The sequence below is a fragment of the Bufo gargarizans genome, chromosome 6, assembly GCF_014858855.1.
Source record: "Bufo gargarizans isolate SCDJY-AF-19 chromosome 6, ASM1485885v1, whole genome shotgun sequence".
In the NCBI taxonomy this organism is placed as follows: Eukaryota; Metazoa; Chordata; class Amphibia; order Anura; family Bufonidae; genus Bufo; species Bufo gargarizans.
Window position 1 is genome coordinate 112,731,469 of NC_058085.1, and position 113,499 is coordinate 112,844,967.

At 46.0% G+C, this 113,499-nt stretch overlaps 1 protein-coding gene across 1 annotated transcript; it reads right to left on the minus strand.

Annotated features, from left to right (window-relative positions):
- Window positions 1-271: 271 nt before the first annotated feature.
- On the minus strand, window positions 272-89,258 carry LOC122941510 (embryonic polyadenylate-binding protein). The gene is made up of 14 exons (XM_044298824.1): window positions 89,066-89,258; window positions 88,726-88,919; window positions 87,161-87,276; window positions 68,612-68,751; window positions 58,264-58,358; window positions 48,915-49,052; window positions 20,053-20,148; window positions 18,523-18,789; window positions 7,635-7,722; window positions 6,719-6,841; window positions 6,273-6,406; window positions 5,450-5,543; window positions 4,614-4,744; window positions 272-400 (listed from the first exon to the last, which is right to left on the minus strand). The coding sequence occupies exons 1-14, from the start codon at window positions 89,256-89,258 to the stop codon at window positions 320-322; spliced, it is 1,890 nt and encodes a 629-aa protein (XP_044154759.1). The 3' UTR covers window positions 272-319.
- Between the last annotated feature and the right edge of the window lie 24,241 nt (window positions 89,259-113,499).

A 113,499-nucleotide genomic window follows, 5' to 3' on the forward strand; every position in this document is an offset into this window, starting at 1 on the left:
TTTTTCTTATTTTCCTTTTCTAAAACCTAGATGTTTCTTAGAGCAAAAAATACTGTATATGAAAACAACACAAATTAAATTTAAAACAGGTTTGCTTTTGAAAGTTTTTGTTTAATGCAGAAAGAAAAGGATGAAACAAGAAAACAAAATAAATAAAGAAATATTAGAATAGTTATCGTTCATTCTCTGGGAATGTCATTGACTTTACATAATACTAAATCTACGCACACAAACAAAATGTGATTCTCCTTCCACTGTGCAGTCACTACAAAGTGCACTGAAGTTACAAGTCCAAACAGCCCTGATAATCCAGAGCATGTCACATGAGGGAAGACTGGCCGCCTTTATTGGTAGATTCCTTTGCATGGTGGGCTTGCAGAACAGCAACTGCTTCTTCAACCTGTAAAACAGTGTATTTTAGCACAGAGGAAAAAATAAAATCATGCTTTACATGAGGTGAAATGGGTCAGGTGCCTGACAATTATGTAAGGCTCAGAATAAAGCAATATTTTAAGTAAAAAAACATCATTAAAAAAATTCAGCCTTAGGCCTCATACACACGACTATCAGTGTTGTGTTCTGCAAATCTCGGATCCGCAAAACACATATAGCGTCCATGTAAATTACGTATTTTCCCATTTTGCACGCCCCTCCTATGTTAAATATGCCTATTTTTGTACTCAAAACGGACAAGAATAGCACATTCTATTTTTATTTATTTTTTTGCAGCCCCATTGATTTGAATGGGTGCAAATTGAATCGGAAAAATACAGTTATGTGACTTATTCTAACTCATACACTGTATAAGTATTTTTGGACAAGACATTATTTTGCAGTATTGCGGATATATGAAGGAATTTTTCAAACAATACCAGCAAAAGAATCTCTTTAGTTTAGCCTTAATTTGATAATAGCATTCAGTAACAAAGAAAGTCTGCTTTATACGCAGTTTTCTAATACAATGGTCCCCAGCCTGTGGCTCTCCAGCTGCAGCAAAAGTACAACCCCCTTGCATGGTACATGCCAGTAAATGCAGTTTTGCAACAATTGGAAACCCGCAGGTTGGATATCACTGCCTTAAAGGGGTTAGCCCATGACTAATCAAAAAACAAAACAAAAAACAAAATCAGACATCATATAGTACACGACAAGCTCTTTCTAACAAAGCTAGAACCAGTCCTGTCCCCCATATGGGTCCAGAGATCTCCCCATTCATTACTATGCTAGATTATTATTATTATTTTTTTAACTCTAACAACATAAGTGAAATAACAGTCATCGAACATTCTTATTACAGAATAGAGTGTATACATTTATACTTCTACTATGCTAGATTTACATCAAGCTGATAGTCAAGGGGTGTCTTTTCAGTTGCAGCTCAGGGGGTGTGTCTCAGCTCTCCCTATCACAGCTCAGGGGGTGTGTCTCAGCTCTCCCTATCACAGCTCAGGGGGTGTGTCTCAGCTCTCCCCATCACAGCTCAGGGGGTGTGTCTCAGCTCTCCCCATCACAGCTCAGGGGGGTGTGTCTCAGCTCTCCCCATCACAGCTCAGGGGGGTGTGTCTCAGCTCTCCCCATCACAGCTCAGGGGTGTTTGTCTCAGCTCTCCCCATCACAGCTCAGGGGGGTGTGTCTCAGCTCTCCCCATCACAGCTCAGGGGGGTGTGTCTCAGCTCTCCCCATCACAGCTCAGGGGGGTGTGTCTCAGCTCTCCCCATCACAGCTCAGGGGGGTGTGTCTCAGCTCTCCCCATCACAGCTCAGGGGGGTGTGTCTCAGCTCTCCCCATCACAGCTCAGGGGGGTGTGTCTCAGCTCTCCCCATCACAGCTCAGGGGGGTGTGTCTCAGCTCTCCCCATCACAGCTCAGGGGGTGTGTCTCAGCTCTCCCCATCACAGCTCAGGGGGGTGTGTCTCAGCTCTCCCCATCACAGCTCAGGGGGGTGTGTCTCAGCTCTCCCCATCACAGCTCAGGGGGGTGTGTCTCAGCTCTCCCCATCACAGCTCAGGGGGGTGTGTCTCAGCTCTCCCCATCACAGCTCAGGGGGGTGTGTCTCAGCTCTCCCCATCACAGCTCAGGGGGGTGTGTCTCAGCTCTCCCCATCACAGCTCAGGGGGGTGTGTCTCAGCTCTCCCCATCACAGCTCAGGGGGGTGTGTCTCAGCTCTCCCCATCACAGCTCAGGGGGGTGTGTCTCAGCTCTCCCCATCACAGCTCAGGGGGGTGTGTCTCAGCTCTCCCCATCACAGCTCAGGGGGTGTGTCTCAGCTCTCCCCATCACAGCTCAGGGGGTGTGTCTCAGCTCTCCCCATCACAGCTCAGGGGGTGTCTCGCAGCTCTCCCCATCACAGCTCAGGGGGCAGCTGAAGGATGAAACTGAGCATGTGCGGCCATCTCAGTGAGCAGGTCAAAGAAATAAGAAAAGAAAAAAACACTGCAGGTGGTGCTATACAGATACATTTTATTCAACAGCTCAGTGGCTATGCAAAATTTTTAATTATATGCTATTACAAAAGTATTTAGATCTAAGATTTGAAAACTGTATAATATTTTTCGTGGGACAACCCCTGTGAACATCAGATTACATGCCACTGCCCTACAATACTGTTTAGGACATTCTGCACTTTACCCATCTTCTGCTTACACCATCATAACTGCATTCATAAGCTGTTCATTCATAGCATACAAGCAAAAGACAGTGGCAAAAAAAAAAAAAAAAAAAAAAAAAAAAAAAAAATCAAATCTGCATGCAGCCACACAGGGATTGTTTTCAAGACGGTAGTATGTTATGACGTTAAATGCTTCCAATGTCTAAAGAGTAGCTTATATCTTGGTATAAAAAAGGCCAGAATCTTAGCTTTCCAACAATACCAGGCTAAATATTCTGGGAACAAAACTTTGGGTGCAGCACGCTTCTGATGTCTGGGAACAGCATGAAAAGTTATACTTACAGAATCAGTAAGTGGGGATGCTGCAAGTGACATCAGGAAGATACAGCACAGCCTGCTACAGGCATCTGTCCTATTGTAGGGCTGCGATCCGCGGCACCTGAGGGGTTAACTGCCGCGGATTGCAGCTACCTCTGAGTGCCGGCTATGTGATTCTGCAGCCAGTACCCGCCTCCTGTATTTGAATTAAGGAGCGAGTTAACTTCATTGGTGGCGCAGTGGCGAGGGAGGGACTGCTTATTTCTCCCCTGTGTTGCTGAGGGAACATTGCGCATGCTGAGATAATATCGGCAAATGGCAAAAGTATCGATTGGGTATCGATAATTCGATACCCAAGGCAACCCTAACCTAATCAGCATCTAATTAGGTGTTGTGAGAGTCAGTCATTTATCTTCAAAGAAATTATTTTTTAACAAAGCTTTACACGTTGGGGAAAAGTTGCATGAAAGCCCATAAGTGTGAGGTTCTGAGTGCTAGGTGCCTACTAGAGATAAATCAATTTGTAAGAATTGCAACATCTCAGAGTTCTGCACCTGCGACGGGGTGTCCCCAAAGCAGAGGACATTCCCCCTGCCTCTTGATTGACATCGCCAAACATCCAGTAGCAGCACAAATGTGGAGGGGCTCTGGAGCAGCAAACACGACACTACACTTTCGGGTAGTGGCGCGCATTCAGTGGCTGCTCCAGTAGTGGAAGTAGAGTCTCTGCGCTTGTGCTTCTACTGGAAGCGGTGGCGCAGGTGTGAGGTTGCCAGGGCTGGCTTAGGCTACTTTCACACTAGCGTTCGATCGGATCCGTTCTGAACGGATCCGATCATATTAATGCAGACGGAGGCTCCGTTCAGTACGGATCCGTCTGCATTAATAACTTAGAAAAAATTCTAAGTGTGAAAGTAGCCTGAGCGGATCCGTTCAGACTTTCAATGTAAAGTCAATGGGGGACGGATCCGCTTGAAGATTGAGCCATATGGTGACATCTTCAAGCGGATCCGTTCCCATTGACTTACATTGTAAGTCTGAACGGATCCGCTCGCCTCCGCACGGCCAGGCGGACAGCTGAACGCTGCAAGCAGCGTTCAGCTGTCCGCCTGTCTGTGCGGAGGCGAGCGGAGGTTGAACGCCGCCAGACTGATGCAGTCTGAGCGGATCCGCTCCATTCAGACTGCATCAGGGCTGGACGGAGGCGTTCGGGTCCGCTCGTGAGCTCCTTCAAACGGAGCTCACGAACGGACCTATGAACGCTAGTGTGAAAGTAGCCTTAGATGTCTGGACCTGTCAATCAAGCGGCAGGGAGAGCATCATCTGCTTAGGGGACACCATGTCGCAGAACTCTGGTTAGACAAAGTGATTTGCTCATCTCTAATGCTTACTTCAAGAAAATACATGGTTATGGGGGTATAATATAATTTTTTTTTTTTTTTACAATTCAGATTTTGTGTTTGTCTGGCAGTGAAGGAAATCCCTTATATTTCTATCTGCCTTATGGCTTTGTCATAACCATATGTTCCCCACCGAGGCAAATTACAATTAAGATAGAAATACATGGTTCTCTGCTGAGCTGCATTAACAGAAGACTTTTACATATGGCTAGTATGACAAGGTAGACGTGCCACTGTGTGAATTCGTAGCCATGCCACTACACAGCAGTCGAGTAACTATTAAAATACCTTTGAGTGAAGGGACTCTGGAGACTCCAGCATGTGTAACAGTTCAGAGTTGTCTATTTCTAACAGCATGCCAGTTATTTTTCCAGCGAGTGAAGCGTGCATACTGTGTATTAGAGGATAAATCCTTTCACCTGTAAATAATACCAGCGTTAATACCGAAATGCAGTAGCAACAACTCGTTTCTTTGAGCCATCCCTAACCAGTAGCTCTATGGTCCATATGCTGGCTTGTCTTGTTCACAAGCATAAATGCTATAAGAAATATTAACGCAAGCAGTTCATCCATCAAGCAGGGCAGTGGAAGATATTAGGAATCTGGCTTCTGAACACAATATGAATGCAGAGCATAGTGTAAATGCTGTTATAAGGTTCCTATACATGTTCACTTTTGAAAGATTATGTATATAACAGTTACTTACAGTACACTTATGTGAAAGGCTGTCATTCACTTATATATGGGTGTGGCTAGACAGCGACATGACTTGCGCCACAAAAAAGTCGCGCAACATTTCATGTAATGTATTTCAATGGACAGTCGCAAAAAACATCAAATATTTTTTTTTCTACTGTCGAATCACAGCATGTAGCCTTACACCATTGAAATACATTATATTAAGCCACATCCTTTTGTGTAGTGCAACATGTCGCCTAAAGCAGTGTTTCCCAACCAGTGTGCCTCCAGCTGTTGCAAAACTACAACTCCCAGCAAGCCCGCACTGCCAAAGGCTGTCCAGGCATGCTGGGAGTTGTAGTTTTGCAACAGCTGGAGGCACACTGGTTGGGAAACACTGGGCTAAAGAATAGGCATGAATCGCTATAAAATACAATGCCAAGTACCTAGCAGTTGTTTTTGCTCTTGTGGTGGGGCAGCTGCTAACATGGAGGCAGTGAGAGGCTCTTGTCCTTGCATTAGCACGGCTGGCTCCATTACCTATAACGAGAGAAAGATACCATTATATTTTATTAGAAAAGGCTGGCAGTTTCCGGACAATAGCCCCATGGAAGGCACTTTTACCATACGTTTAAATCTCTGATGCTTCTATTCGCTATAGCTGGATGCAGAAAAAAAAAGCTCTTTAAGTCCAAGTTTCTTTATAATTGTTAGATTTAAGGCTTTATACATTTTGTTATACTTGAGGTAGTTGTACTCAGCTATAAACTGGAAATTACCCATTTCACATTACACTTTAGTTGTCTATCCCCCCCCCCCCCCTTCCTTATGATACTGCAGCGTTGTCTGCCAGAAGTCCATACTGAGTAGAGGCTCCAAAATGGAGTATGGACCGCATTCTGCTGCTCAACTAACGAACAGGAGCTCTGTCCTCACAGGAAATGAATAATCAATATGAAGAGATTTAGTCTGAAGCAAAAAAAGAATCAAATGTACTTTATGATTAACCTATTAAAGTATTAGTGATGGAACAAAGTGGCGGATATACTAAGGCTGGCGTTACAGTCCATTGCCCAGAATTTATGAAGAGGCACAGGTGGTCAGTGCACTAGAAGTTCAAATTTACCCCCAGCTATAGAATACAATATCAGGAAGTAGCAGAATTGAACCCATCTATTAAACATGAGCTTGTTCTAACTAGTAGTGCCTATCAGCGAAAAGATCTAAAATGAAGGCTGCAAAAGTAAATGGGACACAACACACCTGTACCTGCTGTAGGTGTGCATTGTTCATAGGTGGCTGTGCATTTCGTACGGAGCAAGAATACTTGTACTGTGTCATTGTGCGCATGACTGATGGGTTTATCTGAGCTCGTGCACCAGCCGTCTGAGTGCCTATATTTGCTGAGCAAAAAATAAAGCCAAAATGTTTATTAAGAAAAATATTGTGTAAAAGCAAAACTCATAACTGACATAAAAAAACAGCTTCATCAATGCTAGGGAATCGTCATCAGTAGGTATGAAGAGTAGTGCAAAGCAGTCGTGCATAATGACTAAGTGCAGATGACGCAGCAACAATTTGAGAGATTTGCTTAGGATGTCACCCCAAAGTTTCCCATTTAAACTATGGTGAGGTAGATATCCCAGTTAGGTAGTTGTCCCATCCAGACTATGAACCATTTGGAACTTGGCGAAGAAGGTGAAAAGAAAACTTACCAACTCTTTGAGTCTGAGGACCAACCCTGGGCACCTGTGTTGAAGCTTGCTTCATTGTACTTATGTTAGAAGACATGCGTCTTGGAGGAACTGCCCGCAGTATAGGAACCGTTGGATGGTACTCTGAAGTCACATGGATGATGGACACATTATTAGATAATAGAGAAGATATTAGTAGTCTAAAAATATTTTCCTTTTCTTTATTGACTCTCTAAAGATGCTCTAAATAGATGTGTGTTGTTTGACTTTATCTCGCACTTTGGTGGCATATTGCTATGATAAGCCACCAATGTCAAATCTCAAGAAAAGGGCCCCCAAAGCAAAGGAGAGCGCACCAAGCTCTGCTTTCATTTCGGTTTTGAAAAAAGCTCAGCAACTGCACGCGGCTGTTTCCGGAACTCCCAAAGTAAACGGAGAGCGCATTGCACAAACATGGCCGCCTCGCCTTCACTTCTACCGGAGTTCCCCAAGGTGAAAGAGGGTGCACGGTACAAGCGCAGCCATCCTCCATTTTCTTCTATAGGAGTTCCCAAAATAGTCGAGCCAGCTCTTGGCTATTTTGGCACTCCCATAGAAGAAAATGGAGGATGGCTGCGCTTGTACGGTGCACCCTCATTCACCTTGGGGATCCCCTTCTGAAGACAGGAGTGGGTCCTGCAACTACCGAACATTGGTGGCATATCCCAGCGATATGCCACCAAAGTCCAAGATGGGCCAACCAGTTTAAATGAATGATCAAAAGGAGTTGCTAGTTAAACTGTATTGATGCCATTGCACTAAAACGTTAACTATGTAGACTGGACATATATAATGGATGCTGCATTTTCACATGAGCAGAAGACTGCCCCTCCAAAGCAATCATGTGAATGAATACATAATTATCTAAAAATGTTCCTTCTGCATTGAGTTCACTTACGTGGTGGCCTGGACTGCTGGGATGCCCAGTGAGGTGTCGGGCGTACTGGTGCTACAGGGCTCGGATTATAAAAGGCTCTGTTTGATGGCTTCAAGTGAAACAAAGCAAATATAATCATTCCTAGGATATCACAAGTGGCGGGTCATCCTATAGTATAATATTGTATATAAGAACTGCATTTGTCGCTGCATATCTACTATATACGTGTTACATTTTGCAAAAATGTCTACACCTGTAAGTCACATTTAAATTGACACCTAAAAACCTGAGAGACTGGAGACAAATAGAGTGCTAGGTTACACTATGTAAAGGGGTTGTCAGAGAGTTTAAAGGGAGTCTGTCAGCAGTTTCGACCCACTAAGTGGAAGCTGGAAAGAGCAGTACAAGCATACCTTTTATGGGGATTTTATTATCAGAAGTACTGTGAATATGAACTTTTATTATGAAAGTTCTGCTCCTGCAAGTGCCCCGGAGGCAGAAATTCACTGCGAAGTGTGCTCTGAATTGAGTGGCTTCACAGCCCCTCCCCTCTGAGTGACAACCAACCAGGAGACCACTACAGCTGTCACTCAGATCAAAGGGGAAGGTTTGTGAAGCAGTGAGCTCTGCCTCCTTGGCATCTGCCAGAGCAGTGCCTGGCAGAATACAAGTTTAAATTCACATTATTCCAGATATTAAAAGATCTGCATGTTTGTATTGGTTTTCCCGGGCACTATTTAGTGCCGTCAGCAGTTTAGCAGTTTTGACTATGCTAACAGACTCCCTTTAAAAAGAAAAAGCTGAAAATATATTAAAATAAAAAAAAAAAAGGGTTAATTACCCTTACCAATAATTGGATTTTCCAATAGCCTCCCCCGCGGCACTGACAGGAGGGTGCTCCCCGCCCCCAGCACAGGTAAACTTTAAAAGGGCCTCCTCCCCTTACACTATAATGTGATCTATAAACTGTACAACTCAATTGAAAAACAAACTGAAATCTTTTAGGTAGAGGGAAGAAAAAATATAAAAATAAAATAATATGGTTGCATAAGTGTGCACACCCTTAAACTAATACTTTGTTGAAGCCCCTTTTGATTTGATTACAGCACTCTTTTTGGGTATGAGTCCATCAGCATGGCACATTTTGACTCTGAAAGATTTGCCTACTCTTTGCAAAAACACTCCAAATCTGTCAGATTGTGAGGCCATCTCCTGTGCACAGCCTTCTTCAGATCACCCCACAGATCGGATTCAGGTCTGGGCTCTGGCTGGGCCATTCCAAAACTTTAATCATCTTCTGGTGAAGCCATTCCTTTGTTGATTTGGATATATGCTTTGGGTCGTTGTCATGCTGAAAGATGAAGTTCCTCTTCATGTTCAGCTTTCTAGCAGAAGCTTGAAGGTTTTGTGCCAATATTGACTGGTATTTGGAACTGTTCATAATTCCCTCTAGCTTAACTAAGGCCCCAGTTCCAACTGAAGAAAAACAGCCTCAAAGCATGATGCTGCCACCACCATGCTTCACTGTGGGTATGGTGTTCTTTTGGTGATGTGCAGTTTTGTTTTTGCGCCAAACATATCTTTTGGAATCATGGCCAAAAAGTTCAACCTTGGTTTCATTAGACCATAACACCTTTTCCCACATGCTTTTGGGAGACTTCAGATGTGTTTTTGCAAAATGTAGCCTGGCTTTAGTCTTGCCACTACCCCATAGCCCAGACATATGGGAGAATACAGGAGATTGTTGTCACATGTACCACACAGCCAGTACTTGCCAGATATTCCTGCAGCTCCTTTAATGTTGCTGTAGGCCTCTTGGTAGCCTCCCAGACCAGTTTTCTTCTAGTCTTTTCATCCATTTTGAAGGGACGTCCAGTTCTTGGTAATGTCACTATTGTGCCATATTTTCTCCACTTGATGATGACTGTCTTCACTGTGTTCCATGGTATATCTAATGCCTTGGAAATTCTTTTGTACCCTTCTCCTGACTGATACCTTTTAACAATGAGATCCCTCTGATGCTTTGGAAGCTCTCTGTGGACCATGGGTTCTGCTGTGGGATGCGACTAAGAAAATTTCAGGAAAGACCAACTAGAGCAGCTGAACTTTATTTGGGGTTAATCAGAGGCACTTTAAATGATAGCAGGTGTATGCTGACTCCTATGTAACATGATTTTGAATGTGATTGCCTTATTCTGAACACAGCTACTTCCCCAGTTATGCAACCAAATTATTTTTGTTTTCTTCCCTCCACCTAAAAGATTTCAGTTTGTTTTTCAATTGAGTGGTACAGTTTATAGGTCACATTAAAGGTCTAAAACGTTCTGAAATGATTTATCTTTGTCTCATTTTATTTACATCACAGAAACCTGACATTTTAACCGAGGTGTGTAGACTTTTTAAATCCACTGCGCATATATACACACACACTATATATATAGCTTTATTTTCCCTCTGCAACATTTCAACTGCTCATTGCAGTCTTTATCAAGCATGAGCAGTTGAAACGTTGCAGAGGGAAAATAAAGCCGGTCTTTTCACCTTTTACACTGGAGTGCTGCCTCTTTTTTGGAGAACTACAATTATTGATGACTGCTTTGCCCCGTGGTCTGAGGAATTTGCACCAGGATTCACTATACAGTGCTGCTGCTTTTCTTTGTTGGAGATAGATATAGAGATATAGATAGATATAGATATATATATATATATATATATATATATATATATATATATATATATATATATATATATATATATATATATATATATAGAGATATATATCTCTATATATATGTTCCATGATCACGCAAAAACGCAACCATCGATTTCAATGAAACTTGTTATACATATCCCTTGCTACCTGGAAAGAAATCTTGTGGTGGTCACAGCTCTCTAGGATGTACCATTCCTGAGACCTTGCCAAAAAAAAAAAAAAAAAAATGACCTGCATTAGCCAATACAAGCCTGCAAGTCTTTCTCTTCATATCCCAACTGCCATACACACTGTCACATGTCCCTTATCAGCCAATAGAAGCTCACAGGCCCTTAGTCTCCACATACACAGTTTTACTCCAAGTTTCCATAACAACCCAGCCATTTCTCTTCACTGCTGTAGGTCAACTTTTGGCTTGGGCTACACGACGGCATGTGTCGCACAACTACACTGCTACATGTGTTGTGCGACATTGATGTTGCAATAATGTCATGCAACAATTTTTATAATGATAGTCTATGGTGTTGCACTGCGACATGTGACATGCTGTGACGCGGCGGAAGACCTGTATTTCCCCCACTCTTCTTGCCGTTATGGCCAGAAGGAAGGTGGTCTTTAAGATCAGGAGTTTGAGAGAAATATCTTCAATAGGCTCAAACGGTGAGTCCATCAGTACCGTACGGACTAAGTTCATGTCCCAAGGTGGGATAGTAGAGTGTAATCTGAAGGAATCCCCGATTGCTTCTTTGATGAATGGCCTGATTAGCGGATGGTCTGATAAATTTGTGTCTAGAAAAACTGCGGAGATCTGAACCTTAAGAGTGGACGGCTTAAGCCCCTTGTTCAAACCTGCCTGCAGGAAGTCCAGAATGACAGGGACTTTGCTAGATCCTGTTACTAGAAAACAAAAGGAAAGCCTTTCACGTTCTGAGATAGATCTTGGAGGTTATGATCTTTCGACTCTTTAGCAAGGTGGAGATTACAGGGCCAGAGAGACCTTTCTGCTTCAGATTTTGGCGTTCAATCAAGCCGGCTCCCCATAGAAGTGAATAGGAGCATACCGCGCATGCGTGGCCCCCGCTCCCATTCATTTCTAGGGGCTGATGGAAATAGCAGAGCCAGCACTCGGCTATTTTCTCCGGCCTCATAGAAAATGAATGGAGGGCGGCTGCGCATGCGCAGTGCGCCCTCCTTCACTTGTGGGGCTCCATTCTCGATATAGGTGCGGGTCCCAGATTTCATTTTATTTCCCACCAAGCCAGGGAGTGTTTTACATATGCTGGAATGGGAACCTTCTTGTCCAGAGAGTTTGTTGCCATCCCAAGATGCCAGAAGAAAGGCCTAATTTCTGCAAAATTCTGGTGTGGCATTGTGCCCATCTGACGGCAGGGATTGAGGATGTCAGAATTCCCAGGATTGTCATGATGTTTCTGATAGTAGCGGATCTTAGATTGCAAAACTGATTTACCTTTAGTTTAAGGGATGACTGCTTCTCTTCTGGGAGGAAGGACATCAGTAAGCAAGCTGTTGAAAGGAACCCCTAAAAAGAGACTTTTTGCTGAGCCGGAATGAGGTTGGATTTTATGAGATTTATGATGCATGACAGATCCGCAAAGGTCTTTTGAACAAGGTCTAGATGTACCAGAAGCTGATTTTCTGATTATGCTGCTAATAGGAAGTCGTCTAAGTATGACACAATTAGAACGCCCTGTAGATGAAGATAAGTTATTTCTGGGAGCTGATGACAGGCCAAAGGGGAGCGCTTGAAACAAAGTGACAGAGGCGACCTCTCAAATACTGCTATCCTGAGAAATTTTTGATGATCTTTGAAAATGGGTAAATGGTAGTACGTGCCCTACAAATCTATTGTCAACATGTAAAAATGTTGAGGAAGCAGATTTATTGTTGATTTGATGGTCTCCATCTTGAACTTTTTGTAAGATAGGCACTTGTTCAGACTTCTTAGGTTTATGATGAGCTTGAAAGACCCCCCCTGGATTTCTTATTAGAAAAACTGGAGAATAAAATCCTCGCTGTTGCTGGTTTTCTGGAACTGGTAAGTAGGACCTCTATTTGAATCAAGTTGGTTATCTCTGTCTCTAGGGATGACTGTTCCTCTTTCTTGGTCACAAGTTTGTTGACGATAAAGGGGTCTGATGGTTAAGTACTGAACTCTAACATGAAACCCCTTTGAATGGCAGTTTGTATCCAAGGGGATACCTCTCCAAATTTCTTAATCTTGCTCCCACCTGACCTCTGGCGTCGAGTAGTTTTTGACAAGCTATCAGGATTGAAAAGGAATCCCTTGCTCCTTCCTCTTGAAGATTGCCATCTTCCTGAGTATTCTCTTTTGTTCTGGAGTAGGATTTCTTTGGCTATGAAAGAAGCGTCTCTGATGGAAGTGTCTTGAGTCCGTGGGAAAAAAATCTTACCGGAGGCCTGCTCCAAAACGTCATCCAACACTGACCCAAAAAGCCTATCTCCTTCACATGGATGGAACACAACCGGTTCTTTGAACCCGTATCTCTAAACCAAGAACGGAGCCATACGGCCCTGCGGGTGGCATTAGAAATAGCAGCTGATCTTGCAGACAACCTCACTAGATCTGCCGAGGCGTCTGTTGGATAATTCAAGGCCTGTTTAAACATAGGTTAATGAGGCGAGTATCTCCTCCATTGGGGTTCCTGCTGCAAGATTATCCTCTAGCTGATTGAGCCATACCGATAGGTATCTGGCGGTACAGGTGGATGCAATGCTTAATCTGAGCATAGCTGTATTTACTTCCCAAGCCTTTTTGAGTAAGTTCTCACACTTCTTGTCCATCGGATCCCGAAGTAACCCCATGTCCTTAAATGGGAGGGAGGATTTTTTGGATATCCGTGCCACTGGAGCATCAATCTTTGGAGTTTTATCCCAAAGATTTGAGTCAGTCTGAGAACGGACACTTTCTTTTGAAAGCGTTTGTAATTAGGGTTCTCCTTTCGGGATCCTTCCACTCCCTAGAGATTAAGGCCTTAACATTATAATAGATCAGAATCACACATCTTTTTCTCACTCTCCTAGACCCTGAAACATTTGATCCTGAATGGAGCGACTTTCTTTAGACTCCTCCAGGTGCATAGTAGCTCTTATAGTTTTTAAGAGACTGTCTGTATCTTCCGGAAGAAACAATAGTCTCCCTTGCCCGTCGACAGATGAATCAGAATCTGTGTCGGTAGCAATGTCCCCCTCATCCAAAACTAACCCGAATAACTGGGAACTATGGGATTTTTGAGACAGAGGCTTGCGGTAAAGGGGGAGGTAACCTAGACTCCACTGCAGCATTAACCTCTTCACAAATCATACTCCGCATAGAGTCTAAGGAAGGAAGGAGATTGTTCAGCCACCACTTTTTCAGCACATTTGTGGCAAAGTGATTTCTTGGCTTTAGATATAAATGACTTTTTGCAGATAGCGCATTTTTTGTGACTAGAATCAGACCCAGGTGCCTTGAGGTGGAGGTGTCTCTACCCTACAAAATTAAAATTGAAAAAAATAAGTAGGGGTTCAGAAAAACTTCAGAGGAACAGACACCAGCACCAGGCACCCAAGGTGGATAATAGGCGTAACATCACATACACCAATATCTGTCCAAGTCAGGAGAGGAGGCTTACCAGGCTGATGGTGCTTGCGGCCACATCCAGAGGGTTGCGGGCGGTATCTGGGTCAGTAGGAGCCAACATTGCAGGGAAGGGAACAGCACGTATGGCTGCTCCCTGAATTCAGCTTCCATTTAAAGTTCCTGGCCTTCTGAGAGTCGTCATGAGGTTCATACGTGCGTGATGCCGCAACATAATGTTGTCATGACACCCGCTACCAGAACAAGGCTCCCCAAACCTTCGGGGAGTCTCTGACCACCGGAATGCTGCTGCATGCCTCCAAACGGAGCATACAGGATAAATCCGGGGGCTGCCTTCAACAGGACTTATGCCAAGGGTACAGGGAAGGGAGGCCACGTGTCCCCGGAGCTCCTGCGTACTGCAATGGCCCTCCTACTAGTGGGGGGGAAGAGACCAGGCCGTACGCTTGATGCTACTGCGAACCTGCTCGGGAACACAGGAGGAGCTTCCACGCTATCCGGGACAGAAGCTCTGATTAGGTAATGGGATGAGGCCCTTTTATGTTTACTCTGAATTTAGTGAGTTTTCAGGTATAACAGTATACAAGTAAAGACAAAAGATGTATGATCATTTCAAAGCAGGACCACGAAGGATCCAGGGTGCACAGTTACAGAAAGAAATAATTACCATCTATCCAAGATGTTATAATACTTTGCATACATCCAAAGAAGGAAAAATAGTAAAATAAAATAAAATCAAGGTAACCAAAAATGTCAATGTTTCGCACTCTGTATACTCCACAGTCAGTGTTGAAAATGTAAAAAGGTTACAAACTGTCATCTGACACTTATCTCTTCTCAGTGCAAACCTAAGACAGATTATGCAACATTAAATACAGTCGCCGGAATATAAAACATATAGGTGGGAAAGGAAAGCGGGGGATGGAGAGGGGGGAAAGGGGAGATGCAACCAGTCATGAAAAGGGTAAGTGCCGAGGGAACCAGACTTTATGACAATCCTGTGGAACCATGTGGAGTCATATGAAAACCAAAAGCTCATGACACGTTTCCAAAATCTGGAGAGTCCAGGAAAGCAAGTAAAGGGTAGCAACTATTAGTAAATGCCTCGGACCTTTCCTGCTGGTCTGCTAACAACTTCTCCATACATAATATATATCTTAACTCTCTGGCCCATTCAAGCAGTGTAGGCGGAGAACTGGAACTCCAATGTCTGGGGATTACCATCCGCGCAGCTGACAGGAAATGCCTCAGAACTCCTTTCTTGACTTGGGCAAGGGAGCCAGGAATAAGAGACAATAGAGTTAGCTGGGGGGTGTTAGGGATTGTCCTACCAGAGTATTTAGTGTATATCCGCAAGATTTGGTCCCAAAACGAGTGGATTTTCGGACAGCTCCACCATATATGCAGCAGGGAACCCCCATCACTCTCACATCTCCAGCATCTCTCTGAAAGAGAGGGGAACATCCAATGCAGCTTGGTAGGACAATATTACCACCCAGAAAGGATATTGTAATTATTTTCTTTGACCTGCACCGCCAGTAAGATTCCATGGGAGAACGTACACATCTTCCTCACCTCATCAGTGAATGGAACCTGCAGGTCAGACTCCCATTTGTCAAAAAATGGGGCCCTTTCCCCACTATGGAGATCAAGAAGGACTCCTTAGAGTGTGGACAGGATACCTCTGTTTGTACCTAACCTCAGGTATATTGTGTCAAAATCCATCAGTGAGTCCACCGTCCCTTTACGGAACGTAACTCCAAAAAAGGAGTTTAATTGAGCATATCCCAACCAGGATGTCATGTTAAAGGCTGCATTCTTGCGTAGAGCTTCAAATGAGGAGAGCTTCCCCGCTGACAGAACGTCTCCGATTCTCAACAACTCATTGTGTGTAGTTCTGATGAGAAAGGATGGAGAGACCAGACCCGGAATAAATCCTGGATTCCCATGGAGTGAGGTCATGGGCCCCGGTCTAAAAGTAATCTGAGATTCGGCAACCCAATCCTCCCAAACTGCAAGGGCATGTCTTACCAGGTACAGCAAATCCTCTCTAGGTCTGTAGGTCATAGGTATCCAGGGTGCAGCTTGAAGGGAAAGAGGTGACATAGACTGCTCCAAAGTGACCCACAGTTTCATTGAGCCTTTATGCCTCCAATCTATAAGTCTGGTGAGTACCGCCGCATCATTATATAATTGAATAGAGAAGGCCCTTTTAAAGTTTGAGCTTCCGGTTTGTTTCCTGTCCTAGGGGCGGGGAGCACCCTCCTATCAGTGCCATTGGGGAGACACCGGGAAAAACTGTACTTGCCTCTTAAAAGAAATCTGTCACCTCCCTTAAGCTTTATAAAGTGCAGTACTGCATGAATAGTACTGCTTGCTCTTATTCTGGATTGCAAATTTTTATATGGATACTCCCTCCAGTTGCCCAGCTGTGCCACAGCAATACACTGACAGGATTTCTGAGCTCACACTCAGAAGGTCTTTTCTATACGCACATGGGGAGAAGTCCTGTCAATATATCCTAGCAGTGGACTGTGGCAGGGGGGCATGGAGGGAGAGTATCAACACACAAATTACAATCAAGATATATTTATTGCAGTTAATTGTCCTTTAAATCCTTTGCTGATCCTCTGGAAGCCCACCCTGGTTATTTCCTGCAGTTTTTTCTTTTTTTCTTTATACAACTGATGGACAACCACTTGAACAACTCCAACTGGTACAACAACTAGAATTCAACCTAGCAACCAGTTTCAAATGATTCGTCTTCAACTTAAGGGTTTCTTTACCTCTGGGGCCACCTTTTCTGCAGACCCCCAGCATGACTGGCATACTTACCCTATCCCAGCCGCCGAGTTCCAGCTCCATTGCCCCACCCTTGGGTGCTGCAGGTCTTCCTGCATCAACATCCGGTTTGTACAGGTGATGTAACCACTGCAGCGATGATGTGTCATCCATGCATCAAGTGACCCAGTTATGAGTGACATATCACCAATGTAGCGGCAGACGTCAAACCAAATGTGACTTGCAGTGCCCAAGGTGGAGCGATGGAGCTGGAACCCAGCGGCAATGATCAGGTAAATACAATTCCCACCGTGGGTCCAGTTACCCTGGAGGGTCTACAGAAAATGTCACCAGGGTTGAACAACCCCTTTAAGGTTTAAAAAAAAAAAAAGAATCGCTGTATACAAATATACACATTAGGACTGATTTACTAATAAAACTGAGCCAGAAATCAGGCACACTTGCTAAGAGCCACATTTATTTAAGGGGTTGTCTCACCTCAATAATCAACTTTTAATAAATTCCTTGTAGTCCTTGGATCGTTTCTGCAATGCAGGTCAATTTTCAGTTTTGCCTCTGTCACCCTGTTTTCCTCCTCAATCAGCCTCAAATTGCATGCTCGATTCTAGGGGTTACGGCCACCGCTGTAATGTTATCAGCGTCGGCTGTGCAAGTGCATAGAAACACTGCCGGTCAGCTTTTATGGGAGCGAGCATACATGTTCTTGCGCATGTGCAGTCACTCCCAGCCCCGGCCACCTCGTCTATGATGTTGTACTACAAGCTGCTAGGATCCCTTATGTTGCTAATTGACTATTAGCCTCATGAGCGCGCTCGCAGAAGCAAGGGGCGGGGTTGAATCCTACCTGCCCTGCTCACTGTGCGATCCATCCAATAATTTAGCTCCGCCCACAGCAAACAGGGAATTCAAGGCCGTGAGAGTGGCAAGGAAGCCAAGAACGAGCAAGGTGAGACTACCCCTTTGAGTCTGTTAAACGCTTTTTGCTTGACAAGGGGGCATGGGCACAGTGGAAAAGGCTGTGGCTTAACGAGGGAGCTTCGAGCATTTTGGACTTAATACATTTACCCGCTTCCTGCTGTTCCGTTACCCTAGCTCCTTCAGTGTTCTTCCAGTCCCACCCTGTAAATTCCAGATGGACTGGCCTCAGCGGTGACGCGTTTGGCACTTGTGTCTTTGGCTGCAGCAGCTTACCTGACCTAGTTTATCCAAAAGTCTACAGGACAGGGACCAGAAGACTGCTAAAGGGAGCCGGAACAGTAGCAGGGAGCAGTTGGGTATGGTTTTTTTTCCAATACGTACACAGCAGGCTGCTATTAATAGTCAGAAACGTCAGAAAAACTGGACAACCCCTTTAGGACGCAAGGAAGTGTGCCATAATGGCACCAAAATTTTGGCTCAATGCAAGCCAACCAATTGGTGGAGTAAAGTGTTTCTCAGTCGATCAAATTTACCATACAGCTTGAACTAAGGGGATATATTTTATTATCTCTATTGTGACAATTATTTCATCATTGACCGTCTGTAACCTACTGAACACATAGCTACTCTATGACCTACATGCTGCAACATGCCACCACAGATTAGCCTCCACTAGAGTACAACTAACCAGCAACCCATGCTTAGTTCAGTTCTATATTCATCATTGCTCTACTGAACTGCAGTATGTAATGGGAGCATAAGACTTTACTGGGTGCCCGGGAAACAACGCTGGAGATATCTATGTTAGCTGGAGTTAGGTGCAAGTAGGTGAGAAGGAATAGCAACGAAAAACGTACCTGTGGCATAGCAGGTAGGAAGTAGCTCGCTGGCTGCTGGAATGATCCCAGCATAGGGCCAGGCAGGGCTCTCATTGTTGCTAATCTCTGCATATACTGGTTGGTAAGAATTGCCTTTCTTTCCTCCTTTCGTTGTGCAAGGGCTACGTACAGAGGTTTTGTACTAACTATACGGCCATTCATCTCAGTGACTGCTTTGGTAGCCTCTTCTGGTGAGGAGAAGCACACAAAACCAAAGCCTTTGCTGTGTCCTCCCTCTGTCATGACCTAAAATGGAAAATAGACAGATTCTGTAGAAATCATTCACTGTAACACAAATGAATTACTCACAAAAAAACCCACACTTTTATACATAGTCTAATATATAGTGGAGAAGACATCACGCAGACCATACACTGAGGGGCTGAAGTTGGTTGTATTGCTTGTTTCGTCTTGTCATATAGCCAAATATGGCTGCTTAAAACATCTCCACTAATAGGCATGTGAGAACATAAAAGCTCATTAACTATACAATCATTAATATAAAGCATTTAGTGACAATTGCCCCCACTCATTTAAAAATGCCATATTGTTCGATTTATAAGACTTTTTCCCCCACAAAAACAGTGGGGGGAAATGGCATTGCGTCTTACATAAAGCAAATACTAATGAGTGATTCCAATAAGGCAGTGCTCCCTAGTATGCAGGAGGCAAGTGGAGCTGTGAATAAAGTACTGCTAGCGCTGGCAGTACTCACCATTCCCTGGTCTTCTCTAGGCCTGTGCTGCACTCTCCTGACTGAATATAGTATCCCAACATAGTGCGCAGACTATGACCTGACATTGCGTAACAGGTCCTGAGAAGACCAGGAAGCGTTGAGTGCAACGCAGAGAGGTAAGTGTTTACCGGTCCAAGGCCTGACCCCATGTGTCCGGTCCTGATTTAACTCCTCTAAAACATGGGTGCGTCTTATAAAGCGAGAAATACGGCAGTTCTGATTTGTAGGCTGTGTATTAAAAAAAGAGCTGTGTAATGTACTATTCACACATGCATTTTATGGTTTCATTCAGAGCTTCTGACTTTTGCAGCCCTTATCAATAAATTTATCGATGAAAAGACACGTTTAAGAGATCAGGTAATACCGTGAAGTCTCCATTGTGACTCGAAGTATAACAAAAAAAGGTAACAGGACTGTCTGCTAACATCACATATCCATATGCGATTTTGCATGTATGGATGTACTAAAGAGGTGCATTCCACCATATTCCAGGAGCTCATAATGACCACATGGATGTTGATGATGCTGTGAGAGCATTTCATGTCTCCACGTCTGAAGAGTCCCAGACCATATAAAACCATCTCCCCTCTCACAAAGTAAAACTGTAAGAAGTGCTCGAGTAATGAGAGAATCAAGTGTTGCACTAAACTATAAAGAACATGTTCTGATGAGCAATACTCAAAACAGCTCAGGATTTATTTATTAAAGCTGTATATTGTGCTACTTGTCCGTCTGGTTATTCCCCAGAATCTGAGAATATTACACATGATCACCTTTGCACTGGTAATGGTACCGTATGGAGAAAATTCCTTTCTTAGCCTTTCATCATCGATTCCATCATCCAGGTTTTTTACATATAAATTCACACCCTGTAATAGAATACAATGATGAAGAATATAAACTGCTCAAAAGACACAGACAATAATGATACCGACACGGAAATCAGTTTAACCCCAGCAATATCCTCAATGTATAACAGAACATGACACCGGGCAGACATCACTGTGACTCTGGCCCCAAGGACCACCTTAATATTCTAAAAATCTCTATTGGGATTAAGAAATAAAAGTATCCAAACCATCTGAGCACTTATTAATTTGATGTCATTTAATTCTCATGCATTCTGTTTAGTCCATACCTTATTTAGGACACTGCTGCAATGGACTACGATGGACAATAACCCTTAAAGAGGGGACTGCACTAATGTAAGTAAAGTAATAACGCTTTGTAATAGAGATTCTCTACTAATGTACAGGGAGCTGTCACAACGGCTGCAGGTTCATCCACATGAACAGACATATGGACATGCCCAACTCCATTGAGGTTTACTGAAGACACCAGGACAGACCTGAGCCCGGGCACATGAGGCAGATTCTACATTTATCATGAGGGTAAATATCGGAAGTCAGTTTTGCAGGAGTCTACCTTGGAGGGATTTGCTCCACATTTATCAAATGGCATTTACTGCTTGTTAAAGGTGTTCTGCAGTTCTTTTAAACTGATGACTTATCCACTGTATAGATCATCAGTATCTGAACGACTGTGTTCCGACACCCGGGACCCCTGACGATCAGATGTTTGAGAAGGCAGCAGCGCTCCTTCTCAAACAGCTGATCGGCAGGGGTCCCGGGTGTTGAACCCCCACCGATCAGATGCGGATGATCTATCCAGTGGATACGTCATCAGTTTAAAATTACTGCAGAACACCTTTAACCACTTCAACCCTCCTAGCTGAAACCCCCTTAATGACCAGGCCACTTTTTACACTTCTGCACTACACTACTTTCACCATTTATTGCTCGGTCATGCAACTTACCACCCAAATGAATTTTACCTCCTTTTCTTCTCTCTAATAGAGCTTTCATTTGGTGGTATTTCATTGTTGCTGACATTTTTACTTTTTTTGTTATTAATCAAAATTTAACAAAATTTTGGCAAAAAAATGACATTTTTCACTTTCAGTTGTAATATTTTTTTTTTTAATGACATCTATATATAAATTTTTCCCTAAAGTTATTGTTTTACATGTCTTTGATAAAAAAAAAAAAAAACATGGTTTGGGTAAAAGTTATAGTGTTTACAAACTATAGTACAAAAATGTGAATTTCCGCTTTTTGAAGCAGCTCTCAATTTCTGAGCACCTATCATGTTTCCTGAGGTTCTACAATGCCCAGACAGCAGAAAAAACCCACAAATTACCTCATTTCGGAAAGTAGACACCCTACGGTATTCGCTGATGGGCATAGTGAGTTCATAGAACTTTTTATTTTTTGTCACAAGTTAGCGGAAAGTTATGAATTTTTTTTTTTTTCCTTACAAAGTCTCATATTCCACTAACTTGTGACAAAAAATTAAAACTTCCATGAACTCACTATGCCCATCATGAAGTACCTTGGGGTGTCTTCTTTCCAAAATGGGGTCACTTGTGGGGTAGTTATACTGCCCTGGCATTTTAGGGGCCCAAATGCGTGCAAAGTAGTTTGAAATCAAAATCTGTAAAAAATGGCCGGTAAAATCCGAAAGGTGCTCTTTGGAATGTGGGCCCCTTTGCCCACCTAGGCTGCAAAAAAGTGTCACACATGTGGTATCGCCGTACTCAGAAGAAGTAGGGCAATGTGTTTTGGGGTGTCATTTTACATATACCCATGCTGGGTGAGAGAAATATCTTGGTCAAATGCCAACTTTGTATAAAAAAATGGGAAAAGTTGTCTTTTGCCGAGATATTTCTCTCACCCAGCATGGGTATATGTAAAATGACACCCCAAAATATATTCCCCAACTTCTCCCGAGTACGGCGATACCACATGTGTGACACTTTTTTGCAGCTTAGGTGGGCAAAGGGGCCCACATTCCAAAGAGCACCTTTCGGATTTCACCGGCCATTTTTTTTTTTACAGATTTTGATTTAAAACTACTTTGCACGCATTTGGGCCCCTAAAATGCCAGGGCAGTATAACTACCCCACAAGTGACCCCATTTTGGAAAGAAGACACCCCAAGGTATTTCGTGATGGGCATACTGAGTTCACTTGTGGGGTAGTTATACTGCCCTGGGATTTTAGGGGCCCAAATGCGTGAGAAGTAGTTTGGAATCAAAATCTGTAAAAAAAAATGCCCTGTGAAATCCGAAAGGTGCTCTTTGGAATGTGGGCCCATTTGCCCACCTAGGCTGCAAAAAAAGTGTCACACATCTGGTATCGCCGTACTCAGAAGAAGTAGGGCAATGTGTTTTGGGGTGTCTTTTTAAATATACCCATGCTGGGTGAGAGAAATATCTCAGCAAAAGACAACTTTTCCCATTTTTGTTATACAAAGTTGGCATTTGACCAAGATATTTATCTCACCCAGCATGGGTATATGTAAAATGACACCCCAAAACACATTCCCCAACTTCTCCTGAGTACGCGACACCACGTGTGACACTTTTTTGCAGCCTAGATGCGCAAAGATGCCCAAATTCCTTCTAGGAGGGCATTTTTAGACATTTGGATCCCAGACTACTTCTCATGCTTTAGGGCCCCTAAAAAGCCAGGGCAGTATAAATACCCCACATGTGACCCCATTTTAGAAAAAAGACGCCCCAAGGTATTTAATGAGGGGCATGGCGAGTTCATAGAATTTTTATTTATTTTTTGGCACAAGTTAGCGGAAATTGATTTTTATTTTTTATTTTCACCTAAAGTCTCCCTTTCCGCTAACTTGGGACAAAAATTTAAATCTTTCATGGACTCAATATGCCCCTCACTGAATACCTTGGGGTGTCTTCTTTCTGAAATGGGGTCACATGTGGGGTATTTATACTGCCCTGGCATTTTAGGGGCCCTAAAGCGCGAGAAGATGTCTGGAATATAAATGTCTAAAAAATTTTATGCATTTGGGGAAAAAAAAATAAATTTCCGCTAACTTGTGCCAAAAAAATATGTCTGAATGGAGCCTTACAGGGGGGTGATCAGGGAGTCTATATGGGCTGATCACCCCCCTGTCATTAATCACCCCCCTGTAAGGCTCCAGACGTCCGTATGTGTTTTGCGGATCCGATCCATGGATGCGTGGATCCGCAAAACACATATGGACCTCTGAATGGAGCCTTACAGGGGGGTGATCAATGACATGGGGGTGATCAGCCCATATAGACTCCCTGATCACTTCCCTGTCATTGATCACCCCCCTGTAAGGCTCCATTCAGAGGTCCGTATGTGTTTTGCGGATCCACGCATCCATGGATCGGATCCGCAAAACACATACGGACCTCTGAATAGAGCCTTACAGGGAGGTGATCAATGACAGGGGGTGATCAGGGAGTGTATATGGGGTGATCACCCCCCTGTCATTGATCACACCCCTGTACGGCTCCATTCAGACGTCCGTATGCGTTTTGCGGATCCGTGGATCCGTAAAACACATATGGACATCTGAATGGGGCCTTACAGGGGGGTGATCAGGGAGTCTATATGGAGGGGGGGGGGGGGGGGGGTGTAGTGTAGTGGTGTTTGGTGCTACTTTACTGAGCCATTGGTGTCCTCTGGTGGTCGATCCATGCAAAAGGGACCACCAGAGGACCAGGTAGCAGGTATATTAGATGCAGTTATCAAAACAGCGTCTAATATACCTGTTAGGGGTTAAAAAAAAAAATATCGCATCTACAGCCTGCCAGCGAACGATCGCCGCTGGCAGGCTGTAGATCCTGTCTCTTACCTTGCGATCCTGTGAACGCGCCTTTGTGCGCGCGTTCACAGGAAGTCTCGCCTCTCGCGAGATGACGCACGGATGCGTCCAGGAGGAATGAATCGACCGTCTCCAGGACGCATCCGTGCGTTAGCTGGTCCGGAGGCGGTTAACCCCTTCAGGAACCTGCCATTTTTCATTTTAACACCTTCCCGACCGCAATCTGTATATATACGTGATAGCTGCACATACCCCGTGCAGCTACCACGTGTATAGACGTCAAGCCAGCTCTTTAATCCAAGCACTGCAAAGCGCTTGGATTAAAGCTTCTGCCCCTGCCCTGCTGCTGTCACGGACAGCATACAGTCTAGTAATGCCAGGAAGGGACCAATCAGAGTGGCCCCTTGCCAGCAATCGATCCGATTGGTTAGTCTGTGCAGACTAACCAATCACATCGCGGCAGTGAAAAACATATGTTTAGTTTACTGGTAAACGGCTCTCCAGGAGTCCGGAATGACAGCACCAATACTACCCCCCCATTTGTTCCTTCCGGTACTCTAATTGGTTTGTATATTTATACTGCTACTGTATACAGTGTGAATTAACATTGTTCTCAAAATAAAGATGTGGCAGCCTATCCGGTGTAGTAAGGGGGTGGGGAGGGGCCCTTTGAACTGTCTCTCTCCCTGTCCCTACAGAAGCCAATAAGGACATCCTCCATGGGTGCTTTCATGGAGGACGTCCTGGAAAATGCCTGTTTCAGGCTCTGATCTGTGCTCTGTTGTTTTAGCACAGTTATTTTATTTTTTTCTACGGCGTTCAGATGAGGGGGTGGATCATGTGATATTTTTATAGAGCTGGTTGTTACAGATGTGGCAATACCCAATGTCTTTCTTATTTTTTAAATTTTTTTCACAATTTTATGTTTTATTTGGGGAATTTTATTTTTTTGTCCCACTATGGTACTTCAACTTCTGGGGTCTGATCCCCTCTGCAATGCATTACAATACAACCTGTATTGTAATGCATTGGCTGTCATCTCACAGGGCTGGATCTCACAGGCTTCAGTAGAAGGCAAGCCTCGATGCCTATGGAAGGCATCGGGCTTGCCTACTCTGCCATCGGGTCCCCGCCACTGAAGCGCGGGGACACGATGGAGATGCGGAGGGCACCCCTACCCTCCGCATGCCGCGGTCAGCTTTGACCGTGGCATACAAGGGGTTAATACAGCACAGCAGGGACCCGGCTGTCAGTGACGGCCGGGTGCATGCCACTGATCGGGCGGGCACAGCTCCTGCACTGCCTGATCAGTCTGCCATACATGTACGTCACTGGTCTTTAAGTCACCTCCAGCTGTGAGGTACATGTATGGTAGGGGTCCTTAAGGGGTTAAATAACACATCTTACCTAAATGTTCACACACTTATGGATCAGAGAGTGTGGACCCACTGTGACAACCAACCGGTTTGACTTAGGGCTAACCCTAAGGGTGTTATCCTGGAGCTTCCCCGGTATTCAAACTGTAAGGCAGGGATGTCAAACTCGTGGCCCTTCAGCTGTTGCAAAACTACAACTCCCATCATGCCTGGGCATACTACAGCTATCAGGGAATGATGGGAGTTGTAGTTTTGCAACATCTGGAGGGCCATGAGTTTGACATCCATGCTGTAAGGGGAACCTGTCACGTTGAACATGGTGTCTAAGCTGAAGGAAGCATCTTACAGAGCAGTAGGAGCTGAGCAGACTGACATCGTTTTATGGGAAAAGATTAAGTAAAACTTGTATTTAATTAATTTAAATTCCTGCTCATTGTGGGCTTTAAAGTCAAGGAGGCGGTTCTGTGAATGACCGCTACCTCTGTATACACAGTGATAGAGAGAAGGCTGTCAATCACTGATAGGACCGTCTCTGTGACTTCAAATCCCAGAATGAACAGGAATATAAATGAATAAAATACATGTTATACTGAATCTTTTCCCACAACACTATATATATCAATCTGCTCAGCAGCTCCTGCTCTACAACATGCTGCCTGCAGATTATTTCACATTTTCATGGTGACAGCTTCCCTTTAACCTCTTACAGACACAGGGCGTACAGGTACGCCCTGATGTCCTGGTACTTAAGGACACAGGGCGTACCTGAACGCCCAGTCTATTTCCGATCACCGCCGCGCGGCGGGCGGTGATCAGAACTGGGTACCTCCCTCCCCATCACCCGCTGCTCTGTTGTGGCAGCGGGTGATGGTTACCATGGCAACCGGACACCTTCACAGGCTTGCGGCTTTCCATGGTGCTGATCAGACTTCTGCTAAAGGCAGAAGTCTGATCAGACTAAGTGTAAAGTGAAAATACCTTACAGTACACTATAGTGTACTGTACTGTATTATACAGACATCAGAACCACTGGATCTTCAAGAACCAAGTGGGTCTGGGTAAAAAAAAAAAAAAAAAAAAAAAGTGAAAAAAGTGAAAAACAAACAAAAAAAACAAATTTATCACCGATTAAAAAAAAAAAAAAAAAAAATGCACTACACATTAGGTATCGTCGCGTCCGTAATAACCTGCTCTCTAAAAATATCACATGACCTAACCCCTCAGGTGAATACAGTAAAAAAATAAAAAATTTAAAAAAAAAGCCATTTCTTATCACCTTACATCACAAAAAGTGTAATAGCAAGCGATCAAAACGTCATACGCACCACAAAATAGTGCCAAACAGTCATCTCATCCAGCAAAACCTGCTCTCCGTAATAACCTGCTCTATAAAAATTCCACATGATCTACCCTGTCAGATGAATGTTGTAAAGAACAAAAAATAAAAACTGTGCCAAAACAGCTATTTCTTGTTACCTTGCCTCACAAACAGTGTAATATAGAGCAACCAAAAATCATATGTACCCTAAAATAGTACGAACAAAACTGCCACCCTATCCCGTAGTTTCCAAAATGGGGTCATTTTTTTGGAGTATCTACTCTAGGGGTGCATCAGGGGGGCTTCAAATGGGACATGGTGTCAAACAGTCCAGCAAAATTTGCCTTCCAAAAACCATATGGCATTCCTTTCCTTCTGCGCCCTGCCATGTGTCCGTACAGCAGTTTACGACCACATATGGGGTAAACTACAGAATCAGGGCCATAAATATTGAGTTTGGTTTGGCTGTTAACCCTTGCTTTGTAACTGGAAAAACAGGATTTTTGTATAACTTACCAGTAAAATCTCTTTCTCGCTCTTCCTTGGGGGACACAGGAAACCTTGGGTATAGCTCAACTCCATAGGAGGCGAGACACTAAGTGAAAACTGTTAAGCCCCTCCTCCAGCAGCTATACCCTCAGCCTGGAGAGAGAGACTACCAGTTGCGTGTCCAAGTAGTAAAACAAAGGTAATGACCAACCATGTGAAACCAAACAAGTCAACTACCCGACAGGGGCAACTAAACCGTAACGGTAAACCAGAACAAATGGGTGGGTGCTGTGTCCCCCAAGGAAGAGCGAGAAAGAGATTTTACTGGTAAGTTATACAAAAATCTTGTTTTCTCGCCCATTTCCTTGGGGGACACAGGAAACCTTGGGACGTTCGAGAGCAGTCCAAGAGGGGAGGGACTACAGCCCAAGGCGAAACCACCGGAGGTATCAAGAAACCGCCGCCTGCAAGACCAGGCGGCCCAAAGCAGCATCCGCCGATGCATAGGTGTTCACCCTGTAGAATTTGGTGAAGGTGTGCAAAGAAGACCAGGTGGCCGCCTTACACAGTTGTTCAGCCTAAGCCCGATGCCTCTGAGCCCAAGAGGCACCGACCGCTCTGGTAGAATGAGCGGTAACACCAAAAGGCGTCTCCTTGCCCTTGGCGCGGTAAGCCTCGACAATAGCCATCTTAATGAAGTGGGCAATAGACAAACTGGACGCCGCCAACCCCTTGCGCGGACCTTCCGGAACCACAAAAAGAGTCTGTTCGCCAAAAATGTCCGGTGACCTCCAGGTAAATATTCAGGGCCCTAACAACATCCAGGCGGTGAAGCTCCCGTTCTCGAGGGTGAGAAGCAGACGGACAAAGGGAAGGGAGGACGATGTCCTCATTGAGGTGAAAGGCGGAGACCACCTTCGGGAGGAAGGAAGGAACCGGACGCAGAACAGCCTTATCCTGGCGGAAGACCAAAAGGGGCTCAGTACAAGAAAGTGCCGCCAATTCAGACACCCATCAAAGGAACGTGATTGTCACAAGGAAAATAACCTTGCAGGACAAAAGGCGAAGAGAGACCCTCCGTTACGGCTCGAAGGGGGAGGACTGGAGCGCCGAGACCATGACGTTAAGGTCCCAGGGCGGAATGGGAGAACGATACGGGGGAACAGAGTGAGCGACTCCCTGGATAAAGGTTTTGACAGGTCCGAGAGGGGCCAAAGGACGCTGGAAGAGGATGGAAAGCGCAGAGACCTGACCCTTTAACGAGCTGAGACCCAGACCAGACTGTAAGAAGGACAGGATCGTGGGAAGGGAAAAACGAAGAGGATGAACATCCAGACTTTCGCAAAAACCTAGGTAAGACCGCCAAGTCCGGAAGTAAATCCTGGACGAGGCCGGCTTCCGTGCGCGGATCATGGTACGAACCACATCCGCCGAAAACCCCACCGCGTTAAAACTGTGGTCTCAACAGCCATGCCGTTAAATGTAGCGACCCTAAATGCTGGTGGAAGATCAGCCCTTGAGAGAGAAGGTCTTTTCTTAGAGGCAGCAGCCAAGGAGTGTCTCCAAGGAGCAGTATTAGGTCGGCGTACCAAGGCCGGCGAGGCCAATCCGGGGCTATCAGGATTGTAGGCCCACCCTCTGTCACGATTTTCAGGAGAACCCACGGCAGAAGGGGGAGGGGCGGAAACACATACAGAAGGGAGAATTCCGCCCACGGAAGAACGAGAGCGTTTCCGCCCAGTGGAGGATGTGAGACACTTCCCGCATAGCCGCTGCGAGTGCCCCCCTGATTTATGTACGCCACGGCCTTGGAGTTGTCTGACTGGACACGGACGGGATGGCCCTGAAGCAGGGGAGTCCAGTGCCGAAGCGATAGGAGAATCGCCCTCAGTTCCAGAATGTTTATCGGCAGCTTGGACCTGGACGGACCGGGAAGGAAACACCCACCCCCCAACCCTGCAGACTGGTGTCGGTGGTGACCACCAACCAGGTCATCGGTAGAAAGGATTTTCCATGGAGGGGGGGTCCGTAACCACCAGAGGAGGGAGGTCCGAACATGTGGAGGTAGGGGGAAGGGCCGGTCCAGACTCTCCAGGGACTTGTCCCACGCAGACAGGATCGCCGTCTGGAAGATACAGGAGTGATATTGCGCGAACGGAATCGCTTCAAAGCAGGACACCATCTGTCCCAATACCCGCATGCTGGACTGGAAGGACGGACGGCAGTGGAGAAGAAGGGTCCGTACCGAACGGTGAAGGGTCAGACGCTTTTCCAGTGGGAGACAAACCTCCGCCGCTTCTGTATCCAGCAGCATCCCCAGGAAGATGAGTTGTCTGGAAGGAGTAAGCGAAGACTTGGGGAGGTTGATAATCCAACCGAACCGCTCCAGGGTTTGCAGCGCCTTGAGGAGGGCGCCTTGATGAGCAGATCTTCCAAGTAGGGAAGTAGAAAAACACCCCTGGAGCAGAGCAAGGCCAGAACAGGGGCTAGGATTGGTGAACACCTGAGGAGCCGTCGCCAGGCCGAAGGGGAGGGCGACAAATTGATAGTGGTCGTTCCCCACCGCAAAGCGAAGAAAACGCTGGTGACACCGAGCGATCAGGACGTGAAGGTAAGCATACTGGATGTCAATAGACGACAGAAACTCCCCTTTTTAAAGAGAAGCCACCACGGATCGGAGGGACTCTATCCTGAACCGGCGAAGACTGAGAAACCGGTTTAACCGTTTAAGATCCAATATCAGTCTCACCGAGCCTTCTTTTTTGGGGACCACAAAAAGGTTCGAGTAGTACCCCTTGAATCTGTCCCTTGGAGGAATGGGAGTAATCACTCCCTTGTCCAGAAGGGTGCGAATGGCTTCAGGAAGGCGGGCGCACACTTGGGGTCCCTCGGGGCACGGGAGCGAAAGAAGCGATTCGGCGGGAGGGACGCGAATTCTATTTTGTATCCGGACGACACAATCTCGAGTGCCCAGGCGTCGGAAACGTGTGCCTGCCAGATATCCCTGTAAAGGAGGAGGCGGCCCCCCGGGTGGGTGGGGGCGCACCTTCAGACGGGGGTCTGCTTGGCCGAAAAGGGGCGAACAGGTTGGGACTTACGCCAGGAGGGTTGAGTCCGGAAAAAGGGCTTTTTATGCCTATCCTGGGAGGAGTTAGAGGACTGAGTGGTCGTGGGTCGAGGGCCGGAGGACCTGCGGGAGGACTTAAAACAAGAGAAACCAGGTTGGCCTCGAGTGGTGCTCTCGGTCCTAGGCTGGGGAAGTCGGGTGCTCTTCACCCCCGTGGCTTCAGAAATGAGCTCGATCAAGCGGTTCTCGAATAAGCGGGACCCCGCGAAGGGAAGTCCGGCAAGAGACCGTTTTGAAGCGGCTTCCGCCGTCCAAACCTTCTCTCCTGACCGAGACTGCCAGAGCAGAGGAACGAGCAATGAGGGCACCCGCATCAAGGAAGACCTCACAAATGAATTTCCCTGCCTGAACAACAAGCTGAGCTAAAGAACGGAGGTCCTGAAGGGGGACGTCCGAATCAAGTTCCTGATCCAGTTGGGAAGCCCACTCAGAGACCGCCTTCCCGGCCCAGGCGGAAGCAACGACTGGTCTGAGGGCTGAACTGGAGGCGGCAAATATGGCTTTTGTAAGGGATTCCATGCAACAGTCTTCCGTGGACTGAAGAGAGGAGCCGTCCGCCACAGGAATGGCCGTGCTTTTAGACAAGCGGGCCACGGGAGGGTCGACCTTAGGTGGGTCGACCTACAAGGCAGCCCACAACATGAGACTTTCCACGGCCTGGGACAGGGATCTTGCCCAATCAGGTGGATCCAAGGAAACAGGGGGCGTCACAGCAAGTGGCGGACCCTGTATTGGGGCCTGGCATGCAGAGCATTGTGGGTCTGATTGCCCCCGTGGAAAGGGTGCTTCACAGGCAGTGCAGGCGTGGTACCAGGGCCTAGAGGCCCCAGGGAGGTCAGACATGTTGGTGATGATAGGTTGGCAGAAAAAAAAAATGGGGGGCGGGGGCGTAACTGTCCCGGCTAGGGGCTGGTGTCAGGAGGGGTTAACAGTCCTACCAGACTGAAGACAAGCAGTGCGGCAGGAGCATCAACAGTGGCAGAAGAGATCCACGACGTCAGAAGACAGCAGCGGTGGCGAGGCTCTTGTGAAATGGGAGGCTGGAATAAGAAGGTAGCGGGAAGCGAAGCCCCGGCCCCCACCAAGGCTCCGTTCGTGCGCGCGATTCAAATAGAGAAAGAAGAAGGAGGGGGGAGGGGCGTACTGCGGCGCTGTAATGAAAAAGCCGCGATTCCATAGCCCTTGCGCCTCCCCCCCCAATAAGTATACGTCCGCCGCATGTCCCGATCTGATGTAAGGGGGAGCCTTTTCACCCCCGCATAATAAAGCGATCGCTGTTAAATACCCCCCCTACGCCGGACGTCGCGCTGCCGCCGGCAATTAAAGTGTGCCGGCTGTTGCGGCAAGCCTGCCTGCCTGCGATCCTAGGCAATAAGTATGTGCCGTCTGTATCCAGCAGCCAATTAGCCGGCTGCCTCAGCCTGGATGCCCTGAAGGCACTTAGCCTGTAGAAGGGTGCCTAGAAGGTGTCCCAGGAAAGGGTGGGAGGCCTTGGGGTGAGCAGAAGGCAGAGAGCAGGAGGGGAGGCTGTAACAGCCACTCTCACCATCCTGAAGTCTTCACCCTCTGTCCATTCCAGCAGGGTCGCCCCTTCAGCTACTGGCACCGCAGTGGCAGGAAGCTGGAGAGGGGCTTGATGTGTAGGCGACCCTTACGCTGCCGGGGAGCTGGGCTGCCCTGGTCCTCCTTGTCTTCGCGGATGACCGGCACTGGCGCAGCTCGACCGCAGGAGAAACAGAGTTCCAGGTGTCTCTGTTGTCCCTGTGAATAGTAAAAAATGAAGGAGAAAAAACAGCCCTGCAAAGCAGGGAGTGTCTTGCCTCCTTGGACACCAAGCAAAAACTGGTAGTTTCTCTCTCCAGGCTGAGGGTATAGCTGCTGGAGGGGCTTAACAGTTTTCACTTAGTGTCACGCCTCCTAGGGAGTTGAACTATACCCAAGGTTTCCTGTGTCCCCCAAGGAAATGGGCGAGAGAAATGGATTCAAATGGAAAATCTACCAAAAAAGTGAAATTTTCTCTCTTTTCCATCAATTCTTGTGGAACACCTGAAGGGTTAACAAGGTTTGTAAAATCAGTTTTGAATACTATAAGGGGTGTAGTTTGTAAAATGGGGTCATTTTTGGGTGGTTTCTATTATGTAAGCCTCACAAAGTGACTTCAGACCTGAACTGGTCCTGAAAAAGTGGGTTTTAGAAATCTTCTGAAAAATTTCAAGATTTGCTTCTAAACTTCTAAGCCTTGTAACGTCCCCAAAAAATAAAATGGCATTCCCAAAATGATAAAAACATAAATTAGACATATGGGGAATGTAGATTAATAACTATTTTTGGAGGTATTACTATGTATTTTAGAATTAGAGAAATTGAAATTTGGAAATTGGCTAATTTACAAATTTTTGGGTAAACTTGGAATTTTTTTATAAATAAAAATGTATTTTCTTTTACTCCATTTTACCAGTGTCCTGAAGTACGATATGTGATGAAAAAAACAATTTCAGAATGGCCTGGATAAGTGAAAGTGTTTTAAAGTTATTCACACAAAAGGGACACTGGTAAGATTTGCAAAAAATGGCCTGGTCTTTAAGGTGAAAATGAGCCCGGTCCATAAGGGGTTAAACCCTTCTACACAGATATTTTGACTTTGCCGCGGGAAACAACCAGGCCGCTACCTGATGGCATAGTCTTGGTGTGTTTGGCAGCTGACCTACTGGGGTCAGAGACTTCAGTGAAAGCACTAGGAGCACAGGATGCACAAAATGCACCAAAACCACTGATGTGTGAACAGGCACTTAGACAGGTTTTTGGTAACTTGGAGTAGAGAAACGCGACGAGACGGGGAGAAGCAGTGTGATGGAGACTCAGGCAAGAGAAACAGGCTGGATAATGGGTAGAAACACTGATGAACTAGGTGAACAGAACTTCACACGTAAAACTATAGGTACTGGAACATACGGGTGGAGCAGGTGAACACTGGAGGACTCGCAGGCACACAGGTCGGGGACAATGCAGAGATAATGAAGGTAAGATGCAAGAGAATAGCAGAAGTACCAATAAAGCAAGGTGAAATCTGAACACAGTCCAAGTTCAAGGTAGACCGAGTATATGCGTAGTCCAGGTAGCAGTTCCAAGGTCTGGACAGATGGTAAGGTACAGTACACAGGTAGTCAGACGAGATTACCTTGTCTTGTTATTAGAGATTAGAAAAACATCAAATCTTAGGCACCCTCCCCTTGGAGAGGCTACCTCAAGGGCTATGTACGCCTTTGGGTGCGATATTTTTTTTTTATTATTGCCTTGTACTCTGTTTTAGCTAAAAATCTTTTTTTTATATTGGACTGTATTACAAAAAGGGCAGTCTTTAACGTGGGGCAAAAGGGGCAGCTGCCCCTTGAGCCCCGCTGGCCACTAGTGACCAGGGAGGCGGCGGCAGGGCACAGGGAGAAGAGCGCTTCAATTGTGGAAGCGCTCATCTCCATAGTCATCTGTATCGCCATCCTCAGGACAGCGATACAGATGGGAGTGCTGCAGCGGGGCAGGGGAGGGAGAGGAGTCTCCCTTCCCCATTCCTCTGATAGGATCAGAGGCTGGTTCTGGCGGCATCGCGCCGCCTGAGCCGTACAGCGCGGGACAAAGGTCTGCATCGCTTTGCTGCCAGCCTGATGGAGGTAAGTATAAGTGTATTTTTTTTTTATATGGTACTACTACTGGCACATTATTGGGGGGGCGGGGGCACCCGTTACTGGCACATTATTGGGGGGGCACTTCCTACTGGCACATTATTGGGGGGGCACTTCCTACTGCCACATTATTGGGGGGGCACTTCCTACTGCCACATTATTGGGGGGGCACTTCCTACTGCCACATTATTGGGGGCCTACTGCCACATTATTGGGGGGGCACTTCCTACTGCCACATTATTGGGGGGCACTTCCTACTGCCACATTATTGGGGGGCACTTCCTACTGGCACATTATTGGGGGGCACTTCCTACTGGCACATTATTGGGGGGCACTTCCTACTGGCACATTATTGGGGGGCACTTCCTACTGGCACATTATTGGGGGGCACTTCCTACTGGCACATTATTGGGGGGCACTTCCTACTGGCACATTATTGGGGGGCACTTCCTACTGGCACATTATTGGGGGGCACTTCCTACTGGCACATTATTGGGGGGCACTTCCTACTGGCACATTATTGGGGGGCACTTCCTACTGGCACATTATTGGGGGGCACTTCCTACTGGCACATTATTGGGGGGCACTTCCTACTGGCACATTATTGGGGGGCACTTCCTACTGGCACATTATTGGGGGGCACTTCTTACTGGCACATTATTGGGGGGCACTTCTTACTGGCACATTATTGGGGGGCACTTCTTACTGGCACATTATTGGGGGGCACTTCTTACTGGCACATTATTGGGGGGCACTTCCTACTGGCACATTATTGGGGGGCACTTCCTACTGGCACATTATTGGGGGGCACTTCCTACTGGCACATTATTGGGGGGCACTTCTTACTGGCACATTATTGGGGGGCACTTCTTACTGGCACATTATTGGGGGGCACTTCTTACTGGCACATTATTGGGGGGCACTTCTTACTGGCACATTATTGGGGGGCACTTCTTACTGGCACATTATTGGGGGGCACTTCTTACTGGCACATTATTGGGGGGCACTTCTTACTGGCACATTATTGGGGGGCACTTCTTACTGGCACATTATTGGGGGGCACTTACTGGCACATTATTGGGGGGCACTTACTGGCACATTATTGGGGGGCACTTCCTGGCACATTATTGGGGGGCACTTCCTGGCACATTATTGGGGGGCACTTCTTACTGGCACATTATTGGGGGGCACTTCTTACTGGCACATTATTGGGGGGGCACATCTTACTGGCACATTATTGGGGGGCACATCTTACTGGCACATTATTGGGGGGCACATCTTACTGGCACATTATTGGGGGGCACTATGGGGGCATCTACTGAGGCCACAAAGCAGGGGTATTTTATATGGGGCGGCTCTGTATAGGGCCATTTTTTTTACTGGGTAACATTATGGTGGGTACTATGGGGAAGGGGAGAGAGGAGTACTATGGGCTCATCTATGGAGGGCACTAAGAAGGGGTATTTTATACTTGCAAATTATGGGGGACACTGAGGGCATCTACTGGGGCATTTTATACTGGTACATTATGGGGGCACTAGGAAGAAGGGATCAGAGCACTATTGGGGCATTTACTGGGGACACTATATAGTGGTATTTTATACTGGCACTATGGGGACATTAGCAGGGGGTATTTTTTGCACTGGCACATTATAAGGAGAATTATTACTACTGGGGGCATTATGATGGGCTTTACTACTACTGGGGGTCTATGGGGAACATGATTACTAGTATGAGCATTATTACTTCTGGGGCACAGTGGGGACATGTTGGGGGCACTGTAGGAGCACTATTACTACCATGTGTGCTCTAGCAGAGAATTATTCCTATTGGTGGGACTTTTAGGAGCACTATTACTGTGGGGGCACCTTGGCACAGTATCAGCTTACCACAATTATTTTTGGGGGACGTTATGTTTACACTATTAGTGTCAGGGGCACTATTTGCCGGGTGCAGTTATTTTAGGGCACTATCTACATGATACTACCATTATCAGGGGCTTTATCTGTTTCTGCAGTATAGTATTGGGGGTGGTAGGATGATTTGTCCAGAAGATGGGAGGATGATGGAAAAGTAGTGAACTAAGATTTTGTTTGTCAAACTGCAGAGACGAGAAATGACTGAAAAATGGTGTCTGGTCTGAAAGGAGAAGACAAGGAAAGGGAACATCTACATCAAAGGAGACATCACTGGATGTAAGAGGTATGTGGCTCTGTATTACCCTGTATGTAGGGGTGGATGGAGGGGTTAGTAGTACAGTACTATCTACACATTGTAAAAAAAAACAACAAAAAACTGTAATCTGCAAAATTGTGAAATACTATATATTTGTGTCAGAAGTTGTGCTTTTTTTAATTTTTAGAAGAATGACACAGCCATTTTATTTGATACTTTTGTGCCGATTCTTTTTTCCCCCTCTATATTAAGGGACACTAGAGTCACCAGAAGCACAACAGTAAACGTAGTAGTTCTGGTGTCTATAGCATGTCTCGGCAAGCTTTTTAACCACTACAGGACCGCCGCACGCAGGATTGTGTCCTGGTGGCGGCCCTGTTATTCCTCCTGGACGCGCCAGGCGCGTCCTCTCGCGAGACGCAAGATTTCAGGTAAACTAGTGCATCTACAGCCTGCCAGCGGCGATCATTCGCTGGCAGGCTGTAGATGCGATTTTTTTTTTAACCCCTAAAAGCTATATTAGACGCTGTTTTGATAACAGCGTCTAATATACCTGCTACCTGGTCCTCTGGTGGCCCCTTTTGCTTGGATCGACCACCAGAGGACACAGGCAGCTCTGTAAAGTAGCACCAAACACCACACTACACCCCCCGTCACTTATTAACCCCTGATCACCCAATAATAGACTCCCTGATCACCCCCCAGTCAGGCTCCATTCAGACGTCCGTATGTGTTTTGCGGATCCGCGGATTTGCAAAACACATACGGACGTCTGAATGGAGCCTTACAGGGGGGTGATCAATGACAGGATGGTGATCACCCCATATACACTCCCTGATCACCCCCCTGTAAGGCTCCATTCAGAAATCTGTATGTTATTTTTTTTTTTGTAAATTCCTTATTTAAGATTTTCATTTTTCATTTATCCAAGTCATGACCAGACATGAGACAACTATTAAACATCTCAATAAATGAAGCAAAAATGTTATAGATGACAATCGGCTAGGCAGATGAGTGCAGTGCCTAATGGGGGCACCCCACAATTAAATGTGGAATAATTTGAAGAAACTGAAACGCCAATTGACGTCTTAAGGAGGAGAAAGCCAGAAAAGGAAGGAGAACATTAAAAGGGATGGAAAAGGGGAGGGGAAGGAGGGAGAGGGTAATCGACAGCAAACCTCGCACTCATGCAGGGGATAGAAGCGCTCTACATTCTGCGGAGCCGTAGAAGTCCATCCAATGACTCCAAGTTTTAGTGAACCCCTTTTCGGTGTATCTCATCAGTGAAGAGGTAAGATCTTCCATTCTAGTTACAGAAGGCGTAGACGGTTACCTCCATAAACACGGGATGCAAGCTCTTGCTGTGTTTACCAGGTGCCTTATCACAGATTTGTTATAGGTAGAAAGAGGAATCTCGCACTGATTGAACAGGAAAAAAGCAGGAGTCTTAGGGAGGGTATAAGAGGTGAACTTGGACATAATCAACCACACCGAATCCCAGAAACTCATAAGCTGAGGACAGGACCAGAATGTGTGTAGTATAGTGCCTCTCGCGGAGCCACTATACGCCAATATAAAGGCGAGGTTGGCGGTAAAATGGAGTTAAGTCTACTAGGGACCCTATACCAACGGGACATAAGTTTGAACCCAGCTTCTTGGACACTGCTGGCAATAGATGTTTTGTGAATGCAAGTATATAGTCTCAATCGTCGTTCCGGGGAAAGTGTGATATCTAGGTCAGTTTCCCACTGGGCGATGAAGTTGGGAGGAGGTTGGTCAGGTGGAGTGAGTAGCAAGTTGTACGTTCGGGAGAGTGTACGTCTCGTCACACCAGGTTGGTCACAAAGAGACTCAAAATCCGTCTTGTCCCGGATAAATGTCACCGCCGGAGGGAGTGTGGTCAAGAAATGTTTAAGTTGTCGAGACTGCCAAGGGTTGATGGTAGGAGTTTCAGCCATCTCAGAGATCTGTTGAGGAGTGAGCCACAAATTCGAGGCGATCAAATGATGGGCCCTGAATTTGTTGCAATTCACCAGATTGCAAAAGGGTCCGCGTTCCATCCCTGGGGGTAATTGGGGGTTACCCAGGATAGGGGGATGGGGAGATATCGGGGCAATTTTGAATGGCAGAAAAGACTTTCAGGGAGGGGCCTATGGTCGGGTGTAGGCGCCCCTCCAATGGGATGTGAGCAGCCAACCAAGGAGTAGCAGGTAAAGGAGTTGATAGGAAGGACTGCTCAATTGAGATCCATTGTTTATAGGCCTTGTGGCGACACCAATCTACAATTCTAAGGAGATGGGATGCTCTGTGGTAGGAAAGGAAGTCTGGCAGCCCTAGTCCCTCTTCCAGACGGTTTGCCGGCCAAAATAAAATGGGTCAACATTTTCAGAAGATTGTGAAAGAAGAGTCTGGGGATATGGACCGGGAGGGCTTGAAAGTAGTAAAGGATTTTTGGCAATATGTTCATTTTAAAAATAGAGATGCTACCAAACCATGAAAACGTGTTTTTATGCCACCTGTCTAAGTCTGATTTTATGGTTCGGAGAAGAGGCGGGTAGTTAACCTGGTATAGGTCAGAGAGTGTAGGGGGTCAGGAAAATCCCAAGGTACTTTAAAGATGAACGCGTCCATTTAAAGGGGAAGTTCTCTGATATTGACATGACTGTGGCAGGCGGGAGAGTGATGTTTAAGGCTTCAGATTTCTGATAGTTAATCTTAAAGTTCGAGAGGTGGGCATACACTTTAAGTTCCCATAATAGGTTTGGGAGGGTAACCCTTGGGTTGGTGAGGAAGAACAGCAGATTGTCAGCGTAGGCTGCAACCTTGTGAGAGGTCCCATGAATCTGGAAGCCTAAAATATCGGGGTTCCCCCTTATGTGGCACAGAAGCGGTTCCAGACAGATCACAAATATCAGAGGGGACAGCCCTGTCTCGTACCATTGTGGATGGATAGGGGCGAGGAGAATTGGCCATTCACTTTGACCACTGCCGTGGGGTTGGAGTAAAGATTAGTAATACGTGCCATCATCTTTTCCCCCAATCCCACGTGTCGTAGAGTCTCAAACATGAATCTCCAACTGACCCTATCGAACGTCTTTTCAGCGTCAGTTGATAGGAATAGTGTTGGGATCTTAGAGGCGACAGCTTGGTAGATCATGTTTATTGCTCTTGTAGTGTTGTCACGAGCTTCCCTCAAGGGTAAGAAGCCAGTCTGGTCTAAGTGGATTAATTTTTGGAGATGTGGTAGGAAGCGAGAGGCGAGAATTTTAGAGAACAGCTTTAAGTCCACGTTAATCAGGGAGATAGGACGGTAGCTTTGGCATTGCGAAAGGTCTTTCCCTTCCTTGGGGACAACTGTGATGTGGGCTCTTAGGGTGTCATTGGGGAGAGTACGGGCCATATCAAATGAGTTAAAGGCAGCTAGAAAATGAGTAGACAAGATGTCCCCGAATTGCCTATAGTACGGTAGCGTAAGCCCGTCTGGACCAGGAGCCTTCCCTGATTGGGAATCTTTAATAGCTGCCTGTAACTCAGATAGTAATATGGGCATCTCCAATGCAGAAACCGCTTCTGGGGGGGGAGAGATGGTAAGCCCACAGATTCAAGATAAGACCTCATAGCGGGCATGGATTCAAGGTCAGCGGACTGATAAGAGTCCTCTAAATTATATAGTGTGTGATAGTATGATCTGAATGCTTCTGTTATTTCCCGCGGAAGGGAGGTCTTTGTACCGGAGGGAGTTGACACGTGGGGGACGTAGGAACACAGCCTGGTTTTTCCCAAAGCCCGAGCGAGGGTTCTGCCTTGTTTATTTCCATGTTAATAGTAGTGTCTACGGCATTTAATTAAGGTCGCCTTCGCTTTTGAGATGCAAAGTGAGCGAACCTGATGCCGAAGCTGAGCGAGATCTGCTCCCAGCTGCGAGTTCAGGGTCTGTTTGTGTTGCTGTTCTAACGCATGAATGCGCAACAGAAGGGCAGATATCTTTGGCGCTCTCCTTTTTCAGTCAGGACCCTAACTTTATAAAGGTGCCTCTGATAAAGCATTTATGGGCTTCCCAGACTGTAAGAGGATCACTCTCTGGTGTGATGTTATTCTCAAAATAATCAGTCAGGTCCCTCTGAATTTCAGAGGTAACCTGTAGGTCCTGTAGGAGTGAGTCATTCAACTGCCAGTGCCAGGCTCTGGTTTGGTGGGACGGGAAAAAGATATAGCGATTAGGGCATGGTCAGAGAAGGTTATAGGGTCGATCTCTCCCCTTGTAAGGAGGTCTAGACTAGCATGGCTCAGGAGGAAATAATCCAACCTGGAGTAGGAGTTGTGTGGGTGGGAAAAGAATGTATAGTCTCGGGATGTTGGATATAAGATGCGCCAGGTGTCCGCGAGTTGTTGAGAGAACAGGAGCTCCTTGAGTTTGGATATGGTTGAGTGGGGGAAAGAAACCTGGCCCTTGGAGGAGTCCAAGCGAGGGTCTAGAACAATGTTAACCACCTCCGGACCGCCTAACGCAGATGTGCGGTCCGGAGGTGGCAGCCCTGCGCAGAGTCACGCATATATGCGTCATCTCGCGAGGGCCGGGATTTCCTGTGAACGCGCGCACACAGGCGCGCGCGCTCACAGGAACGGAAGGTAAGCGAGTGGATCTCCAGCCTGCCAGCGGCGATCGCTCGCTGGCAGGCTGGAGATCCGAATTTTTTAACCCCTAACAGGTATATTAGACGCTGTTTTGATAACAGCGTCTAATATACCTCCTACCTGGTCCTCTGGTGGTCCCTTTTGTTAGGATCGACCACCAGAGGACACAGGTAGGTCAGTAAAGTCTCACCAAACACTACACTACACCCCCCCCCCCCCCGTCACTTATTAACCCTTTATGAACCCCTGATCACCCCATATAAACTCCTTGATCACCCCCCTGTCATTGATCACCTCCCTGTCAGGCTCCGTTCAGACGTCCGTATGATTTTTACGGATCCACGGATACATGGATCGGATCCGCAAAACACATGCGGACGTCTGAATGGAGCCTTACAGGGGGGTGATCAATGACAGGCGGGTGATCACCCATATACACTCCCTGATCACCCCCTGTCATTGATCACCCCCCTGTAAGGCTCCATTCAGACGTCCGTATGATTTTTACGGATCCATGGATCGGATCCGCAAAACACATGCGGACGTCTGAATGGAGCCTTACAGGGGGGTGAACAATGACAGGCGGGTGATCACCCATATACACTCCCTGATCACCCCCCTGTCATTGATCACCCCCCTGTAAGGCTCCATTCAGACGTCCGCATGTGTTTTGCGGATCCGATCCATGTATCCATGGATCCGTAAAAATCATACGGACGTCTGAATGGAGCCTTACAGGGGGGATGATCAGTGACAGGGGGGTGATCACCCATATACACTCCCTGATCACCCCCTGTCATTGATCACCCCCCTGTAAGGCTCCATTCAGACGTCCGTATGATTTTTACGGATCCATGGATCGGATCCGCAAAACACATGCGGACGTCTGAATGGAGCCTTACAGGGGGGTGAACAATGACAGGCGGGTGATCACCCATATACACTCCCTGATCACCCCCCTGTCATTGATCACCCCCCTGTAAGGCTCCATTCAGACGTCCGCATGTGTTTTGCGGATCCGATCCATGTATCCATGGATCCGTAAAAATCATACGGACGTCTGAATGGAGCCTTACAGGGGGGATGATCAGTGACAGGGGGGTGATCACCCATATACACTCCCTGATCACCCCCTGTCATTGATCACCCCCCTGTAAGGCTCCATTCAGACGTCCGTATGATTTTTACGGATCCATGGATCGGATCCGCAAAACACATGCGGACGTCTGAATGGAGCCTTACAGGGGGGTGAACAATGACAGGCGGGTGATCACCCATATACACTCCCTGATCACCCCCCTGTCATTGATCACCCCCCTGTAAGGCTCCATTCAGACGTCCGCATGTGTTTTGCGGATCCGATCCATGTATCCATGGATCCGTAAAAATCATACGGACGTCTGAATGGAGCCTTACAGGGGGGATGATCAGTGACAGGGGGGTGATCAGCCTGATCACCCCCTGTCATTGATAACCCCCCTGTAAGGCTCCATTCAGACGTCCGCATGCGTTTTGCGGATCCGATCCATGTATCCGTGAAAAACATACGGACGTCTGAATGGAGCCTTACAGGGGGGTGATCAATGACAGGGGGGTGATCAGGGAGTCTATATGGGTGATCACCTCCCTGTCATTGATCACCCCCCTGTAAGGCTCCATTCAGACGTCCGCATGTGTTTTGCGGATCCGATCCATGGATCCGTAAAAATTATACGGACGTCTGAATGGAGCCTTACCAGGGGGGTGATCAATGACAGGGGGGTGATCCGGGAGTCTATATGGGTGATCACCCCCCTGTCATTGATCACCCCCCTGTAAGGCTCCATTCAGACATTTTTTTGGCACAAGTTAGCGGAAATTTGTTTGTTTTTGTTTTTTCTTACCAAGTCTCATATTCCACTAACTTGTGTCAAAAAATAAAATCTCACATGAACTCACCATACCCCTCACGGAATCCAAATGCGTAAACATTTTTAGACATTTATATTCCAGACTTCTTCTCACGCTTTAGGGCCCCTAAAAAGCCAGGGCAGTATAAATACCCCACATGTGACCCCATTTCGGAAAGAAGACACCCCAAGGTATTCCGTGAGGGGCATATTGAGTCCATGAAAGATTGAAATTTTTGTCCTAAGTTAGCGGAAAGTGAGACTTTGTGAGAAAAAAACAAAAAAAAAAATCAATATCCGCTAACTTATGCAAAAAAAAAATATTTCTAGGAACTCGCCAGGCCCCTCATTGAATACCTTGGGGTGTCTTCTTTCCAAAGTGGGGTCACATGTGGGGTATTTATACTGCTCTGGCTTTTTAGGGGCCCGAAAGTGTGAGAAGAAGTCTGGGATCCAAATGTCAAAAAATGCCCTCCTAAAAGGAATTTGGGCCCCTTTGCGCATCTAGGCTGCAAAAAAGTGTCACACATCTGGTATCGCCGTACTCAGGAGAAGTTGGGCAATGTGTTTTGGGGTGTCATTTTACATATACCCATGCTGGGTGAGAAAAATATCTTGGTCAAATGCCAACTTTGTATAAAAAAATGGGAAAAGTTATCTTTTGCCAAGATATTTCTCTCACCCAGCATGGTTATATGTAAAATGACACCCCAAAACACATTCCCCAACTTCTCCTGAGTACGGCGATACCACATGTGTGACACTTTTTTGCAGCCAAGGTGGGCAAAGGGGCACATATTTTAAAGTGCACCTTTTGGGTTTTGCAGGCCATTTTTTTTTTTTTACAGATTTTGATTGCAAGGTACTTCTTACACATTTGGGCCCCTAAATTGCCAGGGCAGTATAACCGCCACAAGTGACCCCATTTTGGAAAGAAGACACCCCAAGGTATTCCGTGAGGGGCACGGCGAGTTCCTAGAATTTTTTATTTTTTGTCACAAGTTAGCGGAAAATGATGATATGAGACTTTGTAAGAAAAAAATAAAAATAAAAAATCATCATCATTTTCCGCTAACTTGTGACAAAAAATAAAAAGTTCTATGAACTCACTATGCCCATCAGCGAATACCTTAGGATGTCTGGGGTCATTTGTGGGGGTTTTCTACTGTCTGGGCATTGTAGAACCTCAGGAATCATGACAGGTGCTCAGAAAGTCAGAGCTGCTTCAAAAAGCGGAAATTCACATTTTTGTACCATAGTTTGTAAACGCTATAACTTTTACCCAAACCATTTTTTTTTTGCCCAAACATTTTTTTTTTATCAAAGACATGTAGAACTATAAATTTAGCGAAAAATTTATATATGGATGTCGTTTTTTTTGCAAAATTTTACAGCTGAAAGTGAAAAATGTCTTTTTTGAAAAAATAGTTACATTTCGATTAATCACAAAAAAAGTAAAAATGTCAGCAGCAATAAAATACCACCAAATGAAAGCTCTATTAGTGAGAAGAAAAGGAGGTAAAATTCATTTGGGTGGTAAGTTGCATGACCGAGCGATAAACGGTGAAAGTAGTGTAGTGCCGAAGTGTAAAAAGTGCTCTGGTCATGAAGGGGGTTTCAGCTAGCGGGGCTGAAGTGGTTAAAGTCACCTCCAAGAATCAGGAGTCACTCGGTGAAGTCCTCCAAGGCCCTAAGGGTCCTGGTCAGGAAATCAACCTGACCCGTCTTAGGGGCATAAACGGACGCCAATGTAACTAAAGTACCTGCTAATTTCCCTTTTACAAAGAGGTACCTGCCTGTCCCATCAGTGCGAGATTCAATCAGGTCCCAAGAGACTGCGCTGGAGATAAGGATAGAGACTCCTTTCGTCTTGGTAGCAGGGTCAGTGCTGTGGTAGGCATGAGGAAAACGCCTGTCAGTGAGCTTCGGTGTGGAAGAGGAGCGGAAGTGGGTCTCTTGGATGAACGCCACTTGTGCTCGTTTTTTCCAGAGGAGACGCAGTAGGGATGATCTCTTTTCAGGCGAAGGGGAAGGGAGGGATGAGGACAAGAGTAGGAAAGGGCAGGAAGGAAAAAAAAAGGGGAAAGCAGAGGGATCTGGCTATAAGCAGGAAAAAGCTGCAAAATTGAAAGTAACTGAGTAGCCTGTCCGAAGCAATTACCAAGGAAAGGACTCACAGTGCCCTAGTGGGGAGGTAGAACAGATGGCGCCTAGAAGAGAAGATGGAACCAAATCTCGAGGAGAGCGCCCAGTGACCTAAGGGAGAAGGAAGGATAATTTAGCATCCTGGAGGCCCCTTAAAGTAGCACAACAAAGTCCCCTTTAATAATGCAGGAGGAATGACGCATCAACGGAGGTCAGGATGGTAGATCAACGAGGAGGCAGTGGAAGTCGCCTGGAAGGCTGGTAGTGAGGCCTGGATGTACGGCCACGGAAGGAGCTTGAACGGCCAGGAGATGTGCGTCTCGAGGAAGGTCCAGACTTTGTGGCGAATCTTGCAGGAATGGAGGCAATGTCCAATCAGGAACTGCAAACGGGCGGATATCAAGGAATCTGAACAGATCCGGGAGGTCAGTCGAAGAGCGGACTAGCATAGATTGGCCGTTGGAGTATCTGACGATGATGTGGAACGGATGACCCCAGTGGTAAGATGCTCCTGCTTCTTTAATTGCTTCTAGCAGGGGTCTCACCATTCTCCGCATGGACAGGGTTAAGCGGGACACATCCGGCAGGATAGTGATCGGAGAGTCCTCGAAGAAAAGCTCCTTCTGTACCCAGGCTTTGCGCAAAATACTCTCCTTTACCGTGTAAAAATAAACCCGACAGATGACATCACGTGGCCTATCCATGTCACGATTCCTGGGTCCTGTGGACCCTATCTAGCTCGATCTTGGTCTGGAGGGGATTGTCCAGGACCGAATTGAAGATGTCGACCATGATGGAGTGTAGCTGGTCGTTGGGGACCGATTCCGGAATGTTACGGAGCTTAAGATCGTTCCGGCAGCCTCTATTCTCCACATCGTCAAGGTGTAGGAGAGAAGTCCTGCAACTGGGAGGTATGTGCAGATAAGGATGCAGAGTAGGAATGGACCGTAGAGGCTGTAGCTGCGTATTGGTGTTCTAACGAGGACAAACGGTCATCTAGTTGTCGGACATCATCACTAACTGCTTGCAGGGCCTGGGCCTGTTTGGTCTCGATGCGGGCCACTTGAGCTTCCAGATCAGATTTTGCGGGTAGCGCTCGCACCATTTCCCATAGTTTAGCCAGCGTGCGGTCAATGTAAGATGGGGGTGGGGGGGCCCCTGGGACTCCTCCGAATGCTGGGTGACAGGGGCGAGCAATGTGTGGCCCTGAGAGTGAGCAGAGTTCAGCAGGGCCGGAGGCATCCCCCCAATGGAACCCCTTGAGGGGCTAGTAAGAAGAGCATGGTCATGCACCTTGTCCCTCTCAGGAGCTTGACGACCTGCCGGGTGGGGCGAGGAGGCGCGGGTCTGCAGGCAATCGCCTTTAGTAGGCCCCAATCTAGCCTGGGTAGCGGTACCTGCGAGGTCCGGCTGGTGTGAAGCTGCATGGGCAGTGGAGGGCCCGGTCGAGTGTCCATTCCATTCAAAGAGGCCGGGGCTGAGTGGTAAAGATGTGGATCACTCAGTAGCTGCTCTTGTGGGAGCGGGATCCTTGGTGCTGGTAAGAACGGAAGTGCCGCGGGCCGTAGAGAGAAGGAAGCGGCGGCCATTGTGGGCGATTCCGAGCCCCCTTGCTGGTTGGACCGGAGGAAACGGCCAATGGATTGATCAGGAGGGACCGCGGATTGGCTTCTCGATCATCTCCCTTTAGTCATGGCCAGAGAAAAGAGGGTAGAAAGGTGGTCTTCGCTGGTTTTCTGGAGCAGGGCACGGAGCTCTCCTAACATGCGTCTTCACGCAGCCATGCCAAAGCCACGCCGCAGGCGCATTGAGGATGGAGTGGCCGGGAGAGAGGCCGCCTCTCAGTGCGCCTGCACCGATTAAAGAAAGGTACGGCGCAGGCGCAATATTTTGAATTCGAACAGGGCCAGCAGAGAACGAACCCGTTCCCTGTCAATCAAACGGCGGAGGGGGCGTCATGATGAGAGGAGGATGCGGCTGCTACCAGCATGTAGCCTCCCTACTTGCTGGTAGCAAAGTAATTTACATATGATAAAACTTGATTTTTAACTATCTACTGAACGAAAATTAATATTTAGCATATGTACAGGGAGCTTGCAGTGTAGGGATTAATATTAACGGGGGGGGGGGGGGGGAAAGGGTTTAGTGGGCTGACAGAAGCCCTTTAAGCTAGGGGGCTGAGCTGGTTAATGTAAACACTGCCTTTTCAGAAATAAAGCCAGTATTTACATTACTGCCAAGGAACACCTCTAGTGGCCACTCATCATTATTAAAGTTTACAACTCTACGAGGTGTGTGGAGTTTTTTGTATGTGTGTTATGGTAGAGGGCGTGATTGCCTGCTAGGGTGTGGGAAGGCGGGATACAGGGGGCACAAGTAAATTCTTGCCCAGGGTCCAATCAATATTAAAGATGGCCCTGATTACAAATATGGAACACTTTTTCTGTACAGGGCTGAGATGCACTAATAGAAGGATCTGAATTTCCCCTCTCTTCCATCAGCCAGCTAATCTAGCAACCTCCTTATCTCTGCTCTCTGACATTATAAACACTCATTGTAGCTCAGTTCTCATCTTACTGATAAGAATGTGGCTTAAATAAGTCTTTATGACAACTTAGTAAATTAGGGTACTTTCACACTTGCGGCAGGACAGATCCGACAGGCTGTTCACCATGTCGGATCCGTCCTGCGGCTATTTTGCCGTGCCGCCGCTCCGTCCCCATTGACTATAATGGGGACGGGGGCGGAGTTCCGGCGCAGCACGTCGGTGCATGGCGAAAGCCGCCGGACTAAAAAGTCGGACATGCAGTAATTTTTAGTCCGGCGGCTTTCGCCGTGCACCGCCGGAGCTCCGCCCCCGTCCCCATTATAGTCAATGGGGACGGAGCGGCGGCACGGCGAAATAGCCGCAGGACGGATCCGACATGGTGAACAGCCTGTCGGGTCCGTCCTGCCGCAAGTGTGAAAGTACCCTTAGAGAAGGATTATTCACACGTGTAGAAAAACAGTTAACCCTTTGTGACAAAACGGCTCAATATATTTAATAAAGACCAACTGAAAAAAGATTTTTTAGCCCAAATGAGTAAAATGCAATAAAATTAAAAAAGAAGAAGATTGCCTCCGAAGCTGTACATAGCTTTAAAACTTCAAGCACCTATTTAAGTTAAATAAAAAATACATTACAAAATAGTTTCCATTACAATTAGGACAGGTTTTAATAAAGTGTATATGAAGGTTTAGGTACGCTAAACATTTTGGGCCAGATTTATCATTAGCTCAAGTCAGAATAATGGAGTGAAAAAGTTGCAAATTTTTGCGTAATTGCTTAAACTGCGCAAAAATGTGCGACTTTTATTGGCTCTGGACTATGCTCGCCAGTTTTCTCTAGACAGATTTACTATTGCGACAATTTAAAAAGTCGCAAAAAAATGCGCAAAATCATTTGTGTAGACCATGCTTATCTTATGTGACTTTTTTGTAAAGAAGTGCGACTTTTTTAAAGCCGCTTACTGACGGATAAACTGCTATAGTCAAACCACATTTATCACAGTGTTAAAGGGCCGATCATAAATCTGACTTGAAAAAGGACTTTAGCCATATGTGAAAGTGGAGTGAGCTGTCAGTCATGATTGTCTAGAAATGCTACTCCAGTTTTTCTATGCCCCCTACTGGAGTGAAAAGAAATAACATAGCTAACCACATCCACTTCCCAAAACTGGAGTCAGGGGTGGCAAATTTTTGCACAAGTCCAACATTTTTTTTGTAAAAAGCTCAATGTTGAAACTTTTAGAACCAAGAGTTCCAGAGTGCAGGGTGTGATAAACCGCCCCTAATGTGTATTCTGAACTGTTAGCATTTAATGTGCTGACTTTTTGTACCATATTTCCATTACTTTTGGAACTCTTAAGAACTAGAAGTTATCTTCTCTTTGGAACAGCTAGTTCTAAAGCAGAAAGGAACCACCGGATTTCTCACATACAGTATAAAACAAGTAACATTTCTGGTAAAGAACCAGGGACCTTGATAAAATACAAGGGACAGAACAGACTGTTCTTTAGTATCAGAATATGATCCTCTAATATTACAGGGAAATTGTAGAAGACATTACACCCAGCTCCAGCCTAATCTTGACCACATTACCTGATAACGACTGATTCTCTCCTGTTTGATCTGTTCAAACCTGCGTTTCAGTTCACTCTGACGTTCTATCCTCTTCTGAGCTCTTCCAACATAAACCAAGCGTCCATTTATTTCCTTGCCGTTCATTTCAGCAACTGCCTGAGATAGATGGTGTATTTTTTTTCCAATTAATAGATACATGCTGAGAACATATAACACATCTTATTTCAGCCAATACTATAGGTAGGGCAGGGGGTGCACAGCTTTTTTTGGTCTGCAGGCCGCATTGTCACAACGCTCTATTTCAAGGGGCTGCAAATAAAAAAGTATGTTGATTGGTGCTCATTTGCATCAGCCTATTACACAGGCCAATGTAAAGTGACTGGGGAGGAATGATCGCTATGACAGTCATTCCTCCTTCATTTAGTTATACTGATCAGTACATCCCTGAGTACACAGAGATGTGCGGCGCGATTATACAGGCCAGTTATAATGAACACTTGTTATCTCGCAGTGTATTAGGGGCTTAAAGGGATTTCCCAGTAAAAAAAAAAGAATTTTTAACAAGTTCTTGCAGCATGACCCCTGAAAGCGAAGAGTTATACTTACCTGCTCGCTGCGCTGTTTTTACATGGCCATGGTCACATGCACCTCTCCAGCCAATCACTGGCTTCAGCGGTGATGTAGCCACAAGCAGCATGTCACTGCGGAAGCCAGTGATTGACTGGAGCGGTGTATGTGACCATGGCCACACACTGACAGGTGTAAAAGTGCAGGAACCGGAAGATGGAGGCAGGGCGGCATGAAGCAGGTAAGTATGCAGAAGGAACTTGTTAAAAGTCATTTTTACGGAAAAGTGGCAACATTTCCTTCCTGCCTTTTAGTCATAAATCGGCACTTTTCTTCACTGCAGAGGACGGCGCTTCTTGGTTATTGCCACCTCCTGCCAGTTACAGGCGCCATGTAATAACCAGTAAGCATTTTCCTTACTAGTGGGGAAAGCGCTTATTGGTTAACACTTTAATAAACCAGGCCTGAACAGACATTTTTTTTGTGATTGAGCTCCTGGTGGTTCAAACAGTTGTAACTTTTTTATGGGACTACCAAAATAATTTTTCCAACAATTTTTCACTTGACACATAGGGTCTTATAATTAATTTTTTTTAGTTTCTTTTGAGGTAAACTGTACAAAACTTTTTTTTTTTAGTTTTTTTTTTAAACTATAGCTCCTTATTCTTTAAATATGCAATCTGACACCAAAATAAAATGTTATAATTAGTTCCCTAATTTGTGTCGGTCATTTTGTTATATAATATGTATAGTTTCACATAAATGGGGCAATAATGGCGACAGTTTTGGTTGGTGTGGGTGTTTTTTCTTTTATGTATTTTATTATTTTTTATCTTTAACTTAATTTTTTATATATTTCTGCTACAAATACACTGACTTTGTTAACTTTTCACTTTTTATTTTTAATTGTATTATATTAATATTTTATTGTATTTTTTTGTTACTTATTATTTAAATATATTTTTGCCACATAATATGTTCCCCAAGAGGTCATAAAAAGACTGTCTGGGGACAACGAACACTACTATTTTGCACTTTATTTTTTTCTTTTATTTGTATTTAATTTTTTTAAAATAAATTTTCAATTTTTTTTGACACATTTTATTTAATTTTTCTCTCTCTTTATATATATATATATATATTATTTTTTACTTTTTCCGCATAATTTGTCCTCAAGAGGTCACTGGAAGACCTTTGGGGACAAAGACTTTTTTTTTTGCACAATTTCCCTCACTGTAAGGCCTATTGCACACGACCGTATGGCTTTTTCAGTGTTTTGCGGTCCGTTTTTCATGGATCCGTTGTTCCGTTTTTTGTTTCCGTTTCTGTTCTTCCGTTCCGTTTTTCCGTATGGCATATACATTGTACAGTAATTACATAGATAAAATTGGGCTGGGCATAACATTTTCAATAGATGGTTCAGGAAAAAACGGAACGGAAACGGAAGACATACGGATGCATTTCCGTATGTGTTCCGTTTTTTTTTGCGGATCCATTGACTTGAATGGAGCCACGGACTGTGATTTGCGGGCAATAATAGGACATGTTCTATGTTAAAACGGAATGAAAAAACGGAAATACGGAAACAGAATGCATACGGAGTACATTCCTTTTTTTTGCGGAACTATTGAAATGAATGGTTCCGTATACGGAACGCAAAAAACGTCCGTGTGCAATAGGCCTAACTAGGGCATCCAAAGGAGCCCCAGTTACAAGGGAAACCAGCCTGCTGTGGGGCAATTGTACACAGGCAGATCTGATCAGGGTCTCCTGACCCTGCAGCTCTGCACTCCTCTGCCCCCAAGCCAGGTCCACTCTGCATAGTGTGCTGCTCACCTATCTGAGGATAAGGCAGAAGGGCTGATACACTGCTTCTGCCTTCTCCTCGGCTCCCCCACTGTCACTGACAGCCGGGTACCCGTCCTGCTCCTGCTACAGTGCGGGAGCAGGAGCTGTAATGCTACATCGCATGATCAGCTGTGTTTCTATCTGGGAGGACAGGGGACGCAAACCTTGGTTCTCGGACCGCATGCGGCCCGCGGATTGTGCACCCCTGGTGTAGGGGGGACTACTTTGCACAAGCACATTTTGTCTTGTGTGGCGGACTTTACTATTTACAGTCAATCTGAAAGACCTTCTGAAAACAGTTTTGCAAAAATGTTGCTGAGAAATCACATGTCTTGTTGCTCTTACCTTCTGAATTGTGTCGGAAGACCTAGGTCGGTAATGGCTAACCTCCGGCACTCCAGCTGTTGAAAACTACAACTCCCAAGAGGCACACTTGCTTGGCATTTCTCAGAACTCCACAGAAATAAAAGGAGCATGATGGGTGTCGTAGTTTCACGAAAGATGGAGTGCCAGAGGTTAGCCATCGCTTCCCTAGGTGGCGAGGCTTAAAGCAATCCTCAGATTCAAGAAAAAATAAAATAAAAAATAAATCACATTAATTGGGGCAAAGATAACCCTTACATACTTATCTTTTCAGCTGCAAATTCGCAGATTCCTGGGCTCCTGTTCTGTCACTCAGACTACCTGATGCATACCGTACATTTGGCAATTTAATGTCCCATGCACACAACCGTATCAGTTATGAAGTCCGCAAATTGCAGATCTGCAAAATAAGGATGCAGACCAGTTGCATTCACATTTTTTATGGACACACTGACTTCAAAGAGTCCGTGGTCTGCATTTTCCTGACAAGTATAGGACATGTTCTCTCTCTTTGCGGAACAGACAGAGATACGGAAAACACATGGAGGATCTGTGTGCTTTCCACATCCGTATGTCCATTCCACAAGAAGACAGAATATGTTTGCAAAATGTGGACCACGGACCCATCGAAAACAATTGGTGCGCATATAAAATGCAGGTGGCATTTTATACACTGAACAAAAATATAAAACACCACTTTCGGGTTTGCTCCCATTTTGCATGAGCTGAGCTCAAAGATCTGAAACATTTTCTACATACACAAAAGCCCATTACTCAAATATTGTTCACAAATCTGTTAGTGAGCACTTCTCCTTTGCCGAAATAATCCATCCCACCTCACAGGTGTGGCATATCACGGTGCAGATTAGACAGCATGAATATTGCACAGGTGTGCCTTACACTGCCCACAATAAAAGGCCACTCTAAAAATGTGCAGTTTGATCACACAGCACAATGCCACAGATGTCGCAACGTTTGAGGGAGCGTGCAATTGGCATGCTGACTGCAGGAATCTCTGCCAGAGCTGTTGGCCGTGCAATGAATGTTCATTTCTCTACCATAAGCGGTCTCCAAAGGAGTTTCAGAGAATTTGGCAGTACACCCAACCGGCCTCACAACCGCAGACCACGTGTAACCACAAGCCCAGGACCTCCAAATCCAGCATGTTCACCTCCATGATAGTCCGAGACCAGCCACCCGGACAGTTGCAGCAACAATCGGTTTGCATAACCAAAAGAATTTCTGCACAAACTGTCAGAATCAATCTCAGGGAAGCTCATCTGCATGCTCGTCGTCCTCATCGGGTCTAGACCTGAATGCAGTTCGTCGTCGTAACAGACTTGAGTGGGCAAATGCTCACATTCTACGGCATCTGGCACGTTGGAGAGGCATTCTGTTCACGGATGAGTCCCGGTTTTCACTGTTCAGGGCAGATGGCAGACAGTGTGTGGCATCGTGTGGGTGAGTGGTTTGCTGACGTCAATGTTGTGGATTTAGTGGCCCATCGTGGCGGTGGGGTTATGGTATGGGCAGGAAGGAGTATGTTATGGACAATGAACACAGGTGCATTTTATCGATGGTATTTTGAATGATTAAGCCTGATGGGAACGCTAAAAACACTAATTTTTATTGGTGATAAATGTCTAAAATCTTCGGGTGTACAACCCACTCATACAGTCAGGTCCATAAATATTGGGACTTCAACACAATGCTAACATTTTTGGCTCTATACACCACCACAATGGATTTGAAATGAAACGAACAAGATGTGCTTTAACTGCAGGCTGTCAGCTTTAATTTGAGGGTATTTACATCCAAATAAGGTGAACGGTGTAGGAATTACAGCAGTTTGCATATGTGCCTCCCACTTGTTAAGTAACCAAAAGTAATGGGACAATTGGTTTCTCAGCTGTTCCATGACCAGGTGTGTGTTATTCCCTTATTATCCCAATTACAATGAGCAGATAAAAGGTCCAGAGTTCATTTCAAGTGGGCCATTTGCATTTGGAATCTGTTGCTGTCAACTCTCAAGATGAGATCCAAAGAGCTGTCACTATCAGTGAAACAAGCAATCATTAGGCTGAAAAAAAAAACTAAAACAGAGAGAAAGCAAAAACATTAGGCGTGGCCAAAACAACTTTTTGGAACATTCTTAAACAGAAGGAACGCATCGGTGAATTCAGCAACACCAAAAGACCCGGAAGACTGTGGTGGATGACCGAAGAATTCTTTCCCTGGTGAAGAAAACACCCTTCACAACAGTTGGCCAGATCAAGAACACTCTCCAGGAGGTAGGTGTATGTGTGTCAGATTCAACAATCAAGAGAAGACTTCACCAGAGTGAATATAGAGGGTTCACCACAAGATGTAAACCATTGGTGAGCCTCAAAAACAGAAAGGCCAGATTAGAGTTTTCCAAACAACATTAAAAAAGCCTTCACAGTTCTGGAGCAACATCCTATGGACAGATGAGACCAAGATCAACTTGTACCAGAGTGATGGGAGGAGAAGAGTATGGAGAAGGAAAGGAACTGCTCATAATCCTAAACATACCACCTCACCAGTGAAGCATGGTGGTGGTAGTGTCATAGCGTGGGCATGTATGGCTGCCAATGGAACTGGTTCTGTTGTATTTATTGATTATGTGACTGTTGACAAAGGCAGCAGGATGAATTCTGAAGTGTTTCGGGCAATATTATCTGCTCATATTCAGCCAAATGCTTCAGAACTTGTTAGACGGCGCTTCACAGTGCAGATGGACAGTGACCCAAAGCATACTGCAAGAGCAACCAGAGTTTAAGGGACAGAAGTGGAATGTTATGCAATAGCCAAGTCAATCACCTGACCTGAATCCGATTGAGCATGCATTTCACTTGCTGAAGACAAAACTGAAGGGAAAATGCCCCAAGAACACGCAGGAACTGAAGACAGTTGCAGTAGAGGCCTGGCAGAGCATCACCGGGGATGAAACCCAGCGTCTGGTGATATCTATGCATTCCAGACTTCAGGCTGTAATTGACTGCAACGGATTTGCAACCAAGTATTAAAAAGTGAAAGTTTGATTTATGATTATTATGTCCCATTACTTTTGGTCCCTTAACAAGTGGGAGGCACATATGCAAACTGTTGTAATTCCTTCACCTGATTTGGATGTAAATAAAAGTCTGCAGTTAAAGCACATCTTGTTCGTTTCATTTCAAATCCATTGTGGTGGTGTATCGAGCCAAAAATTTTAGCATTGTGTTGAAGTCCCAATATATATGGGCCTGACTGTATATACACAACACAGGCTTTGAGAGGGGTTACACTGTTTTATGTGAACCATATATATAACCACGTAGTGAAACCTCTGGATCTGGACGAAGTGGTGTGCTCATAATGTACTGATGACACACGATTGCACCCCCACAGTATTGTTAGCAGTCTGATCACAACACCCCCCCTAACAGAAATATCTGATGGCCAGCTTATCCAAGCTACTAGTGCACCACCAGAGTGAGGTCCTAGAAGTAGTTAGCGTGTATGCTACCTAGGACACATCCGGGGTAGTCTCTAACATAAGCTAGCGTGGCTGGCATTTGATATATCCAGCACAATCCTTGTCCCTAATCCTAGGAGACGTACAATTAGAATGGCTCAATGCGTTTATGTGTCGACATATACGTCATCAGGAGCCTAATAAAAGACGCAGGTAATTATAAGGATCCTAGCGCCGATGCTACCATCAGAGCGTCACTGCAACAAGTCAGGCAGTGACTTATAATGACCTGCGTCTCTTTTATTAGGCTCCGATGAAGTGCCAAGTATGACGGCACAGAAACGCGTTGAGCCATTCTAATTGTACGTCTCCTAGGATTAGGGACAAGGATTGTGCTGGATGTATCAAATGCCAGCCACGCTAGCTTATGTTAGAGACTACCCCGGATGTGTCCTAGGTAGCATACACGCTAACTACTTCTAGGACCTCACTCTGGTGGTGCACTAGTAGCTTGGATAAGCTGGCCATCAGATATTTCTGTTAGGGGGGGTGTTGTGATCGGACTGCTAACAATACTGTAGGGGTGCAATCGTGTGTCATCAGTACATTACGAGCACACCACTTAGTCCAGATCCAGAGGTTTCACTGTGTGGTTATATATATGGTTCACATAGCAGACAGTGTAACCCCTCTCAAAGCCTGTGTTGTGTATATAAGAGTGGGTTGTACACCCCAAGATTTTAGAGATCACCAATAAAAATGCATTCGCGTTTTTAATGTTCCCATCAGGCTTAGTTAAATTGATCATTGGAGTTGTTGCAATAACAAATTTTTTATTTGATACCATAAAAAAGTATTGCAATACTCTATACCATGCAAAAAAAATAAACCAAAAAAGCCACATGCATCCCGTATTTTAAAAAAATTGCCAATCGCGCAGTTTTTTTTTTCTGTTCCTGCGTTCACCACATAGATTTTTTTCTACTTTAATAGTTCGGACATGGCGATGTGATAGGTTTATATATTTTATACTTAATTTTATTTTTTTTACTTTTTATTTAATAACTATTTCCCCCCTTAGGGGCTAGAACCTTCACACTCTCCCTGCTGCCCTGTGCATAGTACATACAGCAGCATGCAGCCGACTATGGCAGCCAGGGCTTCAGTAGCGTCCTGGCTGCCATGGTAACCGATCAGATCCCCAAGATTACACTGCTGGGGCTCTGATCAGAAGCTGCCACTGCACCACCAATGAGAGGAGGTGATGGAACTCTGTGGCCACTGCCACCAATGATTTTAATACTGGGGGGGTTGAGGGGGGCGCTGCACCACTAATTATTCTAATACTGGGGGAGTTGAGGGGGGGCAGGCACACTGCGCCACCAATGATAATTAACATTTAATACAGGAGGCGGGTACTGGCAGCAAATCAGCGGCAGTTAACCGCTCAGGTACCGCACCTGAGGGGTTAACTGCCGCTAATCGCAGCTCCATGTCAGAGGCAGGGTGCCGGCAATGTGATTCTGCTGCTGGCACCTGTCTCCTGTATTAAAATTTAAAGAGTACCTTTTGTGGGTTTGGACTTGGTTAAGTTAGCAGGACATGTAGAGCGGTGCCCAGGGATCTCCCTGCATCTACTTTTATTCCTGGGCGCCACTCTGTTTGCCCGCTGTGCCCCAGTTACAGTCTCCTGCTCCGTATGCTAATTACTACTATCGGAGCGATGGGGAGGAGACATCAGCCTTTTTCCGGGCGTTCCTTCTCGGAACGCCCAGGAGAGAAGCTGATTTCTCCTCCCCATCGCTCCGATGCACAGGCGAACGGAGCGGCGCCCAGGAATAATAGGTGCAGGAAGATCCCTAGGCGCCGCTCTACATGTCCTGCTAACTTAACTAAGTCCGAACCCATAAAAAAGGTCCTCCTATCATTGGTGGTGCAGTGGGCCCGCCCTGTGCTGCCGAGGGAACATGAGCGCGCTGACAGCAGCGTGCCCATGTTCTGTGATACTAGACTGCGCAGAAGCGCAAGCCAGTATAGAAAAAAATGGAAATACAAAAGTATCGAATGCATTTTGAATGCACAGAGATACCGTGACGAGATCCTGAGGCCCATTGTTGTGCCATTCATCCACGACTATCACCTCATGTTGCAGCATGATAATGCACGGCCCCATATTGCAAGGATCTGTATACAATTCCTGGAAGCTGAAAACATCCCAGTTCTTGCATGGCCAGCATACTCACCTGACATGTCACCCATTGAGCATGTTGGGATGCTCTGGATCGGCGTATACGACAGCGTGTTCTAGTTCCTGCCAATATTCTGCACCTTCATGTATTTGCATTGATGTGTTGCATTGCGTGAGGCAAATAGTGGCCACACCAGATACTGACTTGATTTCAGAGTGGCCTTTTATTGTGGACAGTCTAAGGCACACCTGTGCAATATTCATGCTGTCTAATCAGCACCTTGATATGCCACACCTGTGAAGTGGGATGGATTATCTTGGCAAAGGAGAAGTGCTCACTAACACAGATTTAGACAGATTTGTGAACAATATTTGAGAGTAATGGGTCTTTTGTGTATGTAGAAAACGTTTCAGATCTTTCAGTTCAGCTCATGCAAAATGGGAGCAAAACCGAAAGTGTTGCGTTTATATTTTTGTTCAGTGTATGTGAGCAACCCAAGAGTAGCAGCAAGTGTATTGGAAGTGGTGCAGCCATCTTGGATGGTAGAAGAGCCTTGGAAACTGTTGATCCACAGCTCAAAAGGTGAACAGTAGGGTCAACAGGTAAGTGTTCTATTTGCTCCCCGGTAAATGTAAATCTTTTTTCTTGAAACTGAGGGTTGTTTTACACTGCAGACAATGCATTGCGGAAGGTTCCCATCTCAGCAAGCTGCCTCAAACACAGAGGCTGATCTGTGTTTGTATAAAAGGAAACAAAAAACTAATGCCTTCTGGACACAGGATTTTTGGCAACACTTGGACTGAAATAAGGAACAAAAAAGGATTAGAGGACAGGAAGTAAAAAAATTTGTTTGTAAAAAGAAAAGCTTTTACGTAGTTTATCAGTTACCAATCACAATGCTGCACCGGACATGAGCGCTTACTTTCTGTGCTTCTTCATGATTTCCAAAATTAACAAAACCGAATCCACGTGAGTGTCCGCTGTCATCCATCATTACTTTTACACTTAAGGTGTTTCCTAAGGAAGAAAACTACATATTTTTTTTATTCTGAGGCACTACACAGTATGGTAAATAGGTGAGAACAAAGATGCAAAAGCTTGACAATATAAAATGCAACATGCTACAGAGTGTCCACCTCCACTGGAATGTCCCAGCGGCAGAATCCACATGTGTTACATGAGGATTTTGCTGGGGAATACACAACATGACTGCCATATGGTGGATGTGAACATCCACAGCATACCTGACTTTTCTGCACAAAGTTTCCAACATATGCACCAAATCAGTCTGAAGTAACCCCGAATAGAAGGAGAGAACCCTCCCTATACAGCCTGGACTGTATGAAGTAGTGATACAGTGACAGATTATAGTATAGGCTTCTCTGAAGAGACGAGTTTGTGTCAAATAGCCTGAGGAAGGAGATTCCACAAGAGGGGAGAAGTCCTGGAGGAGAACACAGTGGACATGTTTCAAAGAGGAACACCTTCTGATGGCCCACAACTGTTCTACATGCACTGGAATAAACTATGTAGCCTATGTACATATCCTGATGTACTACTGTATATATTCCCTTCCACAGCAAGCAGACATCAGCGCTCAGAGAACACATTTTTGACAGCGAATATACAGGGAGTGCAGAACTATTAGGCAAGTTGTATTTTTGAGGATTAATTTTATTATTGAACAACAACCATGTTCTCAATGAACCCAAAAAACTCATTAATATCAAAGCTGAATATTTTTGGAAGTAGTTTTTAGTTTTAGCTATTTTAGGGGGATATCTGTGTGTGCAGGTGACTATTACTGTGCATAATTATTAGGCAACTTAACAAAAAACAAATATATACCCATTTCAATTATTTATTTTTACCAGTGAAACCAATATAACATCTCAACATTCACAAATATACATTTCTGACATTCAAAAACAAAACAAAAACAAATCAGTGACCAATATAGCCACCTTTCTTTGCAAGGACACTCAGAATCAATGGATGGCAGGCTTTTGTCAGTGTTTTGATCTGTTCACCATCGACATTGCGTGCAGCAGCAACCACAGCCTCCCAGACACTGTTCAGAGAGGTGTACTGTTTTCCCTCCTTGTAAATCTCACATTTGATGATGGACCACAGGTTCTCAATGGGGTTCAGATCAGGTGAACAAGGAGGCCATGTCATTAGATTTTCTTCTTTTATACCCTTTCTTGCCAGCCACGTTGTGGAGTACTTGGACGCGTGTGATGGAGCATTGTCCTGCATGAAAATCATGTTTTTCTTGAAGGATGCAGACTTCTTCCTGTACCACTGCTTGAAGAAGGCGTCTTCCAGAAACTGGCAGTAGGACTGGGAGTTGAGCTTGACTCCATCCTCAACCCGAAAAGGCCCCACAAGCTCATCTTTGAGGATACCAGCCCAAACCAGTACTCTACCTCCACCTTGCTGGCGTCTGAGTCGGACTGGAGCTCTCTGCCCTTTACCAATCCAGCCTCACTCATTTCATCAGTCCATAAAACCTTAGAAAAATCAGTCTTGAGATATTTCTTGGCCAAGTCTTGACGTTTCAGCTTGTGTGTCTTGTTCAGTGGTGGTCGTCTTTCAGCCTTTCTTACCTTGGCCATGTCTGAGTATTGCACACCTTGTGCTTTTGGGCACTTCAGTGATGTTGCAGCTCTGAAATATGGCCAAACTGGTGGCAAGTGGCATCTTGGCAGCTGCACGCTTGACTTTTCTCAGTTCATGGGCAGTTATTTTGCGCCTTGGTTTTTCCACACGCTTCTTGCGACCCTGTTGACTATTTTGAATGAAACGCTTGATTGTTCGATGATCACGCTTCAGAAGCTTTGCAATTTTAAGAGTGCTGCATCCCTCTGCAAGATATCTCACTATTTTTGACTTTTCTGAGCCTGTCAAGTCCTTCTTTTGACCCATTTTGCCAAAGGAAAGGATGCACATCACCTAATATGCTTAATTGGTAGTAGGCTTTCGAGCCTATACAGCTTGGAGTAAGACAACATGTATAAAGAGGATGATGTGGTCAAAATACTCATTTGCCTAATAATTCTGCACTCCCTGTATTACAAAGTATAAAAGCAATAGGTGAGCATTGTAAACCAAACTAGAAAAGCTACAATTTCTGGGGAAATTGAGTGAAGTATTCTTGCCTCCACCAGTAGTCTACAACTGGAGTGGGCGGAGTAACTGGGTGGAGTGGCTTGAGTAACTGTTGTGTGGTTGGAGTGGCTGGAGTAACTGTGAAAAGGTTGGACTGGGCAAAGTAACTTTATGGAGTGGGCAGAGTAACTGTGTGGAGTGAGTAAAGATGGTAAACATTACACTAACCAATTGATCAAATTTAAAAAGTGCACATGGCAAGCTTGATAGAGTGAGAAATGCATTTCAACTTTTATTTATTTATATAGCACATTTAATTGCAATGTTGTTTCCCAAAGTGCTTCAGTTACATTAAAACATACATTTATAAAAACATTAGCAGCAGATTTGTGTAGGTGGGCTTGAAAATGAGGGAGTGGTGGCAGTTTAGAAATCATGTCCTGATTTTTCAGCTCACACTCTAGCTTTTGTAACTCTGCTGACTGCTCACACACCTGGGTTCCTATGGCAACTCACTCTACAGCAAGGGCAGAGAAGAGCGGTTAAAAAATGAGATTTTTGTATAACTTACCAGTAAAATCTCTTTCTCGCGCTTCATTGGGGGACACAGGAACCGTGGGTATAGCTATGTCCTCTAGGAGGCATTGACACTAGATAAAGCTGTTAGCTCCGCCCCTGTCAGCTATACCTCCTCCAGCCTGGAGAGAGAGCTTCAGTTTGTGTACAAGCAGGAGAGGCAAGTCAACCAAAGAAAAAACATTGAACACCAACCATGCCAAAAGACCCAACGGGGTTCAAACCAGCAACTGCCACTACTGTGGTCGAACAACAATACTGGCTGGGTGCTGTGTCCCCCAATGAAGAGCGAGAAAGATTTTACTGGTAAGTTATACAAAAACCTCCTTTTCTCGCCCATATTCATTGGGGGACACAGGAACTGTGGGATGTTCAAAAGCAGTCCACAGGGAGGGAAAAACCACAGACCCATGGAAGCAATCGTCCTTGCAGGCCTCTAAGAAACTGCCGCCTGCAAGACCAAGCGGCCTAAGGCAGCGTCCAAAGTATGCACCTGGTAAAATCTTGTGAATATGTGTAAGGAGGACAAGTAGCCGCCTTACACGACTGTGCAGCCGAAGCGTGATTCCTCCGAGCCCAAGATGCACCCACGGCACTGGTGGAGTGAGCCGTGACACCTAAGGGCGGAACTCTGCCTCGGGCACAGTATGCTTCAGCAATTGTAGACCGAATTTAGCGTGCAATTTCCACCTTGGAAGCAGCCAATCCCTTTCGAGGACCCGCCGGAGTTACAAAAAGGGGATCTGTACGGTGAAAGGGACCGGAGGCTGCTAAATAGATCTTCAGAGCTCTGACAAGGTCGAAATTGAGCAACTCCTTTTCCTTAGGGTGCGAAGGAGATGGGCACAGTGAGGGAAGGACAATTTGCTCGTTAATATGGAAGTCAGAGACCACCTTCGGAAGAAGAGGAGGGACAGGCCAGCAAATCACCTTGTCCCTATGAATAACCAGGAAGGATTCTATGCAAGAGAGCGCCGCCAACCAGAAAAAAATACCTTCCAGGACAGGAGTAGAACAGAAATCTCCCGCAACGGCTCCAAGGGAAGCCTGGAGCGCCGAGAGGACTAAATTCAGATACCAAGGCAGTAAAGGAGGACAGTATGGAGTAACCGTGCCACTCCCGGAAGAAAGGTCCTTACAGACCCCAAGGGGGTGGCCAGAGGGGGCTGGAAAAGGATAGAAAGCGCCGACACCTGACACTTCAAGAACTAAGGGCCAGACCAAGGTCCAACCCCGATTGTAGAAAGGCAGGACCGTGGGGAGAGAAAAATGAAGTGGCAGAACTTTTCTGCTTCCACAGAAACCCAGGAAGGACCTCCAGGTCCTGTAATAGATCCTGGACGATGCAGGCTTGCGGACGACATCCGCCGAAAAACCTCTTCACGTAGAATGGCGGACTTAATAGCCACGTCCGGGCGACTCCAACGCAGACAGACTGCCTCGAACACCTTCTGCAGTCCAGGAATACAGAAGGGAGAGGCAAGCAGCCGTTTGTTCGAGGAGGAAGAAGAAATAGAAGGGTGTCCCATTCCAGGAATGGAACGTCTATCAGCGTGGCAAGATGTGACAGCAACCCTGCTCCATCTGGTGTGGGGAGTCTCGTAGTCTACCCCCGGAATGGGCGGTGGGGAAGTATGATCACCAGAAGGCTGACGTGACCTAGACATCAGTCATGTCTAGAGAGGTAATATAGATACAGGTAGCACACCCAGGACCAATGGGAAGGATTCACCTGTAGAAGGATAGATGTGGAGTGCGCCACATCCCACCAACCGTGTCCGGAACTCTGGAATAGAAGGCCACTAAAGAATACCGAAGGCCACTAAAGAATACCCTGTGCAGATGCAGATGCAACCAGGGATTAGTGGCTGTGCCAAAACCTCGAAGAGGAGGAAGCCAAGCAAGGGGAGCAACAACTGTATCGCTAGCCCATACCCCAGCAGAGAAGGGGGCCATACCACAGAGGCCACCAATTCAGAGCTAGAAGAATCTGCCACCTGACGAAGGAGCTGTGCAGTAAGAACTATTGTAGCGGTAACGCAAATACCACTCTCCCAGAAGTAGCCAGCGCCTGCCCCGACGGCGCAAAACTAAGGGGGAGGCGTGAGGCTATCCCGTAGAAGCCATGGTACCATACTGCCCAGTTAAGTAGAGCTAGCCTTAACACTTCACCTGGAAGGGCTCTGAACAGGAGCAACAGCAAGCTAGCGTCAGGGTAGAACCCCCAGCTGAGGGGGACTACAGAAGCAGTGAACACTCGACTTGCTGAAACGTACTCCCCATATTATGCGCAATGGCATATGCACTACGATATCAATACGTATATCAATACGATGAGGACAATGTCCTGACCGACTGGAACCGAGGAGGCCCATGGAGATGGGTGGTCTCTAGGACACAAGAAACATAGAATGTGTCAGCAGATGAGAACCATTTGGCCCATCTAGTCTGCCCAATATACTAAATACTATGGATAGCCCCTGGCCCTATCTTATATGAAGGATGGCCTTATGTCTATCCCATGCATGCTTAAACTCCTCCACTGTATTTTCAGCTACCACTTCTGCAGGAAGGCTATTCCATGCATCCACTACTCTCTCAGTAAAGTAATACTTCCTGATATTACTTTTAAACCTTTGCCCCTCTAATTTAAAACTATGTCCTCTTGTAGCAGTTTTTCTTTTAAATATTCTCTCCTCTTTTACCTTGTTAATTCCCTTTATGTATTTAAAAGGTTCTATCATATATCCTCTGTCTCGTCTTTCTTCCAAGCTATACACGTTAAGGTCCTTTAATCTTTCCTGGTAAGTTTTATCCTGCAATCCATGTACCAGTTTAGTAGCTCTTCTCTGAACTCTCTCCAAAGTATCAATATCCTTCTGGAGATATGGTCTCCAGTACTGAGCACAATACTCCAAATGAGGTCTCACTAGTGCTCTGTAGAGCGGCATGAGCACCTCCCTCTTTCTACTGGTAATTCCTCTCCCTATACACCCAAGCATTCTGCTAGCATTTCCTGCTGCTCTATGACATTGTCTGCCTACCTTTAAGTCTTCTGAAATAATGATCCCTAAATCCCTTTCCTCAGATACTGAGGTTAGGACTGTATCACTGATTTTATATTCTGCTCTTGGGTTTTTACGTCCCAGGTGCATTATCTTGCACTTATCAACATTAAATCTTAGAAACTTGCCTGGGCCAGTTGTAGGCCACGCCTGTGGGGATATATAAATCAAACTACCCAGAGGGTGGAGTGGGAACTAGAGGTCCGTCCACTGGATTGTGTAGGCTGAGCTTTATCAACCAAACGACCCCGGAGGATGGATTGGGAACTTCCAGAGGTTCTGCACTCAAGTGGGCAGAGAGGCAGGAAGAGGTTAACTGTTTTAACTTTAAGGCACATTGTACTAGAGATAGAATCCGCAGATAATCTGGTGCCGGCCGCAAGAGGTGGGAAGAATTTGCGCCAGAGCGCACGCCAACTTCCTACCAGGGATGTTATTAACCCCCTAAGTGCCCTGACACCAGCGGATAACATATAGGGGGGAGCCTTCTTCGCTCTCTTCCCTGCTTGTCCGCCGATGCATGTTCCCGGTCCGCAGCGGGGGATGAAGTTGCGGACGGGCCCAAGTATTTACGCACGGCCGACCGGAGCCGTTGGTCAGCTAGGGCGCAGAGGGACCATGAGCAAGAGCAGAGCGTCCGCTTGCGTCACTGATCCCACCCACCGGCCGGGTGTGTTCACCCCGGACTGGGAAGAGCGCGGGTCGGAATGCTTGCGGCGGACGACATCGTTCGGGTGTTAACCCTTCCGGAGCGGCGCTTCCAGGTGCCTGCTCCCGAAAGGGCGGAATCTGGTGGTAGCTGGGACCCAATAGAGCAGCGCGCTCACCTGACACCAGCTCCCGGTCCGCAGTGGAATCACTGATCCCCCTGCGCACAGCCTCCTGCTGTGTGAAGCAGCGCCTGCCTGGATGTTATTAACCCCCTAGTGCCCGTGAAGCCGTCGGCCTAGAGGGGAGTGAGAGGGAGTCCTGGTGCTACCATAAATAAAGGCTCGTGCCCGTTTCCTGGTGCCCGAATCCAAGAAACAATTCCCAAAGAGAGGGAGAGGGAATAGGGTAAAAACATACTTACCTAATCCCGTGTACTCACCTCATCTTCATATTCTTCACCCTCCCTAAGTGGACCCGCAAGGTCACCTTTTCCAGCAAGGTCACCTCCTCAGCAGCTGGCACCGGAGTGGCAGGAGTCTGGCATGGCGGGAGGGTCTTCTCTTTAGCGGACCTAGGTGACCCCTCTGCTGGTGGGATGCAGGGAGCGAGGCTGCCCTGGTCCACCTTGTCTTCTTGTGGGGGAGGAGGCAGCGTGGTGGACCAAGGCTGGCGTGCTCCCCCGGGAGAACAGGGAGGCGAGGCGACCACCGTTTCCCACCTGGAAAGAAGGAAAATAAAAAACTAAAATAGAAAAAAAATCTTCAGGAGCCACCCTGCAGAGCAGGGAGGTCTTGCCTCCTATTAACACTAGAAAAAACTGAAGCTCTCTCTCCAGGCTGGAGGGGGTATAGCTGCCAGGGGAGGAGCCAACCGCTTTATCTAGTGTGAACGCCTCCTAGAGGACATAGCTATACCCACGGTTCCTGTCTCCCCCAATGAATATGGGCGAGAAACAAACTGCTCCAACTTGCTCACTTCACTGGTGGTTGCCATCTTCAAACGGTTTTAGTTTAAAAACAAAATCCTACAGTAAAGAGCTTTATATTGTGAGAATCCAAAGACCCAGAGCTACATTGTGATGCATAGTATGTCTCTGAAATATTACAAATTAAGGCACAGTCGCAGTTTAGAAAATGCCCTTCAAATTTGAGGTGGCTAGAGTAGAGTTTCAATGAATGTCAATGGGAGGCGTGAGTTGCAAACAAATGGTCATATTGTGAAAACTATCAGGACTATGGCTTAGCCGTGGACATTTATAGTGGCAGCAGGGATAGGTGAACGTTTTAATATAAGATTTGTGTAGGGAGTGGTGGCAGTTTAGAAATTATGTGCTGATTTTTCAGCTACCACTCTAGTTTTGAACATTCCGCCATTCATTCCTATTGGACCAATTTTGCCACAAAAACGCAGATATTTCGTGAACCATTCGGCGAAACGTTTCACAAAATAATAGCACACCAATCGGGAACAATCAGTATGTTTCAGTATATTACTGTCTATGTAGTGTAAAAACTGTGGGAGGAGTTAGGGTGGTAAATTTGGCTATAATAATAAGAATATATATGTGAGATAACCGTAAGTGGTCTTGCCATGCAATAACACTTATTTAAAAGGAAGCTGGATGAGTGCTTGATGCCTTCTGTTAAGTACATACATGCTTCGGTGTGAAAAGTATTAGGCCTTATGCACACTACCATTTCCTTATTGTGGTCTGCAAACAGTATGGACACCGTCCATGTGCAATGAGCATTTTTCTTACTCATTACTAGAAATTACTATTCATGTCCGCAGTATGGACAGGAATAGGACATGTACTATAATTTGCAGAACAGACACATGGTTGCAGACAGCACACAGATGACATCTGTGTGCTGTCCATTTCTCTGCGGACCCACAGAAATAAATGGGTCTGTGTGCAATCCAGAAAAAATACGGATCGGACACTGATACGGATACAAAAAATGGTCATGAGCATGAGGCCTTAAGATATTCATGTCATTTTATAATGTTATCCTGCCCCTGTTAATGGCAATATATTGTTGTACATGCCATCACGCATGCCGGACAATAATCTGAATGAGAGGCGATCGTGGATGAACAGACTGTATACAGGTGCAAAAACGTAATAAACATTTCCTCCTTCAGCAGTCAAATCCACTGCTGCAGAGACAGTTTTAACAGCTCTTATATTACAAAGCATGACTACTTAGGGGGACATTTATTAGGACCAGCGTTTTAGACTGGCGGTGGATCTGTCGGAGTTATGAAGAGGCACAGGCCTATACACAACTTCGTCTGCTCCTCCGCCAGTGACCCTAAATGACCCCCTTAGGCCCCTTTCACACGGCCGAGTATTCCGCGCGGATGCGATGCGCGAGTTGAACGCATTGCACCCGCAGTGAATACCGACCCATTCATTTCTATGGGGCTGTTCACATGAGCGGTGATTTTCACGCATCACTTATGCGTTGCGTGAAAATCGCAGCATGCTCCTCTTTGTGCGTTGCGGTGCGATAATCCACGCAACGCAGGCCCCATAGAAGTGAATGGGGTTGCGTGAAAATCGCAAGCATCCGCAAGCAAGTGCGGATGTGGTGCAATTTTCACACACGGTTGCTAGGAGACGATCGGGATGGAGACCTGATTATTAGTATTTTCCCTTATAACATGGTTATAAGGGGAAATAATAGCATTCTGAATATAGAATGCATAGTAAAATAGCACTGGAGGGGTTAAAAAAAAAAATCATCTCACCTTAATCCACTTGCTCGCGTAGCCCGGCATCTCCTTCTGTCTTCATCTGAGCTTTGTGCAGTAACAAAGACCTCTGGTGACGTCACAGTCATCACATGATCCATCACCATGGTAAAAGATCATGTGATGACCGGAGTGACGTCATCACAGGTCCTGATCATGTATTTAATGCTCACCCCAGGTCCTGTTCAGCAAAGGAGTCAGAAGGAGATGCCGGCTACGCGAGCAAGTGGATTAAGGAGAGTTAAAAAAAAAAAATAACCCTTCTAGCGCAATTTTACTATGCATTCTGTATTCAGATTGCTATTATTTTCCCTTATAACCATGTTATAAGGGAAAATAATACAATCTACAGAACATCGATCCTAAGCCTGAACTTCTGTGAAGAAGTTCAGGTACCAAACACGCGCGGAAAAATCGCGGGTGTTCCCGCAACGCCCGTGTGAAAGGGGCCTTAGTCTTTTACACCGTCTTGACCAATGTGAAGCACACTGTGCAACTACCGACTGCAACAGTGTAATCACTAAAGTGATTAGTGAACGTATACTAAATTTTAAAGAAAAATATTACGGGAGCGTTTCTATTTCTATGCTGCAGGAACACGGGTCAAAGATGTGCTTGCAGAGCTCACAAAACCTAAATATATGGCCACATGGAAAATCAGCACCCGTAAAACCAGAATCCTAAACAGACATGCTGCATACTGAACCCGCAGGGCGAGTCAGTTAATGCTGCAGGATTTCTGTGCAGCTTGTGAAAGATATCTGAAATCTCATCAACTGTGCTTGTACTGCAGAACTTATGCCACGTTTGGCTGAACCAAAATCTTTTAAGGGATATCTGGTTCTGATAGTTTGGATATGTCATAAATCCATGACCTGTAGGGGTAACTGCTGGGAGCACCGCCAATTTCCCCTGCATAGTGGCACAGCACATTGAATGGAGTGCGCTCTCTCCACAACGGGTAAACCAGGAGTGGCAATGCATGGCAGGAATCACAGATCCATGTTATGGCATATCCTAGCAATAAGCATTAGACTACAAGCTGGAAATACACATTTAACCAGAAGATTACAGATTGCAATCTTTCTTATCGATCTATGTGCTACATACCAAAGGCAGAAAAGATTTGCTTTAGTTTTACATCATCCATATCTTCACCAAAATTCTTAATGTAGACATTAGTAAACTCCAGAACTTTCGCCCCATATTCCATTTCTCTTTCCCTCCGTGATTTAAAATGGCCAACAAATCTACGAATCATAAAGAGAAATGTAATTCTATATGAGCCTGATGCTAGCGGTAAGAGCACATATAAAACACTTCCTAATCACTGCAGTTCTTAAAACCTGTAAATTCCTGAGGTCCCTTCATGACCAGGCCATTTTTTTTTTTAGCAAATCTGACTAGTGTCACTTTATGTGGTGATAACTTTAAAACGCTTTTACTTATCCAAGCCATTCTGAAACTGTTTTCTCGTCACATATTGTACATTTTTATTTATTAAAAAAAAAAAAAAAACTACCAAGTTTAACCCAAAAATTTAAAAATTAGCAAATTTCAATTTCTCTACTTTTATAATAGATAGTAATATCTCCAAAAATAGTTATTACTTTACATTTCCCATATGTCTACTTCATGTTTGGATCATTTTGAAAATGACATTTAATTTTTTGGGGACGTTAGAAGGCTTAGACGTTTAGAAGCAAATCTTAACATTTTTAAGAACAATTTCCAAACCACAATTTTTTCAGGACCAGTTCAGTTATGAAGTCACTTTCTGGGGCTTGCATATTAGAAACCACCTATAGACCTATAAACCACATTTTAGAAACTACACCCCTCAAGGTATTTAAAAACGATTTTACAAACTTTGTTAACCCTTTAGGTGCCCCACGAGAATGAAATGAAAATGGGAATGAAATTCCCAATTTTTTTTTAGCAGATTTTACATTTTAATCTATTTTTTCTGTAACACATGAAGGGTTAACAGCCAAACAAAGCTCAAAATCTACCGTATTTTTCGCCCTATAAGACAGTAAGAAAAGTGGGGTGAAAAAGGCATTGCGTCTTATGGGGCGAATGCTGCCGTTTATACCGATACACCGCCGACCGCATTCTGCACAGCGCAGTCGGAGTTGCATCAGCAAGGAGGGGCTTGGGGCCGGCATCTAGTTTTGTAATGGCAGCGGGACCAGTTCAGTCATTGTATTCTATTGCGCCAGTGTACTAATCGTATCTAACTGCAGGCAATGTTTAACTATAGAATATCTTCAATCCAGCAGTTCAAAGCTCAAAGCTGTTAGCTCCTCCCCTGGCAGCTATACCCCCTCCAGCCTGGAGAGAGAACTTCAGTTTGTGAGAAGCAGTAGGAGAAGCAAGTAAACCAATGAAATAACGTTGAACACCAACAATGCCAAGAACCCCACTAGGTTCTAACCAGCAAAAGCCACAACTGTGGCCAAACAATAATACTGGGTGGGTGCTGTGTCCCCCAATGAAGAGCGAGAAAGATTTTACTGGTAAGTTTTACAAAAATCTCGTTTTCTCGTACATATTCATTGGGGGACACAGAAACCGTGGGACGTTCAAAAGCAGTCCACAGGGAGGGAAAAACCACAGAGCCATGGAGCAAGCTCCCCTGCAGGCAACTAAGGACTGCTGCCTCTAAGACTATGCGGCCCAAGGCAGCGCCCGCCGATGCATAAGTATGCACCTAGCAAAATTTTGAGAATGTGCGTAAGGAGGGCAGTAAGCCGCCTTGCACAACTGCGCGGCCGAACCTTGAATCCTCCAAGCCCAGGAGCGCCCACCGCTCTGGTGGAGTGAGCCAAGACACCGAAGGGCTGAACCCTGCCCCGGGTGCAGTATGCTTCAGCAATTGCAGACGTGCAAATGCCACACTGGAGGCCGCCAATGCCTTGCGAGGACTCTCCGGGATGACAAAAAAAAGGGGGGGTCCGTACGCCGGAAGGAACTGGAGGCCGGCAAATAGTCAAAGCCCTGACAACGTCCAAATGGTCTAACTCCCTTTTCCTAGGGTGTGAAAGGGGGAGAGACCGTGATGGAAGGACAATATCTACATTGAAATGGAAATCAGAGATCAGGAGAAAGGAATGAACGGGCCGGAGAACCGCTTATCCCTGCAAAGAACCAGGAAGGTTCTCTGCAAGAGAGCGCCCCAACCCGGACACCCGTCTGATGGATGTGATAGCCACAAGAAAAAACTACCTTACAGGAAAGGAGTCGGAGTGACACATCCCGCAAGAGTTCAAGGGGACAATTCTGGCGCGCTGAAAGGACTAAGTTCAGATCCCAAGGCGGTAAAGGAGGACGGTATGGAGGAACCGTATGTGCCATTCCCTGAGGAAGGTATTATGGGCCCCGGGTGAGTCAGAGGACGCTGGAAAAGGATATAAAGTGCCGAACCTGACCCATCAAGGAACCAAGGGCTAAACCAAAAACCCAGAAGCGCAGGATCCACCCCTGCTAAAGGGAAGCGCTCCACAAAAACGGTAAGTGGTCCACCAATGTCCCCCGAGCCAAAGATGCTTGTGGGGAGACTAAGAAGCTGGCTGATAAACTACAGAGAAAAAAACGCCTGAATGAGGCATGTCCAACCGCAAGCCAAGGAATCAATACATTGGATAGGTAGGAGATGAAAAGGAGTTCCGTCATCGACCGTGTATTGACTGTGTAGCAACACTGCACGACGGAAATTTCGACCAGACCAAGATGAGAGAAAAACTCCTGCCTCGAGGAGAAAAGAAAGGGGAGTTCCGTTCCAGGAACAAAACTCCATCAACAGTCGTGACAGCACCCCCGCTAAGCCTGGCGTGGCGAGTCTCGTAGTCTAGCCACGGAACGTGCAGTGAAAATGCATGACTACATTGGACTGACATGGCAGTCATTAGTCAAGTCTTGAGAGGTAGTTGTAGATACGGGTAGTACACCCAGGACCAACGGGTAGGAATCACCTGTAGAAGGGGGGGGGGGGATTAGGAAAACGTCACAGCCCAAAAGTCGGTCCGGAACAAGACTGGAAGAAAAAAAAACACAGAACCAATACCCTGCATCAACGTAGATGAGGGGAAGTAGTAACGTAGGAGCTACCAAGGTTTGCGGAGTGGCCGTGAACCCTGAGCCAGAGAAGGAAAAAATGGAAGGAAAAAAGTGGCAGGGCAAAGCCCATTCCTCATCTGAGACTGGCACTACACAGAAGAAACCACCAGATGATAGTGGCAGTGCCATACTCTGCCTAAGGAGGAGACCATGCAGCGTACGCCACCGAATTTGGCGTTAGAAGAATCAGTCACCTGACGAAGGAGCCGTGCAGGGGGAGCCAGAGTATGTAATGGCTACTCCAGGACCCCCGTACCGTAGGAGCCGCAGCGTGCCCCGCCATCACAAACTGAGGGGCAGACTAGAGGAATCCGGTAGAAGCCATGGTCTCATACTGCCCCAGGGAAGGAGAGCTAACCTTAAACATTCCACCTGGGAAGGGTGTTGAACAGGAACAACCGCCAAGCCAGCGTCAGGGTAGAACCACTACCTGAGGGATTGCACCACTGCAGCAACCAGCGTAAAATCTGCACCAGCGGAGAACACGCTGCAAAGCTAAACCAGAGTGCCAGCACAACCACTTCCCACATCAGGAATGGTGGATAGGGAATATAGAGTCAGTGTCACACTCGACTTGCTGGAACGTAAGCACAATATTACGTGCCATGGTGCATGCACTACATATTGTTGAAGACACATTAGAATAGTGGAGGACCATAGAGATAGGGGACGCTAGGACACATGAGTGACGCTGGGCAAACCCCTGAGGAGAGAGGTTGTCATATTCATGTTCCAAACCGGCACCGAAGGAAAAGGACAACGTGGAAACAGCCACAGTCTCCACTGGCGGCACCGAAATACCATAAGAAGAAGAATACAGGGCACCAGCGTGTATCGATACTCGCTACGCTCCACTTGTAGAAAAAGCAAAGGCATCTATAGCCGTGGCGCAGTTGAATTGCAACATCCAAGATGTGTACTCATTCCCCACGGTAGTGGATCACTTGTGGAAGGGGCAATGTTGCAATTATCCCACCAATGAAAGGGGGTAATGCTTACGGCAAGCACTGCACTTAGTGGTAGTGCAATACTCCACCATGAAGGGTGGCAATGCAGTAATGCATCTAGCAGGAACTAAATCCAAGTAGAGAGAATACGCCTCTTACAGAAAGGGCAAGGCATATAAAGAGTGCCGTATCAATACCCCACCTACGTAAGGGGGTAAGACATACAGTAAACACTGAACCAGGGATAATGCCATAGCACCACCTATGGAAGAAGGCTAATGCATACAAGAAGTACTGTCCCCAGTGGGAATGCAGTTCCTCCACCTACTAAAAGGGGGAACGCCTACTGCCGGCACTGAAACAGTTCTAGTGTGGTTAGACCTCAATAGAGGGAGGTAATATCCAAGGGAGTACTGCATCCAGTAGCAGTGCAAATACTCTGCCTAAGGAAGGGGATAATGAATACGACAAGTACCGCTGTCTACCTCAGACGCCATCTTGGAAGATCGCACCGGAATCACGGCAGAGACCGAACCACTGATCTCCCCCTTCAGACCGAACCTCTCCAGGCAGGGAGGGTGCGTCTGAGCATGACCCTAGGGAGGAAGGGTGGGGGTGTGGAGGTGACCGAGGAGGAAATTATCCTGCTCTGGCCAGCTGTGTACAGTCTCACCTCTCAGAATCTTGTCCATGGCAGACGCAGGCTCGCCGGTGGGAGTTATCAACCAAACTACCCAGGGGTGGAATGGAAACTTCTAGAGGTTCATCCACCGGATTGCGCAGCCAGTGCTTTATCAACCAAACTACCCTGAAGGGTGACTGGGTACTCCGGGGATCCACCATTGGAGTGCGCAGGCGGTGCTTATCAACCAAACGACCCCGGAGGGTGATTGGGAAGTCCGGAGATCCACCATTGGATTAGGCAGGTGGAGAATATCAACCTAACAACCCTGGAGGGTGATTGGGAAGGTCCGGATGCACACAATTGGAGTACACAGGCAACGTTTTATCAACCAAATGACCCTGAAAGATGATTGGGAAGGTCTGGATGCACACAAGTGGATTGCGCAGGTGGTGCTCATCAACCAAAACTACCCCGGAGGGTGATTAGGAAGGTCCGGATGTACACAATCGGATTGCGCAGGTAGCGCTCGGCAACCAAGCGGACCCGGAGGGTGAATAGAAAGATAGAGATCTACCATTGGATTGCGCAGGCAGCGCTTTATTAACCAAACCGACCCCGGAGGGTGAATGGAAAACTGAAGGGGGTTCTGCAGTGATGAGGACTGAGGGGGGAGGACCCGAATGGACTTTATTTAAATTTTTTATATATAAAAAAAAAAAAAAAAAAAAAAAAAAAAACTGGGATGCCCACCTCAATTGTGCAAGACGCAGAGGACTTAAATTCCTCAACATTAAATCCCTGCAGATAGAACCCATATAATCCTGTGCCAGCCTCAAGAGATGGCTGACCAGGAAGGGTTAATTGCCGAGGCCGAGCTCTGTGGGCTACTGGGGGAGGCAAGCGGCAAAATTCGCGCCAAACCGCCCTCCTCCCCGGGGATGAAGTGCAGACCAGTAGGCCGCAAGCTGGGGCCTAACAGTATGAGACTTGGCCGACTGTATGGCCAGAGCAGCAAGGGCTGCGGAGACAACGCTGCAAGCGCGCTTACCAGACACAGCGCATCACTGTAGTCCTCACCGGAATTAAAACCGACCCCAGAGTGAAGGGTCCCCCCGCAGAGAAATGCGGCTGCTTGCACGCACATGTCAAAAAAGTGGCGCGGGTCGGAGTGAAGACGGGGCCTAATTTCGGTGCCCGGACCCAGTGCTGGCGCTAGCCTCCTGGAGTGGTGCGCTTCTAGGCGCCCGCTTCCAGGGGTGGATTATCGCTGGGGAGCGGAAGCAAGGGGAGATCAGTGTAGTTAGTCTGTAAATACTCGATCCATGCATCCGGATCAAGCGGTGCGCACAGTCGCCTGCTGTTTTTAGTAGCGCCTGCGGGGGACATGGCCATTAACCGCGTGTGCCCGTGTACCGTCGGCACAGAGGGGTAGGGAAGAGGCTGTTGAAACTGGGCTAGTGAAGGCGGCGCTTGGTAAATAAAGCCAGTGTCTGGCCAAGGAGGGAGGGAGCTGGCAATGAAGCCCATCTGCTTGCCAAATAGGAAGGAAGGGGGTTAACATACTCACCAAGTCCTGTGTACTCACCTAATCTTCCTCCTCTTCACTTCACCCTCCCTAAGTGGGCCTATAAGATCACCTTCTCCAGCAGGGTCACCTTCCCAGCAGCTGGCACCGGAGTGGCAGGAGACTGGTATGGCGGGATGGTCTTCTCTTTGGCAGACCTAGGTGACCCCTTGGCTGGCGGGATGCAGAGGAGCGAGGCTGCCCTGGGTCCACCTTGTCTTCTTGTAGGGGGAGGAGGCAGCGTGGTGGGCCAAAGCAGGCGTGCTTCGCCCCAGGAGAACAGGGAGGCGAGGCATCCACCGTTTCCCACCTAAAAGAGAAAAACTAGATGTTTGTATAACTTACCAGTAAAATCTCTTTCTCGCTCTTCATTGGGGGACACAGAGACCATGGGTATAGCTATGTCCTCTAGGAGGCGTTAACACTAGTAAAAGCTGTTAGCTCCTCCCCTGGCAGCTATACCCCCTCCAGCCTGGAGAGAGAACTTCAGTTTGTGAGAAGCAGTAGGAGAAGCAAGTAAACCAACGAAAAAATGTGGAACAGCCAATGCCGAGAACCAAACTAGGTTCCAACCAGCAACAGCCACAACTGTGGCCGAACAACAATACTGGGTGGGTGCTGTGTCCCCCAATGAAGAGCGAGAAAGATTTCACTGTTAAGTTATAAAAAAATCTCGTTTTCTCGCCCATATTCATTGGGGGACACAGAGACCATGGGACGTCCAAGAGCAGTCCAACAGGGAGGGAAAACCACAGACACATGGAGCAAGCACCCCTGCAGGCAACTAAGAACTGCCGCCTGCAAGACCATGCGGCCCAAGGCAGCGCCTGCCGATACATAAGTATGCACCTGGAGAATTTTGTGAATGTGCGAAAGGAGATCAGTAGCCGTCTTGCACAACTGCGCGGCCGAACCTTGAATCCTCCGACTGTGACACCAAAGGGCGAAACCCTGCCCCGGATGCAGTATGCTCCAGCAATTGCAGACGTGCAATTGCCACCCCGTAGACCGCCAATGCCTTGCGAGGACCCTCCGGGATGCCAAAAAAGAGGAGCCCGTACACCGGAAGGAACTGGAGGCTGGCAAATAAATTGTCAGAGCCCTGACAATGTCCAAATTGTGTAACTCCCGTTCCCTAGGGTGCGAAGGGGAGGGACATGGTGATGGAAAGACAATTTCTTCATTGAAATGGAAATCAGAGACCACCATCGGGAGAAGGAATAAACGGGCCGGAGGATCGCTTATCCCTGTGAAGAACCAGGAAGGTTCTCTGCAAGAGCGCCCAAACCCGGACACCCGCCGGATGGATGTGATAGCCACAAGAAAAAACTACATTCCAGGATCGGGGTTGGAGAGACATCTCCCGCAAGAGTTCAAGGGGGGGAATTCTGGAAACGGTAATTGGTCCACCGAAGTCCCTCGAGCCGAAGAGGCTTGTGGGGAGACTGAGAAGCCGGCTGATAAACTACCAAGAAAAAAACACCTGAATGAGGCATGTCCAACCGCAAGCCAAGGAATCAATACATTGGACAGGTAGAAGAGATGATATAAGAATCACCGGCTGAGAGGAGGTCCGTCAGCGACCGTGCATTGACGGTGTAGCAACTCTGCTCGACGGAAATATCGACCAGACCAAGAAGAGAGAAAAAACTCCTGCCTCAAGGAGGAAGAATAGAAGGGGTGTTCTGTTCCAAGAACGAAACTCCAGCAACGGAAACGGGCCGCGACAGCACCCCCGCTCCGCCTGGCATGGTGGGTCTCAGTCTAGACACGGAAAGTGCAGTGAAAAGGCATGACTACTATCGGACTGACGTGGCAGTCAGTAGTCAAGTCTTGAGAGGTAGTTGTAGAAATTGGTAGTACGCCCAGGACCAACGGGTAGGATTCACCTGTAGAAGGAGAATATGGAAAAAAAACGTCACAGTCCAACAATCAGTCCGGAACGAGACTGGAATTAAAAAAAGACAGAACCAATACCCTGCATTAACGTAGATGAGGGGAAGTAGGAACGTCGGAGCTACCAAGGTTTGCGGAGTGACCGTGAACCCTGAGTCAGAGAAGGAAAAAAACGGAAGGAGAAGGGGGCAGGGCGAAGCCCATTGCCCATCTGAGACAGGCGCCACACAAAAGTAGCCACCTGATGAGGAGGCCATGCAGCGTACGCCACCGAATTCGGCGTTAGAAGAATCCGTCACCTGACGAAAGAGCCGTGCAGGAGGAGCCAGAGTATCTAATGGCTACACCAGGACCCCCGTACCGTAGGAGCCGCAGCGTGCCTCGCCAGCACAAACTGAGAGGGCAGACTAGAGGAATCCGATAGAAGCCATGGTACCATACTGCCTCAGGGAAGGAGAACTAACCTTAAACAGTCCACCTGGGAAGGGCGTCGAACAGGAACCACCACCAAGCCAGCGTCAGGGTGGAACCCTTACCTGAGGGGATGCCCCACTGCAGCGACTGCGAACGCTAGTACCAGCGTAAAAACCGCACCAGCGGGGAACACGCTGCAACCACATCAGAAATGGTGGATAACATATTGGAACAGTGGAGGACCATGGACATAGGGACGCTAGGACACATGAGTGACGCTGGGCAACCCCCTGAAGAGAGAGGTAGTCATATTTCCGCCCCAAAGCGGCACCGAAGGAAAAGGACACAACATGGAAACAGCCACAGTATCCACTGGCGGCACCGAAATACCATTAGAAGAAGAGCACAGGGCACCAGCGTGTAACGATACACGCTACGCTCCACTTGTAGAAGAAGCTAAGGCATCTATAGCCGTGGCGTAGTTGAAGTGCAACATCCAAGATGTGTGCTCATTTCCCTCGGTAGTGGGAAGAGGCAATGCAATGTTGCAATTGTCCCACCAATGAAAGGGGGTAATGCTTACGGCAAGCACTGCCCTCAGTCATAGTGCAAGTACACCACCATGAAGGGTGGCAATGCAGTAATGCATCCAGCAGGAACCGAATCCAAGTAGAGAAAGAATGCCTCTTTCGGACAGGGCAAGGCATATGGAGAGTCCTGTATCAATACCCCACCTACGTAAGGGGGTAAGACATACAGTAAACACTGAACCAGGGATAATGCCATAGCGCCACCTATGGAAGCGGCTAAGCATACAGTAAGTACTGACCCCAGTGGGAATGCAGTTCCGCCACCTATCAAAAGGGGGAACGCTTACTGCCGGCACTGACAGTGACCCCGATGGAGGGAGGTGATATCCAAGGGAGTACTGCATCCAGTAGTAGTGTAATACTCCGCCCAAGGAAGAGGGTAATGCATACGACAAGTATTGCGGTCTACCTCGGACGCCATCTTGGAAGATCGCACCGGAATCACAGCAGAGACTGAACCACTGATCCCCCATCCAGGGAGAGGAGGGTGCGACTGAGCGTGACCGTAGGGAGGAAGGGTGGGGGTGTGGAGGTGACAGAGGAGGAAAATATCCTGCTCTGGCCCATTGTGTGCAGTCTTAACTCTCAGAATCTTGTCCATGGCAGTCGCAGGCTCGCCGGTGGGAGCCATCAACCAAACTAACTACACGGGGGTGGAATTGGAACGTCTAAAGATACACTCACCATTGGATCGTGCAGGTGGAGGATTATCAACCAGACGACCCCGGAGGATGGAATGGGAACACAGCCAGAGGGTCTGCTCTGGATGACGCAGGCGAATTTTATCAACCAGACGACCCCGGAGGGTGGAATGGGAATTTTTGAGAGGTACTGCACCGGATGGCGCTGGTGGCGAATTATCAACCAAACGGCCCCGGAGGACGGATTGGGAACCCAGAGATCCTATACTGGAGTGTGCTGGAGAATTATCAACCACACGACCAGAGGGTGGATTGGGGATAATGAGATGTCCTCCTTTTTCCGCTATAGGACACGGGCCCAGCCTGGTACCCACAGACAGGGTGGTCTTGCGAGGATGAGGCTTAGGGGGGCCCGTATGAAAGCGCATTTTTATTTTTAATTTTTTTAAATAAAACTTGGATGCCCTACATCAAGTGGGCAGAGGGACAGGAAGGGGTTAATTATATAACATAGAAGCACCTGCACGGAGATAGAACCCTCAGAATAATCTGGTGCTGGCCCTCAGAGTCTGGCCAGAAAGGGTTAAGGTGTCCTGGAGGGGGTGGGGCCCAGCGGCTTCTGGGGGCGGGCGGGAAGGATTTGCGCCAAAGCGCACCCCTCACTCCTGTCAGGGAAGTTATTAACCCCCTAAAAGACCTGTCCGCCGGTGCATGTTCCTGGTCTGCAGCGGGGGAGGTCGGGACTATGCATTAGGGACGGCGGAGCGCAGAGGGACCCGAGTCGCATCAGTTGAATGCGCCCGCCCGGTGACGGACAGGGGTCGCACCCTGTGTGTCCGCCCGTTGGGCCGGGCAAAGAAGATCGCGTCCGGAGCACCGACGGGGTGCCGGCCGAACGTATGCAGTTAACCCCCTCTGGAGCGGCGCGACCGGCATCCGCTCCCGAAGAGGGTTGCAATGAGGTAGGTGCCGCAATAGTGGACGGCGCCGGTGTTACGGAATTTTCTGCTACCCACGTCACTTCCGGTAGTGACGTGGGAGGTCTGTCTCTCACCTCGGCTCCTCATTGGCTCTGCCGGGGGTTTGTCGGCGCAGGCGCGGAGTATTCACCCGTAGCGTGAATGCGCCGAAAGGTAGCAGAAAATTCCGGGCCAACCGAAGGTAGCAGAAAATTCCGGCTTCGCGCATGCGCAGTGGGCCGGAAATTTCTTCTACCTTCGGCTCCTACTGCGCCTGCGCAGAGCAGTCTTGTTTAGCGAGCAGAAGGTAGCAGAAGATTCCGGCCCACTGCGCATGCGCGAAAAAGACGACTTGGCGCAGGCGCGCCGAGTCAGTTAACAATAAAGGTTAACAAAATGCTAATATCTAGACCTCTTCAGCACCTCTATGACGTTTCATTGACAGTATTATTATGTCTATATCGTGGAAAATAGTTTTACATTACGTCTAGCTTGAAGTGCTGACTAATATAAAATTTTTAATCTTTATTTCATTTCCTTAAAACTATTTTCCACAATATAGACATAATGCTGTCAATTAGGTGAGGTGCTGAAGAGGTCTAGATATTTGCATTTTGTTAACCTTTATTGTTAACTGACTCTGCGCTACTGCGCCAAGTCATCTTTTTTGCGCATGCGCAGTGGGCTGGAATCTTCTGATACCTTCTGCTTGCTAAACAAGACGGCTCGGTGCAGGCGCAGTAGGAGCCGAAGGTAGCAGAAAATTCCGGCCCACTGCGCATGCGCGAAGCCGGAATTTTCTGCTACCTTCGGTTGTCTTGTTCACGCATGCGCAGTGGGCCGGAATTTTCTGCTACCTTCGGCCGTCTTCTTCGCGCATGCACAGTGGCCCGGAATTTTCTGCTACCTTCGGCACGTTCACGCCAAGGGGCGAATCCTCCGCGCCTGCGCCGACAAACCCCCGGCAGAGCCAATGTGAGACACACACCTCCCACGTCACTACCGGAAGTGACGTGGGTAGCAAAAAATTCCAGGTAGCAGAAAATTCCGGAACACCGGCAGACTCCGGAGGGTGGAGGGGAGCAGAAGACTCCTGCGCTCCCCTTCCTGCATGTTACGGCGTATTAACCCCCCATGTGCCGATGTCCCTTCTAATGACAACAAGAGGAGTGAAGGGAAAGACAGGAGGGGTGCTGATGGCTTGAGGGGAGCTGGTGATGGCCTCAGGCAGACAGGGTGGTCCTGGAAATGGTTTCAGGCATAAGTATGCCCCTGATTGTTGAATACAAGAGGGAGGGCCAGGAGGGTTAACCCGGCGTCAGCTCCGGAAGTGTAGATGCCGCCTTGTAGGAAGGTAGGAGCAACGCTCCCTGCATGATAATCGGAATTACGGCAGGTCCAAATTCGCACCAGAATGCATACAGCACACCATTAACCCCCTATGGTCCTCCACTCAATCATCAACCAAACGACCTGTGCTGGAGGGGAATACTTCAGGGGTGCTGGAATGGCTGCAGGTGCTGGGCTATGCTAGCCCTGTCTGTTCGCAGACTATTGCCACCACGAGGGAGGGGGAGACCAACCCAGAGGGTCAAACATACTCGCCTAGTCCCATGTACTCACCTCTCTTCTCTGCCGCCATCTTCACCCCTCCTCTGGTCCAGCAGGGTCACCCCTTCAGCTACTGGCACCGTAGTGGCAGGACGCTGAAAAGGGGGGCTTGGATGGGGAACCCCTTGGCTGGCGGGATACAGGGGAGCGAGGCTGCCCTGGTCCACCTTGTCTTCTGTGGGGGAGGCAGCAGTTCGGGTGACCGGCACTGGCGCAACTCGACCCCGGGAGAACAGGGAAAAAAATAAACTAAAATAAAAAATCTTAGGGAGATCCCTGCAGAGCAGGGAGGTCTTGCCTCCTATTGACACTAGAAAAAAATTGAAGCTCTCTCCAGGCTGGAGGGGGTATAGCTGCCAGGGGAGGAGCCAAACAGCTTTTACTAGTGTCAACGCCTCCTAGAGGACATAGCTATACCCACGGTTTCTGTGTTCCCCAATGAATATGGGCGAGAAATACGATATTACCCTGAATCTTGAGTTTACAGAAACACCCCATGTGGAAAACTGATGTATGGGCAGGCTTCAGAGTGGAAGGAGCACCATATGACTTTTGGAGAGCGGATTAGCTGGAATGGTAATTGGGAGCTATGTCGCATATGAAGACACCCAGAGGTGGCCCTAGAGTGGAAACCCCCCAAAAAGTGACCCTGTTCCAGAAACTACACCCCACAAGGAATATTTCAAGGTATGTAGTGAGCACTTAGACCCATTGGGCGTTTCACAGAATTAGGAAACACTTGGCGGTGAAAATAAAAAATGACAATTTTTTCCCAAAAAAATAGCTTTACACCCACATTTTTCACTTTCAAAAGGGGTAACAGGACAAAATGCACACCACATTGTGTTCCCCATTTTCCCCCGAATACGCCAACACCCCATATGTGCTCAAAAAATTATATATGGGCGCATGGCAGGGCTCTAGATACAAACAGCTAAATATGGATTTTGCTGACCTGAATTGGCAGACATGGATTTTAGGTGCCATGTCACATTAAATTCCTGAGGTTCCCAGAAATAAAAAACCCAAAGAAGTGACCCCATTTCGGAAAGAGCACCCCCGTGACTCACAGAAGGCAGAATTACTTGAGAAAGGCATTTCAAAGCATACATTTGTAAAAATTACTAGCAGACCCCAATTTTTCACTTTCACGAGGGGTTAAAGGAGAAAATGCACCCCAGTATATGTTCTCCATTTTCTCCCCATTTTGCAAACACCCCATATGTGCTCGTAGCCTGCTGTTTTGGCGCACAACAGGCCTCTAGAGGCAAAGTGCAAAATATGTTTTTTGCAGGCCTGAATTGGCAGGCATGTATTTTAGGTGCCATGTCGCATTAAAATTTTTTCCTGAGGTCCGCAGAAATGAAAAACCCCAAGTGACCCCATTTCGGCAAGAGCACCCCTGTACGAACATTTTAAGTGGTGGAAAGGCCACTTTTGACCTAACAGGTGTTTCACAGAAATGAATATGTAGTGGTTGGTGAAAAGTGGATATGTAAGCTATGCGGACTAAATCTGAGATATAAGGTGGTAAAACTACAGGGTACATCAAGGATGAAATTAATACTCCATGGATGAGTGCTAGATTCTGAAACAATCCTGCATGCATAGGCCAGGTTTTGCAGTGGTAAATGGTGTCTTTCCTTATCTCCCTTTTGGAACACACCCTGCATCTTTTTTATGTCCTTCCCTTCCTTGCTGTCTGGGGGACTTGACCTAGAAAAAATGTTGCCCTGGTACAACACAGGCACACTGACTTCCAGAAGTACTGGAACCCTCCCCAGCCTGGGTTTGAAAAATTAGGGCCTTAACAGGCACCTCTTGGAACTGGAGGAAAGTTCCTCTGTGGACTGCAGAATGAAATAGCACATATGCATTGTACATTGCCATCTGTACAATGTGTACGGCCAGCTTTTTGAACCACACTTTTGTTTTTTGTGTGGCACTGTAGGGCTTCAGAACTTGATCTGAAAGATAAACCCCTCCCATGTGCTTATTGTAGTCCAGGATGCAGTTTGGTTTGAGGACAGTGGTAGTGGTACCTCGCACATGAGCAGGGGAGCTGGTATTTGTGTGAACGGTGGTCAGTAAGGCTGGGTTCACACCTGAGCGTTCTGAAAGAAGCGCTCTGTATGCGCGATTGTACCGGCGTTTACAATTGCGCATACAGAGACAAGCGAACGAATTGTCACGCGTTCCTGAAAGTCTATGTACGGGAACGCGCGACAAAACGCCCCAAAGAAGCTCAAGAACTTTTTTGAGCGTAGGGCGTTTTTTCAGCGCATTCAAACGCGCTGTAAAACGCTCAAGTGTGAACCAGGGCCATAGGGAAGCATTGGTTTTCATGTGTTGAGCGTTTTACAGCACGTTTGAACGCGCTGTAAAACGCTCAGGTGTGAACCCAGCCTAAAAGGACATCCCTCTTGTACTTAACCACCAGCAAGTTCTCATGGAGGAGAGCCTTACTTTGACCCATTCTGAGTGGTTGCCCTAACAGGGATCTAGGGAGGCCTCTCTGATTTTTGCGCACTGTGCCGCAAGCCACAGTACTTCTGGCAGTTAGGGACCTGAATAGGGGTATGCTGGTATAATAGTTATCCACATAGAGGTGGCAACCCTTATCAAGCAAGTCCCACACAATCTTTCCACTAACTCCTAGGATGGGGGGGCATTCTGGGGGTTCTACGCAGGAATCTTAACCTTCATAAATGCGGAACTTGTGGGTGTACCCGGAGCTACTCTCACAAAGTTTGTAAATCTTTTTTGCGCCGTACCTTGCCTGTTTGCCAAGCAGGTACTGGCGGAATCTAACCCTCCCTTTGAAAAGTAACAGGAACTCCTCTACACTGAAATTTTTATCAGGGGTGTACACCTCAGCAAACTTTGTGTTAAAGTGGTCAAGGATGGGCCTAACCTTGAACAGACGGTCAAATGTCAGGTCATTTTGGGGTGGGCACTGTGTATTGTCGTTGTAGTGTAGGAATTTCCGAATTGACTCAAAAAGCTTCCGGGTCATGGTCTGACTGTAAATTGGAGTCTGGTAAATGTCCGAACTCCAATATTGTATGCGTTTGGCTTCTTTACTACGCCCATATGCAGCACGAGTCCCTAAAACTTCTTCATCTCTACTGCATCTACTGGGGTCCAACCTAGGGTTCTGAGCTATAAATTGTTGGGCCACCATTAAATTTACTAAATCTTCAGAGAAGAGGATTTCGAAAAAATCTTGTTCTGTGAAGCCCACACAATCTATCTGTATTCCGGAGTTACCCACAAAATTCAGAATAGGCGTATGCCTCTTCAGCTGAGTAAACTCATTGGGATGGACGGGCCATTTTTTATTTTATTGGGGTGTTTTGTGTGAAATGTTTAAAACTTTATTTAGTATGGGGTGTGTATGTAGTGTTTTCAAACGTGAAGGGAGTAGCATAAAATAAAAAAATTTGCTGGATGAACGCATAAACCTAACTACCTAACTAAAGAGAATGCTAAGAGTGTGCAAAGCAGTAATCAAAGCAAAAGGTGGCTACTTTGAAGAACCTAGTATATGACATTTTCAGTTGTTTCACACTTTTTTGTTATGTATATAATTCCACATGTGTTAATTCATAGTTTTGAGGCCTTCAGTGTGAATCTACAATTTTCAGAGTCAAGAAAATAAAGAAAACTCTTTGAATGATAAGGTGTGTCCAAACTTTTGGTCTGTACTGTATATATATATATATATATATATATATATATATATATATATATATATATATATATATATATAATCTAATAGATGGCAGCACCAACCTCAAAGTTTGAAAATCGAGTGCAAGCTCCAGTGGGAATAGCATCCCAAGATAATACTAATGAAAAATAGAGCAGCACTCCAGTAAAGTGAAAAAAAAAGCTGTTTATTCACCCAGTGGTGACGCGATGTTTCGGCTCCAACATGAAGCCTTTCTCAAGCCTGGTCTTGAGAAAGGATTCATGTTGGAGCCGAAACATCGCGTCACCACTGGGTGAATAAACAGCTTTCTTTTTTCACTTTACTGGAGTGCTGCATATATATATATATAATTACCTCTTAAAAAAAAAAAAAAAGAAAAGAAAAGGGACAGATGAAAAAATATATATCTGCGCCCCAAAAAAAAAGAGCCCAGGTGCTGAGCAGTGAAGTACAGACTGATTAGCACTTTGCAGTCACAGCTTTATAAAAGTGACTAGAAAAATCAAAATTTCTTCACCGCAGGCAAAATCGGATGGGAGTGGCAGGGGGAGGAGGGAGAGGGGGGTGGATTAGGGATCTGAAACTTCTGCTGCAGAAAAAAAAAAAAAATAATCACTGCAGCAGATGTGCCAGATGTTGTTCTATACAGGAGCAGTAAAGGCAGTGAAAGCTGTGGTAGAACCACAAATCCCAGCAGATAGAGCACAGAGAAGCGCTGAACCTCTCAGAATGCAGTCACCAGCTCCAATGGCTGCATGCAGGGAGGTTCTGCCCTTTCCTGTGCAGCTATAGTGCTGCCATTGTCTGGAGCGTTGTTCCAGCCAATCGCAGCGCTGGCAGGAGACCTAAAACACTGGTGTCCCCTGCCTCACCTCGGAGGTGACCGGTGCTGACCAGTTCAGCACCGGCCACCTCCCCCTGACCTTCACCCCGACCTGCAGCTTACATGTGCTTCCAGGGCTGCGATGTGCCGTCATCACTGATCAGCCAATCGCAGCGCACGGAGCTGCAGGGGGGCCAAAATAGCTGATGCTGCACTTACCCGGCATGGCTGCCTATCGGTAAGAGCAGCCATCTCGCTCCAATCCCCCCACGATTTTCCCCCAGACCTCGCGCCATAAATGTACGGCGCTGGTCCTTAAGTCACGTCCGGTAGCGCCGTACATGTATGGCGCGGGTCCTCTACGGGTTAAAGAATGTCTACAGTTTACACTTCTACTTAAAGGAAATCCCTACCACTCCTAGTACTTCATGACTCCAGATCACTCATTTGTAGTATGTCCATACTCACCCCTCTTGCCCCACTGTGCACCCGCAAACTGCCCATGGATAGGGCTCCAGAAGAAGTCCTCTCAATGTATTCCACGGCTGTTTTGAGGTCACATGGGAGAATAGGGATGAAGGTCGACATAAATTGGTGACAGTGATCAGTGGGAGAAGTGCTACTCATGTAGTACTGTACTTTTTAGGGCTTGTGGGTGGTGACACATTTACTTGTACATATGGGGCTATGGGGAAATTGCCTATAGCAAACCAGATACATTTACTATAGGAGGCATGGCAGAAATCAGAGACTGGCACTAGGGCCCTAATTGATAAAGTTTTTTATAAATGTGTCTATTTGTGTAAGGCCTCATTCACACGGCCGTTCCTGTGCCTGGACCTGCACGAGGATTAACCCTACTGATGGTGCTACTCAGAGGCTTTTCAGTGCCGAATCTGTGGATAACAACTCCATAGATGATTTTTTGAAGCATAGACCATAAGCGTTAGATGGAGGATCTTAGAGGATCTAATGAGGACTTGGCTGAGGATTCCATGTCTAAATCCTCATGAAATCGACTATGTAAAACCTTGTGGAGGGTAAATCACAATGTTAAAGGAACATTTCAACACCTCCACATATATCGCATCATTATGGCCCATCTGTCACACAGACTGCAGTGTATACTCCTGTGAGTGAGAACACGTTACACAGTTATAATTAAGCCATTGACAGTCACTGCATAAACTCTGCTTTATCAGATGTGCATTTATCTCATGACAAATACTGGAAGCAGCAAAACTTAAAGGAGTTCTCTCATCTGTGACATATTGCTTGGATATGCCACCGATGTCAAATAGTTGGAGGTGCCAACTCTAGGACCGGCACTTCTCTCCAGAACAGGACACCTGAAGTCAGCGGAGAGCATGCATCTATTCATTTTTATGGAACGGTGGAAAAAAATCCCATAGAAGTGAATGGAGCAGTGACCGCGCACGCTCCCCATGCATTTCTATGGGACTTCTGAAAATAGCTGAGTGCACTCGCTGGGCTATTTTCATAACTCCCATAGAAATTAATGGAAAGCATAACACACATGCGTGATGTGCTCTCCTTTACTTTCAGAGGCCTGTACTGGAGATCGGTGCAGGTCTCAAAGGTGGGATCAGCACCTATCTGACTTTGATGGTATATCCTTGTGTCAAAGTCTGAGTTGACAACTCTTAACATCCAATAGATTTTCTCATACCCAGATTCGAGTGTTTGGTTTCATGTGGAAACAAGAATATGACAGTATAAATTAAAAGCGCTCACACTTTGCGGTCATTGAGTAGCATGCCATTCATAGTCTGTATTGCCCGATTGGCAGCTTCTTGTGTCTCAAAGTGGACAAAACCATATCCTCTTGATCCATTTTCATCACACACGACCTAGATGATGAATAAAAGCTATATTTTCAGCAAAGCATTTAGCATACAAAATCCAGGCCAGTTTCACATGGGCATGTTCAGTCCGGAAAACGCAACTATCACACAGAGCGTGTTTCCCTCACCAAACACTGCTCCTCTGAACCGAAATTATGATGCTGCGAGTTTCTGCCTGACTGCGGGTCTACTGTACTTACGTGGTCAGGGAAGAACATAGAGCATCATCATTCATTATGATGCTGTTAGTTCGGGTTAGAGGAGCAGTGTTCAGTGCGGAAAAAGCGGCCATCACATGGAGTGTGTTTCCTGGACAGAACACACTTGTGTGAAACCAGCCTTAGGCTACTTTCACACTTGCGGCAGAGTGATCTGGCAAGCAGTTCAGTCACCGGATTCGGCAAAACGTATGCCAACTGATGGCATTACTAAGACTGATCAGGATCCTTTTCAGTCTTAAAAATGCCTGATCAGTCAAAAAAATGCATTGAAATGCCAGATCCGTCTTTCGGGTGTCATCCGTCATTTATTTCTTTCACCTTTTTTTCGGTCTGCGCATGAAGGACGGATGCGGCATTCCGGTATTTAGAATGCTGGATCCAGCACTAATGCATTCCTCTGGAAAAATCAGGCAAGTCTTCAGTTTTTTTGGGCCAGAGATAAAACAGTAGCATGCTGTGGTTTTATCTTTGGCCTGATCAGTCAAAATGACTGAACTGGACATCCTGAACGGATTATTCTCCATTCAGAACGCATGGAGATAAAACTGATCAGTTCTTTTCCGGCATTGAGCGCTTTTGACAGAACTCAGTGCCGGAAAAGAAAAACGCTAGTGTGAAATTCCCCTTAGGCCAAGTATCTTGTTAGGGTGGGTTTACATCACGTTTCATTCCTCCGTTTGATGTATACGTTACAAAAAAAGGATACAAAAACGTAGCACACCACGTTCTTGTATTCTACACAGTCCTATAAAAAATAAAATAAAAAAAAGTATATATTTATTTTTTTCTAATAAAACTATGGTGCACGGATGGCACTGTATGGCATCAGTTTCATGTATACGTTTTTTGTATACGTTAAACAGATGGGAAAAACTTGATGTGAACCCACCCTTAGAGAGATTGCAATTAATTTTACTTGTGGAGTGAAAGTAGTTCCTAAACATTTGTTTTTTTATCAATTAATTTGCATTAATTAGTTCTGATAAATCATTACCATTCGGCGTCCTGCATATGGTGGTATTAGAACTTTGCCGAACCTCCAAGCTGCATGGATCTTTATTACAGGGTATGGGGCGTATTTTTGCTATCGCACTTCGTATGAATATGTCAAAGTATAGAGGTGTCCTCCCCTAGAAGTACTGCTTCTAGAGAAGAATATCCCCTAATACACCACAGGACTCCATGAGCTGCTGCACAGCAGAAAGAGGGGGGAAAAAGTAAGAACCAACCTCACCTTACAAGATAAAATGTTCCCAAATGCTGAGAAGGTATCGTACAGAGCTTTGTTGTCAATAGACTCATCCAGGTTCTTGATGAATACATTCCCTACACCAGATTTCCGAAGCCCGGGGTCCCTCTGAGACCACATAATACGAATCGGCCTACCTTTGATAACTTCAAAATTCATCGTGTCCAAGGCCCGCTCAGCTGGATAAAAAAATTAACAGATATAGCATATTTGTATAAAAATACACGTTCCTTATGGAAGCAAAAGGAACAAGATCTATTAAGTATGATTACAGATACAGCAGTGGTTGTCAGGATAACCGAATGATACCGAAAAGTGTACGTACCATCCGCAGGCTGCTGGAAGTTGATGTAAGCATAGCCAAGGGATCTACGGGTAGAAATGTCACGGCATACTCTGATGGACATTATCGGGCCGGCTGGAGAAAACTTCTCATACAGCATTGCTTCGGTTACATCGGCATGCAGATCACCTACATACAGCGAGGCCAGTGGGTATCCCGCCCCTGTGGCATTCATGGTTTGCTAAGAAAGGATTTAAAGGTTAAAAGTGTTGCATTGAATTTGCCTCAATATGGAAGAACGCGACTCTCGTGGTTGGGCGATACTTCATCTGTATTGGAGATGGCAGGGGCCAATATCATGCTGGTAGCGGATGCCGGTTCTGCATAGTGCATTTCTAGAGCACACTATGTCAGTACCCAAACTTACCCGTTATTTCGCTTATACAATATTTAGTAAACCATTTTCACTGAATCACCACATTTTGAACACTGATCTGTGAGGCTGGGATGTGCAGGCGGCCGGCAGTGCGGTCTGTAGACGTCAGAGCCTCTCCTGCACAGCTCCTTAGGAAACAATACATTCTGGTCTTCTGGATGCTTTTCTCAGTTTACAGCAGAATTTGCAGCAGAGACCGCACCAGACACGGCGATGAGATGTTCGGAATCCGAAGCATGGCAAATTTATCCGGCAAGTTTATGTAACATGTGGATTTGATCCAGAAGATTGCCACCCTGTATGAACTAGACCTCTCCTGACATGTCTGTAATACTTTCATTCCCCATGTAACAATTCTGGAGCATCTATTATGATGTGTAGTGCAACCCCTCTAATTATTCCTACTAGAAGTTTATGAACAAATTGTGAGCAGTTGTAATAAACATCCATTTGTTTACGGCCCCTTTACATTGCACAACTCTGCAGACGATTGTCGGGAAGGAAGCGTTCCTTCCTGGCAAGCGCCTGCTCAACAGTGAAGGAGACCACTACATTTCCATGTAGCAATCTCCTCCACAGTATGGGGAGGAGTGATCGCTAATGCAATCGCTCGTCCCCATACTGAATCATTGTTCGCCAGCAGCAGAGGCTGTTTAGACGACACAATCTGCTGCAGGCAAAAATTTTGGTTCCTACACAAACGATCTTATTACCCGATGAATGAACGTTTCGCTCATTCATCAGGTAGCCGGCGGCAGCTTTACACCGGCAGATAATCACCTACAAACGTTTGTTTGGCCAGTGTGGAGGGGCCCTTACCAGTTGCAGGTGTGTCCCTGCACAGTATGACTGGATAGTGTTAGGCCTCATTCACACTTCAGTGAATCGCGGACATGTCCTCTTCATGGACACTACGCGGATCCACTGGCTTTAATGAGGTCAGTAATGCAGACCACACATGCTCATTGAGGTCCGGGAATACCACAGACAAAACACAGGTGCCCTTTGTACTTGGTCCATGGCTTTCGTGGACCATTGGTAGCAAATGCTCTGGAAATTTATTTTCAGCTGAGGAATATTAAAGGTGCAGCACCATCGGGCATCAAGACTCAGGCAGACAACCAGTGGGGACAATCAACGTGGAGTGTTAGCCATTTTTACCTGGGAACTCCAGATGGAACTACGTTCATCTCCTCCCCGAATGTTTCTTTGTCTGAGTCAACATATCATTTTGGGTTCTATCTGAGTATCTGAACTACCATTGGCAAAGTGTTAACACATTTGATCTTTGCGAGCCTTCCCAAACTGACTCCCTGAGGAACCTTTATTGGGGAAACGCATCGGGGTATCTGGAAGCATTTACAAGTGTATAGGGCAGTGATGGCTAACCTTGGCACTCCAGCTGTGGTAAAACTACAACTCGCAAGATGCCCCCCTTGCTTGGCTGATCTCAGAACTCTATAGAAATAAATGGAGCATGCTGGGAGTCGTAGTTTTACCACAGCTGGAGTGCCAAGGTTAGCCATCACTGGTATAGGGTATAAGAGGGAAAGTCAGCACAGGCACGAGGACAGAGGATCTCCACCATCAGTGGTCACCCCGGGTTTAGGGATAGAAAGTTTTTCCCTTTACTGTACCCCCTCTGCCCTAAATTACCTGTGCCGATTTCCCCCACAATTAATTATTTTTGTATCTACTTTTATTTAGTTCACACAAGCTAATATTTAACTAGACCTCACTAGGAGGTCATTTTACGTGATAGAAATACAATTTGAGCTTTTTAGGAGTCCTTTAATTAAAATTAGAGGTGGAACAAATCCAATTTTTTTTTCGAATCTGAACCCGAAAAGGTTCTCGAATCTATTGAATCTTTCGATGAACGGTGTAAGAAACAAAGTGATCCAAACAGGGATGGCACTGTGATGGGGCGGGGGGGGGGGGATCTGTGGATGACACATATACAGTAGGGATCGACCGATAACTTATTAGGAGCACAGAGCGCGCTGCTCTCGGCGTTCTCCGTGTTCCCTCAGCAGCACAGGGGAGAAGGAAGCAGTGTCTCCCTCCCCCCTGTGCTGCTGCCAATAGGAGGACAGGGGACAAGAGAAGGGGAGGGGCTGTGGCCGCTGCGCCACCAATGAAGAGAAATCTCTCATTCATTCAAATTGAACAGGAGGCGGAAGCTGCAGAATGACATAGCCGGCTCCTGACCTCTATGAGCTGTAGCTGCGATCTGCGGTATTTAACCCCTCAGGTGCCGCGGATCGCAGCTACCGCTCATAGGTGTTCGGGAGCTGGCTATGTCATTCTGCAGCTCCTGCCTCCTGCATATGAATAAATGAGAGATTTAACTTCATTGGTGGTGCAGTGCACCCCCCCCCAGCCCCCCAGTATTAATCATTGGTGGCACAGTGCGCCCCCCACCACCACATTAAAAACATTGGTGGCGCAGCGCACCCCCCCACCCAGTATTAATCATTGGTGGCAGTGGCCACAGGATGCCCTGTTCCCTGCTCCTCCGATCGGAGCCCCAGCAGTGTAATCCTGGGGCTCCGATTGGTTACCATGGCAGCCAGGACGCTACTGAAGCCCTGGCTGCCATGATAAGCTCCATGCTGTTGTGTGCACGAAGCACAGAGCAGCAGGGACAGTGTGAGCTCCTATTCACCCTGATGGAGATCTATCAGGGTGAATAGGACAAGGGTTCTAGTCCCTAAGGGGGCTAAAAGTTAGAAGAAGAAAAAAAAGAGTTAAAAAGATAAAAATAAAGCACCAAAATATTAAGTATAAATGAAAAAAATTTACAAAAAAAAGAAAAAACTACACATTAACAATAAACATTAATTTTCAGCAGATTTGTGTAGGAATTTATTTTATTTTTTTCAAAAATGAAAATTCCCAGAATATTGGTATAAATTATCGGTATCGGCCCTAAAAAAATCAATATCGGTCGATCCCTAATATACAGCATCTTATGCTATGTGCCATCCACAGATCCCCCCCATAACAGTGTCCCAGCAGTGTGAATGACCCCTAATACAGGGGCTGGGCGCTGGCATCTGGATTAGGAATGACAGCGGGAACCGTTGCAGTCCCTGTATTCTAATGCATCGGGCCCGCTCACTGTAGTATAATCTAAGCTGCATTGTTAAGATATAATAATCCACCTGTATTACTTACATTACAACATTAGTTCCATAGCAGAGAGGAGGGAGGACAGGCAGCGTGTCACTTACTACGTCATGCACCCATGCCGCCTGCCTCTTTCATAAAGTGGGCGGCGTAGGTACGTGATGTAGTGAGCGACGCGCCGCCCGCCCTCCTCTCTGCTACGGAACTTAATGTTGTAATGTAAGTAATACAGATGGATTATTATATCTTCACAATGCAGGTTAGATCATAAGATTATACTACAGTGAGCGGGCCCGATGCATTAGAATACAGGGACTGCACCGGTCTCCGCTGTCATGGATTTGTCAGATTCGAATTTCGTAAATGAGGTCGGGATTCGAGTCCACAAATCCAACAAGATTTGAGGGATTCGTGGGATTTGTCGTCCCACCTCTAATTTGTGATACATTTAAGAAACTAATTTTTTCAGATTAGTTACTAAAACAGACACATCAGGAGGGGTGACAGCTCTTAAAAACCTATTATAAAACCTGCAGTTTTGGCGTTGATAAAGCACAGAATGCATTATATTTACACGGCCAGACCACCCGGGACACCCCCAATCCTGCTCCTCAGTGACAAGTGCAGATTTGTTGCAGAAATCTCTAAGACTGAAAATCTGCCACTTTCATAAGAGTGGGGTTTGTCTCCTAGGTAAGCACATGGATTCCGAGAACCCCCGCTCAAATGATTGCGTTATGGGGGGGTCAAGAAACTGTTTAAAAGAAAAACACCCAGCAGACCAGCACTGATGGAGGACTGAAGCAGCCACTCACTGGTAAAAATGGCAGCATTCAACCAGGGAGTGTTTTTTCTTTTCTTTTTTATAAAGATTTTCCAACCTTCATTTTTTTTTTTTTTAAAGGGCTTCTGTCACCCCACTAAAGTCATTTTTATTTTTTGGGCTAGTTACATTCCTTATAGTGCGATATATGAGAATATAATGGTGTTACTTACTTTCCTTCAGCCGTTTCTTATAAAAACGAAGTTTTATAATATGTAAATCAGGTCTCTACCAGCAAGTAGGGCGTCTACTTGCTGGTAGCCGCCGCAAAAAACGCCCCCTCGTCGTGTTGATTGACAGGGCCAGCCGCGATCTCCTCCTCCGGCCGGCCCTGTCAGCATTTTAAAAATCGCGCGCCTCTGTTCATTTGGCGCAGGCGCACTGAGATGAGGCGGCTCGTCTCCTCAGAACTCCCTCAGTGCGCCTGCGCCGATGACGTCACCGAAAGAGAAGACGTCATCGGCGCAGGCGCACTGAGGGAGTTCTGAGGAGACGAGCCTCCTCATCTCAGAGCGCCTGCGCCGAATAAACAGAGGCGCGCGATTTTTAAAATGCTGACAGGGCCGGCCGGAGGAGGAGGAGATCGCGGCTGGCCCTGTCAATCAACACGACGAGGGGGCGGTTTTTTGCGGCGGCTACCAGCAAGTAGACGCCCTACTTGCTGGTAGAGACCTGATTTACATATTATAAAACTTCGTTTTTATAAGAAACGGCTGAAGGAAAGTAACACCATTATATTCTCATATATCGCGCTATAAGGAATGTAACTAGCCCAAAAAAAAAAAAATAAGACTTTAGTGGGGTGACAGAAGCCCTTTAAGGGTGGGATGGGGTTGGACAACCCCTTTAAGCTACTTGGTGTAGAATAAAAACAGTGCTTTGTGTCTGAATGGTCACTTAGATACATGTAAATGGGGAGTGTGCACCGCTACAGGTACCATATGGGCCTATTATGGGGTGCACGATACTTGATGGTTTTGCTTATTTCTATTAATTCACACCCACCTTTATAACACGAGCTCCGCGTCCCCCTGTAATCCATTTCTCTCTTTAGGCCCCACGCACACCACCGTAGTTTTAGTCTGCATCCTTTGCGGACCCAACATGTCCTATTCTTGTGCGTATTTCGGACAAGAATAGGCATTTCTAACAGAGGGCAGGACTGCAAAAACGGATACAGCCGTGTGCAGGAGGGCTTAGGCGGCCCTCATCGCGTGTCAACCACTACATGCGGCTGTACAGTACAAGGGGCTATCCCCCATAACTGTTAGGTCAGTGGGGGTTCAAGCACGGGAGTGGCGGTCTAGCCTGAACTTTATTCATCTCTATCAGAAATAGCGGAGTGCAGCGCTTGGCTGGCCGTCCCTGTAGACTACAGGAGGAAAGGACCCCCAGACTCATGATGGGCCCTGTGGTTGGTCCCCCACGGACCTGTTATCTCCTGTCCAGCAGATAGGGGGTTAACTTGTTATAACTAGAGGACCCCTTTTAAGTCTCAGGTTAGAAAGGTTCAGGCATATTGAAATCCAACATGACCAATCCTTATATACCCTGGCATCGTGCAAGACTCCATGACACTTCGCACCCACATATCCTTGACCCTGCTGCCAAATGATAGAAAACCCGAGTGCCCCTTTACTAACACAAATGAAGAGCTTTGTCCTTCAGCATATGGGGGAGCCCCGATACACCCTCCGTCCTGCAGATAATGGCGGGAAGCTCGGTACGTTACCGTGGAGCGTCAGTCACACACAGACACTGCGGCCGCACAGCTCAGCCCGCAGCGCAGGAGCGGGATACAGGCCGGGGGGGCGGGGCCTGCCAGTTATATAGCCTCCTATCAGGCGAGCGGCCTGCGGGGCATGCTGGGCATGTAGAACTAGGACAAACTTATGTTGCCCATAGCAACCAATCATCCCCTGGTTGCTATGCGCAACGGCTCAGTGATACCCATAGAATGAAACAGCCGCTTTGAGATGTATCTGCATTAACTCCGCCCCTTTTGAGGTCCATTTTCAAGGACAAAACTGCAAGAAATGGGGCGTTCATGAGGTGTACCCCTCCATTGCTAAACAAAAATGGTGCCAGGCCAGGTACAGGTCACATTTGGGCACCACTTTGGTACATTCACATGACCGTAGGTATTTTGCAGTCTGCAAAATACGGATGATGTCCGTGCGACATTAATGTTGCATCCGTTTTTTTTCAGACCCATTGACTTCCAGAACCGCATTTTGTGGCCAAGCATGGGCTCATACACACGACCGTCTATATTTTGCGATCCACAAATTGTAGATCCACAAAATACGTATCCTGCCCGTGTTGCATCTGCAGTTTTTGTGGACCTATGGACTTCAATGCTTCTGTGGCCAGGAATAGGGGATGTTCTGACCTTTGCGGGACAGACATGGAAAGCACCCAGATGTCTGCCGCATTTTGCGGATCTGCGTTTTTCTTCCTGGAACCCGCATTGCTTCTGATGCCCGCACGGCCGCTGCTGCCTATCCCCGTCACGCAGATCAAAACATCCGGCGACGGCGTGACAGGAACAAGTCTCCCTAACATCACCTGCGATGCTAAGGAGGCTGGTCACCTTTGCAGGGCGCTGTTAGCTGCTTCACACCCGCCCCCCTTGTATGTTTTGATCCGCACAATGGGGAGATGCAGCGGCGGCCGTGGGGCATGACAAGTGATGCGGGGGGTGGGGTAAGTATGAGGCTAACCCCTTTAACACATTTTAGGCCTTGGGGTCTGTGTGAAAATTGCAGAAATATATAATAAGGTGACATGAAAAAATGTAAAAAAAAAAAGTTTCAATAGCAGAGACCCGCAGCACATGTATGCGATCAGCCATAAGGCAGGCTTCAGAGTCAATTAGATGTATATATCAATACAGGCCACTAGGTGGCAGATTTGTATTGATAAAGTGCAAATTAAGTCTTCAATGATGGCTATTTAGCCATCATTGAATTCTATAGAATGATTGCCAGTTATTGTCAGCCGAGGTGACTTAAAAAAAGTTAAAAAAAATAGTTTTTACAAATATAAAAAAAAAAAAAGTTAAAATCACCCCCTTTCCTTAAAATAAAAATGCTTAACCAATAAAAAAAATATATATAATGAGTATTGCCGCATGGGAAAATGCCCATACTATTAAAATATAACAATATTAATGGCATACGGCAAATGGCGTAGCGGGAAAAAAAAATGCCAATAATTTTTTTATAAAAAGTGATCAAAAAGTCGCACACACTTAAAATTGGTAACACTGAAAAGAACAAATCGTCCCGCAAAGAATGAGCCCTCACACAGCTACAAAAAAGTTATAGGGGTCAAAATATAGTTATAAAAAAAAACTTTTTTTTTCCTCAAAGGTTTGAATTTTTCAGTATTAAAACGCAAGAAAAATTATACAAGTTTGATACCGTTGGAACCGTACTGACCTGGAGAATGAAGATAACAGGTCAATTTTACCGCATAGTGTACAGTGTAAAAAAAATATATAACCTTTATCAGAATTGCGGTTTTTCCAAATTCTACCCTATTTGGATTTTTTTTTCCGGCTCCCTACTACATGGTATGCAACCATAAATGGTGCCATTAGAAAGTACAACTTGTCCTGCAAAAAATAAGCTCTCATAAGACTATGTGAATGGAAAAATAAAAAAGTTAGAACTATGGGAAGGTGGGGAGTGAAAAATGAAAACGCAAAAATGGAAAATCCCAGGGTCCTTAAGGGGTTAAACAATAGGTAATTTTCTGATGACACATTCTCTGGAGATAATCCTGGACAACCCCTTTAAGTGGTCTGCACGGACACATGGAGCTGTACCCCTAGACGCCTGCCATTGATTCCTGTTTAGAAGAGCCGCACACTGCTTGGTTTCATACAGTTGTATTTACAAGTAGCCGACCATGTTTCGGGTGTGCCAACCTCAGAGACAGGACCTGATATGACCCTAGTCTACCTGGAGAATTACCTGGCCATCAGGTGCCGGGCAAGTCCTGCATTGTAGTAATGTCCGGTTCATGAACGAATCGTTCTTTTGAATCGATTCCTTTCACTGAACTGGAGGAGTCGATCCATCTGACTGAGCTGGTCCGCTCAGCCAGACTCAGTACATAGCAGAGACTCGAGCAGCAGGGCTTGTGTAATATGATCCTAGAGGGAAAGCCAGGCTTCTGTCAGCCTATCCCCGCCCTGCAACCAATCAGATCTGTGAAGCACAAGCACCGAGTCTAAGAAACTAGTTAGGGTACTTTCACACTAGCGTTTTTCTTTTCCGGTATTGGGTTCCATCACAAGGGCTCAATACCGGAAAAAGACTGATCAGTTTTTATCCACATGCATTCTGAATGGAGAGCAATCCGTTCAGAGGGTTGTAGTCAATGGAGTATATTCAGACCAAGGTCTTGTTACCAGTGGGATACCTCAGGGATCTGTTCTGGGACCCATATTGTTTAATATCTTTATCAGCGAAATTGCAGAAGGCCTCGAGGGTAAGGTGTGTCTTTTTGCTGATGATACAAAGATTTGTAACAGGGTTGATGTTCCTGGAGGGATACACCAAATGGAAAAGGACTTAGGAAAACTAGAGGAATGGTCAAAAATCTGGCAACTAAAATTTAATGATCCGTCTGACAAATGCCATCAGTTTGCGTCCGGATTGCTGGATCCGATGGGCAGTGTGAAAGTACCCTTAAAAGAATCGAATGATTCTACTTAGTTAGTAGACTCATTGTGCCCTCCATACAATAGAATGCCCCCAAAAGTGCCCTTCACTCAGTATAATGCCCCTAAGCACCCCTAGATATAATAGAACGTCTCTTGAAGTGCCCCCTACTCAGTATAATGCCCCTAAGCACCCCTAGATATAATAGAACGTCTCCAGAAGTGCCCTTCACTCAGTATAATGCCCCTAAGCACCCCTAGATATAATAGAATGCCTCCAGAAGTGCCCCCTACTCAGTATAATGCCCCTAAGAACCCCTCCATATAATAGGACGCCTCCAGAATTCCCCTTCACTCAGTATAATGCCCCTAAGCACCCCTAGATATAATAGAACGCCTCCAGAAGTGCCCCCCTACTCAGTATAATGCCCCTAAGAACCCCTCCATATAATAGAACGCCTCCAGAAGTGCCCCCCTACTCAGTATAATGCCCCTAAGCACCCCTCTATATAATAGAACGCCTCCAGAATTCCTCTTCACTCACTATAATGCCCCAAAGCACCCCTCCATATAATAGAACGCCTCCAGAATTCCCCTTCACTCAATATAATGACCCTAAGCACCCCTAGATATAATAGAACGCCTCCAGAAGTGCCCCCTACTCAGTATAATGCCCCTAAGAACCCCTCCATATAATAGAACGCCTCCAGAATTCCCCTTCACTAAGTATAATGCCCCTAAGAACCCCTCCATATAATAGAACGCCTCCAGAAATCCCCTTCACTAAGTATAATGCCCCTAAGCACCCCTAGATATAATAGAACGCCTCCAGAAGTGCCCCCTACTCAGTATAATGCCCCTAAGAACCCCTCCATATAATAGAACGCCTCCAGAAGTGCCCCCTACTCAGAATAATGCCCCTAAGCACCCCTCCATATAATAGAACGCCTCCAGAAGTGCCCCCTACTCAGTATAATGCCCCTAAGAACCCCTCCATATAATAGAACGCCTCCAGAAGTGCCCCCTACTCAGTATAATGCCCCTAAGAACCCCTCCATATATTAGAACGCCTCCAGAAGTTCCCCATACTCTGTATAATGCCGCTAAGCACCCCTCCATATAATAGAACGCTTTCAGAATTCCCCTTCACTCAGTATAATGCCCCTAAGAACCCCTCCATATAATAGAACGCCTCCAGAAGTGCCCCCTACTCAGTATAATGCCCCTAAGAACCCCTGCATATAATAGAACGCCTCCAGAAGTGCCCCCTACTTAGTATAATGCCCCTAAGTACCCCTCCATATAATAGAACGCCTCCAGAAGTTCCCCCCTACTCAGTATAATGCCCCTAAGAACCCCTCCATATAATAGAACGCCTCCAGAATTCCCCTTCACTCAGTATAATGCCCCTAAGAACCCTCCATATAATAGAACGCCTCCAGAAGTGCCCCCTACTCAGTATAATGCCCCTAAGAACCCCTGCATATAATAGAACGCCTCCAGAAGTGCCCCCTACTCAGTATAATGCCCCTAAGAACCCCTCCATATAATAGAACGCCTCCAGAAGTGCCCTCCACTCAGTATAATGCCCCTAAGAACCCCTCCATATAATAGAACGCCTCCAGAAGTGCCCCTACTCAGTATAATGCCCCTAAGAACCCCTCCATATAATAGAACGCCTCCAGAAGTGCCCTCCACTCAGTATAATGCCCCTAAGAACCCCTCCATATAATAGAACGCCTCCAGAAGTTCCCCTTCACTAAGTATAATGCCCCTAAGCACCCCTCAGATATAATAGAACGCCTCCAGAAGTGCCCCTCTACTCAGTATAATGCCCCTAAGAACCCCTCGATATAATAGAACACCTCCAGAAGTGCCCTCTACTCAGTATAATGCCCCTAAGAACCCCTCCATATAATAGAACGCCTCCAGAAGTTCCTCCCTACTCAGTATAATGCCCCTAAGAACCCCTCCATATAATAGAACGCCTCCAGAAGTTCCTCCCTACTCAGTATAATGCCCCTAAGAACCCCTCCATATAATAGAACGCCTTCCAGAAGTTCCTCCCTACTCAGTATAATGCCCCTAAGAACCCCTCCATATAATAGAACGCCTCCAGAAGTTCCTCCCTACTCAGTATAATGCCCCTAAGCACCCCTCCATATAATAGAACGCTTCCAGAAGTTCCTCCCTACTCAGTATAATGCCCCTAAGAACCCCTCCATATAATAGAATGCCTCCAGAAGTTCCTCCCTACTCAGTATAATGCCCCTAAGAACCCCTCCATATAATAGAACGCCTCCAGAAGTTCCTCCCTACTCAGTATAATGCCCCTAAGAACCCCTCCATATAATAGAACGCCTCCAGAAGTTCCTCCCTACTCAGTATAATGCCCCTAAGCACCCCTCCATATAATAGAACGCCTCCAGAAGTTCCTCCCTACTCAGTATAATGCCCCTAAGCACCCCTCCATATAATAGAACGCTTCCAGAATTCCCCTTCACTCAGTATAATGCCCCTAAGAACCCCTCCATATAATAGAACGCCTCCAGAAGTGCCCCCCTACTCAGTATAATGCCCCTAAGAACCCCTGCATATAATAGAACGCCTCCAGGAGTGCCCCCTACTCAGTATAATGCCCCTAAGAACCTCTGCATATAATAGAACGCCTCCAGAATTCCCCTTCACTCAGTATAATGCCCCTAAGAACCCCTCCATATAATAGAACGCCTCCAGAAGTGCCCTCCACTCAGTATAATGCCCCTAAGCACCCCTCCATATAATAGAACGCCTCCAGAAGTGCCCTCCACTCAGTACAATGCCCCTAAGCACCTTATACATATAATAGAACGCCTCCAGAAGTGCTCTCCACTCAGTATAATGCCCCTAGGCACCCTTCCACTCAGTATAATGCCCCTAAGCACCTTATACATATTATAGAACGCCTCCAGAAGTGCTCCCTACTCAGTATAATGCCCAAATCAGTGCCCCCAGCTTTCCCTTCTAGCCGTCAGTCAGGTCACCACTGATGTAACACTTATTACCTATCCGGCTCCTGAACTTGGGTTCACTTGCTTGTCAGCCCGAGTCAGCCGAGAGCCGACTCAGCAAGTGAATCGAAGATTCGGTCAACTGCGCATGCGCATTGAGCACCACCTGAGCTTCGGTTCACTTGCTTGTAAGCCGACTCTGCAAGTGAATCAAAGATTTGATTCATGAATCGGTTCTTTTGAATGAACTGATTCAAATGAACCGATTCATGTAAAAGATTCGAACTTCCCATCTCTACTGCATTGGGGACCCTGGCGGTGTTGTTGGCACAGAGCTGCAGGACACGTCTTCTCCATCTGTCCACCATATAGCCTAACCAGACTGCTGCAACCATAGAACCAGAACTGCAAGTAAAAACTGCCATCTGGGGCCGCCGCATCAATGAAGTCACACGTTGCTGTGCAGCAGGGCCGATGCAAGGATTTTTGCCAACACAAGTGAAGCTACATTTTGGCACCCACCCACCTCGCAGCTCACCTGGCCCTGGTCCCGTCTACAGCAACTGGCTTCTCCTGTGTGTGGTCCTGGTATCTTCTCTCTGCTTCAGACAAGTATTTTTCGCCCTCTAAGACACACCTAGGTTTTAGAGGAGGATAATAAGAAAAAAATATTTTCCATTACACCTCAGGTCAGACCAGCAATCAGACCCCCAATGTTAATCAGACCTCAGATCAGCCCCCCCATGTCAGGCATCAGCCCCCATGTCAGCCATCATGCCCCCCATGTAAGCCATCATGCCCCCCATGTAAGCCATCATGCCCCCATGTAAGCCATTATGCCCCCATGTCAGCCATCAGCCCCCCATGTCACATTTCTCCCCCTCCATGTCAAATCACCCCCCTATGTCACATTTCTCCCCCTCCTTTTTACATAATCCCCTCTGTCACATCACCCCCATGTCACATTTCTCCCCCATGTCAGATTTCACCCCCTCAATGCCACATTTCTCCCCCTCACGGCCTCAATGTCACATTTCTCCACTCCATGTCAAATCACCTATGTCACATCAGCCTTCCATTTATGCCGTGCGCTCTGGCGCTAGAGCGCTCATCAGTGATCACCTACCCACCTGTCCTGCTGTTACGGCAATCTGGCTGTGTGTGAGTCAGACTCACAGACACAGTCAGCTCCAGTCCCTGCTGCCGCCGCTGCGCCACTCGCCAGTCACACCCCCCGTGCCACTCTGCGGCGGCTCAACTCACAAGTGATAAAAAAAAGAAGGTTAATTTTTCAGCCCTGCGCAATTTTTCAGAGCGAGTTCAAAACATTGTAATGCTTTTACCATGATGATAGATCATGTGATGGACCATCTGATGAGCGTAGTGACGTCACCACAGGTCCTTTTCCTGTGCACAGCAAAGATGAAGACAGAAGAGATCCCGGCTGCGCGAACAAGTGGATTAAGGTGAGTTAAATTAAAAAAAATTTAACCCCCTCCAGCCCTATTGTACTATGCATTCTGTATTAAGAATGCTATTATTTTCCCTTATAACCATGTTATAAGGGAAAATAATAATGATCGGGTCTCCATCCCAATCGTTTCCTAGCAACCGTGTGCGTGAAAATCGCACCACATCCGCACTTGCTTGCGGATGCTTGCGATTTTCACGCAGCCCCATTTACTTCTATGGGGCCTGCATTGCGTGGAAAATGCACAAAGAGGCACATGTGATGCGTGAAAATCACCGCTCATCTGCACAGCCCCATAGAAATGAATGGGTCCGGATTCAGTGCGGTTGCAATGCATTCACCTCACGCATTGCACCCGCACGGAAATCTCGCCCCTGTGAAAGGGGCCATACTGTGCTTCCTCCAGGATGGTGCCAGCCCCGACGCGCTTTTCGGCAAACCTTCGTCTGGGGGTGGCGTCATCACAGAGGGGCACACACTATATATCCCCATTGGCCAATCCCGAACTCCAGCTAGTAACAGCGTGATTGAAAACACCTGTATCCCAGGCACCATTAGCAGATTAGTTGCTGCTGACGTGTACAGTCACGCAACGAAAGTCATGTGACCACACATAGTCTGTCAGATGATCGCGGGAGTACCGATGACATCCTATGCAAATGAGCGCATGCGCGGGCCCAACACATTGCTGTAGGGACATAATCCCATGCATAATGAAAGAACAGCAAAAGAGGAAAGGAAAGAGAAGGGACGGGAGCGGAGCAGGAGGGAAGAGAAACTAAAGAAAGACCTAAAAAAGAATGACTAATGGTTAATGAGAGCAAGTGACTTATTGCATACATATTAGAATGTGAAGACATGATTTATAAGCACACATAATTAAATGAGTGAAAATGTATATGAAAAATATATATAAAAATAATATATAAAAAAATAAACAAATCTATATAAAAATAAATGTCTATATTGAAGTAAAAAATGTATGTGACAATAAGTGAAAAAATATTAAGTGACAATTAGATCAACAAGTGATAATGATTCAATACTAACCATTTTTTTTTCAAAGAAATCCAAACAACTTTATTTGATTATTGAAATTTATACATGGTTCCGTTTTTTGCGGATCCGCAAAAAACGGATGACATACGGAAACATTTTCAGGAACAACGGATCCGCAAAAAACTGACCGAAAATCGGGATATAGGAAAATACTGACGTGTGAATGTAGCCTTAATGTGACCTATAAACTGTACCACTCAATTGAAAAACAAACAGAAATCTTTGAGGTGGAGGGAAGAAAACTAAAATAATGTGGTTGCATAAGTGTGCACACCCTCTTATAACTGGGAATGTACAGTACAGACCAAAAGTTTGGACACACCTTCTCATTCAAAGAGTTTTCTTTATTTTCATGACTATGAAAATTGTAGATTCACACTGAAGGCATCAAAACTATGAATTAACACATGTGGGATTATATACATAACAAAAAAGTGTGAAACAACTGAAAATATGTCATATTCTAGGTTCTTCAAAGTAGCCACCTTTTGCTTTGATTACTGCTTTGCACACTCTTGGCATTCTCTTGATGACCTTCAAGAGGTAGTCACCTGAAATGGTTTTCTCTTCACAGGTGTGCCCTGACAGGTTTAATAAGTGGGATTTCTTGCCTTATAAATGGGGTTGGGACCATCAGTTGCGTTGTGGAGAAGTCAGGTGGATACACAGCTGATAGTCCTACTGAATAGACTGTTAGAATTTGTATTATGGCAAGAAAAAAGCAGCTAAGTAAAGAAAAACGAGTGGCCATCATTACTGTAAGAAATGAAGGTCAGTCAGTCCGAAAAATTGGGAAAACTTTGAAAGTGTCCCCAAGTGCAGTCACAAAAACCATCAAGCGCTACAAAGAAACTGGCTCACATGCGGACCGCCCCAGGAAAGGAAGACCAAGAGTCACCTCTGCTGCGGAGGATAAGTTCATCCGAGTCACCAGCCTCAGAAATCGCAGGTTAACAGCAGCTCAGATTAGAGACCAGGTCAATGCCACACAGAGTTCTAGCAGCAGACACATCTCTATAACAACTGTTAAGAGGAGACTGTGTGACTCAGGCCTTCATGGTAGAATATCTGCTAGGAAACCACTGCTAAGGACAGGCAACAAGCAGAAGAGTCCAAATTTGAGATCTTTGGTTCCAACCACCGTGTCTTTGTGCGACGCAGAAAAGGTGAACGGATGGACTCTACATGCCTGGTTCCCACCGTGAAGCATGGAGGAGGAGGTGTGATGGTGTGGGGGTGCTTTGCTGGTGATTTATTTAAAATTGAAGGCATACTGAACCAGCATGGCTACCACAGCATCTTGCAGCGGCATGCTATTCCATCCGGTTTGCGTTTAGTTGGACCATCATTTATTTTTCAACAGGACAGTAACCCCAAACATACCTCCAGGCTGTGTAAGGGCTATTTGACCATGAAAGAGAGTGATGGGGTGCTGCACCAGATGACCTGGCCTCCACAGTCACCGGACCTGAACCCAATCGAGATGGTTTGGGGTGAGCTGGACCGCAGAGTGAAGGCAAAAGGGCCAACAAGTGCTAAGCATCTCTGGGAACTCCTTCAAGACTGTTGGAAGACCATTTCAGGTGACTACCTCTTGAAGCTCATCAAGAAAATGCCAAGAGTGTGCAAAGCAGTAATCAAAGCAAAAGGTGGCTAATTTGAAGAACCTAGAATATGACATATTTTCTGTTGTTTCACACTTTTTTGTTATGTATATAATTCCACATGTGTTAATTCATAGTTTTGATACCTTCAGTGTGAATCTACAATTTTCATAGTCATGAAAATAAAGAAAACTCTTTGAATGAGAAGGTGTGTCCAAACTTTTGGTCTGTACTGTAGCTGTGTTCAGAATTAAGCAATCACATTTAAAATCATGTTAAATAGGAGTCAGCATACACCTGCTATCATTTAAAGTGCCTCTGATTAACCCCAAATAAAAGTTCAGCTGCTCTAGTTGGTCTTTCCTGAAATTTTCTTAGTCGCATCCCACAGCAAAAGCCATGGTCCACAGAGAGCTTCCAAAGCCTCAGAGGGATCTCATTGTTAAAAGGTATCAGTCAGGAGAAGGGTACAAAAGAATTTCCAGGGCATTAGATTAGATATAGCATGGAACACAGTGAAGACAGTCATCATCAAGTGGAGAAAATATGACACAACAGTGACATTACCAAGAACTGGACGTCCCTTCAAAATATTTTCTGCATCATCCATTTGCCCAGTGGTACATATCAATGACAGAATATTTCTGACCGGAACATAAGAATAGCTCACAATACCTTATGTGCATAAATGCAGAAGCACTGGGGTCAGGCATAGAGGGATGGCCACATAGTCATATCATCTGTACCAAATACGGAAAAACACATTGGATTACCTCAAAAATGCTAGTCATACAAAGGATATCTTGTGCATAAATATGGAGGCATTAGGGTCAGACATGAAGGTATGGCCACAGGAAGACCTGCGATAAATTCTCATAATCGGTCAGAGTAACTTGAGAATGGAGCTTCATACACTGTCTGTGGAAAAAGATCAGAATCGATTATCTACTTGTGGGGTGGGTAGAGGCATTCCTGGGGCGCTGGATGCAGGATTATCGGCAGTGTTTAACGCCGTTTAAATAGTGTGCTCGATAGTGGTTCCGGTCATGTGACTGGAAGTGATGTGATGAGTTCCATAGAGAGGAAGTCCCAGTTAGCACTATACTGAGCGCAATAGTTCCGGTCACATGACCGGACGTGATGTGTGTGGAGCACACGTGTGCGTTCCATGAACTGTCACATGGGCGGAAGTGGTCTTTGTATGCGTTACACTGGGTACAGTTGTGGATAGGAGTAGATAATTGATCTGGCAAGTACTGGCTGTGTGTTACATGTAACAACAATCACCCGTATTCTTCATATGTCTGGGCTATGGGGTAGAGTGGCAAGACGAAAGCCTTTTCTTACGAAGAAAAGCATCCAAGCCAGGCTACATTTTGCAAAAACACATCTGATGTCTCCCAAAAGCATGTGGGAAAAAGTGTTATGGTCTAATGAAACCAAGGTTGAACTTTTTGGCCATAATTCCAAAAGATATGTTTGGCGCAAAAACAACACGGCACATCACCAAAAGAACACCATACCCACAGTGAAGCATGGTGGTGGCAGCAATATACATCCAAATCAACAAAAGAATGGCTTCACTAGAAAAAGATTAAAGTTTTGGAATGGCCCAGCCAGAGCCCAGACCTGAATCCGATTGCAAATCTGTGGGGTGATCTGAAGAGGGCTGTGCACAGGAGACGCCCTCGCAATCTGACAGATTTGGAGTGTTTTTGCAAAGAAGAGTGGGCAAATCTTGCCAAGTCAAAATGTGCCATGCTGATAGACTCATACCCAAAAAGACTGAGTGCTGTAATAAAATCAAAAGCGGCTTCATCAAAGTATTAGTTTAAGGGTGTGCACACTTATGCAACCATATTATTTTATTTTTATATTTTATACCTAAAAGATTTCAGTTTGTTTTTCAATTGAGTGGTACAGTTTATAGGTCACATTAAAGGTGGAAAAAGTTCTGAGATGATTTATCTTTGTCTCATTTTTTTACAGCACAGAAACCTGACATTTTAACAGGGGTGTGTAGACTTTTAATATCCACTGTAATATATATATATATATATATATATATATATATACACTGTTAAAATGTTATTAAAATGATCAAAAAATTAAAACACAGAGTATGCAGACCCGGGAAACAATCTACAGAAAGATGAGAAACCAGAAGATTCATTGAGGCCCTTTGGACATAGTGTGTCTAGCTTCCAGATCCATCTGCATTCTAATTGAGCAAGTCTACTAGAGGTATCCCCACCTTGGATATTCTTTGGTATACAGTCAATGCCCATACTTTTAGGCCTGAAAAATCACAATTATGGTGGAGTTTATTGAATACGCTTCACATATGATTTATTTTCCATTTTTATTGAGTCATCATATGGTTCTTTTCTCCACTTGTTGATGTAATTGTCACTTAATATCTTTTCACATATTGTCACATAAATGTTTTACTTATATAGACTTATTTTTTTTATATATATTTTTCATATACAATTTAACTCATTTAATTATGTGTGCTTATAAATCATGTCTTCACATTCTAATATGTATGCAATAAGTCACTTGCACTCACTAACCATTAGTCAATCTTTTTTAGGTCTTTCTTTAGTTTCTCTTCCCTCCTGCTCCGCTCCCGTCCCTTCTCTTTCCTTTCCTCTTTTGCTGTTCTTTCATTATGCATGGGATTATGTCCCTACAGCGATGTGCTGGGCCCGCGCTCATTTGCATCGGATGTCATTGGAAGTTCCACGATCGTCGCGTGACTGTACACATCAGCAGCAACGAATCCGTTAATGGCGCCTGGGACACGGGTGTTTGCAATCACGCTGTTACTAGCTGGATTTCGGGATTGGCCAATAGGGATATATAGTGTGTGCTCCTCTGTGATGACCCCACCCCCAGACGAAGGTTCGCTGAAACGCGCTTCGGGGCTGGCACCATCCCGGAGTATGGGTAATGTTTTTTTTCTGCTGTAATTGTTATGTATTCTTTGCACTTACACTTTAAACTGTTTATACATGGGCATTAAATGTGGGCAATTTACACTCATTTCCCCTGTGTCTTCCTCCTGTGGATGCCGCCTTTCCCCCCTGCACTATTTTCTTTGTATGCATTATTCTATTTATTAATAAAGTGAATTTATTTAGTATGCGGTCTAGTTCTTTATTGGATTGCGTTTAACATTTTACCATAGGCATACCTTTTTTTACTACATGGTGTCTGTATGTACGAGCATTGGTGCTCATTATATATGTAGCTTTGTTGGTTTACATTATTGGGAGATACATTCTAATATAGTATATCTTCCATGTACTTTATCTTTAGCTATAATAGCCGGCCTGCATTCAATGCGCTGCCTGTGCTGTTCATAGTGCGCCCTGCGCTGATGTGAATAGGAGGAAAAGGCATATTGGTACACCATAGACTTTTTCCAGGGTGTGGGTGCCCACATAGAGGGCTCTGAGTGCCGCCTCTGGTACCCATGCCATAGGTTCGCCACCACTGCTCCATAATACACTAATGTACAGTACAGACCAAAAGTTTGGACACACCTTCTCATTCAAAGAGTTTTCTTTATTTTCATGAGTATGAAAATTGTAGATTCACACTGAAGGCATCAAAACTATGAATTAACACATGTGGAATTATATACATAACAAAAAAGTGTGAAACAACTGAAAATATGTCATATTCTAGGTTTTTCACATTAGCCACCTTTTGCTTTGATTACTGCTTTGCACACTCTTGGCATTCTCTTGATGTGCTTCAAGAGGTAGTCACCTGAAATGGTTTTCACTTCACAGGTGTGTCCTGTCAGGTTTAATAAGTGGGACTTCTTGCCTTATAAATGGGGTTGGGACCATCAATTGCGTTGTGGAGAAGTCAGGTGGATACACAGCTGATAGTCCTGCTGAATAGACTGTTAGAATTTGTATTATGGCAAGAAAAAAGCAGCTAAGTAAAGAAAAACGAGTGGCCATCATTACTGTAAGAAATGAAGGTCAGTCAGTCCGAAAAATTGGGAAAACTTTGAAAGTGTCCCCAAGTGCAGTCACAAAAACCATCAAGCGCTACAAAGAAACTGGCTCACATGCGGACCGCCCAAGGAAAGGAAGACCAAGAGTCACCTCTGCTGCGGAGGATGGGTTCATCCGAGTCACCAGCCTCAGAAATCGCAGGTTAACAGCAGCTCAGATAAGAGACCAGGTCAATGCCACACAGAGTTCTAGCAGCAGACACATCTCTAGAACAACTGTTAAGAGGAGAATGTGTGAATCAGGCTTCATGGTAGAATATCTGCTAGGAAACCACTGCTAAGGACAGGCAACAAGCAGAAGAGACTTGTTTGGGCTAAAGAACACAAGGAATGGACATTAGACCTGTGGAAATCTGTGCTTTGGTCTGATGAGTCCAAATTTGAGATCTTTGGTTCCAACCACTGTCTTTGTGCAACGCAGAAAAGGTGAACGGATGGACTCTACATGCCTGGTTCCCACCGTGAAGCATGGAGGAGGAGGTGTGATGGTGTGGGGGGTGCTTTGCTGGTGACACTGTTGGGGATTTATTCAAAATTGAAGGCACACTGAACCAGCATGGCTACCACAGCATTTTGCAGCGGCATGCTATTCCATCCGGTTTGCGTTTAGTTGGACCATCATTTATTTTTCAACAGGACAATGACCCCAAACACACCTCCAGGCTGTGTAAGGGCTATTTGACCATGAAGGAGAGTGATGGGGTGCTGCGCCAGATGACCTGTCCTCCACAGTCACCGGACCTGAACCCAATTGAGATGGTTTGGGGTGAGCTGGACCGCAGAGTGAAGGCAAAAGGGCCAACAAGTGCTAAGCATCTGTGGGAACTCCTTCAAGACTGTTGGAAGACCATTACAGGTGACTACTTCTTGAAGCTCATCAAGAGAATGCCAAGAGTGTGCAAAGCAGTAATCAAAGCAAAAGGTGGCTACTTTGAAGAACCTAGAATATGACATATTTTCAGTTGTTTCACACTTTTTTGTTATGTATATAATTCCACATGTGTTAATTCATAGTTTTGATGCCTTCAGTGTGAATCTACAATTTTCATAGTCATGAAAATAAAGAAAACTCTTTGAATGAGAAGGTGTAACCAAACTTTTGGTCTGTACTGTATGTCCAGGATGGCATATACCATATCTTTAACGATGATCATAAATCACTTGAACAGAGAGCTATGCCCCTTTTAGGGTAGGTTCACACTTGAGTTTTTTGGAGGTTTTGAGGCAGATTAGCCTGCAGATTTTTTTCTGCCAAAGCCAAAAGTGGATTCGGAAGCAATTGGGAATATAAAAGGACTTATACTTATCCTTCCTGCTGGGTCCATTTCTGGTGTTGGCTGACAATCCCACAGGCAAATCTGCCTCAAAACCCGTGTGACCCTAGCCTAAGGCCTCTTTCACACGAGCGAGTTTTCCGCCCAGATGCGATGCATGTTGCGAACGCAGAGCATCTGGACTGAATCTTGACTCATTCATTTCACTGGGTCTGTGTACATGAGCGTCATTTCCCACAGATCATCTTTGTTGTGCATTTTCATATGTGTACAGTATTATCTAATGATATTATAGCCAAAATGAATGCACATTGTCTTTAAGAGTAAAATCAGCTTGAACCAAAGTTCTGTTCCTACGCGCTGTAAAACGCTCAACAGGCAAGAACCAATGATTCCCTATGGGAATGGTTCACACCTGAGCGTTTTACAGCGCGTACGATCGCGCTGTAAAACGCCAGACGCCCCAAGAAGTACATGAGCATCTTTGTGGCGTCTTGTCGCGCGTTCCCATACATAGACTTCAGCGGGAACGCGCAACAATGGGCGTTCGCTTGTTCCGGAGCCGCGTATGTGAGACGCCCAGAGAATCGCGCATACAGAGCGCTCAATCGCGAACGCTGAGGTCTGAACCCAGCGTTAGGCCTCTTTCACACGGGTGAGATTTCCACGCGGCTGCAATGTGTGAGGTGAACGCATTGCACCCGCACTGAATCCGGACCCATTCATGTCTATGGGGCTGTGCACATGAGCAGTGATTTTCATGCATCACGTGTGCATTGCGTGAAAAATCGCAGCATGCTCTATTTTGTGCGTTTTTTACGCAACACAGGCCCCATAGACGTGAATGGGGCTGTATGAAAACCGCTAGCATCCGCGGATGCGGCACGATTTTCCCGCATTGTTGCTAGGAGATGATCAGGATGGGGACCCGATCATTATTATTTTCCATTATAACAAGGTTATAAAGGGAAAATAATAGCATTCTTAATACAGAATGCTTAGTAAAATAGAGCTGGAGGGGTTAAAAAAAAAAAACACAAAACAAAACTGGCTTCGCTTCAGGTCCTGAAGAAAGAAGAGGAGCCGGGCTGCGCGAACAAGTGGATTAAGGTGAGTTACATTTTTTTTTTTTAACCCCTCCAGCGCTATTTTACTAAGCATTCTGTATTAAGAATGCTATTATTTTCCCTCATAACCATGTTAAAAGGGAAAATAATACAATCTACACAACCCAAACTGTGAAGAAGTTCAGGTTTGGGTACCAAACATGGTGATTTTTCTCACACGCGTGCAAAACGCATTAAAATGTTTTGCACTCGTGCGAAAATTAAATAAATAAAAAGTAATCGCACATTTTCCTGCGACGCACCCGCATCTTATCTGGCCCAAATCCATGACGCCTGTCTGAAAAAGGCCTTATGTGGCTGAAGAGTCCAAGATGAGTTCATGGCAAGTTCAGTTTATATAAGAGTCATCATAAATATGAACGGACATTGTATTTTAAAAGGTTATTGCTAACAAAAATATGGGTTTAGCTATGGGGAGTATACTGGCTTCTCCAGACATGTCTGTCTGAAGGGAACAATGTTTTTTTTCATGGCTAAGCCATTACAAGAATTTATATCCTTAAGACACATCTGGTGTGTGATGTCTATTCATAGGTATTATACGGTATTCATGTGTGCATTTATTTAGCTTTTTAGTATGAACATATCAATAATTCATGTATAATATGCAATATTGATATATATTATAACTAAGTATTAAGGTATACTTTATGCCGTGTGTGTGTCTCACTGAGAGAATATAGTCTTAGAAGGTATAGAAAGCATTAAGGTTTTCTGCTAATGGAAGTTTCTCAGAAAAGCTAATGTTATTCCAGGCGTTGTTACTCACTAGCTTGGACAGTTACATTACACAAGGCCACAGTGCAAGTGTAAGGCTCATTGTATTTCTTATCTGACCATAAATAAGATGGTATGGGAACCATCAAATTGGTTCCACTAAGGCCTCATGGATGCAGCATCCGTTTTTTTCCACAGATCCCTTGTAATAAATGCCTATCCTTGTCCGCAAAGTTGAAAAAGTAGGACATTTACCATCAGCATTTTTTTGCTGACCCATTGAAATGAATGGGTCCCAATCCTATCCGCAAAAAACAAAACAAAAAAAAAAACGTAACGGAGGCCCGAGAAAAACAACTGTCGTGTGCATGAAAATGATTACTTCAGAGTCCAAAAAATATCCCCCCTCCTTGATTTACGTTGAGAAAGGTTAAAAATGTACCTAATAAAATAAAGCCACGTTATCTAAGTTTCCACTTAAAAGTCTGATGTTACAACAGTGCCATCTGGAGGCAGATGGACAATATTATATTATTTTACCATTTGTTTTATACCATGTCAAGGGTATTATTTTACAGCTTCATTGTTTGTCTTTGCAATTGTATTGATTTTATATTCTTGGTTTATATTGTGTATAATAAATTACATATATATTTTTGCATAGACAATTGTCCCTTTGTTTCTCTGCTTGCACAAATCAAAGTAAGATACTCGATAAAAGAAATTAGAGGCGATTATGTCCGCCTGTGGGATCATTTAATTTTATATTTTTTTTATCCTCTTTTTTTTATGTGAAGATTATTTTTATATAGAAGATATTCGACATCTTTGTGTTCAGAAAAAAATAAAAAAATAAATCACATCATGTTCTATATTGTGTGTTTTTCACACAGCTCCGGTTCCATAGAAGTGAATAGGGCTCATCTGTATACGATGCATTTTTTGCTGACGATTGCTAGGAGATGTAGATTAGATTATTCTTCACGTGTATGAAAATGCATTCAATCTAGATACAATCCGGACAGAAAAAAAAAAAAAAAAAAAAAAAAAAAAAAAATTAAAAACGCAACACAATCGCAGAAAAAAAAATGATTGGACTTGCATGCAAAACAAATCAGTTTTTTCCTGAACAGAC

Bases quoted from the DNA above. Each gene is read 5' to 3' on its own strand.
- LOC122941510 (XM_044298824.1), bottom strand. From the start codon at position 89,258: ATGAATGCCACAGGGGCGGGATACCCACTGGCCTCGCTGTATGTAGGT. The intron at 18,790-20,052 runs GTGATCATGTGT...TTTCCATTTTAG, and splicing joins GTACCATTACCAGTGCAAAG to GTCATGACAGAGGGAGGACA. The intron at 6,842-7,634 runs GTAAGTGAACTC...ATGTGACTTCAG, and splicing joins CCAGCAGTCCAGGCCACCAC to AGTACCATCCAACGGTTCCT.